A 104,380-nucleotide genomic window follows, 5' to 3' on the forward strand; every position below is an offset into this window, starting at 1 on the left:
AGGGCATTAATGCAGTAATAAATATTCATACATACTGTTAAACATTCAAATAGTGATAGAGACATTAAATTATGTATTTGTCATCATGGTTATGAGACCATCCATTTTTAAAAAGCAAAAAGCATTTTCCTTAAAATGAGTTTGAAGTACTCAGTAACTTAATTATTCCTTTTACTGCAACTAAAGGCCACGAGTTAAAAAAAAAAATTGTATAAATCCAGTGATATAAAACCAACCTGTCCAAGTCTTGTGAAAAATCTATACACCACAGAAGATTTGCCATGAACAGACTCTCCAATACTGTCCCCTTCGGACATTGTTGCTGTGAAAACAAGACATTTATACAGAAAACATATTAAAAATGAGAACTTAATATAGGGAAACTTTAAGACACTTTACATGCATCAGCATTCAGGTGTGTGATTTCGTATCTTGCTTATCTGATATCTTGTTTGAAACAAAAAAGTATCTTCTGTGAAACATTTTTAAAGGCAGGACATTCATCCATTCTATTTCAGGGGAAGTATCAAGGAAGGAAAGGGTTAAATATATTTTACAAAGAGAAGGAAAGGATCCAAGACATTTTTAGGAAAAATTACAAACAGTAACGGAGGCAAGAGATCCAAGTGATATTCTCACCTTGATATACCAGAAATCAGAGTAATAATCTGGAAACATTAATCTGGAGATGATGTATTGTGATACTACCCTTCCCCTTCCCCCCCCCTCCAACCTTTAGTCTTTAAAGGTAAACTGCAAAACCAAAATTTAAGAAAGCTATTTAAGACCCCCCTCCTTCCAAAATTAGTGACTACATATTTAGATAAATTCAATTCTGGCTTCTGTACTTTGGGTTCCATCCAAGAGCTGGCATCATAAGCACCTAAACTGAAACATTTTCCTGCCCCGTTTGAAGCATTTGATGTTGTTTGTCATATCTTTGCCAAAATGAACATCTCATATTGCCTTACTCCCTCTCACATGGTAAAAGACAGGATCCAGAACTCAGGTGAAAAACAATATTAATAAATGCAATATTTTTGATTTAGGATTCTCCTCCACTCAAAAAACAAACAAGGTCTGCAGTTTGCTTTAAGACACAAACAAAATCATATGGAATCTGAGCAGCAGATGTGCCACATCACCAAAGGTAATACCTCACACTACTTCCTGGATTCCCATCTCTGGGCAGGACTATGTTGCTCTATGGGATAATGGGAGTAATTTCAGCTCTATAGTAATTAACATTTAGAGAGTGTTTTTCACCTGAAGATCTTAAAGCAATACAGATGGGTGAAGTATTAGTAAACCAAGGAAGATTACCAGTAAATTGTATTAAATGCTGCATTATAGTGACAAATAGATGGAAGGAAGCTCTTGGTCCTAATGACAATCTGGAGATTTATGAAATGTTATAACTCTAAATTTCTCTCTGGGTGCATGGTAAAAATCTGAAAGCTATGTATTATCCCTCTTTTACATGGGAACAATAATCAGTAATGGGAAGGAGTCCCTGTACAATATCAGACGTAAAAGGATTGATAGTGACAATCCAGAACTTCAGCCCCACCTCTATCCTAGGTATACCAAAGAAAGTCTCCTAAAATTTGACAATACAGAAGTGTCCTTTTAATATCCAGGGCCAAAGAGAGGAAATAAATTCTTCTCTTCAGTTAACTCCACAGGGTGGGAAGAGGAAATACCATTATAGAAACTGAATGCTATTATTCATAACTTCCTCTATTACTACTACCTTATTATTAGTTTTGAAACTTTTTCAAACCTAGTGAATCTAAAGCAGAACCAGATTGGCTACAACGATGGAAATGTTTCCTTTCTGTCAATGATACCAATATTCATTTGAGTATCTTTAATGTTCTCATTATGTGCTTCTACTCAATCATCAATGGGGACTTGGAAAATCAGATCTGCAATAGAATCTAAAACCCCAATCCTGCACACAGTTACACACACTAGGGCCATGTCAACACTAACATTTCTGTCAGCCAGGGTGGATAATAATGATTTTTTTGATAAAATGCTTGTTGAGGGAAAAAACTATCTAAAGATAGTTTTAATTAAGATATCTTTGAGCTATAATGTATCTCATCATGGAATAGGGATTATAAATTCTAATTCTATAGTATAAGACAATATATTCATGTAATTGTTAAGAAAAGTTTTGTAAACGAATTCCAATAGTTCATGGATTAGGGACCCAATTTTATGGGGTTCCACAGGTATAGACTATTTAGGTTAATCTTTCTATCTACCCAATGGGACTCAGTGCTCAGTCTAGAAAACACCATCAGAGATGCTTAGTTTTTCAGTTCTCAAGCTGTGGATCTGTGTCTCCAGCAAAAATGTTTTTAAATAAATAAATATATAGAGGTGAGAAATAATAGACCTCAACCCTATTGTCCATCTGCAAATCTGTGTACAGAGAGTCAATCCCTTACCTCTCTCTAAAAGTGCAAAAAGTTTCAAAAAGTTCAATGAATAGAAGATTGTTGGAGGTGGAATAGATCTGGACAAGGAGAAGTCTGGAGATAAACGTGAGAAGGGAGGGACAGGCAGTAGAAACAAAAGTGAAACTGTTTGAACAGCATATTCCAGAAGTCTTGAGGTCTTCCTGAGTGCAGCCTTAATTGATTTGATATCTACCATACCAGTCATATTCTCTCACTAGAAAGGAAAACCTATAATGGTAGCAGGCCATAAGAAGACCCAGTTTTGGAATAAGAACCATTCAAGAAATATATGTTTGCTGATGATGTTTTAAAAACAGTCACACCAGTGAACTGGTGGAAGTCACTTAAGCACTTGGATTCAGAGACTGTTGAAGCTACTGCTGTTAAAAATGAGATTATCTCTTCTTCTGCCAGTGTACGAAAATATTCTTCCTTTAGACCAGGGGTCAGCAACCTCTGGCACACGGCTAGCCAGGGTAAGCACCCTAGCGGGCCGGGCCAGTTTGTTTACCTGCCGCATCGGCAGGTTCGGCTGATCGCGGCTCCCACTGGCTGCGGTTCGCCGTACCAAGCTAATGGGGGCGGTGGGAAGTCGCGGCCAGCACATCCCTCACCCGCGCCGCTTCCCACAGCTCCAGTTGCCCTGGGACAGCGAACCGTGGACAATGGGAGCTGCAATCGGCCGAACCTGCTGACGCGACAAGTAAACAAACTGCACCCAACCCTGACAGCGCAAGGACTGGGCCTGCCCCAGAAACACCCCAGGGCTCTGCCCCTCCGTGCCAGGTGCACCAGGTGTGGGCAGGCAGGCTCAGCAAGGCAGGATCCAAGTGTGGAGAAGCTTAGTGTGGGGGGATCCAGGTTTGGGTTGAGAGGGTTCTGTGTGGGGCAATCTTGGTGCGGGTGGCTCAGCGGGAATCCAGGTGCAGGGGGACGGAATCTGGATGCACAGGGGATTGTTGGGATGTTCTGTGTGCAATGATAATGGGACTCGGCATGGGGGTCCAGGTGAAGGTGCTCGGGGCTCAGCGGCGGGGGGGGGAGGAGAAGAGGAGAAAGAACAGAGCTCAGCAGGTGAGTCTGGGTGTGGGGGGTCCAAATCCTGGGAGAGTGGGGATCCACGTGCAGCTGGTTGGGGCTCAGTGGGGTGGGGATCTGGGTGGTCCAGGGGGAGTGGGGCTCATCAAGGGGGTTCTGAGCGTGGGGGGGTGAGGCTCAGTGGGAGGGTCTGGGTATGAGGGGGTCTGGATACATGGGGGTTGGGCAGATAGGGGAGCAGCTCTCTGTACAGGGATCCCTCCCCCTGCAGCTCAGGAGCGATGGGTGCAGAAAGTGGGGGAGTTTGCAGAGCTTCCTGCAGCTGGGGGGGGGGGGAAGGAATCTGGGGGTTAGTCTGACCTGGCCCCGGATGCCATACAAGGGAAGAGGAAGTCCCATCCTCCCCAACCCGCCAGGACTAGCAGCTGAGCCTGGCGCAGGGTAGCAGCCATGAGCTGGGTCTTCTCCAGTCCCATCCCCCACCCCAAAGTGCTTTACCTCTCTGCCAGTTGCCCTGGGCACCTGAAATATACTGCTGGGGAAGACTGCATGACTGCTCTTGTGGCTTCCCTTTGCTTCACCGTCAGGAAGTCATTTTTCTGCTAGGAAGCAAAGAAGTCTGCGGGGGACATAAATTTTGCATATGCACAGTGGTGCAGAATTCCCCCAGGACTAAGTATCGCAAGAAGTGTGTCTTGTGAAATTTGCTTTGAAAAGGATTCACAATTACAGATCTAATTCTGATCTCATATCTGAGAACTGGAAATAAGGCTTAATTTTGATAACACACCATTACAACAGAGCATAAAATTCCTCTCTTACTTACAGTGAGAGGTTATCAAAATCCAGCACTGTAAATAAATCAGTAGCCAGGGAGCAGACTGAAACTAGCCTAATGAACTTAATAGAGTTCAGAGTTTTAAACAGAGTGCTACCAACATGAAATATAGCTCTATAAAATTACTGTTCTGCCTGAAAAATATATTAATCTTACACACTCATGAGCTATAAGAAGTTACGTTTTCTGGTTTACTAGGCAAGCACTATCCATCCCTGAATTCTGAGAAAGCAGGGTCTCTTCCTTGTTTATTTTATTTTATGTGTAATGAAAGCGTTTCATTCATCTAGTCCAATAGTATGCACGGTGTAAATAGGCCAGAACTCTCTGAACATTAAGGAATTTTTCTGACTTTAACAACAAAACAAGCAAATAAGGAGAACTGAAGAGAAGGATGCAGTTCCCTGTGCTTGTAGAAGAACATACTTTCATGAGCAATAGCCTAAGACGTTCTGTTAGACGGGCCAGTGGGCAGCCAAAGGAACAAGGCAGCCCAGTTGGTCCCAAGTTTTTTAAAGCATCGCAGCTTACTTTTGCTTCCCACAAAGTGCAAGTTTTCCTTTTACAGCAGATGTGGTTCCTACCTTTCTACCTCATGCACCTGGCCCGTCACAAATACATTCCCAGCCAAATAAAAGCAGCAGCTGTAGGATACCCCTGCAGCCTCACTGTCACGAAATAAACAAACCTCCACCGGGGGTTCGTTAGTTACATCTTGACACTAATTAAAGGAGGCAACGCAGGAGAGAGCGGGGGGGGGGGGAGTCCGTAAAGAGAATAAGTAAACAACGCGGATGCTCATGTGAAGCAGAGGCCAAGGAGAAGGAGCCCCCGAACTGTGACTAGAACCGGCCCCTGTGGGCAGCGGGAGAAGAATCACCCACCCGGCTCTAGGGGGGCGCACAGGGCGAAGACCCCGAGACCCCCCGCCCGGGGCAAGCAGCGCCTCGCCTACCCCCACGCACAGAGTAACCCCTCCCGCCCGGAGGGAGCTGCGTGCTCCTTTCCAGTCACACCCCGAGGGCCGATCCCAGCCCCGCGCCACCTCGCCTGACGCGCCCCCTCCCGGCTGTCCCAGCGCCCTGTGCCAGAATCCCCGCCCCGGGGGACACCTCACCACCCCCGGCACCGCGGCCGCTGTCGGGGGCCCAGGCCGCATCCAGCCGCTGCCCGGCACGGGGCCCCGCTCCCACCTCTGTCCCGGGGGAGGGGGAATCCACTACTCACGGGTGCCGGAGCCGCTGCAGCCGGTGCCAGGTGTCTCCTTCCGCCTTCCCCCCCCACCCTCCACCACAGCATCCAATATGGCAGAAGGGTCAACGCCAACTGTTTCCGCTTCCGGGGCAAGGGGGCGTGGCTCACCGCGGAAGCATTGCCTGCTGGCGAGGGCCCCAGCGGGGTTGCTGTTGGAGGCTGGTAGTTCGTGCAGGGATTGAGGAGGAGTAGTGCTGGGAGGTGGGGGCTGGTACTGGGAGGTGGGATTGCAGAGGCACTGGGGTTACAGTCTCTAGTGCTGAGGGCTAAGCACTGGGGTTAGGCTTATAGGCCCTAGTATTAGGGGGAGGGTGTCTGGCTGGGAGGAGGCACTGAACAAGGATGAGAGGGAATTAGCAAGAAGTGGGTTGAGTCTGGAGGGGTCAGTCCCAGCCCCTGTTCCCTGGGAACATCCAGCAAACGAGCAACGTTCAGGATAAAAAATGGTGATTAAATCCTACGTGCGATGCTATCCGCTTTGTGATCTGAGACATGCTCTTCATGCATCTGAGATTCGGGGTAAAGTAAATATAGGCACCAAGTTATTTCCCCCATTCCATTCTTCCAAACTATACCGTTTTGCTACCTAAAAGTGCAGTTGTAATATGACTTGAAATATGGCATTTGCACGGTTTCCCTATTTGTCACCTCTCAATTTGAGATCACATTTGCTCAGTTTACAAGTATAAAAAGATGGGTTTTTTTTCTAACTGTAAGACCAGCAAACTCAACAAGGGATCCAAATATCAAACAGGGATTATTTCTTTGTATGCATAATTACCAGTAATAAACATTCTGTGGGACAAAATTTCCCCCTCACATTTGTAACAGAGGAAACATTTGGAACTACTGTTGCAGTTTAGACCCAGATCCTGCAGCTGGCTCTGTGCAGTGCAAGAGTCCACCTGCGTGAATCAGGTTTTAGTGGCAGGGCCCGGTTAATAGTGTGGGTAAGGCAGTAGCCTGAATAGAATTCAGTTTCCTCTCCCATAGCTGCTTTATCTTTGCAAGGCTAACAGGAGAAAAAATTACTCACTATTGTCACTCAAGTGAGTAGATCTGACTCAATCTGCAGTGATCAGAACTCCTGAGTAAGAAAATGAAAAATTTTATATCATCACTTCTTGGAGTAGAACTATGCTATGAAGTTTTACTGTGACCTTATGAAAATGTCTATTTGAATCTGCCTCTTGAACTGAAATATTGCACTACTGTGTATTCTACATTTCTGAGCTTGAAAAAAAACGATAAATTTGCCCTTTTAAAGGAAAACTAGAGTGATCAGTTCCAACACCTTGGATAGCTATATAAATATTTATTAGACAAGAATATATCAAAATTACTTTTCTTCAGAAATAATTACCATTCTTTCCTTGGCTTTATAGCTCTGATATTAATGACACCTAAAAAGATTGAATAAAACTTTTCTTCCTGACTGGTTTTGAAGGACTCTGAATGCAAAATGTTGGTCACTTTGTGACTACGTGGATTCTTCCAGGTTTCAGGAATCCTCTCAAATACCCCATCGCCAAAAAAGTCACCCAAGTAGTAGTATGTTGATGCAGTCTCTGGATTCTAGCAATATTTTTGTTTCACCTCAGAAATAAAGTACAAGATTTCACATAGATATTTTAAAAAATATTCATAAAAAGTTAAGTGGCATAAAATTCATTAAATTATATTTCAGTAAGTATTTTTAAGATCACCTAACTGTCTTTTAGTGCAATACTTACCATTTTGGCTTTCCTAGGTTGAGAATTCCCCTTCACATACATAGCTTTATAAATATATTTAAAAACACTTGGATTATAAGAGAGATAATAAAATCCCTCACCCAGTGCTCTTTGATTAAACCTTAATTTCCAAAATATTTCCCATTATGTATTGGAACAGTAATAATGGTTTGCACCACTCTATGTCCAGACAGTTAAATCACACTCATCACTATATCTTTAAACATGTATAGCATTTTTCTTCAGAGAATCTCAAAACATTTTACAAGGTTTATATCCTCACAATACACCTGAGAAGTAGCTAAGCATTATTAGATCCAGTATCCCAAGCACAGAGGGGCTTGTTAGAGGCTCTGTATTAATGCTGTATTACAAAGAATAAATCATAATTATACAGATGGGGAAAGGTAAAGTAATTTCTCCAAGACCACATAATAAATCAATGGCAGAGCCAGAAATGGATTTGCGGAGCCCTGATTCAAATTTCCCTTTTCTAACCACAACAGCCACTATTGGGGGTGAGGGTTTGCCTTATGCTTTCACTTAGAGCTTGTAAAAAAAACAAAATGAACCATGTTTCAAGTTTGAAACAATGCAGGAATCAGAATATGAAGATCCTAGTATTAAAATTTACATTAGAAATAGTCAAACCTCACTGGTTTAAATTGTCCTATTAGCACAGGAGAGGCAGTTTTATCGTATGTCTTGTGATATTTGGTATTTTGCTTAATTTCTGATTTGTTGAGGGTCCTCCTTGGACTACAGGACAATCTTAGTTTGCATTTTTTTTAAAAAGTAAGTTTCCAGCCTGTTTGTTGGATGAAAAACAAGAAATAAACAAAACCTTTAAAATCTAATCCCTAAAGGTTCCAAAACCAGAAGGCAAATAATTTTTTTTCCGTTCTGACTCATGATTTTTGAATGTTTGGCATTGTTAATACTGCTAATGTAAATATTAAATAATAGTGGTTCTCTTTCTTTGTATTTCTGTGGACCTCATCACTGCAGTATCTGCACTTCATTAAACCCTGATCGGGCCACTTATTCCTGTGCCTACATGGAGGCCCCGTGAAGTCAGAAACACCCTCCCCCTGGCACAGGTACTACCTGTGCACAAGCTTGCAGGATCTGGTCCTCAGATTGTGAACTCTTGAGGGCCGGGACCATTTTTTTCATTATTTGGGGTCTGGATCCTGACAGGGGCCCCCAGGTGCGGCTGTTCTGTATCATTTACCCAGAATAACAGTAACAGTTCTAAACCTAGGCAGGTTGCAGCACTCGCCCCCTCAGCTGGGAATGTGCTTCCCCAAATCCACGGGGGGGAGATGGGCAGTGAAAATGCTCCCCCCCGGCCTGGCCAGCATGTCACCAGCCGCCACGCAGCAGGGAAGACCTTGGAAACCCGGGGCTGAGCGGGGGGGAGAGAGACGCATGCGTACAGCGGGCTAGCCCCGCCCCGCCCCGCCATGCCATTCTTCGCGGGGGTGGGGGGGGGAGAGGGAGAAGTCCCGCCCCTAGCTACCAGGGAGCCAATGGACGGCAGGATACGGTTGCCAAGGTCTGGCGTCGCTACTCCCAGGGCAGATGGCGGCCCCCAGGCCTGGTTGTTACTTAGGGGCGGTGAAGGCTCAGCGGCGGGAAGGTGAGGGCTCGGGCTCGGGCTGGGGCTGGGGCTGTTGGTCTGCCTGGCAGCGCACTCGAGAACAGGTCCGCCTGTCCGCGCCCTGAAGGAGGGGGGGCTGGTCTGTCTGCGGGGCTGAGAGAGAGAGAGAGAGAGAGAGTGTGCGCGTGCGCGCGGGGGGGTCTGTCTGGGCACCAGGCCGGGAGGAGGGGCTGGTGTGTCGGTCTGTGTGTGTGTGGCACCGGGGGTATGTGTGTGGGGTGTCTGTCTGTCTGGGCACCAGGCTGGGAGGAGGGGCGGGTGTGTCGGTCTGTGTGTGTGTGGCACCGGGGGTATGTGTGTGGGGTGTCTGTCTGTCTGGGCACCAGGCTGGGAGGAGGGGCGGGTGTGTGTCTGGCACCGGGGGGTGTCGGTCTGTGTGTGTGTGGCACCGGGGGTATGTGTGTGGGGTGTCTGTCTGTCTGGGCACCAGGCTGGGAGGAGGGGCGGGTGTGTGTCTGGCACCGGGGGGTGTCGGTCTGTGTGTGTGTGGCACCGGGGGTATGTGTGTGGGGTGTCTGTCTGTCTGGGCACCAGGCTGGGAGGAGGGGCGGGTGTGTGTCTGGCACCGGGGGGTGTCGGTCTGTGTGTGTGTGGCACCGGGGGTATGTGTGTGGGGTGTCTGTCTGTCTGGGCACCAGGCTGGGAGGAGGGGCGGGTGTGTGTGGGAGCAGGAGGAGGAGGGCGGCTCTCACTTGGGGGGTGGGGGGTCTGTCTGTCTTTTGGAGCACTGAGTGGATAGAAGGCTCTGTCTGTCTGTCTGGACCGGGGGTGTGAAAACTTTTTGGCCCGAGGGCCACATCAGGGTTGCACAATTGTATGGAGGGCCGGCTAGGGAAGGCTGTGCCTCCCCAAACAGCCTGGAACCCGCCCCCTCCCACTTCCTGCCCCCTGACTGCCCCCCTCCAGGACCCCCAACCCATCCAGCCCCCCCTCCTCCTTGTCCCCTGACCGCCCCCTCCTGGGACATCTGCTCCCTATGCAACCCTCCTGCTCCCTGTCCCCTGACTGCCCCGACCCTTATTCACACCCCTGCCCCCGATAGCCCCCCGGGACTCCCACCACCTATCAAACCGCCCTCTGCTCCTCGTCCCCTGACCACCTCCTCTTGGGACCCCCTGCCCCTAACTGCCTCCATAGATGGATTAGGTGATACACTCTAAAGCATTTATAATGAGCTCAACAGTGTAGTATCTAGATGTCCATGTTTATAAGATGTGTATGTAAATAGTAAACAAATTCCTATGTTTATATTGGTGTAAATGTTATTTAATAGTTCAAGATACAAAATGTCTATGCAGATGTGTATACATATCTACAGAAAATAACTATTACTTTTCTATTACCAGTTCTTTCAGCATTCATGTATGACTTTTTATTATTCAGCTAAATAGTTCCAGAAATCTCTTCTTGTTACCTAATATTTGTCTTGTTTTTCAGGATATGGACTGTATGTTTATCCTAATTCTTTTTTTCAATATGAAGGAGAATGGAAACAAGGAAGAAAACATGGTAAGGGGAGATAGCTTTTGTTCATTGACAATGAAGGGAAATTTTAATTCACTTATCTAACTTTTTTAATTTGTAAAATTTCTGTAGAAACACTTTTATATACTGAAGCTAAAGTAAGATTATGTATGACTCTGCTAAGCAACTGAAGCAGCGACAGTGATAATTGGTGTCATGGATGGCAAAGAGGTACAGGAACTAATGGAAAAGTAACAGTGACATTTTGGGGTGAAGTACAGTTGTGGTTACCTTCATGTCTAACAGCCCTCCAGGAAGAAATGTCTTGTTTTCAGGAGTTCAGAGAAATTCTCTTCACCAGTCACACACACAAAAGGCAGAAACCCAACCAGATGAACACAGCTATGCATTCAATTAAATATGAATGCTTCCATTTTTTCCAAATTTGCGAGTTAGTTATCTTGATTTCCAATCATTTTACCTTCAGAGCTTAATTGTGATTCATATTGTTTTAGAACTGGTGCTATGACGCATCTCATCCTGCCCCCATTCCTTGGTGGGAGGCCTGTGTCACACCCAGAAGAATATGGCCATCTTTTACAACTTCACTGAGCTCTTTAATGGCACTTTACTGATATGGCAAGGGGATGAAAAGTGGGGTGGGGGAACTCCATCTATCTATGTTATTACTCCTAGAGGCTGATTAATGACTCATCTGAGTACTTTGATGATTCTTGTCCATTATAAAGAGGTTAAAAAAAGGAAAAATAAGAAGGTCCCTAGGGTATAGAAAATAAAATACATATTTAATCAATTCAGCTATTAAGACTTTCCAGATATGCATGACATGTGCCTGGGAGTCAAAGACATCACAGTCTTTAGTTCTTAAGTGTAAAAATATAGACTCTAGGGCCACAAATGCACAGGTTTTGGATGTCATAAATCTGGCAGAGAGTCAGCCCTGGAAAAGCTCTACATGGAGCATCCACCACAAAGAGCTCTGCTTAGCCAGAATTGTAACAAGAGGAAAGAATATAGAAAGGTATAAATCCTTTTAGGTGAACAGAGCCTTTTGGCCAGAGGCCACAAATTAGTAACAGAGAAACTGCCCCTTCACCCTACTCTTCATAGATCCCTTTGTGTAGTCCATTATATCCTTGGAATGGGTGTTATCCTCGCTCCTTCCTCACTGTGTGTCATATGTGCCTGCTCATGTTCCAGCACACTTGAAAGAGTCTTTACTTCTTTCTGAATTGGGTGCATCATACGTAATCATTCAGTGTTTAACTGCTAGAAATATGTGAGGAATAAGGAGTTAAGAATATTGTTGTTCAAGAGCTCAACTAAGTGTTCTCTCATCTTCTGGAAACAAGTGTCACTTGACTGTTCTCTAAAACTTTTGTTTATATTTTACAAATAAAACAAAAAAACAATAACTTTCTTTCTTTTGTCTTCGTACAAATAATGAGAATCTAGTATATTTGCAACCTTATATTAGGTGCTTACAGACTGGTATGAAAACAATGTCCTTGTCTTCCAAAATGTACAACCTCTAGAGATGAAATCCTGGCCCCAATGAAGTCAATGGCAAGCCTCCAATTGACTTCACTGAGTCCAGGTTTTCACCCTACACATACAATGCTTTGTACTTCTGCACTTCCTTTCATCAAGAGACTAGGTGCCTAAACATTATTTTGATAAATGTTAGGAATGCCTAAAATAGATTAAGATTCTTTAAAGGCATTAAATAAGTCTCACAAAGCCCCTGTAAGATAAGTAGATTTATCTCCTTGATTTATCTATCCTTATGATTCTAAGTAGATTTATCTCCTTTCTGCAGACAGGTAAATCAAGTCACAGAATGGGGCAGTAGCTTGCCCAGGGCTGCACAGTGAGTCACACAAATTGCTGAGGATGGAATTCAGAAGCCCTGATTCTCGCTTTACTGCTCAAACAATTAGATGTAGTGTCTCTGAGATTATAAGAAGTCTTTTTTTGTCACTCATTTGAACTAACATATTGTTTCGTAGGTCATGGTAAACTGTTATTTAAGGATGGGAGTTATTATGAAGGCGAGTTTGTAGATGGAGAAATTATGGGAAATGGATTGCGATACTGGGCATCTACAGGTTAGTTCTTTTCCCTGGAACACACCATATTCTTTTAATATAAATTTTATCTTTTTACAAGAAAAAAGTACATTTGATACCTATCTATATTGTAAATTGCCACCTTGCTTTGCTTTAAATAAGAGTTTTGTCTGGGTTTCCATTGTAAATCCTATTTTTTGGGTTTTCATGTGTTTGCTGTTTTATACTGGTTTATGTTGACTTTTAGTTAACTCCAAGCAAAGTGCATTTAATAGTGGGCGAGGGGTAATGGTGTAAACCAGACGCATGTCTCTTACCTTTGACGATAAGGATCTCAGTCCTGGAAGGATTTCCACACAGGCATATCCTTACACCTGCATCAAACTCCTTCAGCCCTAATATTGTAAGAAAGTAAAGGATGAATCACCCTGTGATTAGTGATCAGATCTTGTGTATGTTCTCACATATGGATGTGTCAATGAACCTATACCCCAGCTGGCACACCTCTCCTTTTTCCTTTCTTGAATAGCAAGAAACTCTTGGGTAAGGAGTAGCTCATAAAAAATTATTTAAGTTCAGCCCTAAATGTGGGGCATCATGTAATTGTGCTGTCCCAGAAGATACTATGGGAAGGAATTGTAAGTCCTCACCTCTGCTTCCTTTTTGACCTGAGGGTAAGTCACTTCCCTTCTACCCCCAGCCCTTGTGATTGGCAGTCTCTGGTGGCTGGCATGTAGCGGGTATGGGGTGGAGTCCATGTAACCTTTTTATTCTATGAATAAATAGGGTAAAAACTTGACAGAAAAATATAGTTATTTTTCATTCTGAGATGGTATAGGCACGGACAAATTCACTGTACAGTACTGTATTTTTAGTACCAAGCTCCTGATTTCCCAGGCTTCATACAGAAGATTTGAATGACTACATGCCATCAAAAAGCTGTTAAGTTGACTATGAAATTAAAGTACTTTTTATACATTTCTTAACCATAAAAGAACATATTATGAATCTTTTTTAACAAGTCACTGCCATTTTTAAGATGCCTCAGTTTTAAAGACCTGAAGGAATATGGATTATGATTCATTAGTTTTAAGATAAAGACCTAATGAACAGGTTTTTTCTTCATTTGACTGTACTGATAATAAAAAGCCATTATTAATTATTCATTTTATGACTTTTAAAATACCTTCTACCACTGCTCTGTAAGAAAGGTACAGTAGGAACCTTTCTTTATTAGCACACCTTAGACTTTAAAAAAAAAAAAAGTATTAAACCACATTTGACACAGCTATTATTTCTTTTTTCCACTTTACTTTCTCATATATTTGCTTGCAGGAAACACTTATTCAGGTCAGTTCGTTTCTGGAGAGCTCCATGGACATGGGGTTATGCAGTACAAAGACGGTGGGAAATATGAAGGGGAGTTCTCCTATGGAATGAGAGAAGGTAAATTAAAGTCTGAGAGGAAACTGATTAAAATTCACTCTAAGGTAACTGAGGTCCTGATTTTTTTTGATGATGATGATTATTATTATTATTATTTTATTTTATCCATTATTAATCACATTTATGACAGCAGTGCCTAAGAATCTACCAAGAATGGGGACCTATTGTGCTAGGTATTATACACACAGAATAGTAGACAATCTCTGATTCAGGAAGGCTCAGGCCTAACTTTAAGCATGTAAGTGGTTCCATTAAATTCAGTGGATTATGTGCACTTAACATTAATCACATGTATCTTCCTGAAATAGGCCTTATTTACTAATTGGGGTAAAATCCCTTCACTCTGTCTCCCTTCCCCTACCACCAAGGGTGTCTCAAGCAGAGCAGACTTAGTTAGAAAAGTTCATTCACAACAGATTAAACCAAGGATTTGTGCATTTTGGTGGCCAAATTCAGATTAAGTACAACTCCATTGACTTAATTTGAGTTCAATTGCACTTGCTTACACTACAACTGAATTTGTCACTGACTGTGTTTACACTTTAATTGGCTGGAGCCTGGTAGAGGGAACATTTGGGATGATGAGACTAAGTATAACACAAACTTCTGGAGATCTGAAGTAAACCCATTCTTATATTTATTCAGCTAGAACTAGATAGGTTTTCCTGCAAAATGTGTGGTGATCTTTTTGAGATAACAAAAGGCCTGATCATGCAATTATTTGCAGAGATGAGTAACTCTGCATGCGTGAGTAGTCCTATTTATGCATGCAATTAATCCCATTGAAGTCAAACTACTCACCTGTGTAATTGTTTGCAGGACTGAGTCCATAGAATGTTCAGATTTGGGGGACATGGCCACTTACTTGACTAGAGACACTGTGAGTAGCTCTGATGATTTTAATGGGACTATTCTCAATGCATAAAAGTTAAGTGTGTGTATGTCTTTCTGTAGGATCAGAGCGTTAGTTCTTACAGCACCTAGCACATAGGGGTGCCACTGAAATAAACAACAACATCTGACCTAATATGTAGTCCACCAAAGTTTGAAAAAACTTTGGATGGACTACAAATTAGGTCAGATGTTGTTGAAAAAACTTTGGATAATTAAAACCCAAACTGTTTGTTTGTTTTTTTTGCTTAAACCTTCATCAATTGGCTGTGCCCTGAGTTTGAAGTAGATATTTTCTGTGCAGTTTAGAAGTTAACTATATTCAAAAAACACATATTAAGGGATTTTATTGCAGGGATATGTAAGGATATTTCCTGCCTCTAGAGATTGTTGGTGTCTGTTGTAGATTTTCTATTTATTATTATTTAGGACATGGATTACTTGTCGACAAGGATGGACAAACTTATCAAGGAACCTTTTACAATAATAAGAAACATGGAGGAGGGAAAATGACCTTCAAGTAAGTTTTTAATCTTATTATATTATTGTATTGTTTTGCTCTTGTTAATATAACATTTAGGGTCTGGATTAAACATGCAAAAATTGGGAAAGTGAGTTAAGGTGAAACTCACCCTGTTATGCCTAGATCTAGCAGTTCACATTTTGCATGTATAAAAGATGATCCTTTCATTGAGACCTTATAACAAGGTCTTCTTATAACAACATCTTCTCCAATATTTAAGTTTGCGCTTAATACTGAATTTTATTACATTTGTGTTAAACCACAAACTCTTAGTGCCATTTTTATTGTCCTTGTTTTATTAAATCAAAACAAGAAAAACTTCTGTGGAAATGTTGAAAGTTTAAAAATTGTCTCAAGCACACTGTCATTTGCCTGATCCCTTTTGGAGTTATTACTCTCTGTCCAGCTAATGAATATTGTACATAGAGATTCTTTGGATCCAATTAAGCAAAAACAATCCATGCAGGTTCCACACCATGAAAACCTATGCAAGGTTTGGAAGTTGGTTTTTCATCTCTTTTTTGAGGCATTGCATGGACTTCCTCAGCATGGAAGCCGGGCAGAGTTTTGTTTGAATTGGTGTTCAGCTGTTGGACATATGTACCAAGCAGGGGTGGCTCTAGCCATTTCACCGCCCCAGGCACGGCGGCACGCCCCGGGGGGCGCTCTGCCGGTCGCCGGTCCCGCGGCTCCGGTGGACCTCCCGCAGACGTGCCTGTGGAGGGTCCGCTGGTCCTGCGGCTCCAGTGGACCTCCCACAGACGTGCCTGTGGACGGTCCGCTGGTCCCGCGGCTCCATCGAAGGCACGCCTGTGGGAGGTCCTCCGAAGCCACGGGACCAGCGGACCCTCTGTAGGCACGGCTGTGGGAGGTCCACCGGAGCTGCCTGCCGCCCTCCCGGCGACCGGCAGAGCGCCCCCTGCGGCATGCTGCCCCAAGCACGCGCTTGGCGTGCTGGGGCCAGGAGCCACCCCTGGTACCAAGTCCACATGCACTACTGATGGACTTTCTGAATGGGTTCTTTAAAAAGACATAATCTGCTTCCATACATGAAATAAATGACCTCGATTTCCCTGCCAGTGCATAAAGGGTTTTAGGTTTTCAGAGTGAAATACAAAAGCTATATTGAAATTACAAGAATGTCAAAAGGCTTTTTTTTTTTTAAACTAATTAGTACTGCTGTATCTTAAAGATAAATGTCGAATTCATGTGGCTAAGATTTTATATGTGGCGTTTCAGTCTATAGCCTAAGATGAGATATTGAACTTCTAAAAAGATGAATTTACACAGGAAATGCTTGCAATCCCAGTGTAAGCATTGCTGCTGTAATTGCTTGTAAATCATCAGTACTTCACTGTGGTACTGCTTTAGCTATGCCAGTAACACACAGCTCTGTCAATAACTGATTTTAGCTCTGGATCTGCCACTTGTTAACATCTTTTTGTTTTTTAGGTAAAAAAAAAACTTTCAAAAGTAATGTGATTATCTAAATACAGTATACTGTATTTACAAAGAAGGTCAGCCTCACCAAAAATCATGCTTGAGCATTACTATCAGTGGCTTTCTGTGTGAACAGGAATTGCTAAATTAAGGTTTTATTTGGCCGGAATTCTGATTCCTGAAGTTTTAGTTGCCGAGACTCCATGTACCAATGGCTGTAGAGTCAAAAGATAGTTCAGCAAAACTAATTTACACTTTGGATATATCTAAAGCCTCTGAAGTCAAGGTGGTAATCTTATCATGGACTTCAGTGGGATTTGGATTAGGCCCTGTGCTTATGCTTTGCACTTTGTTTTTCTGTTTTCTGTTTCTATATTGGCTGTGCATGGATAGTAGCCCCCACTTATCACATACCAGCGTATAAGTAAGCATACAATTGAAAGAAGAATAACAATACCAGAAAGGGCTTGACAGCATGGTAGAAGCGGATCAATCATTCTTACCCACTAAGGAACTATAGAGGACTTCTGTTAATAGGGTTAATAACAGTCTGCTACCTGTTGGCTTACCTTGGTTGCAAAACGAGCTGTACCTTACCTGTGCCTCTGACTCACAAATGGCTCCATGTTTGTGAGCACTTCTCAGAAGGCACCTCGCAGATCAGACTCAATCAGGGAATAAAGGAAAGGGTCTCCTGTAGAACTAACTCATGCAATGTATCATCCATTGTCTGTCTCTGAGGTGAAAAGGGTTTGAAGGCCAGTGATGGGAGCTGGCTGAGTTAAGCACTTCCAGATGGTCGCCTGCTTCCCAGAGGAAGTGCCAGTTGAAGGTTGTGGGCATTATTGTGCTGACTTCTCTGTGACGATGCTTATCTGCTGCTGTTTACTTTTAATGGCTTATCCTGCAGGTTCACAAGCCCTGGTTTTCCAGGATAGCACATTACATGTTTTGTGACTTGATAGATAATATAAACATTAAGAATTTTCTCCTGGTTGGTTGTTTCAGGAATGGTGATAAGTATGAAGGAGACTGGATCCTGGACCAGCAACAGGGTCATGGGGTGCTGCACTGTGCCGATGGAACTGTATATGAGGTATATAAAGAGGACATGAGAAGCAATAGTGCTGTAACTAGGAAAGCACAAAAGAGGATTGTACAGGGTGCTTCAGGTGAATAGCCCAGAAACTTCATGACTAGAGCTGGACATACTATTCACAGCAGTCAGTTCCTTTGAAAAATTTAGCCTGTTTTTGATCATGAATTATCCATTAGTAGAATATCATTTTGGGGTTACTTGACATTATTCTACTATTTTTATGTAAATCCAATTCAGCCATAATTATTTGGGAATTATTCCCTAGGACTACTGGAATATTAGTGATTTACAAATAGCTATTTGCTCTGTATGGCCGGTCCGTTAAGACAGTATTACTTCTGCTGCCTGGTTGGACACCTGAAAATTTTATAAACAGGATGAGTTAATGAATAATTCACTTTTGTTGTGAAAATCCATATAAACGCACCATGACATTTTTGTCTCCACAACCATTGTGCATATGAATATTCACAGAAAACAGATAGTTACAGTATGTATAGTGACACTTAAGCAATTGTAAGATGCCACTCATAAACAGTGTTATTACAGTTTTGCTGTAGAATGGGCCTGATTCTCCACTGCCTAGCACCAAAGTGTGTGTTGAGTGCTACCAAGTGATATGTCTCTGCTCAAATACACCTGGTAATATTTTCCCCTAACTTTGCAGAAGTGTAAATGGTTATACAAGATGCAAGATAGTGGAGAATCAGGTTGTATATATTTATACTCCAATCATTTGTACATACATTGGAGGAATTTAAAAAAACAAAGGAACCCAGTAGCATCTTTGATTCATTTCAAATATGACAATGGTATGGTCAAGTGGTTTCAGTGCTGTGAAATTCTATCCCAGTGTAGCATGAATTGCAAAGGCCCAAAAAATTGCATGCCAAATGTTTCACTTGCTGCTAAACCAGAGAAGGAGAAATTAGTTTGGTAGAAAATGGAAAAAGAATGAAATCTAGCACCAAATTCAGCGATGGGGCCCAATTTTCCTCTCACTTTTATACTAGTAAGACAACTGAGTTTAGTGGAATTGCTCCTTATTTTCACCAGTGTAGGTGAAAACAGAATCAGGGCTCAGTGTAAACAGATGGAGTTTATACCAGGGTTACAGCAGGGCAGAATTAAGCCCTTTCTCTTCTGACTCTGCGCCCAATATATACGTGAGATTCTATTATATTTGATGGGTTTGTCCATAATATAAACGACAGCCTAGTAACAAATGCTGATTAAAAGAAATTAGAAGATGCCCGGTCACCTCTTTTTATAATAAGAGGTATTCAGTTGCTTAGGAAGTCAATATTCCAACATAGAAAGGTGAGTATTTTTCCAGTGTAAATGAAGCAATAAGATATGGCAGGGTGTGAATTATTTTGTAATAACTCACAAATAGGTGCATTGTCAGGCAAGAGGCTGAAGACCAAGTGCCATCATATCATGTATAGATGTGAATAATTATACAATAAATCAGGCATAGAGTTTTGTTATTGCAATTATAGAATGTTTGGAGGCTTAAAAAAAAGTCTCCAGTTTTAAATTTGAGCTGCTGAGGATCTGAACCAGGGCCGTTTTATGTGTGTATGTAATATAGGACCTTTATTTGTTTAAAAAAAAAAAATCACTTCCCTGAAACTTGTTTTACACCGCCAGTGTCTGAAGAGACAGGGTTGTGATCCAGCAGTGTCTTAGGCTTCAAAGTGTTCTTCTTCATTTAAAATAAAAACAGTATTTAAAAACAATATAAAAATTATTTTTTTCTCTGCTACTGTATCATTTCTTAGGGAATAATTGAGATATAGTATTATGTGGCTAATTTTCCTTCTTGGAGTGATCTGTGGCTGTCTATTGCTCTGTTTTACAGCTCAGTTACATAATGTTTAGTGTCTAAACCCAAAAGGTTTTCCATCCAAAGCAAATGTCCGAAAGCAAGCTCTGTTTTCATCTTCTGAGTCTCTCTCTCTCTCTTTTTAATTGACTTTGAGCCTGATCCAACTCACATTGAAGACCATCAAGAAGAGTCCCACTGAGTAGGGCCTTTTGTGAAGAAGTTTGACAAAAATGGAAGTGCAGATACAGTGTGACCACAACAACATTAAGCAATCTGGCTATGCATCACAACGCATAGTCTGTTGTGTCTTATTGTTCAGGAAGTACAGAAATGCCACTCATGCATTAATGTAGGAAATTAGATAATCAGCTGGAGCAATTTCTATTTGTCTGTAAACATGTATGCCTCGTTCACATTCTCCAAAATGTTAGTGGGGTTAATCTGAGGGGATATGACAATTTTTCCTCTCTCCCTCCTAGAAGAAGAATTTGTGTGTGTGTGTGTGTGTGTGTGTGTGTGTGTTTGTTTGTTTTGGTCAAAGATCTTTCTCAGTTTTTTAAACTTCAAATAACTCTACTAATACCCTTATCCTAACAATACTTTTAGAAGTTAACATTTTAAGGGGAGGGGGGTAGACTAGCATATGGAAGAATACTTTTTTGTGGCATGTTGTAATGTATTCACTGTTTTATGTATCTGTTTTACTAGTTTAGAGCCTTAGGCCAGGTCTACACCTAAAACGTAGGTTGATCTAGATATGTCACTTGGGTGTGAAAAATTGACACCCATGAGAGACATAGTTAAGCCGACCTAAGTCCCAGTGTAGACACAACTGGGTCAACTGGGTCTTCCATCCACCTAGCTATCGCCTCTGGAGGGGGTGGACTTACTTACAGTGATTGGCAAAAACCCTTCCGGTGCTATGGCATGTGTCTGCATTACAGTGCTACAGCGGCGTAGCTGCAATGCTGCTGCTGTAGTGCTTGTAGAGTAGGCATAGTCTTTGTCTATAGGGATGCAAGTGTAGTCCTGTATGAATTTACATTGGGTGTAGTTCTAAAATTCAGCTTTTCAGACACTGAAAGCTAATGTGCAAAACAACTACAAGACTGTACATAGAAATAAAAAAAAAAAAATATCTCAGATGTACAAGTTTTTAGAGAAATTCAGCTCAGGAAATAGGCAAATCCGTATGTGGGTACTCAATTGACTTTGTCTTAGGAAGGGAAACATGACTTTCCTAGTAAAGCAAAGGATTTCGTATGTCTGTTTTAAAGATTGTGGGGTTGGGCTATCCCAGAGATACTCAAACTGTAGCTCTAGTGTCATATTGACTGTCTCTGCATGAGATGCTGGAGGAGCTCAGGGTTTGATTGCAGCTGCAAATGGGTTGCCTGATGCCCGGCACACTGAATGGAACGCTGCCTGATGCATGTGAAGCAGTGTGCAGGGGAGTGCTGGATAATTGGAGAGAAGTCACCAGGATCTCTCCTAGGTCTGATTCAGCAAAGTATTTAAGCATATACTTAGAGTCGGGAGGCGATTGTGCCAAACGGGGAAGAAGAGATCTGCAAAGTAATTGCAGTATGATGTCCTGACGGTCCAGGGAAATGTTTTCATTGTGATGTATCCACACTTGAAAATTTAGCATTCCAGCAGTTCAGTGTCATACTACTAAGATCACGATGCAATATCAGGACTCTGCAGTATGTTTATTTTGTGGGTTTCTGCATCTCCATTTGATGGAGAAGTTGCTCTCCAGAGCTGCAAGCCTAGTCCAATTGTTCTATTGTGTTTATAGTGGGAGTGTATCTTTTATTCCAAGACAGTGTTTCTTAAATTCAGGAATTTTCAGATTTTTGAATCCTAGGCATCAAACTATTTCCTTTTGAAACTGATTTTAGTGGTCTAATTTTAGACCATAGTGAATACTTGGCCTCTTCAAATACTAGCCCCTACAACACACACAATTAATGAGGCATTATAGAGTATTACTAGTATTCACCTCCAAAGAGGAGCCTGGAATTTGACAACCAAGGAGCAGAAGTGAGGCTGGTGATCTGAACTGTATGGGGAAGGTTGTACAACACCTGTGCTTACTACCTGGCTCTAGCCAAAAATACGGTTGGCATCCCTCCTCCCACTCGAGCACTAAATCTCCACCGAATTCCAATAATATAAAGTTAATCAGTGTGTTATTTTATATCATGCAAATATGGTATATAATTAGCCATGCCTTCCATACTGTTCTCTGTTTGATATCAGTGTTCCTGTGCTGAGAATTCTTTGCCTTTTCAGTTAAAGGTGTGTTTCTCAGTTGAATAGAAATGAACACCGTAATTCTTCTCCCTACCCTCATTTCCATGTATGCTTTTTTTAAAAAAAAATCTTTGTGTATTATTTCCATGAATATACACCACTTTTTGGAATATAATCAATAGGACAAGCATCAGCAGGGTAGCCGTGTTAGTCTGGATCTGTAAAAAGCAACAAAGAGTCCTGTGGCACCTTATAGACTAACAGATGTATTGGAGCATAAGCTTTCGTGGGTGAATACCCACTTTGTCAGATTCACGAAAGCTTATGCTCCAATACATCTGTTAGTCTGTAAGGTGCCACAAGACTCTTTGTTGCTTTTCAATAGGACAAATGAGTTTGAATTAGATATGGAAACTATTAACAAAAAATGCACTATTACCAGTATGTTTCTGGTCTTAGGTACATGTGGCCTATCCATGTTGTTACGAAACATTGCCAACTGGCAATAAGAAGGGAGTACTTAAGTGGCTTGGCATTTTTGATAAATGAGTGTAGCTTATGCATTATTTGCACCACTAGGTGGCTCTCTAACATTTGTTTACAGATTGATCTCTTAAACTCCCCAAAGTATGATTTGCTTACATTATCCTGGACTGCCCCTGCATGGTTGTAAATGTTTTTAGTAGTGTACTTAATTTACAATGCATATGTACTCAAACAGAAAAATAGTTTGATAGGAAAAATATCTAACAATTCTATCAACAATACTTTGTTGATTAGTTCAGCATTTTAATTGACTCTTAGGCAAGTTTATGAAATGAGCAGACAACAAACAAAAATCCCAACATTGCTATTAGTATTCATCCAACACATACTACTTTAAAGATTTTATAAATATTGTGGTTATAAAACACTAAAAGCTAAGGAACTTAGTTAAGTTTACTATCAGGGTTTAACTTCGTCTACTGTTAAACTATAACATATTGTCTTGTCATTAGGAATGAGCTGCTCAGTCTTCTGGAAGCCTTGTTCAAGTCAGACTAGTGATCTAGACCTTACAGCTCAATCAGATGGTCAAATCTTTCCACAGTTGCAAGTTTAATTTCTTTCCACACACTGCTCCTAAAGCCTCATTCCTATGCAGGATAGCAAAATTAACATGTTCCTGTCTGCCTTGGGCATTTAGGGTGGGATCAATGAAGAGATTTAGGTATTGCAACATTGAGTGTTATGATGCCTAACTTTTAGGTGTGTAGAAAAGTTACAGGAATAACACTGCAATTCACAAAGCCTAAATTAGGGAACTAGACTCCCTATAATGAATAAAGAGATAGGTACCTTAGACTGCAGTCATCAAAGCCAGCATGCTAAGTGGGAAGCCACCTCATGGGAGATGCTGCATTCCTCTCATAGAGATATATGGCTAAATCCAAACTGTATGAAGGCTCCTAGCTCTGCTAGTGATCCAGAAACTGAGAGAAGACAGGCACTCGGCCACCTAAGTTGTGTGCAGGGATTGACAAGTATGGCGGCAGAGGGGCAGACGCTGTCTTATAACATTTAGTCTAGTGGATAGAATATTTACGCAGGATATGGGAGACTCCTAGGTCACCTCCCTCCTGAGGGAGAGAAGGGATTTGAACAAGGGTCTGTTACCTCTCAGGTGAGTGCCCTACCCACTAGGTTTTAGAGTCTTTCTAACACGATCTCTTGCCCAAGTAATTGAGGATTAAAGTGGAACAACTTCAGTAGGAGAGACTGAGGGAGCCCCACCCCAGAATACCCTATAGCTCAGTGATTAGCGCATACAGCTGAGAGGTGGCAAATCCCTGTTCAAAACCCTTCTCCCCTTCATGGGTGGGGGTGCAATGCAAACCAGGAGTCTCCCACATCCTGGGTGAGTACCCTATTCACAGGGCTAAAGATTATAAGGGAGCTGCTGCTCTTCCTGCCCCACTCCTTGGGCAGTTTTGTGTGAACGTGTCTGAGGGGCCTGATTCAATAGAGATGCTCAGAGGCTGCCTCCCAGGCTGGGTGCCCATATGTGACTTGGGCAGCTAAATTCCTTTCTATCAGTTTGTGAATCACTCGAGTGTAGGCAGGAGATAGGCAGTCCGATGCCTATCGTGAGGCAGCAGCATACGTACTCAGGCAGAAGATAGGCATCCAGCTGGCAAGAGTGAGGCTGCAGTACACGTACCCAGAGGAATAAAACCTAGGCACCAAGTGAGTTTAGGCACTTGCAGTATTAGGTGAGTTTTGTGGCTCAGACCGGTGCCTAAAAATGGGACTTAGGCCTATGTATATTAGTGGACCCACCCTTATCCATTGGCTTTGGCGTTTCATTTAACATCCAGGTTTACAGTGAGCATTGTCTCTTCCATTCCAAATTGGAAAAAATAGATGATAGATTTTAAGACTACCCATCGTGACCTTACGGAGGCGAGAGGATCCTTTCTATCTCTTGCCTTTGTCAGCTGGTGGCCAGGCTTTAGCGCAGATGTAGACAACTAGCAGAATATACCACCCACTTTGTAAATTTTGTGTGTGTACATCTTGAATGTTACCAAGTTACATTTCAACTCAGTGACCCTTATGATTTATATTAAATGGCACTTCCAGGCAAGCTGAAAAGAATTTCCCTACTGGCAGAGTCAATAGGAACTGTCCCAGCTAGAAGCCTCTCTGCACATCTTACAGTGCCATTTGTTAAACCATGAGGTTTTTTCCCCTCTGCCTTAACCCCATCATCCTGTTCATTCCACATTACAACTAACCTTTTTGGGCTAGGCAAACTAGAGATGAACATTCAGTTCATCATGTGAAGAAAATCTCTTCTCTAAATTGCTTTAACAAATTATCCTATGACAGATTCTGTTGAAGGTGTATAGAAAATCTGCAGCAAATATTTTTCCACTGTTTAATATTTTAGGCAGTTATTAATGCAAAATTAGTTTGAGTTGTAGTTATTTACATTAAAAATTATGGGGGTTGAATATTCTTAGATCAGTTAGTCATCATTTATGTATGTAGCACCTCTTATACAATGTATTTTAATGCCTTCCAGGAAGAAAACTGCCAACAATATGGTTAAGATAATTTAGGAAAGCAGATACAAAAATATCTGAAGACTAGGTTTTTCAATTGCTGCTGGAAGCAAGGAATGAAGAACTTGGGGTCAAATTTACTCTCAAAATGTTGAGATATCTAAAGGCAGGCTGTGCCCCAACAGTTTGAAGATATCGTGATACAATAACAGCTCAGCTCTTGCTATGCTGAATACACACTTAAAAATAGAAGAGTTCAACAAGATGTGAATTGTAAAAAATGAGCAATACATTTTGCAAAACCTAATCAGAGATTGTGTACAGGCAATGAAAAGATTCAAAACCAGTCATGATGCTAGAACAAATCTTGTTATCTGTATCAAGCAAAGGGAATCTCAAGCCTCTGTTTTGCCCATGAAAGCTTGTGCGTGTACATTTTCCTGGCATAATCTTTGGGCATTCAAAACTCTTATGTACACAAGCTTTATTTGTTGCAAGTTAGCTAGGACTTTACCCAATTTGCACACAACAGCTTTACTCATGAAGATGGTGGGCTTTCTAGGTTGCTTTTGAAAGGTTATGGTCCTTATTGGGACAATATTTTGAAGAAGCTGAGTGGAGAGTGGATCTAAGAAGCCAAATCAGCTCAGTCATAAAATAACCAATTTAGGAAAATAAGGGCATGGACAAATATTTCAATCTTTAATATACAAAAGGAAGCACTTCTACATGGCAGTATTTTTGAGATGTCAAAGAACAGATTGAATAAGGGCATGGATGCTACATTTGGTGTATCTGTGCTCTGCGTTTTTGATCTGTAATAACAACAGCAGCAGCTGGATTTCCTTTTGGACAGGCCTTGGAAGGAGAGAAATTAGTAAGTAGGTTGGGTCAATCTGCTGACAGCACATTTGGATTTTTCAAAAATGTTTATCTCAGCCAACAGTTTAATTAAACATCAGGTGAACAAGCAGTAGTTAAGACTACATTAATGGAGGAAGCTGTTAATGGCAAAATAACTCAGGTTATCATCTGCATAACTATAAAAAACTAATTTCACACTGGGGGAGGAATGTTGCCAAGAGGTAAGAGCACAGGAACTAAACTGGAATACTGAAGAATCTATAATAAGACTAGAGCATTGAAAGCTTCAAGGCATAAAAATTCCCATCCTTGACCTATATTCTTATGAATTCAGTTTGAACATGTGAATGTGTGGATGCAGTTGAGATTGGGAGACAATCTAATGAAATATATATGAAGTTTGCATGGATTAATGAACTAAAGCATTTATTTTTCCACATGAAAAGTGTTTCTTACCTATGATTCCTCTTTCTTTGGTGGCTGCATAGGTCCCAGTAAGCAGATGCTGTGTTCCATTCTGTCCCTGTTGCTGCTGCTTTGTGTGTTTTGGCTGAGTTTAGTTTGTCTTCTTTCCCAGAGGAAGGCCTGCTGTTTGATACACCTGTTAACTACGCTAAACAGGTGGCTAGCCTTATGGGCTTTTTCACCTGCAGTGTTTTTTCTAAGATCCATTTGAGTTTCATTATCTGTTTTAAAGAGTAATAGCCTCAATAATTATGCAGATTCTTTAAGTTTAATTGGTCGATATTTAAATTACCAGATTTCAGTAGTTCTGATTTATACCACATTCCTGTGGAAAACTGAGAATGTATAGATACAGTAAAAACTCATCCCCAGTTTGCCACTAAGGTAACATAGTGATGAGTGCAATTAAAACAACCTAGATCAGTAATGTCAGCAGTGGTAAAATAGCAATGAATTTTTTAAGTAAATAAAAATTGAAATTGCTGTTGGCATCACTGGCTATTGCTTCACTCATGAATATAACTTTTTATTATTATTTGTATTCCAGTACTGCCAACAGTGTTCACCGGCACTTTCCAAACATATTAATGTGCAGTCTCTCTAATGCTCCGTGACCTTATGTTACAATCAAAGGCATGTGCATAATGCAATATTCACAAGAAGATGACAGTAGGAGGGTGTAATCAATAATACGGTAGTTGTGTCGGAATACAGACCAGTAATCCAAGAAAAGCTCTTTCCTCACCCCCCCTTCCTTCAGTTCACTCAAATTTGTATATACCATACAATAGATTAGGATGAGGATTTATGGTAAATATTTTGTATTGTGACAGGATATTTTACCCAGAGAAGCAAAGCTCTTTTGCTTACTCAACCTAGCAGTCAGGTCTCATTAGTTCCAACTCAAGAAGATCAACTGTGGAGAGTCTTTGAAGCCAGACAGGGGCTAGCGTGTGAGACAGGTGCTCCTGCAGGGAAAAACCTCTAGAACAGCCAGCTAAGAAGGGAACTTAAGATACAAAGTTTATGGCAGATGTTTTTAAGTTAAAACCTCAGGAAAGGGAATTGAGTTTTGGACACTAAAATGTTTTCTATATTGAGATCTGGGTGGGGAGTCTGCCAGGTCTGTAGAGAAGATGTCAATGATGTATTGTCCTCTTCCCCCCCCCCCCCAGCCCATATTTGATTTTTTTTAAATACAAGGAATATTGTGTACACTGCTTATTTCATGGAAGGGTGAAATGCAGTTGAAACCTTGATATCTTGCTTGGTAAATGGACATTGAACAGTTTTATCATCTGATATAACTTAAATAATTTTCCAGGATGATATGCCGTTATTATTTGACACCTGGGAAAAATGAAACATTGTAAACTTTTTGCTATTCATCAATTACTACTAAGAGTGTAGGTCTTGGAATTGTTGTGGATAAATTATAACATTCTGTCAAACAGAGCTTGCAAGAAGAGGAAGATCGGTACAATAAGTCATGAAGTATCTAAACAAAGGGCCAAGTAGTCAGTTGTATAAATTGCTGTAGCTCTGCATGCTTCCATGTAGCTACACTGATTTACACCAGCTGGGTACCTGGCCCCTAATGACAGAATCATTTAATGCAATGCATCCTTCAATCATTGTTTGAAGGGCAAAAGAAATATTAGCCTACTGAATAAGAAAACTCCTATACAAATGAAAATGTCTCAATGGATTGAAGCTTGATAATGGAGATGTTTGGGCTTTTATCAATCAAATTAGATCATATGGAAATAATATACTGTCAGTAGCATACAAGATGAGACTGAAGTAACCAAAATTAATTATAATAATAGTATAATAGCTACTCATTTAGAAATGGAAACACCATCAATTAACTGGAAATTGCTTCCTGAAATAAAAAATTAAGTACTTGTTTCTTGAGATTCATTGAAAACCCCTTTTCCTTATTCATAAGCAGATACCTTTCCACCACCCACCACTGCAGAAAAGAATTAGTATAAAAAATAAAAAAAAATCCTAGATCAAAACAGAAAATCTGCACATTAATCAAAATGTGCTGTCAGTGAGGAGGCTGTATAACATTCAACTGCCCCGAGTAGATTACAAAAAACACTAATGCAATTATTCTGCTATTGATTAAGTTTTGTTGAATGGGAGCTAGCTATTTCTAAGTTGTGGTGCATTAGGGCAGATCTCTTAACCTCTCTGTGTCTCAGTTTCCCTATTCGTAAAATGGGGGTGACACCTCTTTCACAAGGATGTTATGAGGATTAGTGTTATAACATGGTGCTGTGGAAATGTTACCCTGTACAAGTGCTAAATGTTCTTATCTACTTATCAAACATATTTGTTACTTCCATTTAAAATAGATTTCATATGAATACATTCAGTTTGAACTTCAAAAAAATCTTTGGTATTATAAAAATATCAGATTGTAATTCTGGTTACTACTGACTGAGTAGGATAAGGGCCCTTCTTCATCTGATAGTTAACTGAGAAATATTCTTCCTAGTGATCATTTACTTTTAACCAGGAACTATTTTGTTTATTTTTTGGTTTCCGCAAACTGATGGAAATGGTACAAAAAAATGGTCTTATTGTGTTTAAAAAATAATTTAAAAAAATAATTAAAAAAATTAAAAAGCAGAGCTACCTATTGAGATCAATGAACAGTGAGTTTTACTTACAAACAAAAAGGCAACAAAAACAAACACAATATAGCCCATGTCTGGAAACTTGTGATCGTTTCTCTTTTTCTTCCTCTTCCTCCCTTCTCTTGCTGGCTGGCTGACTGGTGGCTGTTTTCCTTAGGGCCCTTCTGTGGCTCCGGCTGTTCACGCTCTTGGCTGTCCTTATCAACACGTGATGTGTGGATGGCGCTTCTGTGAACGTCAGCATTTCCAAACCTTGCATGTGTTGCATTGCTAAGCAACTTTTAGCAACACTTATCTCTCATCCTTATGCCATCTGGAAGAGAGGATGATGCAAGGAAGTGTGCCAAGGAGAGGCTGAAGGCAAATCAAAGAAAGAGATGGCTTAATTACATAGCAGAGGGAGTAACCCAAACAGAGAGCACTTGTGACTGTTGGTAAAGGTGCCTGCCCACCTTCTATGGATGAGGATGATGGACCATAAGAACGGTTACATATCCCGCTACTTTCATGGTTTTTTTTTTTTAAGTGTTAAAATCTTACTTGTTGGTAGCTGCTGGAAAAAGAGGCATACACAAAAGAACTCTATGGCTGTGGCAAAGTTGCTGCCCCAACACATTCCCTCCTGGATGGCTGCTGCACTGCAGCAAGTTTTGTCTCAGTGTCCCCCTACTATCCGTTGGTCTACTTCAGCCATAAGATTGTCCAAGCCTTCTAGCCAGACCACTTTGTTGAGTCATGCCCCTTTCCAGGCCACAGAGTCCTCTACCAAAGTCCAAAAGAAATGTAAACAAAAATCAAACCTTCAAAACAAGCTGGGCTCAGCTGTTCACCTCTTCCTCATACGTGTACCTCATCCACTACAGTTTACCCCCATGCCTTGTCTCAAGCTCCTATGCCTTTGACAACTCCACTCTCCAGTGGCTGGCACACTCATTCTCTCTCTTAGGGGTTGAGGCAGGTTACATCTCCTCAGAGCCCGTGTCTCCAGTCAGCCTTCTAGCTTACCCTTGGAGTAGCATGACTGCTCTGCTGCCCTTCTCAGCCTTCTTTCAGGTTGCATACTAGACAGAGGGAAGAACTCTCTGCTCCCTCACCCAGATCTTTATGAAACAAGCCCTATTCTCCCCCAGCTGGCTCTGTCTCTAATTTGGCCTAGCCCACCCTTCAGGTGTGAGCAGGAAGATTAATTGGGTTCTCCTATTAGCTCTTTACCAGCATGTGTGGGATGAACACCCCATCATAATGGCACACGTGCATGTAGTACAGTAAGATAAGTCTCCTATTATTTCAGTACATCACAATAAACCGATTAGTTTCTAGTTATTTTGAAACCTCTTAAACTTCAGATTTCCCACCATTACTGTCACCAGTTCAGCTCCGCTGGTAGTAGCGGTTACATTAGTCTAGCACAGAGTGGCTGGTTGACTGACATTTTAATGACTGTGTTATCCAACCTTCCTCAGAGTAGGTGTAGATGACACCATTGTGAAAATGGCAATGCCTGCTCATAGTGTGATTACATTACTTACCACCATCGCTGCCTGGGGTGGAACTATACTGCTGATAGAAATGGTGAGATTTTTTCAGAAGAGTCCACTGCATAGTATTATCTCTTCCCCCAATCTCATTTTCTCCCTCCCCCCACACACACTTTTACAATTAAAATGATTTATTCTGCTATACATTTATATTGCAATAATAACTTTTCCCTCTGAAGGCTAAACACTAAATCTGAATCATTGCCAAATCCCCATAGGCCTGTGTCATTATTGAGTGACTACTTGTTCCCTTGCTTTTCTGTTAATCATGGTCTTTAACTCTCCTAAAAGTAACGTAGCAGTGCTGAAGTTACTGGGTTTCCCCAGTACTGCTTCAGAGATTGAATTCACTTCTGTATGGTATCTTTCATACTATGTATTAGTGAATGTTTAGAAGTGTGAGCACCATTGTAAATGTTGTCATGCTAAGAAGTAGATTTTTTGGCATATTCAGCATTTAAAAGCGATTGCTACATCTTTTCTTTGAACTGCTTATTTTAACCATAGGAAGAGAGGCACTGGTTATACAAGAGCAAAGGGTCACATTCTAACTCATGTTCTATAGCAGGGGTAGGCAACCTATGGCATGTGTGCCAAAGGCGGCACGCGAGCTGATTTTCAGTGGCACTCACACTGCCCGGGTCCTGGCCACTGGTCCGGGGGGCTCTGCATTTTAATTTAATTTTAAATGAAGCTTCTTAAACATTTTAAAAACCTGATTTACTTTACATAAAACAATAGTTTAGTTATATATTATAGATGTATAGAAAGAGACCTTCTAAAAATGTTAAAATGTATGACTGGCACGCGAAACCTTAAATTAGTGTGAATAAATGAAGACTCGGCACGCCACTTCTGAAAGATTGCCGACCCCTTTTCTATAGTACTTTACTGCATAAATAGTCCCATTGATTTCAGTGGGACTACTTGTGAAATAAGGTGTTACTCAGTGTGAGTAAGGAATCAGAATCAGGCCCAGAACTACAGCTCTGATAACTACATTTGTATATAGCAAGCAGGTTTACCTTGCTCTATATACAGTATATACATACAGTTTATATACATAGACCGTATTTAGTCCAAACGTACTTCCTTCCTGATATCTGTAGTTGTTGGTAACTCAGCTAATATTAACAAATATATAAACTTAAGCTTTCTCTTCAAGAATGACTATCCCTGTAGTTTCTCCACTGAAATTTCTCTGTCCTAAAACCCAATTCTTTGCTCAAGGAGCTACTCCCACCTGTCTGTCCCAAATGGAGTTAATGAGTTGCACCTGCCACCAGCGAATCAACAAAAATAAGCTGGCATCGCCTTGCAGGGTTTCAACACCTGATAATAGGGTGGGACAACAGAAGAGCCTGCCATCCGGTCCATTATGAAACTTTCATTCCATGCTTTCTAACAATTATACTCTAAAGCAAATCGTTTTCAAATTATTTCCATGGAATACTTTAAAATAATGAGGGGGAAACTAGAATAAAGTGAGTTGCTGCAGAAACATATTTCTGCAGAACTGTTTTTAACAGCCTGTGCTCAGTCGCTCTTGTTCTCTATTTTGGATACTAGTTGCTAAAGGTGGAAAGAGTGGAAGAATTCTAACCTCTAAATCCATCTGGAATTTGAAGGTGGCTTAGACAAATTTAGAGTTATAGTAGCACTTTGTTTTGTGCAGCCTCCATTTATCATACAGCAGAACCAGAAATTGAACAACCTGCCGTAAATAAATTTTAATTTGCAGTGGATCAGCATAGCAGAAATGAGATCACGTGAGACTTTAAAACGTGTTTATTCTCCAGCTCCTAACACCCTGTTAAGTTTAAGGAGTCAGTGCCATAGTGCAGGAGAGAGCCTGAAATACATACTTTCTCTCTCTCTCTTTTTTTTTTTTAACACTACATATAGCTATTGGCAAATGTTATAGAAGTACCACTTCACTTCCCACACTTAAACTTTTGGTTGTCTGTGTGTGTTGCAAGTGTGAGTTCCTGCTCCCCTGCCCATGACAGACTGTCTCACCATTCTTCTATTGTCAGCAAATAGCTGTGAAAGCCACTAGAAAAGGATGTCTGTCTCTCATACCCCTCTAGTGCTGGTCCACACAGAAGATAACAGCCTAATACTGTTACTTTGTGCTGTGGATCTCAAGGTTCCAGTTGCTGAAAGAGACAGAGGTCCTGTGGAAAAATAATATCTGGTCTTGCAATTAAAGATTTTATCATAAGGCATGCATACCAGGGGCCCAATTATGGTTGCACAGGAGCTCAGTTCTGGCATTCCCTAACTTTTGAGTGCTTGATTTTGCAAACATCATTTTCTTTATGTGTATAATATTATATATCTTGGGCCAAATTCAGCAGTGGTGTAAATCATTGAAATTTTTGGGGTTGAATTTGTCCCAGTATGTCACTCTTCACAATCTGTATAGGAAATGGTGCGTCATTCTGCATGTGCCAAGTAGTAACTCATTCTCTGCATTTAAGTGCAATGTAATTTCTTCACAGAAGCACCTCTGATAATAGCGCCCCACTGTAACAAACCTTCAGCAAGAAATACTTGATTCTTCTTTTTCTTTAGAGGGTGTATTGTGGAGTGCCACGTAATCCTCGACTGTTGTGTGGTCCCCCATTCAACATGTTCACACAACTGTTGGAAGGGTATTTATAAAGAACCTTGAGGGCCACCCACTTGGCTATTGAGAACCCTCTGGAATAATCCCTTCGATATAAAGTAGCCTGTGTTGCAAATTTGAAATCAATGTGTTTCTATTTGAAGGGACAGTGGAGAAATGATGTGTTCAATGGACAGGGCACTGAAATTCATTGTTCTGGTGTCATCTATGATGGACTGTGGATCAATGGCTACCCTGCTGGTACGTTCATTCATTATGCTATCCAGTTATTAACAAGACTTCAACATAATGCTTTGGCTGTGTCTCTGTTGATTAATATGATCTGGCTATAGTGTTAGCCTCCTCTGTGCACTCAGTTTGCCTGGAACATGTAGTTCATAAGAGAGAAAGCGTAGCTGTTTGAGTGGCACATTTGTGTGTGTGGGGGGGGGAAGCTATTAATTCAAATTAAACGTAGAGCCACAATGAAGTATAAAATGTTACTTTGGAATCTTTTTTGAAGAATAATGTGCTCTTTTCATTTTAAAGCAAATCTCACATACGTTTTTGGAGTTAAAGGCCGTTACCTTATTCACAAAAATAATAACATAGTAAGTTTAAAAAACAAGTATTAAATTGTCCTGCTCAGAAAGCAGAGGTCACAACTTGATATTCATCTCTTCCACGGTTAATTATTCAGCATATTCCTAGCTGCTTTCTATACTGTTTCACAAACCGCCCTAGATAAAAATTAACTAGAAGATAAAGTACTATATTTCCAATAAATTCTGATAGCTTTTAGAACATAATGTATCATGGTTTCCAAACTGGAAATGGTTGTTGCAATATGCAAGAAGATTTATTTGCTGTAAACCTAATAGAATGTTAGGGCTGGATGGAAGATGAAATTAGAAGAACTGTTTGGGAAGAGAAGAAGACCCCTAGAATTTCTCCATTTTTCTCTTTCAAAGACCATGAGTCATGCTAGCCTCCTCTTCTAGCTGAGGACTGGATATGGCACAGGAGAGGCACATAGCTTATGGTGTCAGACCTCTAGAAAGAGTTCCAGAATTATCTCCATGGCTCATTTTGCAATGGAAAGGGAAGATCATCTAGGGTAGAGGAAATCATCTCTTGTGTGAAGCATAGTTACAACACCTTAGAATCTCATAACAAGCATTGTAAACAAAACAGAGCCTAGACAACTGTCATTCCAGTTTTCAGATTGATATCTGATCCACTGACACATTTGTTCACTAGTGCAAAAATCACACCTCTGCTTTCTAATTGTGCTTTACACATAACCCCAAAGTTCTTCACAAATGATATGTAAACAACATTGATGCATTTTAGTAATCTCTGTGATGGAAGGAGGCAGTCAGTGGTACAAAGCATACTTCAGTGAAGGTGGGGAAGGTAACTTTTGATTTAGGACATAAAGATAAAACCATTTAATCTGAAAGTTCTCATATGAAATTATCACACGCAGAAAATTTAATGGAACTCAGTGCATCTATTTCTGAAGGATGAAATGCTAAATTAACCTACCTGGGATCTGAAGTTGTGGCTGCTGGGAATCAAGGTAACCATCTCTGGAGCACTACTAGCTGATCCACATCCTGTGGAAACAAATGGAGAGAGACTCCCATTGACTTCAATAGGAGTTAGATTAGGATCGAAGACACACACACACGGTTTCTGCACATTTTGTTTGGCCTATATCCACTAAAGGGATTGCTTAAATAGTGGCTCATCTTTTACCACCACCAATAAGAAGAAGATCTAGAATGAAAGTATAAGCAATTTGTAAGGCTATTGATGCCTGAGGTCTACTACCAGCAATTCATCAATCTGTTTGGGAGAGAAAATCATAAAAGATGCTCCAGAGCAATGGTTCTTTGAAGGAGGGGGAGCACTTCAAGTCTATTAATAAGAGAAGAACTCAAATATATTTAATGTTGCAGCTCAAGCAAAGAAGATAGTAATTTTGGGCCCAGAAGTTATTGATGTAATCCAAGGGTCTGCTATCACCCTTCATGTCCAGCTACAGAATGAAGGAGGAGAGGTTTGTGAATGTAAGAACATGTTTAAAAATATTTTCTGCCATATAAAAATGTTTCACAGTTATAAATAGAGAATAAAAATACCAAAACATGGCATTAAATTAAATTTTCCTTTGACAGTTAAGATAATTTTTGTTCAAGGTCTTTTATGAGACCTATAATTTTGCCTTGTACCACTCAGGTATGTGGCTGCCACCTAAAAGGATATGGTTTGTGAAATCTTTTAAATTTGGGGTGTGCTGTACTTCTGATGTCTTGCCACACAGAAGTCATTGCACATGACCCAAAGGTACAAATGTACACACATCTACACATCTACACACAGAATCTACACACATCCTACTTTCAGAAAACAATTATATGTAAGTAATCTATGCAATAGGCAATGTTATCATATTGGTAGCATCTCAAGAAATGAAGTGTTTGATAGATTGAGCAAAAAAATCTGTCAGTGTCCCTAAAAATTTATGAATTTTACTTCATTTCTGAATTCCATGCTTAATATTATATGTGCACATAATTCGCTAGTATTATTTCAAAATCTCAAAGCGGAAAGTCATTATAGTTAGAAACATGCACAATGTGGGACTGTTGTGTTAAGGAGATTAATAATGGGATACAATTTTTCACAGTTAAATCCAGGTCATTAATGACCAAAATTTATAAGCATCTGACAGCTTGTTTGTGGCCTGTGTACATGAGTTGATGGTCTCAGACCCATATTTAGAGTACATTAACTGGTCTCTTTGTTGGCAGTCTTAGAAGAAAGGTAAGGGATTGAATAGAGACAAAACTCTCCTCTCAACCCTAGAAGGGTTCTCTCTAGGTCAGTGTTAGGATAAATTAGAAGGGATAAAGTTTGTACTGTACTTTCATTTGCAGAGAGAGAAGACGTCATTTTCCAGTGCTGTCAATCTATGCCCTTTCACAATCAATGCATTCATTTAAATTCTGTATTCAGAAAAGAAAACCTTCCTGTTGACAGTTAAAACTCACTTGGTCTTTGTAACCTTCTATTTAAAATCATTTCTGTGGAAGTCAAGGCTATCCACAGCATTGTGGACTTAAATGAATGTACCTAGATAAGTATTTCAGAAAATGTGACAGCTTTGTTATAGCTTTTCAAAAATACAAATCAGAGGAGGTTATTTAAAATGAATCCTCTGGAAAGGTTAAACTATGTCTTTGTTCTTTTTCTCACAATTTGAATAGAAAATGTTCAAGGAAACTGAAATATTTATTCCCCATATTTGCCTTTACTAGAAATGGTGAGCACAAACTCTCTGTTCCAGCCTGCTGAGAAGACAAGCTGGCTTTCAAGTTGTGATCTCCCAACTGAAAGTACAAAAGACAGTTTTAGCTCTGTTGTTTGCGTGGCATAGTAAAAGAAGACTCTTGGCAAGCTTCATCTACATGAGGGTTGGAAACTTTGAGTACCTAAGGCCTCTGCAGAATTATGCATGTTTCTTTGAAATTTTGCAAGGGATTCAGTGACTGCTGGGGTTCCTCTGATCATTACTTTACTTTTCTCAATCTGCTTTCTTTGGATGCTGAACTGCAGAAAGTATAATTTTTCCTACCTTGCCCCTGGACTAGTATTTGGCTTCAACTTTTGTGAAATTAAGCCCGCACAGAATTTGTCCCTAGTTTTTACCAGACTATCTATTTTTTTTTGTCAGAAGAAAGCTGTATTACAATTAATATCAACACATCACAAAATGAAACCACAATATTGAAGGAACAGACTCAGCAGCTGAGAGATGGAAGGACACACCATTTTGATTTGCCAAATAAACAATATAAGGCTAAGGATTAACAATTGAAGTGAATGAGCAAGAAATATTAATGGGGTATTAATCAAAGATATTATTAGATCATGACTGAAATAGCTACAATGAAAGAGAAGCAAGAAAATAACACTGGATTATTCTCTCAAGTAGATTCTGATTTCCTAGAGATTTTCTTACACTTAAATCTTAATTTTTAAAAATATTTTCTTCTTCCTTCATCATATATTTTTCTTTTTGAAAGCCACTGACCACTAGTCTGTTGGACAAAACACTAGGTTTTATTACCACCCTTGCTAACAAGTATGATGAGAGTGTTTTTACTCAGTGGTTGATTCTGAAATTTTGCATAAACTTGTAAGATGATATTGTGCAGTTGCAACAAATATTTCAGTTTTTTACTACACAGTTATGAAATTTTAATTGTTTATTTTTCCTGATGCTCTTTTGATGGGAAGATGAGAATGGTCGACTTTTGGAGATCTGGGCTGGAGTCAAAAACCATCAAATTCCAGCAAGTTCTTCTACCAGCTTATTCAAGTTAATTGAAGAAGTTGAAAGGAAGCCAGTGAAAACCCCTTTGTACGTAGTGTGTGGAAAAATCTATTTCATGAAGTATTTTCTCTTGAATAATACACAAGGTGCAGTGACTCAATGTTTTGCAGTCACTCATTGGTGTTTTCCCTGTGTATCGGTGCTGACTTTCCCTTGCAGTACTTGCCCTATCATCTAGTTCAAGCCAGATTCTTGGATTTTTCTTGTGCCATCACCACTTACTTTCTATGAATTTCTCCTCTTCCTCCCAAGCCTGTGACTTCCAGAAGGCACTGGGAACCTCATTGAAATCAGTAGAAGGAATCCTATTGCCTTCAGTGGCCTTTGGCTCATGACCCTGGGTGATAAGGCTAATTCTTTTCATAAACTCTGACTATATTCCCTCTTACATTACCAGGGTTGCCCGGGGGGCGGGAGGGGGGAAGTGGGGCAATTTGCCCCAGGCCCCACAGGGGTCCCCACGAGAATATAGTATTCTATAGTATTGCAACTTTTTTTTATGTAAGGGGCCCCTGAAATTGCTTGCCCCAGGACCCCTGAATCCTCTGGGCAGCCCTGTACATTACTGCAATCTTTATTGACATTGAGTGTGAGAATCCTGGGGTAGATCTTCTTTAGTCTTTTTTCCCTTGTATATCTGAATTACTTTGCCAGTATTTCTTGATACAGTATTTTGAAAGAAGCCATTTTGTTCTTCAGACATTAAATTCTACAAATATTACTGGTGAAGTAGAAAAAAGATATTGAGTAAGTGTCAAGCCTAAGCCCCATTTTCAGAAATAAATTAGGTACTTAGGCACCTAAAATGTTGTCTGCATGGGAAAGTTATGCCCGTTTAAACTAAGGTGTGAATTTAAATAGGCAAAGTTCTACTGATATAACTGGTAAAACTTTCCTATGTAGACAAACCCTTAATTCCATTGTAAATGACTCCTCCTAAATCACTTAGACAACTGTGAAAATTTTACTCTTTGTGACAGTTTTGTTTTAAACCAAGCATGTGTTCTGATCACTGGGTAGTTTGTTTCTCCATAGTCACTGACTATGGTCTTTAAAATGGTCTTTAACAGCTGGCTCTGTCAAAGGCTGGTAAATCATGGTTGCCACTGAAAGTTCACTGTTTACAATAAACATGTGCATGTGCTGTACTTTCTTTAAAAAAGTAAGTCCCCTAACATTGCTATGTTTTTGAAAATGTTGCCCATGGTTGTTTAAGTATGTTTCCGTCAAAACATGACATGGAGTCCTTTGTCTGAGAGGATTTTTCTTTTAAATAGTAAATTATAGCTGCTCAATCAAGGGATTCCTTAACTATGAAAATATAGCAGCCACGATTTTCAAAAACAGAAGCCTTAAAGTTAAGATTCTAAATCCCAATTTAGGATCCTAAATAAGTGATATGATTTTTCAAAGTGCAGATCAACCAGCAGCTCCCATTGCAGTTAATGGGAGCTACTAAATGTTCGGCACTTTTGAAAATCAGCCTGCATATTTAGGATCCTAAATCAGGATTCATGACTGAGATTTTCAGAACCTAAGTGAGTTTGGCACCCAGTTCCCATTGAAATTTGAAGTGGTTTGAACCCTTAACTCCCTTGAAAATCCCAGCCAACATATTGCTCAACATATTTTGTAGAGTAACATATTTCTCTTTTCTCCCTCAAGGGTAATGGCTGACCATAGGTGAAAATATTACTCAATATCTTTTATCTAGCTAAACACTTAAAAATCCTTACTCTCAGCAGCACTCTATGACATGAAATGTAATCCACAGTAAACATTCTCTTTCAAGTTGCTCAGTTTTAATCATTTTATGATGATTATCAGGACAGGTCGTCATTGTGACTTTGTGTACCAGTTCACCAAGACCTGACAGACATGAGATAAGTAACCCAAATAAACTTGGTGTACAAAGGTTTAGGGCTACACTGTTTGCTGACAAAATCAGATAGACTAAAGTCATGTGACATCAGCTAGTTTCTCAGTACTGTATGTTATGTTGTATATATCACAATATATATACACAGTTGTAACTTTCATTCACTGGATATTTTATGGTCGTGATGGTAAATTCCATATTATATCTGGATTATTTTATTAAAATCTTAAAACCTATCAGCACAAACAAAGTAAAATGTCAACCCTATTTTCTTTCACAGTGGATTTGAGTGTATTAGCTATCCTTTGATGGATGCTGTGTCTGGAAGCTGGGAACTGAAAGCCGCTGTCCCTATATCTGGCAAATCTGGATTTGCACTGGCTGATTTACCAATCCCTAAGGGAGATATAGAGCCAGAATCCAGATCAGACACCCTGCTTGGAATGGGAGATGCCCCTAGCACCGAGGATGGTGAGTAGAGATAATGGATTAGTCAACTGCTCAGCTTTTTAGTTAACTGAGAAACAAAAGGTATCTTTACACAGGAGTAAAACAACTCAGAAAAATAAGAGACAGCTTTTGTAATGCAAATAGGTGGCTCTCAAAGCATTTTAACAGCAGAAGTGATTTCCACTGACTTTCTTATAATAAATGGAATACATTTCATAGAAATATTTAATTTCTGTTTTATAAAAAACAACCTCTTCTCCAAAGCTTCTACTTCAGTTATTTTGTTCAGTCAAAATACACTGGTTCACAATGAATTAGATAAAGGCGCTGCAACAATCACTTAGACAATCTAAGTTCACTCACTGTGGTAGAATGAAAGATGGGCCTAAACCATGAAATGTAAATGTGAATTCAGAATTTTGACCCTCTCCCACTGCCAGCATTCAGAGGCATTGGTGCTGGTTCAGCCCATCTCTAGTAACAACTTTCATTCTGTGACTTCAAATGCAACAGATGCAGTGTCTTGAGTAAAGTGAAAGTGCCTCTAGCCCCTTTAAGATATTTTTAATTAATTGAAATCAGTTTAAGATAAACACCTTTTAAGTAGAAATATGTGTTTCATTTTTTCCCCTCCCAGTTTTGTCCTTGTTGCTTGCAATATGTGGTGTATGAATTTTTGGGAAATAGTCTACTGGTGAAATCATGTACAGTTCTTGGAGTGTAAGACTTCTATTTAAGGTATTTAAATGGAACCCATTACCATAGTGTCTGAGTGCTTCGCAGTCTTTACGGTATTTATCCTCACAATACCCCTTTGAGGTAGGCAGTGCTGTTACCTCCATTGTATGGATGGGGCACTGAGACCCAGAGAGGCTACATGACTTTCCCATGGTCACACAGGAAATCTGTGATGGATTAGGGACTTGAACTCCTAAGTCCTATGCTAATGCCCTAACGTCCTCTTGTCCATCTCATTACCTCTTGAAGGAATTATAGCACAGTAAGTCGTAGTTGCATGTTCATCCTATATAATATATATATTCAATACTTAGATTGTTATTCCATTTTCCTACAGTACAGGGAGTAATGATTGAACTAACACTTTCTTTATAAACATGCTGGTATTGCTTTACCACCCTATTATTCTTGGAATTATTCATGGGAGCCTAATGCTGAGGCTTGGGAGTTGAATCAAAGTTTAATCACGGAAGTTTATTGTGAACAGTAATATTAAATCCTCCCATATAACTTGATACATTGTAAATACATGATTTGCATCTTAATGCGGTCAGTGGAGTAACAAAGCTGGTGGTAGTTACGAGTTAGATGGTATTTATTTTGTTTTTTCAAACTATCTTAGAGGTTTATTTTGATAGCCCCAGCTTGTGTGTGACACTGTGGTTTTCAAAAATCACAAGTTTGTGCAATTTTTTTTGTCATTTGTTTTTTAACTCACTAAAGTAAATATTGATAATGAAGAAGAATCCTTATTTACCACATGAACTAATGTTAAATTATCACCACAAGATTAGGGTTATTAAACAAATGTGTCTCACTCTTGCTGGCTCATTCCGGGCCATTTGATTAGCGAATTTTCAGGTCATAGGTAAAAATATTTTTTCCCTTTCATGGGACATTGAAGCAGAGAGAGTCTGGAGTTGAAATCCCTACTACAATATTTGTAACTAACAGCTTTCCTGGTACAAGCATAATCCAGGCTGTTGGCTACCACAGAGGGAGGGTCAGGTAGATGACTGATTCCTGTCATCCTTGTAAGTGTGAATAGTAACAGTATTGTATTTTTTAACTCCTTAGTCACTCGCAACAGAACACACATCACTTTTCTTTTCATCAGAATGGATGGAAGTCTTGCACCTAGTTCAGCTGATTTCAGTTTCTTTAGAGAGAGGGCTAAATGCTCAGCTTCACTGAAGCATGGGGAAGACAAATGTGACTCTAAGCAACCTTTCCACCCTAACCTTCTCATCCCGGGACTGATCTTGGGCCACAGCTCAAATTGGAACAGCCCGAGGGCTGCTTTAATTGTGTCAGTTTGTAATGGTCCCTTTGTATGGCCATTACACCAGCGAGGATCTCCAGAGCACGGCACACTCCCTTTTACCCAGAATTCTGCTATGCAGACATGCCATCTGGAGCAATGGTGACATTAGCATGGGCTGGGAACTTTTGACTTTTCCCTTAGCTAACCTTTTCATTCACTATGTCTAATGAATGTATAATCCTTCTACCTACTGCCTACCCATAATTAACAATTCACTTTTCTATTCCTCTTTAACCATAATTGGAGGATCACATTTGGGCAGAAGCTGGATTGAGCATAAATAGGGGTACCAGCATGTTTTGGGTGATCCCATCAGGATTTGCAGAATCTTGGCTTTCGTTTTAAAGAAAAATGAATTTTTAATTCTTCTGGTTCGGAAGAACACCTACTGGATGTGACCCTATGCAGTACCATCTGCGTGAGTGTGCAGAAGCAGACAGAAACAATGGGACAATTCTGCCCTGGTGTAGTTTCACCAACTTGTGATTGGGTTGTGAATGTGACAGACAGGAAAGAAGAGAGAGGTACTAGGGGAAGAGAGTCAGTAATTTAGGAAGAGGAGGGAAGAGATTGAGGAAGAAGAGAACAGAAAGGAGGGCAGGACAATGGGTGAGATTGAAGGGCAGTATACACAACAGAAGAAGAGTGTGATGGCAGGACATGGAACAATTATTGTACAATATAGAAAAATAAGTATGGGAGAAATGATCCAGAGAAGAGATAAATAGTATAAAAGGTACATAAAAAATGGAATGAAGACAATGGAGAAAGAGAAGGAAGAAAAAGCATGAAAAAGATAAGTCAGATCAGCATTTGTTTATTAATTAATAATAAATTTAGTGCAAAAATGTTGCAATGACGGACCCATTGTTTATTAAAAAAAAGTGGGGAAAAGAACAGTGGACTGGGAAGCATATAGTGGAATTCACCCAAGGCAGGATCCACATACTGCAGAGATGGGTGCAGAGAGGTGTGTAATAATAATAATTATTAATAATAATAGTTAATAAATTCCCAGGGCCTGCCCTGATGGTAGCTATTTCTAATTAGCACTGCTAGCATAGAGGTCCGCTCATTACAGTGGAACATAGGAATTGCCAGACTGGATCAGACCAGTGTCCAGTCCTGTCTCCAGTCTCGAAAAGTGGACTGCACCGGCTGTTCTAGGGATAACCTGACTCCAAGGACGGTTCCTCCTCCTCCTCCCTATAGTGGGTGCTTTATGCCCTTAAATATGAGGGGGTTTATCCCTTCCAAAAGTCTTGGTGGGTTTGTTGTTTTTGTTTGAATGGGGGGCAGAGGATTACTCTTGTTAAGCATATAAGGGTATGCCTACACTGCAGTTAAACACCCGAGGCTGGCCCTTGTCAGCTGACTTGGGCTCGCAGGGCTTGATCTTAAAGGACTGTTTTAATTGTGGTGTAGATGTTCGGGCTCCAGCCCAATCCTGAACGTCTACACTGGAATTGAACAGCCCCTTAGCCGGAGCCCCACGAGCCTGAGTCAGCTGCTATGGGCGAGCTGCAGGGTTTTAACTGCAGTACAGACATACCCTAAATGTCTAATTCCTTTTCTAAAATCCTGCTACAGTCTTGGCCTCCATGATGTATTGTGGCAGTCAGGTCCACAATCTAATTACACATTTTGTGAAAAAGTATTTCCTTTTGTTGGTTTTGAATGTGCCCCCCCTTCATTTTCACTGAATGTCTCTTTGTACTTGTCTTATGACACAAGAAGATAAATAGAAGATCACATTCTATCTTCATTATTTTTTACACCTTTTATCATGTCATCTTTTAGTGGGTCTTACTACACCAGCATAAAGCCTGACCTTTCCCATAGCTGCTGTGGATTGGAGTTGCAGCTGCACCATGCTAGTTGTATAGATATTGAGAGCCACTGGATCCATCAAAACACAAACCAATGGCCTCTTCTTTATCCTGCGTCATTATGGCTTTTGTGCTAGTCTTTGTGGGGATGATGATGATGATGTGGAGACTCTTTGCTTTGTGTGTAGGGGGCTTCACCTGCATTTCCCTGTGCAGCCCTATGTGGGGCTTAACTAGTGCAAAGAGCTTAGTGCTATCAGTGAATTTCAGCCAAAATAAATAAGGCATAATATACAACATTGTAGTATGGACAAGTATTAAAAATGTAATAAGTGGGGCCAAAGCACATATTTTACATTTTGAATTATTGCTTCCAAAAGGTTCATTTGACTATTAGGTTTGCAACTTTCCACCATGGAGATTTTTTTCCTGGCCATTGTTTTATTGATTATGCTCTCATTCTTCTCAGCAGGTTTCATCTCTGGTTTTGAGAGAAATGCTGTCTAGCTCTCAAAATGCCTCAAGAATAACTTCTGTTGATGAGTAAATTATGAGGTCCTTGAGGCTTTCATGCACCACAGTCTGGAGTATGGTTGTAATAATGCAATAATGAAAATTCATGCAGTTCTATCCACTATTGATGAACTGTCAGCGAAATAGAATTCGGAAAGGTTCTGTTGTATAGTAGTAACACATATGTACCCTTTTATTTCAAATATGGATGGTTTTCCATATTTCAAAAAGGTAATGAGATCCAAATTTAGCAAAGATGGATTAGATGTAATTCCTTTGGAGAGTCTCCTTAGTAACTATATAGTTATACATATCACAGATTTACCAATTCATTTCTAGCTGTTTCCTGATGTTAGAGAAGTAAATTAGTTTTGTAAAAATGAGTCTTTTTGGTTTTTAGTTTTGTTTTCTTCTTATAACATCAGTCATAGCAGCAACAGTTTTATGTTGAAATATGAATAATTTTCCAAGGCTCTTTTTGAAAAGTTAATAATGGCTGTTTAAAATAGCACTAGACAAATTACCAAATGGAATCAGAGCAGCAATACTAGTTTGTTTATTTCAGTTTATGTAACGCTAATGGAAGTGATGCATGCATGTTAAGGGAGAATATTCCTCTTATGTTCTTGATGTTTTTACAAGACTTCAAAGTGCAATATAAAAGAGATTTCTAAGCATTGATAATAGCAACATGGTTTTGCTAGTTGTCCAGCTTCTCTTAATCCCTCTGATTTAAATTTGGTTTATAGCATCACATTTTCTGCTGCATCCGCTACAATATTTCTCATATTTGTGAAGCGAAGAACTATTTATTGTGTTATATGTCTTACATTTTGGGGAATTTATAAGACAAAGCAACAAGCTTTCAATTGAAAGCAGGACTAGGAATGCATGGAGCTTTCATATTCAGGCCAACCCAAACATATCACTGATTGATTGTTTAGGAGATAGAAGCTTTTAAAAGTTCAGATTCTCTTTCTCATTGTTTTTGTGCCTAGTGTTCAGTTTTAATTATTCCATCCTCTAATTCAGGCCTGTTGTTAAAGTTTTACCATACTAACGCCATTAAATGTGCAATCCTATCCCTCAATCTGCTGAGTCACAAAAAGGAGAGTGTTGTTTTGGTTATTTTTGTTTGTTTGTATTGTTTTATAACACTATTGGATTCTCTTCTCATTTCACCAGAATGTCACTTCAAATGATGATATATTGAGCTTAAATAAGAAACAAAAGGCATAGAAATCAACTACTGAGCCATCGCTTATTACTCCATCTCTTTAATTAGGGAGACAGAAGAGAGCCCACATGCTGCTAAAATAAGTTACCTCATAGGCAGAAACGAACCATAAAACCAACAAACGATATAGCTGGGAATTCAAACAATTGGAGTTCTTGCCAATCCATGTTATCTTTTATTAACAAAATCCAAATACAACAAGCTACTTTTCCTTTCATCACACAGTGTCTAAGACCCTGGTCCAGCAAAATACTTGACCATGTGCATAAACTTTGAGGAATTGGGTCCTAGAAGAGTAGATCTCACTATCAAATCTGTAAAATATAATATTCTATATATCTATATTTAAAATACATTGTTTGTAGCAGTTTTTATATTACCAAAAGAGTTTCACCAATGGTAGTTCAGTAAAGAATGTGTTTGTCTACTAAGGAAGTAACTGGGGAGCATAATTTACTGTCATCTTGACCGTCTAATTGTCAATACTGTGTTTGACTTGTAGAAGTTTTTGACATGTCAATGTGTTGGGGTTAGGGGTGAAGGGAGTGGATGTGGCCAAGGAGTTCCCTTTACCGTATAGTAATTTCTAAACTGATAAAGTAAACCAGAAAAAGGTGAACTGAACATTTACTAAAGAAATATGTTCGGAGAATGTTTTGACAGAAGATGCATAATTTACTGCAACACAAGCATCTGATGGCACATAGATACTTTCTGCATGATATTCAATAAAAAAGTAGTTACTATAACAACTGACTCACCATTCGTATCTCCAAGAAAGAGTACATCTTAAAAGAAAATACATGAGGTCACATGCATTCTATAGTGTTGTTGAAAAACATGTAGCAAAATAAATAAATAAACACATTCTCTCTCACTGATGTTAAGGTTGATTTTTAACAAGTTGTAATTTTGCTAACCAGATTAGGAGACTATACTTTTTTCATTCCTTGAGCATTATTAGAAAAAATAGCAGAGAAATGTTGTGTTTTCTTTTGTTTTAAATAGACTTTGTTTGAGTGTCTCATCTCTAATCACTGTAGGGAGTCATCTGTCTAGACAGCTGACCAGACAGACACTAGTATAAACACTGGTATAAAAAGAATAATCAGGAGCCTTCTCATTCTGCCTTGAAGATTTTTTTTTTACTTTAAAATAGATTGATCTGAATCTGCTACTTTAAAATTACCATTGAGGGTCTGATTCTGCTCAGATTTGAAGTCAATAGGAGTTTTACCTTTGACTTCTGTATTAGTATGATCAGGCTCTTAATCTACTTTCTTTAATGCCTGCTGCCAGATCCTCAGAGCTAACATCAAAGCCCACTTCTCCCCATCAATGCTTCCCACTCCTCCATTGAAGTCCTCAGTGCTAAAACTCTTGACATCATCAATGTAGGTTGCCTCAGGACCATCATTTCTTTGAAGACATGATATTCATTTCCACTACAGACAAATGTTCTGCTGCAAAGGTTTTCAGCTCCACCCTCTATTTCCCCTGGGCCAGGATGAATAAAGAATTCCTAAGAAGTTAGATTATTTGAAATCTCATACTTACATGTCTCTTCCTCTGAAGAAGCTCCGAATTCTACATCCTTCAGATATATTTTTAACTTCTCTCCCATTTGTTGCTTTTATTTATAGCTTTGCTTTTACCTGAACTAAATTGTTCAACCAACATTTGCCACCTATTTTGGCCAACCAGTGTCCACTGCCATTTTGATCATACTTCTGTCTGTCTAGGTTCTTGTATGCTTCCATCACTGTAGAACCTGATACATTTTGTGTGAAAAATCCTGTTTTTTCTACATCAGCACTTTATTTTAATCATCCTTTCTCCTGTGAATGCTGTGGACCAAATCCCATCTGTCTCACAACACTTCCAGGGAAATAAAATGTGTGGGTGAAATTTTGGATCCATTAAAGTCAATAGTAAAACTCCCATTGACTTAAGTAGGGTCAGACTTTCATTCTGCATGTGTAAAGCAAGCAAGATGTAGCCCTATATAGAGTTTTCCCATAGTTACTGAGGCTTCCTAAAGGTTCCGTCTTTTGGGATTCTGTACTCCAGGAAAGCTCAGTAGTTCTTTGAGCTTTACTGGATTTAGAGATCGTCACTATCTCTGTCTTCTCCAGAGATTTTTCTTTCCACTCTGTCAATTGGAAGCTTTATGCTTTGGACTCTTCTTTCTTGTAAATAAAAGATGCAGGTATCAAAAACTAAGATTTCCTATAGCAACAGGATGAGAAACTAATATACATAATGCCTACAATAATCTTATTCTCTATACATTCCTTACTTCTTGAAAGTAGTTTAAAGAACTTTATTAGTGTTGTGGCAATGAGGAACTGTTGAAATCCACATAGTTATGAATATTATTTTTGTGTGTGGAACCTTCCCAAGAATCTTTGATCTTCCCATTTGTTTTTCACTATCTTGCACCTGAAACCAGGTGGCCTAGTAGCCAAATTCAGATCTGGTGTAAATGAGCTCTAGGAATATTGAGATATACATTTACTACCCTTGAGTGAATTGTAGGAACAAGGAATAGAGTGTAATGACACAGCCAGGACAGTAAACCTCATGAGATATTGTGTAATATCTCAAGATATCTGTTATACTCATCTGAGCAAAGTGTGGCTATTGTAATATTTCATTGTTAATCTCATGAGATTTTTCAGTAACACTGGTAATAGCAATACAGCATTTGCCTTTCCCACTGTAATTTCTTTTAATATTGCTTAAAATGACACTGTCAAGGTTTATAAGCCTCAGAATTGACCTATCTTAATATTACAATAGGTGAATGAAAATCTTCTGCATTCTAAGTTCCTATACTTTTTAAAAAATCTGCCACTCAGAAATAATGATAAAAGGCTTCTTTTTATGGGACTTGCAAAGGACACGTTGAATGCTCCCTCAACTGCCTCTGCAGCAGCTGGAACAAAATATTATAAATGCTATTCCCAGACCAGTGCTCTTATTCCCACAGTTTTATGTGAATGTAAAGAAGTATTGGCATTAGAAGCTTTGTTGGAGGAATGCATAGAGAAAAATTATCACGTTAACTTTGAGTCCATTTAGTGCAAAGGTAAAACTATGTTTGCAGATTACAAATAATCTGCAAGGGGAAAATATTTACATGCCTGAAGGAAGTTAAGAATAAAAGGAATTGTAAATACAAATTGTTTCATAATAATAATGCACTTTACAAGTGAGGTAAATATCATTGTCTCCATTATACATATGTGGAAACTGAGGCACTGTGAGGTAAAGTGCTTGCCCATGGTCACCCAGAAGGCCAATGGCAGGAGTATAAATTATGTAGCCTGAGTCCCAGACCAGTGTTATTTCTACTAGGCCCTATTGCTTCTCTTTTTAAAATGTTACTGCTGTGTTATGTACACATCAGAATGCTTTTCATATTGGATTTTATTTACTTTATTATTTGCTGCAGTACCTATCATCCTAACAGCTAGATGTTTTCATTGCAAAAATTAAAACACATAAATTACATGTATTATTCATGATAGGAGGCAGAAATAAAATAGAAACTACCATCTCTATTCTTTATCGAGAACTGGTATCTTAGCTCTTGGGAAGGAGAAAGATCTGACCCAGAAGCAAAGCACTAAATGAAATAAATCAGTCTCAATCTAATGCCCCCCAGACTAATACTATAGCAGATGGCCAACGGGAATCCATTCCAAAGATGAGAAACTCAATTGACAAATCCTGCCTGCTGACTGGGAAAGATCAACAAAACAGAGCCAACATGCTCTAAACCCTTACTTTAGCAAGTGAGATTTCAGCGTAGCACTTTTTTCAAGGGAGCAGCTGAGTAAGGACTTTATACAATCAGAGCCCAAAATTGTAGCTCCCAAAGTGTTTCAAAGGCACCTTGTGTGTTGTGTTCGTGGACTGAGTTGCGATTTTTAAAAATATTTAAATGGCAATTATAAAATGCAACTGTATTTTTTCAAGCAAGATAATTTTGTTCTGTCCCAGTATAGATAGTATGTCACCATTCTTTTGTTAGACATACAGCCAAGAAAACATAGCACAAAAAGGATTATGTTATTGTAGTATATGCACTACTTGCTCTATTTCTGTTCCTGAAAGGGTTGAGTGACATTTAAATTCAGGTATTAGTCATTCACCTTACATAGGTGGCGTCCGATTCAGACCCCTTCCCCTCCCCCCCTTCCTGCAGTGTTCACAGAGCTGCTAAGGCACAATAGGTATCCAGTAGAGAATAGAAGCACTACCTGCTCTTGTTCAAGATTAATCTCCTTTCCAGGACCAAGGTCCTCTGTAGTGCAGGGAGGTGTGGTTTACACCTCTCTGTGCTAAGCAGAATATAACTGGCCTTTAGCCTTTGAGTCTATGAAAAATGTCTGATCAGCCTGCAGATGCAGTGATTGAATAGAAACATGCTGCACAGCCATGAGAGCTCAAGTTTCAATGCATGATGATAGCCTGACCCCTGGTCACAAAGGGTTATTCTGATTTCGGGCCAACCCTGGTTCCAGTTAAGACATTAACAAAATGTTCATTGACTTAAATGTAACCAAGATTTCGCCTGCTAACCAAAAATTACTGCTAGTGGAAAAAATGGTAAATGGCAGTTCTTGAATTCAGAGGGTTAACACTTTTTTGCATTCATTTTTGAGTCCACTCTCCCCTTAAGATTTCTGAGGTTATGAGGTCACTCTCCATCTGTGGTTTGCTCAGTCTTAACATTTGTTAAAAATAAGTACACTATAATGTTGGGAAATCTTTGTGTCAGGCAAGCCATCTGTCTAAAGGGGAAGGGAAATCCTGCTTGTACAGGTTTATATCTGGAAAGCGTATAGAAGTCAGTGACCTGGGCCCACATGTGTATAAAAGGATTAAGGGGGGAGGTGGAGCAGGAAGAGGAAGGAAGCATCTTACAGTAACCTGTGATGTGTCTATATTTCTTTTCTCTGTTTGACTAAAAGTCTAAATAAGCTTGTGAGAGTTCCCGTCTGTGACCTCTGATACATTTCTGTAATCTCATTTCTCCACCACAACAACAGGGCTATAAAGTGATGATTAATGTGTTTGCCGATTTTGCAATTAAAAACCCTGGGCTAGTCCTGAACATGCTGATTCTATTAGATTAACAGGGAGTGCCAGAGATGTGGCACTAATTGTGATAAAAGGGGTCTTGGTGTTTCTCAAGCACATCCCCATTAACTCAGTTTAATGAGGCATCACTTTGAAATTAGACTCTTGCTATACAAATTTCTTCTCCACTTTCACTTATACTGCTACTTTTCTACATAAGATACTTTTTCTAATATTTCTGTCCTGAAAACAACATATGTGTGTGGTGAATTAGAATTTATAATGATACATACTTTCGTGAAATACTTTGGAAAGGTTTGAGTTAGCTTAGAGATAATGCCCTGCATTCTGCCTTATAGTGATGGACTTGTGCTCACTTCTCTTTCTGGTCTCTTGTTCCCTGAGATAGCAGGCACTTAGCACGAGAGATGCTAAGTGCTGTGATTGTTGGGGGGTCAGGAATGAAGCTCTTCAGTTTACTCCAATTGTGATCCCTTAGACCAATGAATGATCAGTGAATCTCTGATGGGAGTCCATCCAGTTTTCTTTAGCAAGAAGAATTGTGAATACAACACAAGATCTTGAAATTCATCTTATAATATGGGTGAGATGAAGAATGATATACACCAGCATCTGACCAACACCATGGGAGACACATGAAGGAGCATGTTAGTCAATGACAGTTGAAATGACTCAATTTTGAAAGACAAAGTCCTCACTAATCTAGGATCAAAGTTCCTGCAGGACCATCTACCACCCTGTGTCCTGTCAAACCAAATTATAACATTGACATAATTATGGACTGGACCAAGAGGCTGGGCCTTGTGTAAGATACTCTGTCCCTGAGAATGGCCATCTGGCATGTCTGTCCCACTGTGGCTGTTTTCAGAAATTAAAACTTTCTTTCTGCTTCAGTCATTTTAATAATCAGAATTTAACTTCTCCATTACCATCTATCCTTCTGTACATAATTCCTGTTCAAGTCATTGAGAGCTGTAGTTGTTCAGCACTGTTAAAAACAAGGCCTTGAATGTCTAAATGTAGGCACACAGAATTAGAGGCCACTTTTGAGAATTTGTCCTATTGTGACTTGATGGAAGGTCCCAGAGGAAGTTAGTTTAATATTAGAACTGAGCTGAACCCAGAAATGTCTAGCTTTTAATGCTATGACCACTATAATACACCTCTCTTTGAATGTCCAGCGAAAAGATTGTTGATACCTTTAATCAGATTCAGTATCTGTCTTCATATTCATTATACAATAGCATGTTGGAATATTTTATTGATATGAAACACTTTAGTTGTTTAGGTTTTGTTTCATTTTTTAAAAAACTTTCAGATTGGCTGCTCTGCATTTTGCTTCGAAGAAAAGTCTATCTCATGCATATGGAAGATTGCCAGATACTCTAAACCCTATTTTGGTTAAATTACAGTACCCAGATTTTAGTAACAAAGCACATTGATTTTATATTCAAAAAGATTTTTATATTTAGTCTGTTAACCTTTTGTAATTCCCACCCACAGCTTTAAACTGTAGAACATTTTTTATGCTAATTGTTGCCAGTAGGGTATCTGCCATGGCCCCTTAGTAATTTAAACCCATTGAATCGTAATGCAGGTGCTGATAATTGCAGAACTGTTATTGTCTGACTGGCTGCAGCATATACATTTCAAACAATTCCTTGCAAATTGGATTTGAGAACATTAAAAAAAAATCACATCATTAAAGATAACCTTACATTATAGTAAAAAAAAAAAAAAACTAACAAAAACCAACAAACTGAAATTGTATGCGGAATTGTCTTTCTCATCTGCAAGACAGTTTGAAGTATTTTGGCTTTAAAGCATTCATCAGTGTGACAGTTTCGAGGGGCTTGACAACAATTATGTAATTTAAAAAAATCCATATTAGTTCATTCCTATTACAACTGTACTGGAATTTGTAGCTAATAGTTTCCGGAAAATGAAATCAGGTCTTGTATGGCAGCACAGTCCAATGAATAAGGTGCTGGAGTGTGAGTCAGGAGATCTGGGTTTTAGTCTCAGATCTGCTGCTGACCTGCTATGTGGCCTGGGGCAAATCACTTGACTTCCCTATATCTCCATTTTCCCAGGTATAAAATGGAAATAATGATAATTACACTCCTTTTTAAAATACTTTGAGAACTATGGATCAGGCCCTATAAGAACCAAGTATTAATTTTTATTTATTGTATCAGCAACCTCTACCTCAAGTTCAGATGTGACTGTGGCATATTAAGAATCCATATTCTGAGTGGTTAATAAACATCTTGTCCTGAAATCACAATGCTTTGAGGTTTAAGTTTGGGAAAATATTTATTGTAGAATAATTTTTAATGGATTGTTGACTCCTCTCACAGTGGAATACTTGTTTTCACAAAGTGCTTTGCTGTGGGAGAAATTCACCTATGAAAAAGGTGAGAGAGATCTCCAGTGCAATGGAGTCAGTGTTCAGCAGAGATGGCAGCTCATTGTGGAGCGGGTGCTCTGTTTTTTTTAATCAAAAATAGGATCTTTTGGGTCCTGTTGTCATTGAAAAAAGATCTCTTCTTTATTTTAATTTTAGCAAAACATAAATGTTTTTGAAATTTTGAAATTCAAAATTTCTGTCCAGTGATTTTTTTTATTCTCTCAGCACAAAATAAACAAGGCTTGGTCTCTACCCTGAAGAGCTCACAATCTAGGTAGAGGTACAATGAGTGTTAGGGAGCAAGGGAAAGAGTTAAAGGTTCCAGGAGGGAATAGGCGGTGAGACCCAGCTTGGATTGGGGACTCAGTGTATTCAAAAGGTGTTGCTACTTCGCTGCTGCTTAGCTCTGGCTATTGAGGTTTCCTCAGGAAGCTCTGGGTTTCTATGCTCCACCATCGCAAGCCTTGATACTGGTGGGCATGTTGAGGAGTGGTTGCATGGTAGTGGTGATAGAGTGCCTGGTTCCAGTGGGTTTGGGGTGAGGTAAAGGAGAGCAATCTGCCTGCCTTTGCCTCTGCCCACCTGCAACTGTTCTGCTGGTGGCAGTTGCTGAAATTTCGGAAGACCAAGGGTTTTTTTTTAACTCTTCCTCTGGCATAGTTGGTGCTGGTGGCCCTGTGTTTTTAAAAATTTTAATTTCATGTTAGGATGCAAAAGCTGTCATTTTTGTAAGCACTTTATGAAAAACAAAATTTGGTGGCAGTGAAGTGGAATAGAACATTCTCAGCCCTAAGTAAATGTTCACAGATCCATGGGATACAAGCTTCTATGCTGGGTGGTGCATGGGGGTGTATGGCCCCAGATCTAGCCAGTGGTCACTACAGTCACAAGAAGACTGTTTATTTAACTCACCTTTTTCAATTCCTATTGTGACACTTCAGAAATATGTCACAGTGCACCAACACATTGTTCTGCAAGGAAGTTGTATTAAATTACTGCAACTCCCATGTGTGGATGCTTATTTCTATTTAACAGTACCTTATATTGATTTAACTAAAGTTGATTCCTCGTCATGTTAAGCTAAATTGATACAAGTCATTCTTAAATCAGAGTAAAATTGTCCACACATGGGGGTTACACTAATTTAACTAAATAGTTTAAACCCATATTGATAAATTGGTACAACTTTCTCATGTGTAAGACCAAGTTCCAATTCTTTAAAGTACTTTAAATCATTCTCGATGCACATCCTTCTGGCTAAGAGAGTTCCAATGTAGTCATGACAGCTATCCAGTCTTTGGATCTCATCCTGATCAATGGTAGATTTTTTTCCCCCTCACCTTTGTTCATAGGTATTACAACACATACAGTATGTTCAGTAAGCTCCTTTCTCTGTGGCAAGACAACTCGGATTCAACGGCATGAATTAAGGATGGAGTAGCAGCCTTAGCTCTTAATTTCATAGCTTTTGTCAAATTAATTTACAACCTTGCTTTGACATATCATAGGATTTTTTGTTTGTTAATTGATATTAGTTTTGCAGGATTCAAATGGAACATAATTTTATAAGTTAACGGTTGATTGAAATCTTGGTCTTCATTGTTTCATACTTTTGAGCCAGCAGTGAAAGCAAACTATTTGTTAAATCTGTTGCCTGTGTTTTACATTAGAGAAGTTTGGGTTTTGCTATTGGAAACGTGCAGTGTTTTCCTTATGGAAAATCTGGCAGTTTAGCTCTGTGTGGCTCATTTTTATTATAGGCAATTTGAACACTTCTTTCTAACATCAGCTGTATTTTTAAGTGGTACCAAGAGATACATTCACCTTAATTATAGTTTTAGTTTTTATATATATATTTTAATTAATAGAATACCAGTTTGGCTATGTCAACAGCTTTCCAGACAGGATTTATGATGAACAAAATGAAACCAGTTTAAGCAGTATCAGCAAACTAGGCATGGGTCCTAGCTAACGATACCAGTCCTGTGCAATTTACACCAGATGGAGCCATTTCAAATGAAAAAAACAGACAGTGATTAGCCACTAAGGGATCTTTTGTGCCAGGTGCAAATTTTATTCTGGTGGCATCATATTAGATTGATGTAAACTGTTGTCTGGAAACTAAATTAGAAACAGACTTGTCATTTCTCAAAGCTTACACTAACAAACTTGGTCACTAGGTATCTAACAGTTATCTGTCCCAGAAGAAATCTACAGCTGAACTGTAGTTGGGATCTTGCCATTTCAGAACATTGGCAAAATACAGTAAGTTTTAAAAAATTAATAGTTCAAACTTATTTGAATGTGTGTACTGTACATGTATTTTCCATTGTTTGGCCCAAATGACATTAGCATTCCACATGTTAGCAACCAGGCATAGCTACAGACATTCTTTAACATTGGCTTAAACGGAATGTTTGTATTTAATATATATTACAGATCAATGTGCAAAATACTAAATTACTCCTTGGCCATTGCCTTCAGTTTCTAATATGGTCTCCAGAGGCTTCCACTGGCACAGTTTTGCCATTGTCTTTAACACTTACAATGTTGTCTCCTTGGGTTTCCACTGGCATGTTTTCCATTCAGTGTAATTTGGAATAATCAAATTATCTGACCCTGAAATTGGGGTGTGTAATGGAAACACCAACTTATTTAAACCCAAAGGCATACAATAGGCATTACTGGCACCATTATACTATTGGATACATAGCAACTGATTTGTTAGCAGAAGGCCTTTGAAATATGGCCCAAGGGATAGAGAAGTGTTTGAAACTGTGATATAAGGGCCAAAGCCAATATAGTCACTATTTATCTTTCACTTTTGTTTAAAAAATTGATTAGTGCCAAATGTTTAGCATACATTGGTAATGAGTAACCTCCCTAACACTAAACACTGCAAAAGTTCAGTTTTATTGTCCCACAATTTTCTAGTGCTCTGCTTATTCATTAACCATGCTATATTGTGGAGTTTGGGATCAGATCTAAGTTGCTGGGTTGAAATTCATTGGCAAAGATGGTGAATTGTATGGGGGAAAGAAATTAAATAGAACATAATATCTTTTCCCCTGTCATGACTGACAGTGAACATACCCTAGAGAAAATGCTGTCCATGGGTGAGTGATATGGATATACATATTTTGCCCCAGTGCTTGTATTGTCCCAAGCAATCTGGACAGTCTCTGTTTCTTATTTGGCTTTGCTGTGAAAGATGCTGAGCCACTCCTGCAAGGTGCTGATCATCCGTAACTCCCCTTCACTGCAATGGATATTCAGGGTACTCAGCCACTTTACAGATCAGGTCTCCACGCAGAAGACAATGTTAATCAGTTGTTTCCTTTAGGTTTTGGTAATCTGGAACATGATCTAAAATGATTTCTGAACTTTGTATCTTATAGCAACAGTTTGTTCCATTTGCCATAGTAAAAGCTGTGCACTGTTAAGCTCCTTTAAATCCAATTTGCCTGGGTTTCTGGAAGCAGTGCGGGGGTGTCAGAAAACTGATGCCTATATTTGTTCATGGCATTGTACTTTCTGGATTGAGCCCCAAAGATTCAGAGGTTGATCCTGACTGTACCTGAATTAAGAGGTTTGCCAACAGAAATGTTTTCTTGTTTCATGTTCCATTTACATCTCTGCCATATCAGAACTCTAGCTGTAAGGCAAGCGCAAACCAGCAGCTTTCTATTATGGTAGTAGAAAAACATAAGTGCAGAATAATCTTGGAAAGAGAGCGCGCTGGTAACTCTGGGTTAGGTGCAGTACAGAATGTACAGTTTTATTTTTTAAAAACAGCTCTTTAAAAGCACAATATCTCTAAAATAATAGAATACTCAAGAAAAAACATGACAGATGTTAGTCACGTTGCTTAGTGCACTACTGCAAGGCGCTCAGGTACTACGGTGATTATTGTGGTGTAAGAATCTATATAAAATACAATACAAGTTTTAGCAGCATGCTCTTGAAAGTGCAGGTGGAACAAACAGTGCTCTTCCTTTCAGAATACCTTTAAAGAGCCCTGTGCAATGACAAGCATATCTTTAGAAACAGTGTACTCTGTGTTAAAGAATAGAAAAGAGATCAAGATTGCCTTCTATCTTTTGCAATTCTACAGATTTATTTGAGTTTGCAGCGCTAAGATTCCTGTTTTAACTCCTTTGAGCCAAAGCTCTCCCTTGTGAGCCTGATTCTTGCAAAGTACTGAACGCCTCCCGCATGGTGCTGAGCACTCTGAAATCTGTAGGGGTCGTACTCTGCAACTTCCAGAAGGAATTCAGTGCCCTATGGGATTGGACCTGATATTAGTGTCTTTGGTACATGAATAGAGACTAACAAATTTATTTGAGCATAAGCTTCAAAACTTCAAAAGTTTTTTTTTCCTTACTTAATTGGCCTCTCAGAGTTGGTAAGACAACTCCCACCTTTTCATGCTCTGTGTGTGTGTGTATGTATATATATATATATATATACTCAATATATGTTCCATTCCATACATCCGAAGAAGTGGGCTGTAGCTCACGAAAGGTTATGCTCGAATAAATTTGTTAGTCTCTAAGGTGCCACAAGTACTCCTGTTCTTTTTGTGGATACAGACTAACACGGCTGCTACTCTGAAACTTGGTACATCAATATATCCCAGCGTCTGGTTCCAGAAATTCATCTGTACTCCAAGGGTGGGATCTGCAAAAGTACTGATATGATTCAGGAGCACAGGATGCCAGTAACTTTCAGTAGTACTTGTGCTCCTAAGTCACTTGGATACTTTTGAAAATTTCAAACCATGTTGTTTGCTTTGTAATGATGGAAAATGTTGACAGCTGGCATAAAAATAAATATTGTGTTTACCTCCTGTATACATTAGGCTAAAACCCTATATTGTTAGGAACAATCCTGCACTAGGTAGGAAGGTGGATTAGAAAACTTCTGAATGTTCTCTTTCTTTTTCTTACATCTGTGTTGAAGTAAATGAAGCAAGGCTCTCAGATTCATTTAACAGAAATTCGTGTGAAAAGAATTCTGCTATCATTTTGCCATTTTATTGTATGTATAATGTAAACCAGGGGTCGGCAACCTTTCCAAAGTGGTGTGCCGAGTCTTCATTTATTCACTCTAATTTAAGGTTTTGCGTGCCAGTAATACATTTCAACGTTTTTAGAAGGTCTTTTTCTATAAGTCTATAATATAGAACTAAACTATTGTTGTATGTGAAGTAAATAAGGTTTTTTAAATATTTAAGAAGCTTCATTTAAAATTAAATTAAAATGCAGAACCCCCTGGACCGGTGGCCAGGACCTGGGCAGTGTGAGTGCCACTGAAAATCAGCTCGCGTGCTGCCTTCGGCACACGTGCCATAAGTTGCCTACCCCTGATGTAAAGAGAGGCAGCATTGAATTTGTTGTGGTTTATTTTGTTTCTTTTTGGATATAGGACCTGTATAGTGTGCACACAAACCACATTTACATGTACAAATATGCACTTTTGTCACAGTACTTGTGTGTATTTTGCACATGCGTTTATCTATTTGTACATGTATACACATACTTTGCAGGCATAACTTGGGTATCATAAGGGTTGATAAGGGTATCATAAATGTAGCTTTTACAATAGTATATTCCGCTTTTCAGATTGTCTTATGTTGTAAATCACGGTGTACGTATGTTTAGGGGAATGAGCCACATTAATGTATGTTCTGCCCATGGGAAAGTTACTGCAGCAACTGTACTGACTAACACCGCAGAGAATCTTTTTCCATGAGACCAGTATAACATTGAGGTGATCCACTGTAACTAGAGTTAAAGAAATAAAGCTTTATAATACCGTTTTTTCCTAAATCCCTCCATATACTTGTTACTTAATTTGTCTTGTGTTCAACTTTTCTCTCCCTTCCCCCTATCCCTGACCAATCCTTTCTTTAATGAATGAAGCTTCTTGGTTAATTGAGTCTAGCATTAAAGACTAATGCAGTGTGTCTGGTCACCTTTAAATGAGACATTTCTATTACCCCTAGGACCGGTAACATTTTATTATTTTTTTTAAAAAGTTCACTTAAATGAAGAAATTATTACAGCATTTAGATTTTGCTATAAACAGCTAATAACTATTTACACCCCATTATTAGGTGTCACATCTGCAGTTTTACAATTACTGCCTTGTCACCCTAAGTGGGGGTTGCTTATTGCTGATGATTCCTCCCCCACCCTCTCCCACACCTTCTAGCTTGATGTCCTACACAGGTGATTAGTATGCTATAATTGAGTTGGTTGTAAAAAGATAATTAATTGACATTTCACTCCCAGAGAGGTCAAGCTGCCCTATCTTCTGTGGTCATTATGAGCCCAGTTATCCTGCTGGCACTCACCCCCCTGAGGTGACAGAATGACCTTTATCTTGCTGATTGAGTCATAATTGTCATAATTAAAATAGACAGGAAGAGAGGATTTAAGGAATAACTTGACAGTTTGGATGGTTTGGCTCTACTTTGCTTTGCTTTAAGGATGTGAAACCTGGGTATGTAAATCTTAATAGGAAATTCGTCTCTGTCTGTCTGTCTGCGGTATTTCTAATGCATCCTTCATGACAGTATCTCCTCTGTTGTCGATACCTGTTTTGTGTAGTGTTGTTGGTAATCTGGCATTACAGAGATATGAAAGAAGATTCCTATAAATAAACAAGAACTCAACATTTCTGAGGTGACCAACATGTGGAATCCTGCCAGGCAGTTTGAAATCATAAGCTTTAAGCACCTTTCTTTGACCAGTTAGTTTTTCCAATATTGATTCAATCACAGTTTCTCAAATAGTTTTAGGGCATGGACTCCATTTTAATACATATGTTGTCTAAATGTTAGGGATTCAGCAGATGTCAAGGGCACTCTGAAAAAACTCAAATAGGGGAATATCACAACTTGAGAGCGATATAAGAAGGCAAGAGGAGCCTGAGGAGGAAGAGGAGGGGAGCTGGGAGGACTTGGTTATAGATGAGGAGGCAGTTGGAGTCACATAGCACCTAGGTAAGGTACAGTTAATTATTTCAGTTTTGTATACTTAGTACAGGGGTGAGCAAACTTTTTGGCCTGAGGGCTGCATTGGGTTTCGTAAATTGTATGGAGGGCCGGTTAGGGGAGGGGGTCATGGCCCCCTCCCTGGAGTCCTGCCCCATCCAACCCCCGCTGTTCCCTGACAGCCCCTCTGCGAACCCTGCCCCATCCACACACCCCTGCTTCCTCTCCCCTGACGGCCCCCGGACCTCCGCTGCCCCATCCAACCCCTCCTCTCATTCCTGACGGCCCACTCGGGACCCCTGCTCCATCCAAACACCCCTTCCCCCAGTCCCCTGACTGCCCCTGGAACCGCTTCCCCTGACTGCCCATTGCCAACCCATCCACTTCCCCATAGGAACCCTAACCCTAGGGCGGGAAGCCCTACCCATAGGAACCCTAACCCTAGGGCGGGAAGCCCTACCCATAGGAACCCTAACCCTAGCTCCAAGTGCCCTACCCATAGGAACCCTAACCCTAGGGGGGGAAGCCCTACCCATAGGAACCCTAACCCTAGCTTCATGTGCCCTACCCATAGGAACCCTAACCCTAGCTCCAAGTGCCCAACCCATAGGAACCCTAACCCTAGCTCCAAGTGCCCTACCCATAGGAACCCTAACCCTAGCTGCAAGTGCCCTACCCATAGGAACCCTAACCCTAGGGCGGGAAGCCCTAAATATAGGAACCCTAAACCTAGCTCCAAGTGCCCTACCCATAGGAACTGTAACCCTAGCTCCAAGTGCCCTACTCTTAGGAACCCTAACCCTAGCTCCAAGTGCCCTACCCAGACGAACCCTAACCGTAGCTCCAAGTCTCCTATCCTTAGGAAACCTAACCCTAGGGCGGGAAGCCCTACCTAAAGGAACCCTAACCCTACCTCCAAGTGCCATACCCTTAGGAATCCTAACCCTGGGGCGGGGCACCCTACCCATAGGAACCGTAACCCTAGTTCCAAGTGCCCTGCCCATAGGAACCCTAACCTTAGAGCATGGCACCCTACCCATAGGCACCCTAACCCTAGCTCCAACTGCCTTACCCACAGGAACCCTAACCATAGCTCCCAGTGTTCTACCCTTAGGAACCCTAACGCTTGGGCGGGAAGCCCTACCTATAGGAACCCTAACCGTAGCTCCAAATGCCCCACCCATAGGAACCCTAACCCTAGCTCCAAGTCCCCTACCCTTAGGGACCTTAACCCTAGGGCGAGAAGCCCTACCTATAGGAACCCTAACCCTAGCTCCAAGTGCCCTACCCATAGGAACCTTTACCCTAGCTCCAACTTGCCTACCCATAGGCACCCTAACCCTATCTCCAAGTGGCCTACCCATAGGCATCCTAACCGTAGCTACAAGTGCCCTACCCTTAGGAACCCTAACCCTAGGGCGGGAAGACCTAACCATAGGAAGCCTAACCGTAGCTCCAAGTGCCCTACCCATAGGAACCCTAACCCTAGCTCCAAGTGCCCTACCCTTAGGAACCCTAACCCTATGGCGAGAAGCCTTACCCATAGGAACCCTAGCCCTAGCTCCAAGTGTCCTACCTATAGGAACCTTAACCCTAGGGTGGGAAGCCCTAAATATAGGAACCCTAAACCTAGCTCCAAGTACCCTACCCATAGGAACCCTAACCCTTGGGTGGGGCGCCCTACCCATAGGAACCCTAACCCTAGGGCAGGGTGCCCTACCCATAGGAACCCTAACCCAAGCTCCAAGTGCCCTACCCTTAGGAACCCTAACCCTAGCTCCAAGTGCCCTACCCTTAGGAATCCTAACCCTAGGATGGGAAGCCCCACCCATAGGAACCCTAACCCTAGCTCCAAGTGCCCTACGCATAGGAACCCTAACACTAGCTCCAAGTTCCCTACCCATAGTAACTCTCTAATCCTAGCTCCAAGTGCCCTACCCATAGGAACCCTCCTTCCTGACTGCCCCCTCAGGACTGCTGCCCCCATTCAACCTCCTATTCCCCCCGATCACTCCGACCCCTATCCTCACCCCTGCCTGCTAACCACCACCCTGAACTCCCCTGCCCTCTCTCCACGCTGTGCTTCCTGCCCCTTTACTGTGCTTCCTGGAACACCGGTGTCTGGCAGTGCTGGGAGCCGGGCCACGCCGCCACCACATAGCTCAGAGTACCGGGTCAGGCCCAGCTCTGCAGCTGCGTTACCCCAGGAGCTCACAGCCCCGCTACCCAGAGCATTGCGCAGGCAGCGGAGCGAGTGAGTTGAGGCTGTAGGGAGGACAGCAGGGGAGGTGCCAGGAGCTCGGGGGCCCGGCAGTATGGTCCTGCCTGGAGTTTGCCCACCTCTGACTTAATACCAAGCAGAAGAAGGGTTAGATGACTTAATAGACTTCTTTTTAGCTCTAACAACTATGGTACTTAGTCCTTTTAAAGCACTTTCTGTGCAATTAAATAATCCTCAGATCCCTGGTGAGGTAAATCAGTACTATTACCCTGATTTAGAGGTGAGGGAACTGAGGCACAGAGATTGAAATGACTCACCCAAGGTCACTTAGTGAGTTCTTGTCTCAGCCAGGATTAAAATTCAGGAGTTGCTGACCAAATCACAGTGCTGTGTCTCCTCAGTCCTTAATGCACGGTTTACATATATAAACGTGAAATACATAATGAAGGATAAATATTAGTTATTGGCAAACCTTGTGAGGCTTGATTCAAACATTCAGGCAGAGTTTGGAGGTTTAGTTACATTTGGGCCTTCTCCACTTCCTTCCCTGGAAGGGCACTGGCACCTTTTCCCTTCACATGATCCTTCACTATAAAAGGGGCGAGTTTGGTCAAGACCAGTTATTTTTTCTAAGATTGTTTCCACATCCTTAGTAAATATTATACAGGTTCTTCCATTAAAATGCAGTATTAAGGGTCCTTTTCAGTGTTGGATACTTTATTGAAAAATGTATTGCACAACAGTTGTCAATAAAAGAGGCAGTCAAATTTAGTGGATACTGAGTCCTTATTGAAACTATTAGTGCATTAAGAAACTGAAATTATGCTGCAAGCAATATGGTTCCCATTCATTGCCCGGAACATAAATACTGCTACTACAGCAAAAGCTAATGGAGAGAAAGATGTTGGTTAAAGAATGTCCTTGTAGAAGTAAAGCCTTAACTTTTTATAATGTCATATAATGATAAAATTAAGGCACCACAGAAATAACTGCATCACTTGCAAGTAGAGGCACCTTGTTTTAACATTTTCTTCCTAGGATAAAGGATTGTAACTACAAACTACCATATATACTCGTTCATAAGCTGAATTTTTTTAGTAAAAAAGGGAAGCACCAGAGAAAGGGGTTGGCTTATGAACGGGTATAGAAAGGGGGAGGTGGAACACAGCCCCTCCCTCTAACAGAGGCAGCACAGTCAGCAGTGCCAGAAGGGAAGAGATGGGGCCAGAATCTCTCCGCTCCTGGCCATGCTGCTCTCCCCCAGCCTATGAAGCAGCTGCAGCTCCAGGGCTGGCAGGCTGCAGCCATGCCGCTCGGCCCCACCCCCCAGAGCAGGCTGTGGCCACGCCCCCCAGCCCGTTGGAGCACGCTGCAGTCTTGCCACCCAGCCCAGTCCGCTGGAACGTACTGCGGCTGTGCCGCCCAGTCTGGCTTGCTGGAGCAGGCTGCGGTCGCACTGCCCACCCTGCCGGAACAGCTCCATCCAAGCCAGAGACATCCTCCCCTTAGTCCCCTAGCCCTCCCCAGATAGGTGGGAAGGGACGAGATGGGGCGAGTGAGGGGGTCCTGGGCTAGGGGTGGGGTCATGTGGGGGGTGGTCACAGGGGTTACTCCCCTGACCCCCAGCTTCTCCCCCCGAAAAAAATTTCCCCACCAGTTGCTGTCCCGGCCCATCAGGGTAAGCAGCTGGTGCATCGGGACACTTTGTTTACTTAGGTTTACCTCCATGCCTGTGGACACGAGGTAAACAAACGATCTTGGCCTGCCAGCAGCTTATCCTGATGGCCCGGGAGCCAAAGCTTGCTGACCCCTGAATTATAGGGTCGGTTTATGAACAGGTCAAAATTTTCCATATTTACTTACCATCTTGGGGGGGTCGGCTTATAAACGAACCGGCTTATGATCAAGTATATACAAAATTTGCTTTTTTTTCTTCCTAATACTTTTTCAGCTTTGTTCAGGAAATAAGGTAAAGGCAACCTTATTCTGCTCCACCCTACGCACAGAATACCTCAATCCATGCAAATTATTCCTTCTAGGATGAAAAGTTACATGTGAGGGCACCTCTCAACTCCTAGACACTATGTTGGAAGGTCCCTCCAGAGTTCCACCCTAAGAGCAATCTGTCTTCTGGTTCCAGGGGGAAGTGGGGTGTAGCCAGAAGAGAGGTGGAACACTCCTACCCTGTTTTCGTTTCTAGCTACTGCCCTTCTTCTGTGCATGGAAGTATAAATGACTACAGTTTGGTTCTTTTTTGTTTGAAGAGGAGGGGAACTGCTCTATACTTCATGTTCTTATGCTTTAGAAGATGATGACCATAATTTTCACATCTGGCTGCCTACAGTTAGACTTTTAAATCCGTATTTAGGCACCTAAATAAGTGTCCTGATTTTCCAATTTGAAATTTCATTGCAATGAATTGGAGCTTGTGGATGCTCAAATCCTTTGGAAATTAGACTACTTTTATTTAGGTGCCCAAATATAAATTTAAGAACTTAACTTTAGTCACTCAACTTTGAACATTTAGGCCACTGTGTCTGATTCTTCTCTCTCATAAATTTTACATCAGTTTAACTCCATTGACTTTGGTGCAATTATACTGCTGAATTGCACTAATGGGAGATTAGAATCAGCCCTAATCTGTTGAATAAAGGTAGAAAAGAAGAAGCTTTCACCAAACATCTTTGATTTTTTTTATTTAAATTTGTTAAATATTTGCACACATTAAAAATTAATATTTGACATAGTTATGTTATCCATGGAAATGTTAACTTTTCCAATGCTACATTGGATAAAATATTATCAGAGATAATTTAATTCCTATTTTCCATGTCTCAGGTCAGTTTATGAGTGATAAACATGGCCAGGCTAGTCTATTGAATGCACCATGTACGTTTTGTTGACTTTGTTATTTTAAATAAAAAACGAGCCATTTAATTTCTAGACTTTTTCTTATTTTTCTACATGTTGATGCCCTGGCTGACTGTTATCGCTTTCCTAGTCAGTTACTGTGGAGGTTGCCATTCTAGAAAGGGAGCCATACAGATTAACTTGATCACTATTGTATACACAATTTAAGAGAGGCTAAACCAGGCAAACATGACAGGCATCACTGCTTGAAAACATGAAGCAGTTAACCACCTGTCATCTCAGCCATTAACAAAGCAAGTTAAAGAACTAAGGGAAATAATTGTCAGGTGCACATCTGGTTTTCATGGAGAGCTCCATGCTGCAAGGTGTTCAGCATCTCCTGGAGGTACTATTGAAATCACTTGGCATTGAGGGCACTCAGTGCCTTGCAGAATTGAATCTATACTGTGTAACTACTGTAATCTTCTTGGGTAAATATACTGTAGGGTGCCTGATTTGCATACTGCCACTCATCTTTCCTTATCTTCCCATTTCTATCTCTGTGTTTCTTTTCTACCAAGCAAGCTATGTTTTTTCCTATAGCATTCCTAGTACTGACAAATCTACAGCACCACCAAATTCTTCACGGCAATACTTTGCCAAAAAAGCTACAATTAAATAGAGATTGAATTCTTTGCCTATTGTGTATATCGAGGAGTGTGCACCCCTTAGCTATCGTTTCCACTTTGCAACGCATCAGTCAAGATGGCCAGCAGAGACCGCCTCCTGTGTAGGGAACTCTCTGCTGGTGGAAGTGGCTTCACTATCCTTCAACTGTCCTTCCTCATTCATCAGTGTAATGGGAAGAAGATGACATTACAGAGGTGGGGCAGGGCATGGCAGAACAGATCTCTACTACTCCCAATCTTCCACTGGCATAAGGCCTGAGGGTCCTTATGCCAGTGGTGTAAGTTACATCTGTTCCCTTGCTCCTCTAAGATATGCGAGGGCAATGTGGTTTAAATTAGGGAGACACAACCAGCTCTCTGAGAGCCTCCTCTTCACTGTACCGGAGCAGAACTCATGTAGGATGGAGACTCTGGCCCCATGATTTCTATATCCAGCTATACCACTGAGTAGTTGTGTGACCTTACTCTAGTTACATAACCCTCAATACGTCAGTTTACGTCACTGTAAGTGGGCCTAATAATATTTATCTGTTCTTTCGGGATGTTGTGCATCTTATTTAAGGTCTGGAAAGTGTTTTACTATCCCTGAATATATTTATTTATTTGCTGTTGCCGTCACTCTTCATAAAGGGAGTATACATGTAGATCCACATTAGCTTTTTACAAATGTTTGATTTGTTTCTATTATGCAGAAAACACTTGCTGTTTCTGAGCATAACTACTAAGTTAAGCAAACAAAGCACTTTCCAATAGCCTGGCCTTGCCATATCTACTTCAGCCAATTCCAAATGTTGTAGGCAGTGCCATAAATTAGCAATGTAAAACATCTTCTCTCCTAGTCTCTATAAGATACAGATGGTCACAAAGAAGATTCCCCCTCCCTGTCAAATGTAATTCACTCAGCAGATATGTTTTTATAAGACTTCAGTAGGGTACTAAATATATAGATACGAATAAAGCAAGGTTTGATACTTGTCTTGGCACTTGCATAAAAGGCAAACAGTTTCATATTGTACAGTACATTTAATTCCTACAATATCTACAGTATATTACTTTGCAAAAAATATAACGACCTAATTCTATCTCTCTTATTTATTTTGAGTAGTATCTTCACTCCTTGAAAAGTGATGATGTTACTTATGGAGTTAAGTATTACTCAGCATGAGTAAGAGTGGCAGAATCAGGCACATAAGGACACATTAGCAGCTGTTATGTTAGTTATTTATGCTCATAGCATTTTGTTGCTGGTTTCTTAAATGTGTTTCCTTTGTCACTTTTCAGGATTTGAAGATGAAAGTATCCGTCCTCCAGCCAGTCAGAGAGTGGAGCGTGGCTGTGTTGTTTTCAGAAACATCATGCTTGCACCTCCTCCAGCTAATTATCAACCATTCATGCTTTTGGATGAACTAAACAAGGTAAGAAGACTTCATTATAAAACATTTTTAATTTGACCCAAGCAAACTGGACACTTTATCATCTGTCTCAGTTCCCTCTATAAATCAATATTGTTAATTCATCCTTACAGAATCATTGGATAATTCTGCAAGCCCAAGCACCAAATCTGCTCTTCCACTGTGATGATATCGATGGGGAAAAAAATAACTGCTTTGCTCTCACATAGAGAAAAATTCCGGCCATGAACAAGTCAAATTTGGCAAGGCAAGAATAACTAATGTTAATTGTTAGTGTTGCACTTCCTGGCAACTTTGTCCCTCCAGATGCCCATGTTAATCAACAGCAGCAAAAGAGAGCAACTATGAGTTCTTTTGAGAAATCTGGTGCACCATAATATTTTTTCTGATATAAACAAACAAGTAATTACTGATAATTTACCTAAAAATGCAGGGAGAGACTGGTTTTGCACATTATCTCCAGTGACACCTTCCAAATGGTGATATTCATGGAGAAGGCGAACACATTCACCTACATGTTGAACAAAAGATAATGTGAGACCATGATGGTGCTGCACTGTTTGTTCTCATTTTCTAAATATGATTTGCAAGTCCTCTGAAAGGCCCATCTAACTTCCTGCAAAATCCTACAGTAGCTAATACTTGTTCTTTTGCAAGTTTTTGGAAAAAAGAAATTACGCATGAACTCATAGTTGGTGTGAAGTTCATACAGATTAATACAATATTAACAAAGTATACGGCTTTATTTGTTCAAGGCATGGGAAAAGACACTCATTTCTGTAGATTTTCATGTGTGTTCTTGACTCAGCAGCAGCTGTAGAGCCAAAATGAAGAATCCAGAGTATAGATAGGATACTAATGGTGTAAAATTGAGGACTGTGTTTGAGGAGGATAGTCTTGTGAATAAGATGCACGACTGAGTTTCAGGAAATCTGGATTCAGTTCCAGCTCTGCTAGCAACAGTGGCAAATCTCTTTTTCTCACTCCCTTTATCTGTCTTGCCCATTTAGGTTGTGAGCTCTTCAGGGCAAGAGCTATCTTTTACAATGGGACATTGATCTCAGCCAGGACCTCTAGGCACTGCCATGATAGAAATAATAATAATAAATAACCAGACATGAGCCAGGTAGACCACTCTTCCATATAGAAAACTAGAGTAAAACTACAGCACAAATATAGCATTTTTTCAATGCAAACAGTGTTTTGTATGAATAGGTAACTACCAAAATCATAATTTTTGGCTGGTTAAAAAGCTATCTTTAGATTAGATTTGAGCCATAGTAAGATATAATGCTGAAAGTTCCTGAAATCTAATTGACTTTAAACTCACCTTAAATAATTGTAATGTTCAGTTGCTAACTATAATGTTTGTGACGATAAAAAATACAAGATAACATCTCTCCTGTGACAATCACTAGAATTTATATATATATATATATATATATATATATATATATATATATATATATATATCAGACTCAGGTAATGCTCCTGATCATAACTTCCCTGGCTTTGCAATATATCCCTGCAGGATGGGACCCAAAACAATGTATCGGGGGGGGAAAAAAAAACAAGTAAAACTGATCAACCTTTCAGCCTTGTCAAATTCAATGTTACCTACAGCAGTAACAATAGGCTCTGTATCACAGTACAGTGTGAATGTGGAAAAATATTTAAAACAATCATTCATTTTGTTAAGACTTCTAAAAATAATTTCTCCTACTCTACTGATGCTTTAAAAATATCAGCCCAATCAAATACCAAGAGCAAAATTCTGTGATCAGCCATAATGACTTTAATGAAGAAACTGAAAAGAAAACATTAATTTTAAAAAGTGAAATGACATCTGTAGGGTTGTGCACAGAGGTAGAGTTTGGCCTGCCGTGGTTTACAAGATACCTTTAAAAGATGGTAGGATCAGGACCAATGGCTTGAAGCTAAAGAAAGAAAAGTTCTGGAGAAGGTTCTTAATAGTTAGTACTGTTGTGGCCAGGACTACACCAAAGGAGGTGTATGAGACTCCATCGCTGCAAACAGTCATGTAACCAATGAGATAAAAACTTAATGGGAATAAAGTAGGCAACATCCTACAAGATGCAGGAACAGGGTCAGACTAGATGATCCAAATTGTCTTAGATTCTTAAAAATACAGAGTTGTATAAACTGTCAACCCATATCCCTTACTGTGATTTGCCTAAGGGAAATGTAAGGGATGTTGATTTTGTAGGTGTAGGGGCCAAATTTTGCTTACAGGAATAAATATGTGACATGAAGGTTATAGCAGAATCTGGAGCATGTATGCAAATCAAAAGCCACCAAATCCAAGCAATGATGATTTTGCATTAGTAGTTATTTTCAGTTATGAACGCAAAGGAAAACATTAGCACATCATAAATTACAACTCCACTTTTTGGCAGTCCCCTTGAGCAGTGCAGAAATACGTTTTCCTTTTTCCACTCTAGAAAAGAGGCAAAAAGCCAAGTGGAAGGATATCTGCTGAGAAAGCTGAGAAGATGATAGTCTCACAGGAGAAAATTGTAGACTGCAGGTATGTGTGAATCAGTATTTCTACTGCTCAGCTGGAGGATGCTTTCCACTTAAAGCAATGCTTACCTTTATGCAGCAAGCAACAGATGCTTCTATGATGTGAAATGACTCTGTTTTCTCTTTGTCAACCACTGCCATAATTATCATATAATATTGCCTTTCACACTTTACATCAATATATTTCTAATGTTTTTATAATTTACTTCGGACATATACATTTATAAATATTTGATTTGGATGTGACAGTGAACTGAACCACACATGTACCAGGGTACCTTGCACAGGAAGTGTGTGTATATGTTTTAACTTCAACTCTGTTTTCTAGATTAAACTCTTTTAAGTTTTTCTCTTTGAAATGTTATAAGTAAAGGAGGATTAGATCATGCTTCTAAAATTGCTCTCATATTTACCAGTCCAGACATAAAATCTATGTTGTCCACTTTTTATCAAGATGATGATGATGATTAGGAAGGGGGGTGCGGGGACTGATTTAGAATAAACAAATATATGTTAAAAAAGTGTCTCCTTGAACTATGTGGCAAGTAAAGTTTTTCAGAGCTGCTTTGGTCAACAGTGATCATGCAGTGATCATATTTTCTTATGGTTCATGAGGTTGAATTGGGGAAAGAAAAGGAGAGGTATTCTTTCAAGCTCTATACTCCTGTCCAGGGGTGGCTCCAGGCACCAGCACGCCAAGTGCGTGCGTGGGGCAGCAAGCCACGGGGGGGTGCTCTGCCAGTCGCTGCGAGGGCGGCAGGCAGGTTGCCTTCGGTGGCATGCCTGCAGAGGGTCCGCTGGTCCGCGGCTTCAGCGGACCTCCCATAGGCATGCCGCCAAATCTGCGGGATCGGGGACCTCCCGCAGGCAAGCCGCCGAAGGCAACCTGCCTGCCGCCCTCGCAGCGACTGGCAGAGCACCCCCCCGTGGCTTGCCGCCCCTGCTCCCGTCATTCAAAATGTAACTTCAAATTGAGACTCTACTCATGCAGATCTTCCTAGCATGATTGTCATTCTCCTGCATTGGTCAGCAATGAAATAATTAACAATGTAGATGTTTAATTTGTCAGCTTGATAAGAAATGTGGCACTTTTGTCAGAGCTATTGGTTCAGGCAGACATCAGTGCATTAGTTAACCTTAACAAATATAATCTTCATAACCATGAGGCATAGAAAAATTTTATTTTATATGAAGATCTAGATTCTGGAGCAAATTTTCTGCAGCAAGGGATGGGCAAGGGATAGATTCACTGGCTGGGGAATCACACAGTACACATAACTCTGATGATAGCTGCTTTCTGTCATAACAAAAATAATTGTGATACCGTAAGGAAAAATCAACAAAGCTACATTATAATGTGTTAAAGGAAAAGGCAGAGGAAGCCAAGCAATCTCATTGACTCCCAGTCCTGTGGTTACCCGATGATAGCTGTACTGGTTTCATCACTGCAAAGTTTTACTATGTCTTCAGTATCCAAAAGTAATTGTTAAAATGTTCAATGTATGTCATAGAAACATCTGTGACAACATTGAGGCTGCCTACTGTTTCAACCCCCTGTTGTGCTGACTCTGTAGACAGTTCAGAGAATCAGGACACAGCAGCAAATGAACCACAGACACAAGGGACAGATTTTAAGCATCAGGCTGCAACTTTATTAAATTAATGCTGGATAGGGGCACTGTTTGCCAACCCCTACTCTTGCATACCCAACATTTAATGGGGTCCAGTGTGGTGGGGTTACAGGGTCCCACCATGTATAAATTGGTGAAAATCCTTCTCAGCCTACCCCTAGGCCTCAGGTGACTTCTGAAACCACACCCCTATGACTACTAAGGGGTTATCTCAGTTCACGAAGACTTCAGGTTTCCCCTTGTCCTACAAGCACAAGGTCCACCACTGAAATCCCGGGTCTCAGCTCTTTAGCCTTTATCCACACCAGCCACTGGCTACACATAGTGAAGAGTTTAACAGTCTTACCTTTCCTGATATTAAATTTTCAAGTCCTATTCCTTTCAACCCAACTCGGCCTCCATGAGGCTGCAGGAAAGCTGAAAAAGCCCACTGAATCTAGGTCAGTTTGGCCTAACAGGAAAAATTATTTTCTGATCCCCAAATAAGTGATTGTTCAGACCCATAGCATCCTGAAAAACTCAGTTCCTGTGCTACAACTAAGTGGAGGGAGGACAGGGTAGCTAAAGGTCCAACAGGCCTTTGAAAAGCCCAAGCAGAGTTTAAATATACCTGGCTGACAGGCACAAGAACCAGTCAGCCATCCTGGTCCCCCTAGCCTCACCAATGCGCTCTCGCCTCCCCCGCTTTCAGGGTACCGTGTCTTATTTCTGCTGGTCCAACCCAACAACCTCTCTTGGGATGGGCACTTGTTATAGAAGACCCAATATTTAGCCCTGTAGCGGGGTGGTTATCCACTCCTGCCCTGCGGGGCCTGAAACAGCCCAGGAGAGGGCTGGGGCTGGGGCAAGAAGCCTGGGCTGATCGGGGAAAGTAGGCTCAGCTGTGGCCATGCCCCAATCAGGCCCAGCTGGCCCCTATAAGAGACAGTGAGCCAGAAGCCCAGTCAGTCTCCCTCTGCTTGTAGAAGGGCCTGGCTGCAGGGACCTAAGCAAGACACCTAGATTGGGAGCAGGGCTGGGGAAGGGCCAGAGGATCTGGGAACTCTGGCCTGGAAAGCCCCAGGCTGCAGGCCTGACTATAGGTGCAGGGTTGCAGTGGGGCAGCCCATGGGGAGGCAGAGGCAGCAGGTCCGAACCCCTTTGCCTGTGATGAGTGGCTTATACTGCAGTCTGCCCAATGAACGGGGGCTAGATGGAGACTGGGCAGTAGCCAAGACTGAGGTGAAGTGGGGATAGTGGGTGGGGGTTCCCCTGGGAGAGGGAGACCCAGAACTGTGGGGGTACTACCAGGGGGCAGCACCCAGTAAAAGGGTCACCGGGGTCCTGGGGGACCCAGTAAGGCAGATCACCGGCCTGCAGAGGGTGCTCTGACAGCTGGAGAGCTAATTCCTGAGACGACGAGCAGGAAGCGCCGCTGGGTGAGTCTGCACACCTCTACAAGCCCCAAAAGGCATTTTTGTCTCATCAGAGCTGAGATTCAGTGACTGTAAAACAAGCCCGTAATGAGGAAAAACAACTTTTCCCCACACAAATGCCAGATTTTCTGCCAAACAACTGTCACACAGACAAACCAATAGGAGAAATGAATTATCCCTTTCATAGATTCTAGGACTGAAAGGGACCTCGAGAGGTCATCGAGTCCAGTCCCCTGCCCTCATGGCAGGACCAAATACTGTCTAGACCATCCCGGATAGATATTTATCTAACCTACTCTTAAATATCTCCAGAGATGGAGATTCCACAACCTCCCTAGACAATTTATTCCAGTGTTTAACCACCCTGACAGTTAGGAACTTTTTCCTAATGTCCAACCTAAACCTCCCTTGCTGCAGTTTAAGCCCATTGCTTCTTGTTCTATCCTTAGAGGCTAAGGAGAACAAGTTTTCTCCCTCCTCCTTATGACACCCTTTTAGATACCTGAAAACTGCCATCATGTTCCCTCTCAGTCTTCTCTTTTCCAAACTAAACAAACCCAATTCTTTCAGCCTTCCTTCATAGGTCATGTTCTCTAGACCTTTAATCATTCTTGTTGCTCTTCTCTGGACCCTCTCCAATTTCTCCACATCTTTCTTGAAATGCGGTGCCCAGAACTGGACACAATACTCCAGTTGAGGCCTAACCAGTGCAGAGTAGAGCGGAAGAATGACTTCTCGTGTCTTGCTCACAACACATCTGTTAATGCATCCCAGAATCACATTTGCTTTTTTTGCAACAGCATCACACTGTTGACTCATATTTAGCTTGTGGTTCACTATGCCATACTCCTTCCTAGACAGTCTCTTCCCATTCTGTATGTGTGAAACTGATTGTTCCTTCCTAAGTGGAGCACTTTGCATTTGTCTTCGTTAAACTTCATCCTGTTTACCTCAGACCATTTCTCCAATTTGTCCAGATCATTTTGAATTATGACCCTAACCTCCAAAGCAGTTGCAATCCCTCCCAGTTTGGTATCATCTGCAAACTTAATAAGCATACTTTCTATGCCAATATCTAAGTCGTTGATGAAGATATTGAACAGAGAAGGTCCCAAAACAGACCCCTGTGGAACCCCACTTGTTATACCTTTCCAGCAGGATTGGGAACCATTAATAACTATTCTCTGAGTACAGTTATCCAGCCAGTTATGCACCCACCTTATAGTGGCTCCATCTAAGATGTATTTGCCTAGTTTATCGATAAGAATATCATGCGAGACCGTATCAAATGCCTTACTAAAGTCTAGGTATACCACATCCACCACTTCTCCCTTATCTACAAGACTTGTTATCATATCAAAGAAAGCTATCAGATTTATTTGACATGATTTGTTCTTTACAAATCCATGCTGGCTGTTCCCTATCACCTTACCACCTTCCAAGTGTTTGCAGATGATTTCCTTAATTACTTGCTCAATTATCTTCCCTGGCACAGAAGTTAAACTAACTGGTCTATAGTTTCCTGGGTTGTTTTTATTTTCCTTTTTATAGATGGGCACTATATTTGCCCTTTTCCAGTCTTCTGGAATCTCTCCTGTCTCCCATGATTTTCCAAAGATAATAGCTAGAGGCTCAGATACCGCCTCTATTAGCTCCTTGAGTATTCTAGGATGCATTTCATCAGGCCCTGGTGACTTGCAGGCATCTAACTTTTCTAAGTGATTACAACATCTCTTCTCTGAATACCCCGGATTTGATTCTGCCCCATTGGTCTTCCCCTCTGACCGTCTTGGAACCGTTTTGAATTTTAGGGCTGTAGGCCCAGGAATATCAGAAAAATCAGTAAAGACAAAAGGGTGGAAGTGTCAGTCTTACTATGTATCTGTTCAGGCAGTTATAGTACAATCCTTTTTCTGTTTGTGTCACTCATAGCTGGCAGCTTTCTGTTTGATAATTATATTTTTCTTTCCTGTTCTAACTCTGGAAGACATTCTCTAAACAAGCTGTGAAGAGCTTTGGAGAGTTTATAGCTACATTAATCTTTTGTGTGTCTTTGTTTAGATGTAAAGAAGAGATCACAGCCCCTGTTTTTCAGACGTAACTGTAACCTTTATGTATACGTTAAAGAGGGAAAGCTCTTACGCTCTTGTTGCTGAGAGCATAGATGTTCTGTGTACTGTGCATTATCAATAGGCAGTGTAGTGATTATGTTAAAAGTTGAAAATGTGATGATAGAATTTATATAACTGAAATTCTGGCTCTTAACAAAGAACACATGACACTTACCTACTTCTTAGATCAAGGTGATCCATTCCAGTACAATTGAATTCTGGCGTCATATCAGTGTTTGGCTCAGTGTGTATAAATTGCTTCAGATGTTTGTTTGAAATCTAGAGACACTAGTAGAAATTGCTTCCATTAAATAACAATGTCATCTTCAGAATACAAAGCCATGGGTTTGATCCCTGTTGCTTAGATGTGAAATAAGAGAGAAATTTAATTACTATTTCTGGCTTTTGCATAATATTATGCCCCTAGAAATAGCTTTTTTGAAAGGAGAACCAGAATATGTTACATTTGTCACGTGCAAGCAAAAGCAATTTTATGGATAATTTATTGTCTTTTTGAGATTTTCATTTAAAAGAAAAAACTGTAATATGTTGTAGACTTCATTTTTCCTTCAACAGCCTCACCCTACAGATGTTCTTGCCCAGCTGACCCACTGGAAAAACAATATTTAAATGCCATGACTTCTTACCCAGGAATAATTACACAATAATTTCAGTACAGTGAATCAAACTTTCCTTTGAGTTCCTTTGAAAATGTAGCAGATCAAGAATCTGGTTTCTCAGTGCCATCTAATCCATTTGCAACCCTGAAGGCAAACACTAAGCCTTTTCCATATTCTATCCACGGATGTGACTGCATAAATGCTGTAGTATGAGACAACAGCAAATTAAACTGCAGCAAAAGCAGCAAATATTAGGGGAAAATGAAAACTCCTGACTCAGAGGAGCTGGGCAATGACAGACTCCTCATTATAGATCTTTTCATATGGAGAAGAATGACTGATAAATGAGGTTGCTGTGACATAAAGAGGATGAGAACACAGTTGGACGTTCATGCAAAAATTATGCTTTCTGTACAAAACAAATAGAAGAATGGGTGATATCTAATTTGCATCTCTTCTTACCAACAAACTGATTAAGGAGACATCTTCTGGAGCAGATGGTAGAGTTGTCATCTGCAAGATTAAGATACCATGTGTACCCTTTTCCACTCTTTTGGTTGTGATGGAGGTGACATTAGCTGTAATCTTCCTGTTTGTTGCCAGTCGTTTACTATCTCTTTAAGGGGTTACAGTTGATACACATGTAGTTCTTTAAAATCTTGACATTAGGGAAATCTGCCATTGCCCAGAATCCTCCTACCTCTTTCTATTACTGAAGAATAGCAAAGCATAAAATAACTATCATGGAACCCTGTCTTGCTTTGTCTGCTCATTCTAGTAACTTTTAACTACATGAACAGCTCCATTGACTTCAGTGTCAGTAAGAGTTGCAGGATTAGCCTCTTTGTGATTTGCAGTGGCCTCTAGATATTGAACAAGACACTTCATCATGACCTTTCAAACTGGTTGAAGAGGACAATCTTGGAGTGCCAAGGCAATGCAGCATGGGCAACAAAAGCTATAAGTCATGGAGAGACTTCCATATGAAGAGATATTGAAAAGAAGGGGGATTGTTTTGTTTAGAGAGGGGCTCCTGTTTACTCTTTCTCATAATACCAAAGCAATATTCAATACAATTTAAAGGCAATGAATTTGAAAATTATAAAAGGATTTTTTTTGTTGTACATAATTTATAATTAACCTGTGGAACTCCATTGCCTCTGGATATTACTAAGGCCAATTCCTCATCAGGATTCAGAAAAGGATTAGACACTTATATGGATTTTGAGAACATTCAGTTACTTTAGATAGAATTTTTAAAAAGTGTAAAATGAATATTCAGGAATTATGCCAACTCATTCACTGGCACTTATTGAGAAGAAAATTCCCTTATGGCAGGTTATTTTCTGTAACTGTCCACTCTCCATTTTCACCAGTGGTCCCCAAACTTTTTACCTCGTGCCTCCCCTTACCTCTGTCTCTTTACCCCCCCTGCCCTTTGGGGTCAGGAGCAGGGCCGCAGTCTGGAAGTGGGAGACGCAGACAGGGTAAGGGGGCTGAGGCTGGGGCCACACCTGGGGGCAGGGGCAGAGCTGAGGCTGGGGGCCAAGGCCAACAGCCAGGACCCTGGGCATGGGGCCAGCAGCCGGAGCCTGGAGTGGAGCTGGGTGGCATTCCCTCCCCACCCCCCATGCAGGCTGGCCTGGGCCCCAGCTGTCCCCCCCCCCAATGTTCCTCCATGCCCCTGTAGAGGAGTGTGCCCCACAGTTTGGGGACCTCTGATTTTTCACCTTTCTCTGAAGTATCTGCTATTGGCCACTGTCAGAGATAGGACACTAGACTGGATGAACACTTGCTCTGATGCACTATGGCAATTCCTGTGTTACTAGTACAAAATATATCATTGCATGAGTACAGTATATTGATTAGCTTAAAGATTTTCAAAACCTTAGGGCACAAAGAAACCTATAATCATCCACCTCTGCTTTCAAAATACAAATGTCTGAATCACAGAAATCCAGTTTTCAGATGGGAAATTTTCCTTTTATACCTGTCTGATTTGCATATCTGGACTGATAGGTTCCAGACTAGTAATGTCTTATCTCATTGTCTTCATCATTGCATTCCATGGTTAATCAAACTAGTATTCCAGGAGGAAGAGAAAGTACTGGGAGAAGATTAATTGAGTGATTCCCTTTCCTTCCACAGCTGGTAGAAAAGAAGACCCTGTAAGTTCACCTACAGAGTACAAAAAATAACTACTTTTAAAAGCTTCCAAATCTTTGTAGAGGCTGAACTGAAAGTAAACCTTGTGCCCAAAGGATTAATAATGACAAACATACCTCAGATAATGGCTGATGGTGGACATTAGGGTTCAGACTGTTGTACATTCAGTGTTGGGTGCTTTTTGTATGTATATTATACTGTATGCCTACACAGGCCGAAAGATTCGCAGACCAAAGCTCTCCCAAGCGCTCTATGGTGTATCTACAGAATGTCTTCCACAGGTAAGTTTGGAAAGCAAAAAGCATCATCATAAACAGCTACCATTTTGCATAAGCTATTGTCCTGGTTCCTGAACTTCAAGAGTCGATAGAGGAGCTAAAGTCTGGGCCTGAAAATGTACATGATGGAGATAATGCTCAACAGATAGATAGAAAAAAGAAATCAGAAAATGGGAATATAGCTGAATGAGTGAAAGAATATATCAAACTTAGGGCTAGTCTACACTTACCGTCCGGGTCGACGCGGTGAGTTCGACTTCTCGGAGTTCGAACTATCGCGTCTGATCTAGACGCGATAGTTCGAACTCCGGAAGCGCCGCGGTCGACTCCGGTACTCCACCACTGCAAAAGGTGGTGGCGGAGTCGACCTTGGAGCCGCGGACTTCGATCCCGCGGCGTCTGGACGGGTAAGTAGTTCGAACTAGGGTACTTCGAGTTCAGCTACGCTATTCACGTAGTTGAACTTGCGTACCCTAGTTCGACCCCCGCCCTTAGTGTAGACCTGCCCTTAGACAAAAACTGCATGGACGAATTAGGCAATGTTGGAAGATAAAAGACATTGGAAGACCTATCATCTACTTACCTAGAATTGGCAAATCTACACATGTATTTTGCTAGTAATCAAATTTAGCTTAGAAATATCCCTCCTTGAGAAAATGCATCAGAAATATAAGGCACCAAAGAAACACTGAGAGAGATTAATGAGGAGACAATAAATAAATGGGTGTAAGGACAAAAGTAAATAACAAATCAATATTTAAAGATCAAAAGGAGGAATTTGGAATATCAGGTAATAGTTTTAAATATGCTTTGTCCAGTTCTCTTCTTTTCTTACATTATGAACCTGATTTTCACAAGTGCTGAGCACTTACAATTGCAATTGAAGTCAATGGAGCGGTGGGTGCTCAGCATCTCTGAAAATTATTTTTACTACTCCTATTTATTTCTATTGAGGTAGCATGTAGGAGCCCCACTGTTGGACCAGAACCCATTATGCTGGGTACTGTTCAAAGGCAGAACAGAAAGAAAGATTCTGCCCAAAAGAGCTGATAAATTAAATAAAATCAGCCCCTATGTGTTCTCTGAGTGTAAACCTAACATTTGTTCCAGAAATGGAAAATAAAACCTAGAAAAATAGTTCCTGCCATGTCTGGAACTGAACTTTTGAATTTATTTTCTGAGACTGTAATTAGCATACTGGCAGTGATCCTTAAAAAGCTACTAATGCGGGTCTTGCAGTTTTGTTAATTAGGATGTGCCATTTAATATGAAAATAAGGGTGATCATTATATAGGTCACTATGAGAATTTGTGGATCTGACATGGAGTACAAGCTTGGAAAGAAAGCTTGAGAAATGTTTTTAACTGTGACCACGTCTGTGCTTATAAAATCGAAGAAATGTCCTGTTACACTCGTTGAGTATAAATCAGGCATTGGCAGGCTTTCAGAAGTGGTGTGCTGAGTCTTCATTTATTCACCCTAATTTAAGGTTTCGCGTGCCAGTAATACATTTTAATGTTTTTAGAAGGTCTCTTTCTATAGCTCTATAATGTATAACTAAACTATTGTTGTATGTAAAGTAAATCAGGTTTTTAAAATGTTTAAGAAGCTTCATTTAAAATTAAATTAAAATGCAGAGCCCCCTGGACCATTGGCCAGGACCCGGGCAGTGAGAGTGCCACTGAAAATCAGCTTGCGTGCTGCCTTTGGCATGCGTGCCATAGGTTACCTACCCCTGGTATAAATCAATATAAGCTTTATGCTGTATTTCAACTTGAGATGTACTTACAGGCAGAGATCTGTAGACCCAGGTCTTGCAGGAAATACATCTAATAGAATCAGTTCTGTTGTTCCCTGTGTTTTTAAAAATTTCAGTGAAAAAGACACTCTCATGGTATTTTTTTCATAAATTTAAATGTCACAGTTGCATTTATCATGGTTTAACTAAGCTTGAAAGCAGATTGTTTTCCTTTGAGTTCAGTTGCAATGCATGGATGTAACTGAGAGCATTATTTGGCCCCAAATAATACAACTGGGAATATCAAATCTATGCCATCGTAAGTGAGAAGTGCAATTAAAAGATTTTTATGACATCTTATTGGCAAACATGCTTAATTGGTTTGTGATATATTCTGAAATTCTTTGCTTGTGTCCACACTATGTGGTGTACTCATGTCTGATGTTGCTTTGAAATATGGTTGTAACACTATTTGCATCTGCGCTTAACACTGTTTTGTGTTGTGCCTCTGAGAGGAGGCATAGTGTGAGGGGAAAGTCTCTCTCCGGATCCCAGCCATGTTAAAACAACAACAACAAAACAGTCTGTAGCCTTGTTAGAACTAGTTTAGTAAGGCATAGTTTCTGCTACTGCATTTATCCACACTGGAACCGTGCAAACTATCACCATCTTGACAAGAGGTTCACAAGCAGAGTACAGTCAGAACCATGCTTCTTAATTGCCATCATTGTGGCTAGCTGGTTCTGCTCCCAATATGCAGTCACTTGACAGCTAAGAGGCTCTCTTCATCACTAAGTATTTGCTCAGTAAAGCAACATATTGGTATAGATTTTTCTTTTTGCCCTTTGGATTGAATTCCTCTATACACAGTCAAATTTACGATAGATGTTTAACCATGTTCGATCACTTTGGTTCAAGAACTGAAGAAGTTAGTTGATTAAGTTATGATTTCTGCAAAATACCAGAAATTGGATGCTACAGTTCCTAACCTGACCATAATGTTGTCCTCAGTTGAGTTACACCAGGGATAAATTTGGCCCTTAGTGCTTTTAACTTGGTTTAATTCTTTTTAAACCATCAAAGCTAATGAGTAACCTATATAATCAATGCATGTATGAGAAGAGACTATGTTGGAGTTTCAGACAATTAGGTCACCTAATGTACTTGCAGCTGTCTCATACATTGATCTTCTCTGCTGTCTAGTAATTCTTCGTAACCTACAGCAAGTTATACATTAACTCATTTATTAGCTTCACATAAGAATCAATCTCTGCCCACAGTGGCAGCCACTCCATTATCATCTGGTGTATTTCAAACAATAGAAGTGATTGAAACAGGAACTCCTACATTTCTATGAAGATTAAGAATGACACACCACCCTGTAATTTAAGTAGTTGTGCAATAGTTTTTCATTTGCATTAGAAGGGGAGTGCAGATTGTGCTGAATTGTTCCATTTTTTTAAAATAAAATTTCACTTCAGGTTTTGAAAGATCTTCTCTGACTAATAGGTTACTTATTTTTGGAGTTCACAGGAATTTAATATTTTTAAAAATGCAGGTGTTTTTCTTCTAATGAAAAGAAATTTCATGTTTTTCAGCCAGATTAAGAAATAGTTCATCTTTGGGTTTGGTTATTGTTTTAGACATTGAAGGCCAAATTAATCCCCTGAGTTATACCTGCTTACACCAGAGCTGAATTCATCCCTCAATAAATCCTATAATTTCCAGTCCTTAATATAGTATTAAAATAATTTTTTCTTTTTGAGATAACTGCATTCAGCATCGTCAGGGATATGTGGTCACTGATTTTATTTTTCTTCAGTTACTTGGATCAAATTTGACTAAAGTTTACAATTTAATTAATTAAAACAAATTGAAATCTGTTTCTGAGATTTGATTGGAGCTGGTAATATAGCAAAATTTCTCAAGTGACTCAAACTGTAATGCTTTATATATACATTTCATCTAACCTACATGACTTTGAAGAGTTTAGACAGGAGAGCATTTAATCAAGCCAAAAGTATAATCAGAAATTACATAGTCATGACTAAGATTCTTTTCATCTTTTTTGTCCCTGTAATTTCTTCATCCATATTCTGAGCAATAGTCTTGAATCAATTGGGTATACTCTAAAACAACATGCCCCAGTTTCACAGAAGGATGTGCTTATAGTGAATGTCACTGCAGATTTCTCTCAATCACCATTATAGGCCAGAAGACCAGATTTTTTTAAAGTGGTAATTTATGAAGAAGTCTTAATCCACATTAGCAGAATGGTTTGATTCTAGAGGAACTGAATTAAAGTCTCATCCTGCAACTCTAGTTGCTTGAGTAGTCCTCACTTGACTTCAGTAAGACTATTCGTGGGGATAATGTTTGCAGGATTGGGCACTTGCATTGCTATAGTAGTAACCTATCTATACCCGAAAATGTCAACAAATTGTCTGTCTTTATACGCACACACACAATTTTACAATAGCTTTATTAATTGCTTTAGTTTATATAATAATGTCTTGTGTGTAATCTTTAGCATACCGTAATGTTTTTTAGAACTAGTGATATAACATTTTTCCAGTGGCTGAAGCAGTGGTTTGTTAGAAATTGGAGGACAACAGTCGGAGAAAACAATGTATTTCTATATTACAGTTTATACATTGGACTCCTCTCTTGCATTGGCACAGCTGTAGCATTTTATATGCAACACTTCTCATTAAAAAGCATAGATCATAGGCATGAGTTACATGCAAGTGGAAAGTTGGCTTATTTAATGCTCAAGATGTATCTTTTTTAATCTACCACTTATTTTAATATATTGTTTTAAATAGATTGGGTTCAGCTGTCAAGGCAGAGGGAGTTTGTTATTTTTCCATAGCAAAGGTCACTAAGCATCGGGGCAGTCAAGTGACTAGCCAATAAAATCTAAAATCATCTCTTAATTTTAGACTGCCATCTTCCTTTACTTAAAAGGACTCTTTTTTTTTCCCCTTTCTTTTTAAGTAGCCTGGTCATTTGATTCATGAGAGAAATTCCTTGCATATTATAGAATTTCATAATGTGAAAGAGATCACTGTCATTTCCTGAATAATCTTAAATTGTGTCAGCTGCTGAGAATGGGCCTGATTTAGTAAATATGGCCAGGGGCTTTATCCAGCAATATATGAAAGTCCTGCAAGAATCTTTTCACTGGCTTGGGGGATGGGGCAAGGGAGGCGGAAGAAATGTCAACCTCTTTTATTGCTTATTCTCAGCAATCTTAATTACCTGTTTTGTGATGGAAAAATGCAGCCACATGCAGAACCCAGTCGAGCACCAAGACCTAATCCAATCAGTCTGATGATGTATGCAAAAAGTTTACACAAAATGACCTTGTGCATAATTACTCATTTGACGGCTGTTAGTAAATGACACAAACGGAATCTGACACACATTGTAACACATTAATGAGCACCTATCTCCCCCCATCCTCTTCTGTACAGAAAAATGGTTTTAATTAAGACTTCCGTGATTAGTCATTTAATCAGTCATTAGCCCAATACAGATGGAGTCAATTAATTTTTTTTTACACTTGAATAGACACTTGATGCTACTGCAAACCATACAATCTATTTTTTAACATTGTATCATGGGCAATTGCTTCACAGTATATCTAGTCAATGTGTCACTCTTTTACAGAGACTGGGTAGCCACAACAGTATATCAGTAGTACAGCTGATATAGGGGTTTCTTATTGCACACATCCAGACTACATGGGCACAGGTTCAGCTGTGAACTCAGTGTGGTATTCCCTTCTCAGGGTTCATCCATTATTTATATTAACCTTAGTGGAATAGTCACCTCTTGAATCAGATGTATACAGTAGCTCTACACTTCACACACCCCTGGCATGGGTATAAATAGCAATGTAGACAGCAAGGCACTGCATAGGTGAGCAAAGGCACACCTGAACCCTGTGACTATGTGCCATACACATGCCTAAGCAGGGGCTAAAAATAGCAGTGCAGTGTCCCGCTGCCTTCCTGTTGCCAGAGTCTTTCCCGACCAGAGGGAAAGTCTCCAGCAGCAAGGAAAGACTGTGGCAGAGGAGAGACAGTGGGGAAAGGCTCCAGCAGTGGGGAGCTGCCTCCATCCTGCCAGAGCCTTTCACTGACACAGGTAGGTACACACCTCTGTGTGGACGCAGCCTGCCTTTCACTGCAGCGTTTAGCTACACATAGCCTACACAACCACCACCAGAGTAGATGAGGCCACAGTGTCCTATTATAGTCATTAGGTAACTCTAAGTGTGTTTTTGTTTTGTCTGGAGAAGTATATAATGGAAATTTCTGAACTCTGTGTGTACTTGTAAGTCCTGGACCACCACAGCCCCTGCAATTATAGAACAGACATAGGGCTTCTGATTTTATGTTTTCACTGATAAACATGGATAAAACAGATTGATATAAATAAATAAATAAGAAGGAAAAACACAACAACAAATAATGGAAAAACACCAGAAGCAATTACTCAGTTCATGTTGGTTTCACCTCTTTCCCACTGCATTTTGTTTATATAGATGTCCCTGCTCCCTGGCTTGTACCTCAGGACTTGTCTACCTGGAGCATAATATGAACTATGGGGGTGTGATTTCTAAAGCTCACTAATGTGCTACACATTAGTTGGTTCAGATAGACCCTACTGGTGTGCATTAAAGGTTCCCTAGTGTGCCTTAATATAATGCTGTTTGAAACAGTACTGCGCTAAAATGCCCTAGGGGACATGCACCAAATGCTAAACTCAGTGGCTCAATAACAAGCATACAAAGCTTAAACTAACATTTAGTCTTTTTATATATATATATTATAAAAATTAAAGTAGATCCTATTTATATAAGAATTTTGGGAAGTACCTAAAAAATCTTTTCATTACAGTATCAGAGTCCTGAAACCCCCCAATTTTGTGACATCTACACACACCTCAAAAATTGCTAAAAATAAACCCTGAAAAATGAAATTAATAAACCCTGGAAAACAAGCTCTACTCATATGCCATACAGCTTACCAAGGAGAACAAAATTTATTGGGGATAAGATTTTTCAAAAGCAACTAAAGGAGGTAGACCCTCCCCACAACTCCTGTTGACTTTCAGTGTGAGTTGGGTTTCTAATTCCCCTAGGTGCTGTTGAAAACCCCACTCTTAAGTTTTCAGTCATCAATAATTGTTTGATAAATTAGCACAGTTATTTGGTGAGTGAGGCAGTCCAGCTAGTGAATAGTTCCAGAGCGCCAGATTGGGGGAGGGGGGTGCAATCAGCATGTCTCCCACACAGTGACTGAATGGATTGCCAGCAAGATAGAAGCTTGCGCCGTGAAATGATAGGCTGGTATGTTAGGCGTATGCCACAAGAGCAACTGCAGATGGGAGTGTGAGGATGTTTGTGCAATCAGCCCAAGGTGCATTTGTGTATCTGGTATATGTTTGAAGGGCTGCTTACTTAGTAAGTGAAGAGCTAGTAATGAAAATGACTGCATATACTGAAAAGACCATAAAAGGGGGCTCCCTGATAAAAGGCTAGACAGTGACACAGGGTGGATTTCAACTAGGAAGGTTTATCAGTCACTGTCTGAAAAATCAACACAGTTATTTGGTGAGTGAGGCAGTCCATGTCCTGAAGAGAGGCAGAGCTCCAGACTGAGAGAGGGGAGTGGTTGGAATGGATACAAGCATGCACCTGGAATGATAGCCTAGGATAAGTAAAAGTGGAGAGCCCTGTAGGAGCCAGGAAATACCTAAACTAAAGTGAGATCTCTCCCCTCTTCCAAAACCCCTTGTGGTTATTTGCACATCTGAAGCGAAAACTTAACAAACCAGTGTAAATGTGCATAAGAAAACTTGCAACAAGAATCTACATTAACAGTACATCCTTGCAATTGATACAGTTTCTGCTCCATCGTGAAGTCCCCACCATGCTGGAGACATGCTTTAGGGAGCTGTCCAGCCTCAATATTTGTGTGGCTTCCCATTAGGTCAGAGCCCTGCCATGTCAGTAGTTTGTTTTAATCTCTTCTTGGTGGGCTTTCTCATAGAGACAAAAGAGAAAGTAATAGATTGATTTCTTTTTCTTTGTTTTTTCTTCTTCTTCCTCTTAAGAGAAGGTTTAAAGATTGAAAAATGAGCCCTGTCTTGTCTAAGCGAGGAATAATAAATAAAAGCAGGTGTGAAGGGTTGGAATTGGAAACAGCTGGATATGACGGATGTGATCTGACTTCTCTGGAGCTTCAGTCTTTAATCCCTGTGGCTCAGTGTGAATATTTCCCTCCTGATGCAATGCAGAAATAATAAATGGAACACAGCATATGGAGGAGTTCCTAAATCTGAAGGAGGGAGGGAACCACAGTTAACTCCTTATAAGCCTGCTTTTCTACCCTCCACACCTCAGTAACCTGCTGTGTGTGCTACCATTTCTGAATGAGTAAATGTCTGCAATAAGGAATTGGTTGCTAAAAGGGGAAAAGAAGACTGAAGAGATATGATGCCGTTTCAAAGCTTCTCTGAAGAAACCCTGGGATATTATGTGTTGCAGTTAGACAACATCTTTTTTAAAGTCAGTGTTTGTATTATTTATTTAAAGATGTGTAATGGCCCCTTAGCCTCATCATCTGGATACTTCTTACCTTATTGGAAACACCCACTGCTGTACTGACAATGTAAATCCCAATAACAACCACCGTACTCCCTGCTATTACAAATGATCTAATTGTCAATCAAAAGCTTGAACAAACAGATAGGACTCACTCTGTACCTTAAGGTTTGCCAAACCCTGGCTCTGACACTCTACCAGATGGAGCAAATTCCAGAGGATTGGGTCATCCACCAAAAACATCCTGCCATCTACCCTGGAGAGCGCAGTCCAAAGAATGAATAGCAAGAGCAGCTCAGCAGATCAGAGCCATCATGGTGGTACCTAGGGAGGGAGGCAAACTCAGATAACGGGATCCAAGACTTAAGGTTTTATATATTATAACCAATATCTTGAACTGCATCTAGAAGTGATCAGGTAACCAGTGCAGAGCATGGATCACTAGTGTTATGTTAAATATCAGAGGGGTAGCCGTGATAGTCTGGATCTGTAAAAAGCAACAGAGTCCTGTGGCACCTTACACACTAACAGAAGTATTGGAGCATAAGCTTTCGTGGGTGAATACCCACTTCGTCAGACGCATGTTATGATGGCTAACTCCACTCAAGAGACAAGCCAGTGCATTTTCACTACTGGAAATTTCCACATGTATATCACTGGTAGCATCAAGCAGCAATCTAGCTGTGGAGTTAGAAAGCTATCGATCACTGTGGTAAGATCTGTATTAAAAAGGAATATCTTGTCTGGCTCAGGTTATTACGGTGATAACTAAGCACTAATATTTCTAACCTCTGAGACGATAACAAGGGGATAAAGGCAATATGTGGCATCACTGTGTCTGGGGAATCTACCTATCTCCTTACTTATACCACACTCATCACCATTAATGTCTGATAAGCAGAAGTGGATTGAATTAGGATATTGTCAGGACTGTCTGATGGTTAGAGGCAGGCCTGGGTTCTACTGCTGGGTCTGCCAGTGTCTCTTTCATGGACCTCAAGAAGTCACAGAGGCCCAGATCCTCAAAGATTGTTAGGCACCTAACTCCCATTGAAATCAATTAAAGTTGGGTGCTGTGATGGCAGCTGCTCCACATGCTCATCTTGAAGGGGTTAATGTAGGCCAGATGAGCCAATTAACCCATTAGGCTGCAGAGGGCGGGAGATAGGCTGAGAGGAGAGCTCTGATTAAGGGAAGCTCACTTGTGCAGAAACAGGTGGGGCTTCTATAAAACCAGGGAGCTGAAAGCAGAAAGGAGGCTGCAGGGAGGAGTGCTGCAGTCACTCTCCCTGGGATAAGAGAAAGGGATTTGGACCCAAGAGGAGGGGGTTTGCTAGCAGACCCAGGAGATAGAAGGTTTAGCTAGAAGGGTGAGGAATGCACACCTGGGATAGGCAAAGTACGAAGTAGTCCAGGGGAGCAACAGAAAGGTTTGTGCTAGTACAGATCTTACCTGCTGGAGATACAGCCCCTGGAATGGAACCCAACGTAGAGAGTAGACCTGGGTTCCCCTACCAGCCACTGAATTAGTGGCACGATCTGGGTAGTGAATTTGAAGACTGTCTGGGTCTATTTGTTCTAGCCACTGAGGGAGTGGATTGGCGAAAGCAGTGGGACTGCCTGGGATGGTGGGAAAGACTGATAATGCTCTGGAATGGGAGGACTCTTGTGGCTTGTCTGGAGGGCTAAGCCATGAAGACTAAAAGAGCGAGACAATGGACCAACGAACCACAAGAAGAGGGTGTCAGGCTGGTAGGGCTAATCCCCAGATGTGGCCAGTAGGAGGCACCACCTGCAATGAGTAGAGGCCCCTGTGACAGGTGCCTAAATACCTTTGAGAAAGTGGGCCTGATCCTCTCTTGGACTCCACGTGAAAAATAGATGTGATATACTTACCTACTCCACAATGGTTTTTGTTTCTATGTCTGTAAAATGCTTTGAATCCTTGAATGAAAAGTGATGGGTGAATGCAAAGAATTATTATTTATTAAGAAAGCTGCAATGAATGCCCTTTCTTGAGAATTGGTGTTTGGATTCTTTTCCCCTTGTCAGTTATGTTCCCAGAACCATGGTAGGATTTTTCAGAGGTAGTCTCTTAGTCTGTATAGCCAAGCAGAATATTTTGAAGGGCATTCTACTCCTGGCAATTTTGTCACAGCTTCCAAACAGATTCTGACAAAAAGAAAATTGTAGGAACTGCTGTTGTAGACTGCATAGTCATCGGTTTATAACAGGGAGTCAGTAGCAAGAATTCATTATACATTCACACAGCTGCAGATAAAGAGCACCTAAAATTGGATGGCCTGTTCCAGACATCTGTGGTCCTACTTTATTAGATGGCATTAGTATCATCCTATGCTAGCTTCTGGAATTATTGCACAGGGGTTCTCAAACTGGGGGTTGGAACTCCTCAAGGGGTCACGAGGTTATTACATGGGGGGTCACAAGCTGTCAACCTCCACCCCAAACCCTGCTTTGCCTCCATAATTTATAATGGTATTAAATATAAAAAAGTGTTTTTAATTTATAAGGGGGGGTCACACACAGAGGTTTGCTATGTGAAAGGGGTCACCAGTACAAAAGTTTGAGAACCACTGCATTAGGGCATCTAATTTTTTCCCCCTACAGAGCCTTGGTTCTGTACAGCAGTTGTGACTAGCAGTTAGAGCAGTAGACCTGGAAGCCAAGACTCCTGGGCTCTATTCCTAGGTTTGTTTATTGACTTACTGTGCGAACATAAGTCGTTTAACCTCTCTGTCTATTTCCCTCTCTAGAAATAATAACATAATAAATACCCACCTCAAGGAGAGATTGAGGCTTAAATAATTATAGGTGATTCTTTGTTTAAAGGCCTGTTATAACTCAAAAAAGAGTAACCAATTTTGGTGAAACTTTCAAAACCGTTCTCCCTAACCTCCCAGCAGGAAATGCACCTTTGGGCTGAGATTAGGTGCAAGAAAGTTAATCTGTAAAGGAACATTATTTGGACAGCAGTGGTTTTCAAGTTAAGTTCCTGGCTATTGTGGTGTCATTCTCTGTGGCATTAAAACTAAGACGTTTATTAGCTAGAGGGAGATTTTCAACAGCTTTAAGGGGAGTTAGGCACCCAATGGGAGATGGATGCCTAGCTCCACTTAGTACCACTGAAAATCTCTCTCTCAGCTATCTTCAAGAAGTGGTAATTGTTTAAAATGTAAATCAGACTGTTGGTTATGTTTTTGAACAATCTCTTTCTGCTTTTGGAATCTGACAGAAATTTTACAAACACTAGCAGGTCACCTTTTAAGGATCACCACAATGGAGGATTCTGTCCCATATCATTTGGAGCTGGCAGTGCTGCAGCTCTGAGCATCAGTAGCAATGTGTTTGCACGGTGTCGGAAGTCCTGGCTCTCCATGCCAAAGAATTATGTTTGAGGATGAGGGCCAGTAGATTCACTGTTCAGTGTTACAGTTGTGCTGGCCCCTTCTTCCTAATTTGTTAACTTTGTTTGTACTTCTGCCTTCTTTTTTAAAGCAGGGCTTTGAAAAGTGCTCAGTGTTGGCTTAACCCTGTTCCCACTGACGTCAATGGGCTGTTTCTCAATGACTTGGTGAAAACAGATTTAGGACTTGTGGAAATTCCACCCTGATTATCCACCACAAAATAGCCTTCTAAAAGAGATACAGTATACCCCTTCTCTAAGGTCTCTGGCCTGCCTTCCCCACTCTGGGGCCACTTGGCCCCCAACTTTGATAGCTAGTACCTTTCATCTATGCAGGATCTTAAAGCTTAGCTACATTTCAGTGCTTGTATCTCTGCAGCTCTAAAAGCTTTCTGCAGTCTTGAACCTTTGCCTTAGCCCACAACTTCCACTGATGGGAATCAAGAGGGTTGTGTCATAATATGTACCATGTCATTCACACATTTTTATTCTTCCCCAGGGCAGCAATAGAGCTCAGTGTGTGTGTGGGAAAAGTTTTATATTACAGATTCTTTACATATTGCCCAACAATCAGGTAGTGACAAGTTTAGGCATTTTGAATATGATGGCAAGAGCTTTTAGAATTGGGCACAGATACTGATAAGCATGTGTAACCACCAGTATCTATAGTCTAGCTAGGAGGTGCAAAAGAGGCTTACATAGCTGCAGCATTACACCCGGATAGAAACTGTCAGGAATTGCCATAAATGTAGTTGACACCCCACAATACATACTGAATTCCACATAGGCTAGGAGTGGGACCTGTGTTGGATACTGTTGACAGATAGACTGTTGCATTTGGTTAGATACAGAAATCTAAATTAATCCCTTGCCGGGACTAATTTAGATTTCTGTATCTAACCAAATGCAATAGTCTATTTGGGGTGTGCTTTAGCAGGCCAGGAGGAGCCAAACTCTGTTCTCATTTATACCTGTGCCACCAAACTGAAGTCAAATTGTGATCCAAAGTGACTTCATTGCACCAAAGATGAGGTAAGAATCTGGCCCAAAGTCTGAAGTGAAAGCAATTCAGTTTCATTAAAATGAGCTGCATAGTGGAAACCAAAGTGCCATGTTAATCCACAGTTCAAATATGATTCAGGCCGTTAATTTTCTCATTGACATTCTCTCTATCTTGAAGGAACCACTCCTTCTCAAATGCCATCCATCCTAATGGAGATCCAAACTCTCCTAAGGAAAATGAATAATTTTAAACTGAAAATGTACAAACTACATTGTGAGCAGGGCAGAGCATATTCATGTTTCTAAAGTGTATCATGTCATTTCATTAGCTTGCAGCTGTAAAACCTTATTTCCTAGAATTCTTTATTTTATTCATAGATTCATAGACTCTAGGACTGGAAAGGACCTCGAGAGGTCATTGAGTCCAGTCCCCTGCTCTCATGGCAGGACCAAATACTGTCTAGACCATCCCTGATAGACATTTATCTAACCTACTCTTAAATATCTCCAGAGATGGAGATTCCACAACCTCCCTAGGCAATTTATTCCAGTGTTTAACCACCCTGACAGGAACTTTTTCCTAACGTTCAACCTTTAGATTTTGTTTATTTTTCTGCAGCTCTGGGCATATATACTGAAAGTAAATTATAAAACATACAAACTAGGAGTCAGGTCGTGAACTAATCCTAAACTTGGTGGCTCTGAATTGCCACTTGCAAGTCACCTGACTTAAATGGCATCCATAGAGAGTCACCTGCAATTCCCTGATTCGGTGCTGCGTGGCCCTAACTTTATAGATTAAAACCAATACCTTGAATCTGAATTTTTTGTACTTATGCTTATTCCTTCTCCCATCCTACAATCAATTAATCAATCCATTAATTTGCAGTTCATACAGTGACACACATTCTAAGGCCAGAAGGGACGATTGTGATCATCTAGTCTGACCTCCTGTAGAACTCAGGCCATAAAACTTCCCCAAAATAATTCCTAGAGCTGAGCTTTTAGAAAAACATCCAATCTTGATTTAAAAAGGGTCAGTGATGAAGAATCCATCAAGGTTCTACATTGCAAGCATCTGTACACAAGTTTGGCCAGATCTTCAGCTGGTGTAAATCAGCATAGCCCTATTGGAGTCAGTGGAGTCATGCTGATTTATAATAGCTCAGGATCTGGCCTATTGGGTCTAATTAAAGCAGAAACCTAGCTACTATGGAGAATAGTCAGAGCCAATCAAATCTGCATTTATACAGGTCTACGGGTTACATTTTCAAACCAGTGTGCAGGGAATTATTTGCACAACTCTTGTTCCCTGAACACAATGTTGAAAATTTACCCTAAGTGTTTCAGTAGCCATCATCTGTGAGGACTTAAAGTGCCAGAGAGAGAGGTCACAACAAAATAAAAACCTGCCCCCTGAAAGGTTTAACTTGCACCGCAGGGAAAGTTAAAAGTGGAATGCAGATTTTTGTCTGTTGTCGTAAGGGAATTGATAGTTTACTCAGATGAGTTAAGGCAATATTATTCAAAGCTTTATAGGCAAGTACTGTACAAACAGTGTGAAAGCAATTAAATATCTAATAGCAGCCCAATTACCGGTAAGTTATTTTTATTAATAGATGATGAGATATTGGTAGAGTTTATTTGTAGCCAGCAGTTTAAGTACATCCTAAAAGGTTACATACTGTAGCAAAGAATTTAAGTAATCTAGGAGGGCAGCAAACTATGCTTATAAATAATCATTCAATCTGGATTTTTTTAAGAGGCACAAATAAAAATGAAGCATTCTGCTAAGAAATTGGCAATACATTGACTCTCAACATATACTTTCAGCTTCAGGAATGTAATCTACAACGAAAAACCCAAGAAAAATTAACATTAAAATTATGAGTTGGTTAAGAGAGTAAAATCATTGCAATCCTTTAAAAGGTTCCACAAGGGTAATGGTATAGCTCAATAGCCTGCATCAATCTGTGCAGTCTGATCTGAATAAATCAAAATGTGTGGTTTGCGTGCTTGTTTGTATTCACATTCAGTTTCAACAAAAGTTAACAGTGAATCTTTATCATCTTTCAATTTGCTCCCATATCACAGTGGATAACTGCTTTATGAATTTTTTGCAGTATTTGCTGCATGACATTTTCAGCAGGAGACAGCATTTGGAAAACTGTTAAGTATTGACAATCTGCCAGTATCCAAATTATTCTGTTTTACATCTCTCCTGATAAAGCACCTTAGCAGGTCAAAGATGGCCCCGTCTAGTCAGCAGGGGGTTTTCTGCATCGCTGTGATAATTAAGATTGTGTTTCCAAATTAAAACACCCAGAGGACAGGTTGAAATGATGAAGAACACAGCTCAAATACTGAGCCCTTTAGGAATCCAGAGTGTGTTTGAAAACGATCACAAGAACACCTGCCTATGGTTACAAACTGAGAACCTGATCTGTACCACTTACTAGGCTCCAAGAGGGCTTGTCCTAAATAAATTCAAACTGAACAAGGCAGTCCCACAGAGGCCTCCAAACTAAAAAAAAAAAAAGCAGTTAGTAGTTTCTGGGTCAAAAGTTGCCAATAGATTTTAGGGATACATTTTCAGTGTAATACATGGGAATAGTATGAATATATGTCATTAACAAGTAAAACGTATTGTGTATGCATAGTAACTACTATACAACACTTTATGTTTATTCCCTAGTAACAGCAGCAAAGACAATTGCTTCCCTTCCACACATATTCATAAGTCACTCCTGATCTGTCACAGAGCTAGCTCCATTTTTCAGGGTGATTTAACTACACTATCTGTTAGTGATTTCTTATGACTTCTTTATTTTTTTAAATTATTATTAAATATAAATATTGCTGTTAAACCACATAGCAAATATCTTGACCTAACAGGATATGTGCAAAAGCACATGCAGAAATAATGTACATTTTGACAATTTGCCATAATATTAAAGCACCAGAGGACAAGTATTTATGGTGGACCTAAACCTGTTGATGATTTCACTTGAAGATGATTCTTCACTGAAATTGAAATATTTAATCTAGGGGGAGAATAGCAAATTTAGCAGGCTTAGCATTAGTTGGATCACCATGGAGCAAGAAATGGTTTCTTCAAAACCAACCTGGCTTTAATGGGAAATCACTGATGATAGACAAGTTTCCAATATTAATTCCAGCTGGACATCAAAGAAGTACACTTTCTCAACAGTGTGTGGGAGATGTGTAAAATCCATCTTATCATTTGTTGTTGTGATTTGTATGTGTGCAAGCTGAATGCTTATAAAAATTTACCCCAGAACATTCAAACCATGTCTATATCAAAAGAAGTAAAAACAAAGCTATTCAGAATCATATTGTCATCTTGGGGTAATGCAGGGAAAGCAGCAGAAGATGAACTTAAAATAACTGCCCAGCTATGTACCTGCTCAAGTCCACGTATCAAATCCTTTGATTTTCAGAGTGTGTATTGATGACAACAGGATAATAGAATAGGACCATGCTGTTACACTCTGCAATTATGCAGAATTTAGGGATACTGTTGCTTTTCTGCAGGAGAAGTGGTGGAAGCAAATGAGACCTGTTTCTAAAAGGAAGAGCGCTCAGAAATTTCCCCAAAAGACTTTTATATCATCGATTTTACGTCATCAATTTTACAAGCATGTGACTCCATTGACATACATGGGGTTTCACCTGATTTATCTCTGTGTAACTGAGATGAGAATTAGACTGGTTATCTGTACAACTATTCCTCATCTTTGAAGAAAGATTCTATTTATATTATTGGTGTTTTCCAAAGAAGTGATCCTGCCTTGTAAGGGGCTCAGGGTTAATCTTTTGGCTTTATGTTTCTGCCCACCAAGAGAGAATCCTCCTATTTGGGACAAAGTTTGCAATGAGTAATGCATCAAACTCAGCTTCTTTGTTTGTTCATGGAATGTCTGTGAGCAGATTGTGATTCTCACATGTATTTGCTACTTGAAAGCAAAGCGTTCATAACATTTTTCTAAAATTAATTAAATGTCTGTAGATTGATTGTTAACAATTACGTGCTTGAACTGTGTTCGTTAGTTATAATTGGCCAGATAAATCATGTGACTTAGCTTCTGCTCTCTGAATAGATACTGGGAGAAGCACTCTCAGCACAAATTTTTGCATAGCTGAATTTAAAATTCAGGGTCAGCAAATACCTGCCAGACATGACTCTGCCATTCACTTTCAGCAAATGTTTGAGCCAATATCACTGAGTTGCTCGTAGTAGGAAAGTTAACACCAAAGGAGTGTGTGTGGCCAAAGTGAACTCATTTAAAAATCTGAGTGCAAGTTAACTGAAAGCCCCCTTCCCACAAAAGTTCTGTATTCACCTAACTAAAGATATAGTACTGGACCTGAAGCAGAAATGACCCCATCCCTTCTACCCAAGCTTTTGCTTATGGGAGAGTCCACAGAGAAAAAAAACATTCCCCTTAGAGAAGCTCTTCTCAACCACAGTGAGCGAGTGAGGGCTACAATGGATTTGTACTGCCATTCTCTCCCATCTCCATCGTACAGTTCTCTCAGGCCTGAATTATGTTGTTTTTAACTAAACTTGGTGGCTTGTTCTAATACCTTTACTGTGCTGTATGCAATGCATTACTACTAAAGTTCCTAACAAACAAAGAGGGAATGATACTCCAGTTCTAATTAAAGAAATAGGCTTCTATTGCTAACAGGCTCTTTCCCTCCGCTCCAGTATTAAGGATCAATGGGCTGTCACATGCATGTCTTTTTAATACATGCCAGCTGAGATGACATTAAAGTGATAGAATGATCACTATAATCAATGCAATTCAAAAGAATTTTGTGGCTTAAACATGAACTTGACTTTCCTCTGAAATTCCTTCTTTAAAAGTAACATTGTCGGAGCAGCAAAGTACAAAGTTGCATTTTGGTTTGAAAAAAAATACAACCTTCGGATGGCAGAATTAAAAAAAAATCTTCATGTAGCTGTAGGTTTTCTTATTTAACTTATATTTTAAAGCAATTCAAAGGACCTCTGTATTTATTTGTAGTGCCATACTAGACTGAATCAGAAAAGATTCTCAAGTGGAAGGAAATCGTACTGAGCTGCCCAAAGAGAAGAGCTAGCAGAGGAGGCATCCTCAAGTTTTTATTTCCATAGTAGTGGTGTATTAAACCATGCAAATTGACACTGCAGCACATAAAAATTATTCATTCTACTCCAAGGCAGCTGTAATTGATCTTTCTTTGCCTTTAAAACATGAAAGTATTGCTTGCCTGAACGGAATGAGCATGTGTGTATTGCTGAATGCCAATACAGGTAATACCAAACAGGCTTATCCGTGTCACTTGAAATTATAAGCTAGTATGTTTTGGCCTCTCCATAAGCACATTCTCTTTGGCCCCTTACAAGCAGATGCGTCTATTAAAGAGATAGTCATGTTGATGCTGCAGTATACAATTACAGCAGGGAAAACAAAACACAAAAGGAACAGCTTAATTTTGAGCTAATGGAATCCATACATACCATTGTTTTCATATTTTAATCAGTGACTTTAAAATCTACTTACACACAATACTTTTGAACTCTTTTTTTTGTTCTGGGTTTATTTTTTCAAAGCCCTAGAGGTTTTGTAAAAACTCTTAGGATTCTTGTAAACCCTTTTATTTCTCTTAAAGTTGGCAGACTGACAGGCTTTAGTTATTCTTAGTGCTAAATTATTTATCTTCCTTTCCCCTCCTAGCCCTGACTTCTGAATCTTTAACTTGACTCTTGGGATATATCTGGGGCCTTTTTCCATTTAAAATAAAGCAGTTTTCATCTTTTGTCTTTAATTTTTTATCATGAAAATTGTACATGCAAAGTTTGAATATCTAAGTATCTTAAAGGTACAGTGTCTGGATTTTTTTTTAAGTGTCATTTTCAGTAGACTAACCTTACTACATAAAGGACAATTTCAAATTTAACTTGTTCATGACAGCTACTTCACCATCTGAAATCATTGCAGCAGTTGAAATTTTTTAGGACACCAGCACCATCTTATATAATGTATGCTAGATCAGTCCCAAGGCTATTTCCCCACAAGTCATAAATAAGAAAAAAAGTTACTAAGCCTTTCTTGACAGTATGTATCTTGATATTGTATGATGATAAAACAATAGAATTTGCTATGCCGGAACATACATTTGATCCTTCAAATCCAGCATCCTGCTGAGCCTATTGTTACAGCTCTACTTAGTTTGGACATATCACTGGAAAGTGATTAGTGTACTTTAATGAGACGTAAGCACATGCCTAAGTACTTTGCTGAATAGGAACAGTATTACTCAAATGCTTAAAGTTATGTACATTCCTAAGTGCATTGCTGAACTAGGGCCCTAATGACTTCTGGTGTGGAAGTAGGAGCACATAAACTCTGTAGAAGCAAAGATCTTTTCATGCGAATGTCACTAGTGTTGGAAAAATAGTAACAAGAAATACAGAAAATATTAAATAAACATAACTATAACCTAAAAAACAGTTTTTCAGAGTTAACCATAGATGTTGATGGATTTTAATGCATATAGCTCCCTGTGCACAAAAACAGGAATATAGCGTACTCCCTAGAGTGTAAATAACATATTTAGCATTTTAAGGTAGATAGTTTTGTAGTCTGCAGGGTTATATTTTACACTTGTGATCAGTGCAGGACCTGTTAGGTTGATATTTTGAAGAACTGTCGTACTTTACTTTGCATTTTTGGTGCTATATAAGTAAAGAATGTAAGAGCAACACAGACAAAAAATATTAAATCTCTTTTTGGCGGTAAGAATAAGCATTGCCAAAATACATATTATTTGAAGAATTCCCCCAAATCAGAAAGACATATTGTCCAGATTAATAGAAGAGAAATGGAATATTTTTGTATTCTTAGCCTAACCCCTTATTTACAGTTATCTTAAAATATTCTGACATTTAACACAAATAAACTATTAGTAGGTTTCCAAAGCAGAGATCTTGGGTCTTTCTGGAGTTGCTTGCTTTTGGTGGCAGCTTGTTTTTAGATGATTCTGGAGCTGGTGTGGATTCTGAGCTTTGTTTGGAAGTTGACATTAATCTTGTATGTAAAAGTGCTACTTCTGGTTACATAATTTAGTCTGGAGGTGAGCTATGTTTTTTAGGTTAGTTAATGAAACTTTTGTCTTCCTGGCTATTGCAGTGCTTTGCTACAAATCTTCTAGCTACTGCTCTCCAAGTTTTTTAATTGGTAGGAAATTTAGTAGCTAAGGCCCTGATTCAGCAAAGCACTTAATCACATCTTTAACTTTTAAGCATGTCTTTAAGTTTAGCCCTATTCAGCAACACAAACTCCTATTGACTTAAGTGTAACTTAAATATGCTTAAGTGTTTTGCTGAATCAGGGTCTGAATTAGTTGCTAGTTCTAAGTCTTTCGTCATGTTACCCCATTTTGTTTCCTTTTCAACGTGTAGCGTGTCCATGTGCAGACTGCCAGTTAAGGCTCTGATTCAATAAAGTAAGAAAGTACATGCTTAAGTACATGAATAATCGTATTGACTTCAATATAGGACTTACGCACCTCCTTAACATTAAGCATCTGCTTATGTGCTTTCCAGAATAGGGATGCTTTCCTCAATAAGGGTCAATATGCTTAAAATTAAGCATGTGCTTAAGTACTTTACTGAATCAGGGTGTAAAGAATCACATACATTTGCACACATGGGCCAGATCCTCGGTTGGTGTAAATCAATGGAGCTATAACTGTTTGCGCAATCTGAAGGTCTGGCTCTATGGGTCTGATTCTCCACTGCCTTCAACCTTATGCGGTCATTTACACCTGTGCAATGTGGGCACTTTGTGGGAATTGAGTTACTTTGGTTAATAGTATATTGGAATCATCAACCATTTTTAAAGGTAACCTTGCAAAGTGCATGAAGTAAAACTTAATGTACCAACAAATACAAACTGAAAGGATCAAGTGTATCAGGTATGAGCTCTGCTATGAGATAGCTGTAAAGTGGTAAAAGCATTCTGAAAATCAGTGTGCACATGAGCCTATGGGGATTTGAGCCTTCATTATGGAAGCTTTGGTAATTATTTCAGTGGGAGCAGGATTGGACCTGTAAAGCACACCATTGCTTCTGATTTCCTCTAGCCAGTACTGCCTTGATACTCAGGACAGGTAGAGTATGTGAGACTAATCGTATTAAATCTAGGGCTTTTGCTTTCTTTTAATGTTCTTATTTTTCCCAAGTCTTGGAGTGTCTCCTTGAAAAGTGGTTCAGAAATGTGAGTTTGATTGATGGGTTTTTTGATCGCTCTATATGTGAACATACTTAAGATAGAGATATGTGGGTGGCTGTTTCAAATGCTGCTAGTGGATATGCTATAGAAAAATTAGAAACTGGATAAAGCAGTAGTAAGTTTATTATAACAGACAGTCCTGTATCTTGTAATGGTGGCTCTCCAGCTCTAATTTCTGAGTATCATTATCAGTAGAAGTGTTGTGATAGCTATGCTTTTTTCCTGTGTTCTGCAGGTCTGAAGTGACAGCGAAAGGGTACAAGTCAAAACAGGATCAGCACTCCACGAAGAACTCTAGGGTATTGCCAGGTAAGGATTTCTAGCTGTCTGCATTACCATACACATCAAGTGAAGTGTTTTGGAAGCTGAGTAGCAGTATAATTTCAGGATCAAAATAACTAGGTCATGATGATGATCATGACCACTTGTTTTTAGTACATTTTCAGACCATTAAGTGGCAGGCTACTCCTAATTTCCTAGGGCTTTGTTTCAAAACACATAATTTCTTCAACATTTTGTCTGTCAAAAAATTATAATAGTTTTGGGTTCCTCCAAAGTGAATCACGATTCTCTTGTTCTTAAATCACTGTTTGGTGTCCTCCATATCAATTATGATTTATCTTGGATCTGGTTATAAGCAGGGTCATGGAAGCCTTTTAACCTCACACTCTCAGTGACACCAAAAAGAAAACAGAATCACATATGGAAGGGAGCTCTCCTAGTAGGAGCTTACTTTAAAAAAATTTAGTGATTGTGGAGGTGTGGCAATAGCATGGTGATAGACCGGGAAATCTGCATTTGAAGAGATGTTTGCCCTTTCAACCACACTGAAGTAGAACAATGTATTCTGCTATCTCATGATCTCCTGAGAGATCAGATCTCATGATCTCTTGGGGCTAGATCCTTAGCTCATGTAAATAATCTAGCTGAGTTGAATCAGTGGAGCTACACCTATTTACACAAGCCATGGAGTTGGCCCTTGGTGTCCAAGATGTGTTGGTACAGTGGCGGGAGGCAGCACATTATGACCTCCCGATTGGAGGGGAAAGATTGAGGAAGTGTCTTACTGAGATTGGAAAAGATGGGAGAGACTTTTTTTTTCATATGCTGTAGATAGTTACATTTTTCATGTTAAAAACCAAGTATTTATTATCGTATCCATTTATAAAAACTATTCTTGTGAGTGTTCACCAAAAAGATTGCTGCTATCCTAGTACTCTCACTCTTCTGCTGAAACTGAAAGATGCTTCTGCAGTTCTATGCTTAAAGCTTCCCAGGCACAGGGACTCAGTGATGAAACGGAAGACCAATTTTTATTAACTACTGTTCTGTTATCAAAGATGTGCATTTTTAACAGTGAAGGTAATTAACCATTGGAATAGATTGCCAAGGCCTGTGGTAAATTCTCCATCACCTGGAGTCTTTAAACCTGGATTGGATGTCTGTCTAAATTATTCTATAGCTCAATTCCACCAAGTCAGACTATATGATCATAATGGTCCCTTCTGCTTAAAAATCTATGTATCTGTGAATTTTAAAATACACAAAAGAATAGCTGTCTCAAAACTTATCTGATTGATCTTGCATATTATAATTCTGACTTTATTGACTCTGTCATTGAAGGGACAGATTTCAGCCCCTGATTTGACTGGTCTACTCAAAGGATCATTGTCATCTGTGATATTTTCTTTCATGTGTCTGTTTCATTTTTATACTCATTACTATAAAGCTATAACTTTCTTTTTCATGTTTGAAGTTGGTGACCTCTGAAGGTTTTTGCATCTCTGAAAGTTTCATTGATGAAAAAATATTAGGTATCATATTCTGGAAAGCTTATGGCCCATTAACTTATGTCTATTAATGGCTGAAAAATTCATAAACCTTTACATAATGATTTTCTTTAAGTACAGTAGTATTAGCTTTTATGATAATTTTACTGTTATTTATGATCCACAAAAATGTCCATTGAAAAGAGAGAGAATCACATAGGAAGCCTAATTTGTAGATACTTTAATAGCTTATAGTAATTGTTGCAGTCTCTATTAAAGATTAAGGAGGTTACAAAGCCTGTCTTTATAAACCGAGAATAATTCTGTGTAAGGAAAGTTATATTATGAATGGTGGTTTGATGTGATTTCTTGGGGAGCTGCATAATTCATTAATAAATTCCATTCATCTTCTTTATGGTTTGAAAATATTTGTATCTGTACCATCATGACCTGATTACAGTCCCTTTTTGTCTGTGTGCAGTTATCCTGTGCTTCACATTGATGTTTTTAAAGCTCAGAAATTAGTAGCAAATGTAGTTGCTTTCAGTAAAGGAGACTGGTCTGAAGAAACTCAGAGTTTGACTTGTTTGGGACCCACTCCTCCCTGATCTGATATCAATGAGAGTTCAGAGCATTTGGCACACACCAGGACTGGGCTCTTGGAGACTGATCCTACAAAAGCTATTTCATGTGCTTAACTTTACTTATAAGAGTAGCTCCACTGAAATCCTAGGGGACTGTTCATGCAAAAAAATTGTGAATATGTTTATGTTTTTGTAGGATCAGGAGTGTAAAGCTGGGCAGGGCAAACAGGGCTGGCTCGAGGCACCAGGTCAGCAAGCAGGTGCTTGGGGCAGCCCAGGGGAAGGAGTCAGGGCCGGCTTTAGGCCAATTCCACCAATTCCCCCAAATCGGGCCCCGCGCCTAAGAGGGCCCCGCACCCAGTGAGAATCCCTTCCCTGGCTAGAGGCGCCTTTTTAATTTTTACTCACCTGGCGGCGCTCCGGGTCTTCAGCGGCACTTCGGCGGCGGGTCCTTCAGTGCTGCCGAAGACCTGGAGTGAGTGAAGGACCCGCCACCGAAGTGCCACCGAAGACTCGGAGCGCCGCCAGGTGAGTACAAGCCCCATGTGTTTTTTTACATATATATATATTTTTTTAATAGTCAGCTCTGCCGGGGCCCCGTCGAAACTGATCGAATTGGGCCCCGCACTTCCTAAAGCCGGCCCTGGAAGGAGTGGCAAGTCGGGATCTTTGGCGGCAATTCAGCGGCGGGTCCCGCAGTCCTTCTCGGAGGGAAGGACCTGCCGCCGAATTGGCGCCGAAGAAGAAAGCGGCACAGTGGAGCTGCCGCCGATCGCGGCTTTTTTTTTTATTTTGCTGCCGCTCGGGATGGCAAAAACCCTGGAGCCGACCCTGGGGACAAAGTACTACAAGATTTGATCTAAGAAACAATTCTATGCTGGCCCAGTGTAGGGTGAGCGACTAGATGGCCCCAAAACACTATCTTTACATCTCTAATTTATATATTCACACACCCATAGATAGATAGATAGATAGATAGATAGATAGATAGATAGATAGATAGAACCAATGAAACAGTGGAGACCAAGAATGGGAGAAAAAGCTTGTCCCAAAGAAATTTTAAATGATCTTTAAGTACTTGTCAGCATAAAGGCTTGCATGCTCTAAAGAAGACTCCTGAGCATTGCTGGTATATACCTAATGCAACTGAGACTATCTTATATTTTTAGTTTAGTAATACATTACATGCCCATCTAAATGGCATCTGGAAACATCACATGTGGAAGGAAAATATTCACGTATAACTGGCGACAATTTATAGCAGAACTAACCCTTTCCTTATGAGCCACCTGCCCACTCCCACCCCCAAAAATGAGAAAAAACAAACAAAAGAAGAAAGTGCCTTTCTAGTTTTTGATCAGGTCAAGGGAAGGTTTGGCTAAAAAGATGAGCCATGCACCAGACCAAAATAACTTGGTCTCTCTGAGGTACCACCAGGGGGAGTGAGTTCTGCAGCCAAAGACTCTCCATTGAGGATACCCTGCCTTTCAGCCTCAGGGATTGTCAGCAAGACCTGATCTCAGCTGCCACAAAGGTGTGCATAGGAAGAGGTGCAAGGTTGAATCCTTACCCCCATTGAAATCAATGGGAGTTTTGCCATTGACACCAATCAAGCTAGGATTTCATCCACAGTCTCTTACATAACCATGTCCCCACCAGATAGGGAATTGTACCCAGTGGGAACTAGGACAATGTCCAATGTGTCCAGATATGCCATTCTTCCAGCAGTTGGCTACTCTAAGCAGGCCAGCTGATGCATTCTGCACTAACAGAAGCTTCTGAGTGGTCTTCTAGAGGACTCCCAAATTGCAGTCATTGAAGCTGTAGATGACAAAGACTGTCATTATTAACTCAAATACAGGCTATGTTAATTAGATTGCCATACATTTTTATTAGTGAAGGTAAGTTTATAGATATATATATAGACCCACATGGCAAAGCTGCTACATGCCTAAAGTAAATTGTATTTTTTTGCCACATGCCACTTATTCCCTTCTTTAATACAAGCGCTCCGTTTAAAAAATAGTACACAGTGTTGCATTGCTGACACTGCTTGTATGGGAGAAAGCATTCCTTCAAATGTAGAGGATTTGTCTTTACTGAAAAGTTAACTCAGTCATAAGTCAAGTGTTGTCCCTAATTCAAGTCCTTTCAACAAACAAAACCCCTTAACTGGTGCTGTTTTTATCTCGATTTGGCTGGCCTGTCAAGGGGCACCGGCTACCACTAAAGTTAGCACAACTCATCAGCTACTAACACAATTGCTGAACAGTAACCTAGCCACTCTGTTCAACTCAAAAGTTATTTCACAGTGTGGCTGCTGTCACTCATGCTAGGCTGATTCAAAAGGTTTTAACTCTAATGTAGATAACTTAACTCTGTAGTGAAGACATAGCTAGAGGAATAAAAGACTGTCTCATGGAATGAATTAAAGTATCTGATATTCCATAACTGAAACAACACTTTTTGGGCCAGACTGTGCAGCTAATTTTTAAACCAAACTCCCCCATTAATCATACTTATGATCTGGCTTTTGTTTGTTATTTGAATATTACTATGGGTCAAATTCTCTGCTCGGTTTTACTGCAGTGGAGCTACTCTTCAATTACACTGAAGTAGTAGAGAGAAGTTGAATTGGTGCTGCTAATAAAGAGGATCTCTTGGTAAGATGTTCAGGAAGCAGGATTTAAATAAAAAAAATACTTTTCTTCAGATTTTCTCTAGTAAAAACCCAAAAGCTCTTTTAATTAGGCAACTTAAAATAAATAGTTGATATATTTTAAAGTAAATATCAACTCAAAGGTCTTAGGCTCTGGTTTATTAGAAAGTTTTGACTAGTCCTCCACTGATAATTAGCAGTCTTCTTGGGTTTGGGGTTTATTGCAAAAATACTG

The 104,380-nt window shown here is 40.2% G+C and overlaps 1 protein-coding gene across 1 annotated transcript; it reads left to right on the top strand.

The window, feature by feature from the left end:
* Positions 1-5,976: 5,976 nt before the first annotated feature.
* LOC123356942 (MORN repeat-containing protein 1-like) lies at positions 5,977-99,456 on the top strand. Its single transcript, XM_045000201.1, has 13 exons — positions 5,977-6,120; positions 10,435-10,506; positions 12,492-12,590; positions 13,887-13,997; positions 15,318-15,408; positions 17,860-17,947; positions 33,381-33,477; positions 35,181-35,291; positions 37,525-37,648; positions 39,781-39,971; positions 67,155-67,288; positions 69,748-69,833; positions 99,369-99,456. Exons 1-13 carry the CDS (start codon positions 6,045-6,047, stop codon positions 99,454-99,456), a joined length of 1,368 nt encoding a protein of 455 aa, XP_044856136.1. The 5' UTR covers positions 5,977-6,044.
* Positions 99,457-104,380: the final 4,924 nt, after the last annotated feature.

This window comes from Mauremys mutica, unplaced genomic scaffold (genome assembly GCF_020497125.1).
Source record: "Mauremys mutica isolate MM-2020 ecotype Southern unplaced genomic scaffold, ASM2049712v1 000065F_np12_subseq_1:104380_obj, whole genome shotgun sequence".
In the NCBI taxonomy this organism is placed as follows: domain Eukaryota; kingdom Metazoa; phylum Chordata; order Testudines; family Geoemydidae; genus Mauremys; species Mauremys mutica.

What these genes read in the sequence shown, in the direction of transcription:
- LOC123356942 (XM_045000201.1), top strand. Translation starts at nt 6,045, where the DNA reads ATGGTGATTAAATCCTACGTGCGATGCTATCCGCTTTGTGATCTGAGA. An exon ending in GATCAATGGCTACCCTGCTG is followed by an intron (nt 33,478 to 35,180) that starts GTACGTTCATTC and finishes TTAATGTTGCAG; the next exon opens with CTCAAGCAAAGAAGATAGTA. An exon ending in AGGAGGAGAGGTTTGTGAAT is followed by an intron (nt 35,292 to 37,524) that starts GTAAGAACATGT and finishes TTTGATGGGAAG; the next exon opens with ATGAGAATGGTCGACTTTTG.